General features: G+C 36.2%; 10 protein-coding genes, 2 long non-coding RNA genes and 2 pseudogenes across 17 annotated transcripts; 9 read left to right on the forward strand and 5 right to left on the reverse strand.

Moving 5' to 3' along the window:
• Positions 1-5,398: 5,398 nt before the first annotated feature.
• LOC110711641 lies at positions 5,399-11,881 on the reverse strand (annotated as a pseudogene).
• A 7,194-nt stretch (positions 11,882-19,075) lies between these two features.
• On the reverse strand, positions 19,076-29,634 carry LOC110711788 (leucine-rich repeat protein 1-like). Its single transcript, XM_021890213.1, has 6 exons — positions 29,041-29,634; positions 26,664-26,735; positions 26,425-26,568; positions 25,969-26,040; positions 25,810-25,881; positions 19,076-19,428 (listed from the first exon to the last, which is right to left on the reverse strand). The coding sequence occupies exons 1-6, from the start codon at positions 29,253-29,255 to the stop codon at positions 19,356-19,358; spliced, it is 648 nt and encodes a 215-aa protein (XP_021745905.1). The 5' UTR covers positions 29,256-29,634; the 3' UTR covers positions 19,076-19,355.
• A 2,931-nt stretch (positions 29,635-32,565) lies between these two features.
• Positions 32,566-35,600, forward strand: LOC110711759. The gene is made up of 3 exons (XR_002509421.1): positions 32,566-33,062; positions 33,540-34,778; positions 34,935-35,600. It is a non-coding gene; the product is annotated as an uncharacterized LOC110711759 (long non-coding RNA).
• Positions 35,601-38,556: 2,956 nt separating this feature from the next.
• On the forward strand, positions 38,557-42,364 carry LOC110711748 (fatty acyl-CoA reductase 2-like). The gene is made up of 9 exons (XM_021890163.1): positions 38,557-38,953; positions 39,078-39,181; positions 39,268-39,467; positions 39,586-39,686; positions 39,788-39,998; positions 40,113-40,274; positions 40,380-40,461; positions 41,227-41,624; positions 41,924-42,364. Exons 1-9 carry the CDS (start codon positions 38,557-38,559, stop codon positions 42,087-42,089), a joined length of 1,821 nt encoding a protein of 606 aa, XP_021745855.1. The 3' UTR covers positions 42,090-42,364.
• Positions 42,365-42,837: 473 nt separating this feature from the next.
• LOC110711721 (L-2-hydroxyglutarate dehydrogenase, mitochondrial-like) lies at positions 42,838-47,082 on the forward strand. The gene is made up of 5 exons (XM_021890139.1): positions 42,838-43,361; positions 44,471-44,752; positions 44,872-45,308; positions 46,298-46,457; positions 46,537-47,082. Exons 1-5 carry the CDS (start codon positions 43,041-43,043, stop codon positions 46,657-46,659), a joined length of 1,323 nt encoding a protein of 440 aa, XP_021745831.1. The 5' UTR covers positions 42,838-43,040; the 3' UTR covers positions 46,660-47,082.
• Positions 47,083-48,506: 1,424 nt separating this feature from the next.
• On the forward strand, positions 48,507-53,794 carry LOC110711531 (myb family transcription factor PHL7-like). 4 transcript variants are annotated; one of them, XM_021889942.1, is made up of 7 exons: positions 48,507-49,309; positions 50,117-50,334; positions 52,017-52,093; positions 52,229-52,271; positions 52,360-52,417; positions 52,551-52,620; positions 53,192-53,794. In XM_021889942.1, exons 2-7 carry the CDS (start codon positions 50,127-50,129, stop codon positions 53,609-53,611), a joined length of 876 nt encoding a protein of 291 aa, XP_021745634.1. In that variant the 5' UTR covers positions 48,507-49,309; positions 50,117-50,126; the 3' UTR covers positions 53,612-53,794. The 4 variants fall into 4 exon arrangements, with proteins under 4 accessions (XP_021745634.1, XP_021745633.1, XP_021745635.1 ...); XM_021889941.1 differs by having other exon boundaries at positions 48,510-49,309; positions 52,229-52,277; XM_021889943.1 differs by lacking the exon at positions 48,507-49,309 and having other exon boundaries at positions 50,168-50,338; positions 52,229-52,277.
• Positions 53,795-55,513: 1,719 nt separating this feature from the next.
• Positions 55,514-61,354, reverse strand: LOC110711568 (annotated as a pseudogene).
• Positions 61,355-64,341: 2,987 nt separating this feature from the next.
• Positions 64,342-67,661, reverse strand: LOC110711526 (anti-sigma-I factor RsgI6-like). Its single transcript, XM_021889933.1, has 7 exons — positions 67,389-67,661; positions 67,140-67,186; positions 66,749-66,971; positions 66,435-66,601; positions 66,210-66,308; positions 65,321-66,130; positions 64,342-64,904 (listed from the first exon to the last, which is right to left on the reverse strand). Exons 1-7 carry the CDS (start codon positions 67,435-67,437, stop codon positions 64,536-64,538), a joined length of 1,764 nt encoding a protein of 587 aa, XP_021745625.1. The 5' UTR covers positions 67,438-67,661; the 3' UTR covers positions 64,342-64,535.
• Positions 67,662-68,293: 632 nt separating this feature from the next.
• Positions 68,294-72,116, reverse strand: LOC110711527 (protein SQS1-like). The gene is made up of 5 exons (XM_021889934.1): positions 71,734-72,116; positions 71,243-71,645; positions 69,645-69,852; positions 68,919-69,419; positions 68,294-68,806 (listed from the first exon to the last, which is right to left on the reverse strand). The coding sequence occupies exons 1-5, from the start codon at positions 71,896-71,898 to the stop codon at positions 68,722-68,724; spliced, it is 1,362 nt and encodes a 453-aa protein (XP_021745626.1). The 5' UTR covers positions 71,899-72,116; the 3' UTR covers positions 68,294-68,721.
• A 2,039-nt stretch (positions 72,117-74,155) lies between these two features.
• Positions 74,156-83,990, forward strand: LOC110711614 (vacuolar protein sorting-associated protein 45 homolog). The gene is made up of 13 exons (XM_021890023.1): positions 74,156-74,416; positions 76,690-76,891; positions 77,028-77,107; positions 77,709-77,936; positions 79,170-79,289; positions 79,373-79,453; positions 79,534-79,675; positions 79,808-79,986; positions 80,996-81,151; positions 81,520-81,627; positions 81,701-81,822; positions 82,444-82,575; positions 83,417-83,990. Exons 1-13 carry the CDS (start codon positions 74,327-74,329, stop codon positions 83,475-83,477), a joined length of 1,701 nt encoding a protein of 566 aa, XP_021745715.1. The 5' UTR covers positions 74,156-74,326; the 3' UTR covers positions 83,478-83,990.
• A 29,002-nt stretch (positions 83,991-112,992) lies between these two features.
• Positions 112,993-114,207, forward strand: LOC110711622 (protein argonaute 4-like). The gene is made up of 4 exons (XM_021890034.1): positions 112,993-113,205; positions 113,316-113,490; positions 113,590-114,024; positions 114,121-114,207. Exons 1-3 carry the CDS (start codon positions 113,065-113,067, stop codon positions 113,712-113,714), a joined length of 441 nt encoding a protein of 146 aa, XP_021745726.1. The 5' UTR covers positions 112,993-113,064; the 3' UTR covers positions 113,715-114,024; positions 114,121-114,207.
• A 767-nt stretch (positions 114,208-114,974) lies between these two features.
• On the forward strand, positions 114,975-117,535 carry LOC110711569 (protein argonaute 4A-like). The gene is made up of 12 exons (XM_021889979.1): positions 114,975-115,079; positions 115,183-115,242; positions 115,320-115,433; positions 115,560-115,731; positions 115,829-115,904; positions 116,024-116,153; positions 116,235-116,362; positions 116,415-116,516; positions 116,609-116,672; positions 116,745-116,859; positions 116,955-117,028; positions 117,437-117,535. The coding sequence occupies exons 1-12, from the start codon at positions 114,975-114,977 to the stop codon at positions 117,533-117,535; spliced, it is 1,239 nt and encodes a 412-aa protein (XP_021745671.1).
• Positions 117,536-117,622: 87 nt separating this feature from the next.
• On the forward strand, positions 117,623-118,194 carry LOC110711623. Its single transcript, XR_002509384.1, has 2 exons — positions 117,623-117,661; positions 117,764-118,194. It is a non-coding gene; the product is annotated as an uncharacterized LOC110711623 (long non-coding RNA).
• Positions 118,195-124,047: 5,853 nt separating this feature from the next.
• On the forward strand, positions 124,048-128,157 carry LOC110711777. 3 transcript variants are annotated; one of them, XR_002509425.1, is made up of 4 exons: positions 124,048-124,190; positions 124,620-124,705; positions 124,868-124,954; positions 125,255-125,619. XR_002509425.1 is itself a non-coding variant. In XM_021890194.1 (4 exons), the coding sequence occupies exons 1-4, from the start codon at positions 124,090-124,092 to the stop codon at positions 127,820-127,822; spliced, it is 282 nt and encodes a 93-aa protein (XP_021745886.1). In that variant the 5' UTR covers positions 124,048-124,089; the 3' UTR covers positions 127,823-128,157. The 3 variants fall into 3 exon arrangements, 2 of the variants coding, with proteins under 2 accessions (XP_021745886.1, XP_021745885.1); XM_021890194.1 differs by lacking the exon at positions 124,868-124,954 and adding an exon at positions 127,811-128,157 and having other exon boundaries at positions 125,255-125,337; XM_021890193.1 differs by lacking the exon at positions 124,868-124,954 and adding an exon at positions 125,792-125,970 and having other exon boundaries at positions 125,255-125,337.
• The last annotated feature ends 14,772 nt before the right edge of the window (positions 128,158-142,929 follow it).

Consider the following 142,929-nt stretch of genomic DNA (forward strand, 5'->3'; position numbering starts at 1 on the left):
AATTCATTGTGAGCAACTTACTTGAAAAATGTATTTATTATGTTTATAGTCTTAAGAATTTTTAATATAAAGGTTATATAATTGGGCAAGAGCAGGAATAAACAAGAGTTTCGTAATACTAATTTATTTTACTTGATACATGGTATTGCCAAAAGAATTTATGGTTTAAAATGGGCAAATGAATTTTAAAGGTTGTTGGATTAATTTCATACCCCAATATGCAAGGATTAGGGGGGAAGATAATGTTTATTTCATTATTATATGTAATCCTTGTACATGAATAATAGAATACATTGATGGTTAGTTTGGTACATACATTAGCTTTAATATCAGTGATTAATTTAATAGAGGCGGCCACTTAATTATTAAATATATTTACAATGACATCATCCTGTATATACCAACTATAAATGCTCCCATTAAATTTGACGTCCCGGAAGGACAACATTAGTTGTTAATAAACCTAAAGCACAACTGAAGCGTGATAGTCTAATAGGTTCCGAAGATAACAATCTTCTATCAGGAAAAGAACAATAATTGACAATAGCAAATTTGAGAAAGTGATATATTGTGATAGATCTCTATAAGAGATTATGTTTAGTAAAATTAATATGTACCATGATTATATAAAATACTCCAAAAGAGTATAAAATGTCCAACAAGCTTAACATGTATCAAGATTATAGTCACAACTCCAGCAGAGCATGAGCAATTATTGGATAAAATATTAGTTTGTTGTCTTGGCAATTGTATAAAGCACATGTTGGTGTTCTAATATCACATCATATTCATGGCCATGCACAAAGTAAATTTAATAAAGTGATCACTAGTGTTGGAAAACTGAGCATAATTTAAATTTAGGTAAACGATTGGATGTGATAATTATTTTAGGTCATCCGGGTTTAGTAATTACCCGTTATGAAAACCTAAAGTTTTATTTGATAATGTGCTGACATTCTCTCAATGTTAGATATATGAAATGAATTGAATGGTGAGACATAGCATTGAGATTGAGCTATAACAATTTGTGTTGATGAAAATTTTAAGAGTTAATAGGTTTTGATTTTTATATATACGAAAGAGTAATTGGTGATCAGAAGTTCACCAGAATAACTTATATATATTATTGTCAAGTGTTAGGTGATAACCAAATACACTATTTAAGTCTTCAAAGATCCAGAAAATCACCACCTAGTAGAATTACAAGCAAGTGATTTACGCTTGTATACCAATTCTTTTAATTAGGGTTATTATATGTCAGCACATAAGAAATAGGAGAAGAAGGAAAAATGTAAAATTGCACAACACATGTCTCCCCATTGACATTGATCTCCAGAAGAGAACATATTATGAAAAATGTAATAATAAATACATATGCAATGTAAAGTTAATGAAGAAATGATTCTTCATTGAAATTGTTCTCCAGAAGAGATAAATCTTGTTTAATACAAATCTTCTAAGCGATAAATTTTGATTGTGATCTTCCTAGTGAAATGAATTTTAATGCAAATTTGTATACTAAGTTGGTATAAAATTAGATGCCCCTATTAATGAGATATTTTACCAACTTAAGGGGAGAAGAATTAGCAAAAGTTGGAAAATAAAAATAAATAAATTGATGATTCCTATAATGGTAGTTTGAAAAGTTATATGCCAACTTTTGTCTATATATTATCAAGATATGTTGCACATTTATGATTTGATTTGTATTCAGTTATGACTCATGTTGCATAACGTTGAAGATACATTTTGGTCATATTAAATTATGTGTATACATTGAGATAAAATCTTGCCAATTATACTTGAATCACTACACGTGAAGTGTAGGTTGTATGATCGGTTCCAAAATAAAGATATGTCAAAAATAAAGATTATGATATGTGGCAAGATAGTGTAGCTAACACTTTTTAAGTGTAATAGTGTATAAATACCATAGTGTATGAAATACCCCTAAAGTGGTATAGATATTTGAATTATTACAATAGATGGCCAATGATGTAAGAAATTTATGATGGTACCAATGAGAAATGTATTCAGATATCATTGTCAAAATAGCATACAAATTAAAATTGTACCTTGAGGATTTATATGATGATACCGGTATATGATGGAACCGATAAATAATACTCATATGCATGATAGAATGGACTAGTGAATAAGGGTTCTAAAATATATGTCCATTTTGACGTCGACATAATGATAATCATCAAAATTTTATCATGGACCAGAAGTCCAATAGAATATGGATTTTTAAATCCACACTATACAGTGTTTTGCATTACTTTAAGTCTTATGTTCATGTGCATGTGTGAGTTATAGGTTAATGGATTACTTATTGCATGCATATGAAGTTGTTAGGTGCATTACTCATTGTATGTATTTTGCATAACATCTTATCATGATTTCTATATTTCATATTGCATGCACTAGTTTCTATGCAATAATTGTGTTATATGTGAATGTTCATTCAAAGTATAGTAAGACATATTTGTAACTTTGATGGAAAATTACAAGGAAATATTTATATTCTAATGTGTTTATAGTTGTGATGAAATTATTGATGACATCGATTTAATAGCATGTTATGAATCATTTAAGAAGAGTTCCTGAAGAACTTATGTACGTTGTATTTATATATATTCAGCCCTAAAAATTTTATATTTTGAATATTGTAATTATTATCAAAGTTTTGGTATATTTGACTACATTATTGACATCTTAACCTGAAGTTTGATGAGCATATGAGAGTTACTGAGATCGAGAATTACTATTTGTATTTGCATGAGAATTATCGTGTCAATTATGAAACTTCTAAAGAATATCAATGGGATACTTATACATGAACTGTCTTCTTATGGTCCAGAAGAACCATGATCAATGTATATGATTACATGTGTTATATTATTATATCATACAAGATTGAAAAACAACATTAATAATATCGTGTGTTGTCATATAATTATTAAGGAATGTTTGATCAAATAATGATCATCAATTTCTATTATTTACGGCCTCCAAAAGAAGGCATAAGTATAATTAAGGCAATTTTAAACAGATTTGAATGAAATGTGGACAAATACATGTATTATTATAATAGGTATGGTGATATGAAGACTCACTTGTTCGTGTGAAGATTTGAAGATTTGGGAGGATCGAAAATAAAGGAATGATACTATTCTGATACATTCATTAGGGGGAGAAAATACGCGCTACACTCTTTTTTCCTTAACCATGGTTTTGTCCCATATTGGGTTTTCCTGGTAAGGTTCTTAATGAGGCAGCAACATAAGCGTATTACGAAGAATGATGTACTCTTTTCCCTTAATTAGGTTTTTATCCTAGAGGGTTTATAATGGACATCAAAGGGGGTGTGTTATGAAATATTGTTGGATGCCCATTATATTCCTGTACTCTCTGAAATATTCTAGGTCTAGAGTTTAGTGTTTCCTAAGAAAACCCTAACTATTGTATATGTATATATATATCCCCTACTTAGGATAATATACTGATTTATTCTCTCCGATCCCCAATCACCCTCCTATTCTCTTTATTTTATAATAATTTGTTTGATTATTGCAATATGATTAATTTTGAATGAATTGATACTTTATTCGTTTTTGAATAATTGAAATAGTATTTTGTAGTTTATACCCAAATTAGTAGGAAAATCAAAACTGAGAACTTTAATAGTACAAAGTAATATTTCCACAATGTATTGTAACTTTGTAAGTGATGTTGTGAAAATTAATTATTTGGAAACCACACAATCACATAGATATTACCCGATTAACTATGTGATTGTATAAAAAGATACTCCGTATTACCCGATTATAAACTAGTTTTGCTCGCACCTAAGTTTATTTGATTTTAATTATTGTATATTTGAATCATTGACCTATAATAATAATAATAATAATAATAATATGTAATATTGATTGATTTTAATACTACTAATTTGTAATCAAACTCCAAAGATTATAAACTTAATGAGGAAACCTATCATCTAATTAAATATTTCATTACTGCTATAAGTCATTATTTAGTTTGTTCCATGATATTATCGCTTTTACTAATTAGTCCGTACTATAGAGTAGGGAACAATTTTCCTAAAAATTGCTTAAATGTAAATTAATTCCTTATTTGCGTCGGTTTAAAAACTTATTCCCACCCTACTATCCACGTAGGATTGGTGGTAGGTTAATTTTTTTTAATTCTTGTTGATTAAAGAACCACTAACGATGATAGCGGTTATATACTTATATACATTAAAACCGCAAACACCATTAGCGGTTCATTACTAGTAACTTTCTTCTTCATCTTCTTCTATTTCATTCGTTTCAAAAGCTCAATCTACTTTTTTTTTTTTTTTTTTTTTTTTTTTTTTTTTTTTTGGTGTTTCACGCGGTTCACGCTAATCCGGATTCGAGGATCAGTTCTGGGTAGTTAGGTTCCAGTCCCCTCCCAATTGTTTTTGCGGGGGATTGAACACACAATCCTCCCTACCAAGTGTAGTCCCAATCACCACTAAACCAACAGCCAATTGGTAGCTCAATCTACTTTATCAATTTGTAGAATTTTAGTTTTTACAACTACTTTATTATTCACTCTTTCAACCTTCGAACCCACCTCTGTTATGAAGAACAATTACCCATCTTCTCGAAGATTTCTGAACAAAATAATAATCACGAAAATACCCATTAACAATTCAAGGTTTTTAGCATGTTTTTGAGTAATTTGAAGGGCAGTGATAGTAATTTCACTCGCATTGATGCTGCAAATCCTGCTTTACAAAGTATGGGTGCTCTGTATTTAAGAGGGTGTAAAAGTATGACTGATTTAGAACTGTCATTTGTGATCTAATCTTGGCCATCTGTTGCTTATGGGAGCTTATAGATCTAATTAAAAGAACCGCTAACAGTGTTTGCGGTTTTAATGTATAGAACCGCCATCACCGTTAGTGGTTCTTTGTTGGACAAGAATTAAAAAAAATTAACGAACCTTCCACCAATCCTACGTGGACAATATGGTGGTAATAAGTTTTTAAACCGACGCAAATAGGGAATTAATTTAAATTTAAGCAATTTTTAGGGAAATCGTTCGTAGGAGTATATAATTGATTTAGAATAGATATTTTTTTAATTGACGTGAATTGCTCTTAAATCAAAAAACTCGTCATTAGTAAGTTAAAACTACATATACCTTACACCTTACATTGTTGGATGGTACATGGCTGTGGTTCTTAGCCAACAGCCATCTTTAACAAACACCCCGGGCACTCTAAGGAGAGCAGCTCAAGAGTCACTCAAGATCATCCCGATTGCTGAGTAGACCAATCGGGATGAGGACTTGAATTTATTTATCAGTTTATAGCTTGATGTTTGTGCAATTATGCCTAAACTTAACAAGGAAATCCCAAGTTTCATTAATTTCCTTCAAAAACAATTAATACATGCCTGTGAAGTGTAAATAGCTTATAACAAACATGTTTAGCAGCAAGCCAGCAACCATACAAATGGAGCAATTATCCCCTCTTAGACAATTAGCAATACTAAAAAAAATTATACATACTGAATTGAATACATTGCTAATAACTATTAGAGCCATGAGGATTGAATATCGAGGAATGAGAAATCAAAATTCAATGACCAAAATTGAACTATTCTGCTTCTGTTGATAGTATGTCATGAATATGCAGAAATTACGCTGAGTCTCAGCAGAAGACTTAGTGTGGTTAGCTTCTGCCTTTCTGTAGCTTTTGCGCTGTTGCTTGTTGAAGAAGACCGACTTTCTGTGTTAAAGCTTGCAGACAAGGTTTCAAGGCATGAAACTAGCAATACTCATGAGCAGGCTTTTGAAGGAAAGGCTTGTAAGTCATCAGAAACCCAAGAAGTTCAACCACATTAAGTACGAAGAAAACCATGTGAGTTCCTGCAAGCAACAGATTACAAACAGTTAATACTAAAAAGTGCCATGTAATTGTAAACTACGATAATTATCCTGCGATTGTGAGGAAACAAAACATACCAGGAAGGAGATTAGCCATTTGACGCGTTTGTGCCCAAGAGAGACTGCAAATAGGAAATTCAGAACATTAGAGTGATCAATGCTTAATACATGATGCTATAATTAATCCCTTTCATAAATGCACTGATCAGAGGTACAGAATCACTAGGCTCAGATGCAAATCATGCAAGTTATGAAGAGCAGTTCCATTGTTTGCAAACTGCATGTCCCGGTGAATATGTAACAGAACTCTGACCATCTTTCAGGAATCAGGATCCATTTCAGACTATTCTTTAAACTACACAGAATGGCATGGATATGAACACTTGACACTTTATTTCGGACCAAAATGGATATCTTTCGAGTCCTACAGTTGGACACATTTTCTTTTCTGAAACTGGTACCCAAGTCTGAGTAACAAATTATCAATAAATGAACCATTGGCGTTTATCAAATTATCACCATGGCTTATTTAAAATTTTCAAAAAAAGGAGGCGGAAAACAAACCAGCAGCAATTACATGTTCAAATTAGGTGGACTCAAATGGAGACATGGAGTACTAGACAGGACACATGTATTGCATAGAAGAGAGCATTAACCGCATTCACTCCTAAGCTATGAAGAACAAGGAAACTTACAGAGATCCAGCAGCAGCAGGACCAAGTGCTTTGCAAAAAGACATGATACACAAAGAAAGTCCATTTGCAGCTCCTCTTTGATGTTGGTTCTGGTATTGAAACTCAAGATATTAGTAATAGATCCTGACTGGCTTAATGGTGACATAAATCGCAAAATCTAAGCAGAATGAAATAAATTACCACAGCTCTATTTTGCAAGAGGAACAATCCAGTAGTGATTGAAACCTGACATTTAAGGAAGTTAGAAGAACTAGTTATCTATGTCTGATACTTCGTCCATCCCATTGGACTTTTGCACGGGATATAATGAGATTGATTAAGTAAAGAGAAGAAAAAAACGGTTGTAGGGCCCAACTTATAAGAAACAGTAGAGAATTTTTTTAAAATATATGAAGTATTGCATAGTTTATTATTGGACAAATAAAGTATATGTACAGTTATTTATGGGATGGAAGAAGTATTGTTGTAGGCTTGTAGCAAATGATTGTATAATAACACGATTGATTTTGCTTGGAAATAAAATTTACATACCGAAAGCACATTTTTCACTGCAGAAGCAAGATCAACCACAAGTGAGAGACTCGTGCCTCTTAGATTAGCAAAGAAGGGATAACATGACAGCAATGCGATACTGAGAACCTTCATGCCACAACAACAATAATTAGAAGAAAGGTGGGAATATGTCGCAAGTCTTTCATGATGGGAAGAAAAACAAACTAACTCAAAGCCATAACGCTCCAACACGTGAAACTGTGATTGGACCAAGTTTCCTCTCCAAGAACGGGTAGAGAAGTAGTTGACAAAATAACAAACCAATTCCTACAAATTTTGGAAAAAAAAAATGTATAAAATCAGATATATTATATGCTCACTGTATAAAGAGTGCCATCCTTTTGAACAAGATCAATATCGATTACAAATAATTTTTCATAAAACTAAATGAATATTTCAAAAGGACATCAAACCAAGTAGTCTAAAGATGTCATTTGATAAAAGTAGTACAATTAGTTAAATGTCCTCAATTCTTTTACCAATGGACATCTTACAGAAAAGAAATAGCTAATATAGTAATACGTGATATATTTGATAAACAAGTTCAAATGCATTGCAACTATTCTATTGATTGACAGAGCTATACCTGCCACAGCAAGAGCTTGACCAACATCTTCAGTTGATAAACTCAATCCTCCAACAGACTTTGGACTTACAGTCCATAATGAGAATATCTGAGGGAAAAAAAAAATAAAAAAAATTAAATTTCATAATCAAATCATGATAAAATCTGAAGCTGATGTTTCCAATGATGTCTGTATGTCGCTAGATATTCCATATTACCTCAATATATGCCATATCATGTAGCTGGAAAACACAATATACTATGATAGTTGACATTAAAGGCCAATTTTTAAGAAGGCTGAACCATGAATTTGAAGCTCCCTCTTTGGAATTTTGCAATTTTTCAGTGTCAGCATCTTCTATATCACGAGTGATTCTGGACTGTGCCTTCAGCACTAAGCGTGCAAGTGTGCAATGTTTCCTGAAAAAACCAGTGAATGCAGGTAACGATTGAGTTATTCAATAAAAGTACAAGTGGTCAGAGAATGCATTATAAAGAGATGGACAAAGAGACTACCGGGAGCCAGAAGCAGAGAACGAATACACACAACGCAAAGATTGAAATCACCAAAGAAACTTAGAAGTACGGGAACCTACAAACCACAATTCAATTTGGAGAGTATTAATATAAAATAAAGTAAATGCTTACATCTAGAAGCATTAAGGCTATGTTTGGTTTAAAGGGAAAAGTTATGAACTGAATTTTATTTTCAAAAAGAAGTACCCTCAACAGAAACTAAATTGTAAATTGTATTTCCTTCATTTGTTTTCTAGAAAAATATAGAGAGAAAAGGTAAAAAGGAAATGGAGGGGAGGGGAGGGAAGGGGAGTGGAGGGAAAGGAGGGGAGAAGGAAGGTATGGAAAAAAAATGTGACGTTCCTTTCCTAAATATGGAAAACAAACAAATGATTATCCTCACAGATTTACAAACCAAATGGAAGGAAAAAAAAATAGTTTTCTTGAATAATGATTTTCCTTCTTACCAAACACGGCCTAAAAGAAGTAAGACATGGAATAAGGGGGAAAAGGACTTTACCTCCCGAAAATTGATTCTTGAGAGAATACACTTGGAAATTTGTCTGCAGGCTGTAAAAAAGTATTCAGATGTATAACAAAAGATTGACAAGAAAAAAGGCAGAGAGGTACAATAATTATTTGTAAAATTTGACAAAAATAAGGGAGATATATGGAGAAAAATTGCATGTATTGATGTATACATAAACCAGAAAAGATAAATGAATTTCATCGTTTTAGCAGGAAAGAAATTCACCTGTGCAAGATAACCACCAATTGCAGGGCCTATGACCAAACCAATACCCCATGAAGAAGTCATCTGTAATGGATTAAACTCTCACTCAACATTGCTAAGCTACTCAGCAAGAATTGCAACAAACAAGCACAAGTTAAGAATCATACCATTGCCACCCCTAAAGCTTGATGCTCTCTACGGCTAACTTCAGTTGCATATGCCTGGCCAGTGAGTTCAAAATTTGAAGTAATCAGAAAAGTTATACAGAAGACGCAAATTGTTGATTTTGAAAGAATGAAACAAAATGTATAAAAGATCCATATAATGAAAATATGTACATAGATTGTAAGTGCACACAAATTTTCCATATCAATTCAGTTCTCTGTAAGACGGCAAGTGGAAATCGCCTAAGGTGATCATCTTTGACAAGTTTGGCTTTATATAGTGTAAAAAGAAATATACATTCTCGGCATGTTGCAATAAATTTCTCTTTTGGCTTCACTTACTTGGACCCTTGGAGAAACTAAGGAACAGTGTTAAAATAGAACTACATAGCAATTTAGAAACGCCATAATCAAGAGATCTCATCATCACCATAACTTTTAATTTATCAGGCAGTTTCGAAACCTTACAATGAAATAAAAGATCAATCCATGACTTTAAAAATTCACAAAATATATGAGAAAAATATGTTAAGAATAAATGAAATCATGTGTATCCTGCACAAACTAAAGTTATTAAAGAAGACACTATAAATGTTCATCCATTAGGATTTCTCAAGAGTCCTGTCTAAAACCAATAGAACCTGCTAAGGCAGTACAATCAATTTCCTTAGCATTTTTACTATCACCAACGCATTCATTCCATCCAAGACAACAGAAAGAATGTCAGCAAAGAAGCTGCCATAAACATAAGGTGAACATACCCTCATCGGACCAAGTGTACCACAGAAAGCACCAAGAAGCAATCTTGAAACAAGTGCCATCCAATAATTTGTGCTCAGGCCAAACATTGTGTTGAATATAACCCTGTAATAAGCATATACTGTAATGTCAGTCTACAAAAGAGACAAGAGATCGATCATAATGGAAACGGTACATATGAGGGGAGGACTGGGGAGGAAAGATTCAGAAGGCCCTACTTACACTGATAATGTGCTCAAAATCATGACAGGTTTGCGGCCATAACGATCAGCCACCATTCCCCATAAAACAGCCGTCAATGTTCTCCCAACCATGAATGCAGATCCTTCACCATACAGAAAAGTATTATATTGAAATGTGAACTCCGTTTGATAATATATCTCCATACATTATTCCTGTCCAAAATGTCAATGCAATAAAACTTTGCTTACCCTCAAAACCGGCATAGAAACTAACATCTTCTTCCCGTTTTGCAATATTAAAGTCCCTCACCTAAACAATACAATAGTCATTAGATTCATAGAGCTAGCAAAAATTGTGATTGTGAAAAGGCAAAAACTTGTATACAACAACCTTAATCACCCCAATTTACATTTATATCAACTTCACAACTTTTGGGGTAATTAAGCATGTCATAACAATACTTTTGTTTTATTCAAGACCTAATGTCTTGAAAATAATAAGGCATTTTCTTCAAGTAACTGGTCCACCACAGACATCACCAGAACAAAAAGACTACATATAACCCAAAAACAGTACTCACCATGTAGTAAAGGAAGGGAAATATGGATGAAATCGGCAAAGCTGAAACAGCAACAAAGCAAGTGACACATGTTAGTATTACAATACAAACCAATTAAACGAGAAGTTAACTAAAAAGATTAACGAAGGCGTAAGACAAATATTATTATTAACAATCTCTGTACAAGCAAATAAGTTAAAATTAATCAAAATTTAAATCATCAATCAACCACATTGAAAAATTAGTCCCATATACCAAATATGTCACTCAAACCAACAAAATCATATACTAACTTCCAAACCCAAAATCCCAACAAGATTAGAAGCAAAAGCTCAATTGAAGTTCCCAAAGTCGCTTTATTAACAGCAAATCAGGAAATGATTGGAGAAATCAATTATTAAAAACAAATCTTCTCAACATAAAAAACAACAACATTCCAATGAGGACCACATTATGTTTCCTTGATTCATGAAAATAACACCGTACATTCATTAAAGTTACAGTATGTTCTTTAATCTTTCAATCATTTAATCATAAAAGTTATGTTGTTTTTCTCAAAGTTAGCTTCTTTATCATGCAATTCAAGAACAGAACACCGAAAAAATAACACTGTAAAATAAAAATTACTCTGTATTAATAATAAAATGCTAAAAAAAACACAAAATTCAAGAACCCCACATAATAAAAACAAATAAACAAATCATGAACAACATAAACATATATCAAGAAAACAAAATAAACCCAAAAAATCAACATTAAAAGAAAGAAAATATAAGGAAAAAGAGGGTTACAAGAACAAAGAGTAATAATCCAAATGAAGAAGAAATGAAGCAAAGGAAGATTTGGGTTTTCAGCTTTTCGCTTCTCAACTTGACAACCAGCGCAATCTTCATTGTAATAGTAATCCTTCAACAACAATGGAGCTTTCTTTTCCGCCATTGTTAACCAATTTAATTTTCTCTTCAAAAATCTAACCTTTATATAAATTTATTAATTCCCTACTACACTTAACTAAATTGAATTCTACCACTACAAAAAAAACAACAAAAACAGATTTTGCATACAAAAAAAAAAAAAAATCAATTTTTATAAAAAGATGGAGAAAAAATAGTGTTGGAAAAAAGAAAAGAATAGCATTTATTTAAAATGATTCGGAGTTTGTTAAACTGGTATAAAAAGAGCAAGTAGTAGTAGAGAGATCTAGTTTGTCGGGTACCTAGGAGGATGTCGTAAGAAACAAAGAAGAAGACAGATTAAATGTGAAATATAGTATTGGATCAACGTGTCGTATTTTGTTTGTGTTTTTGTTGTTGGATGATATGCTTGCTTTTGTTTAAATTTCCAATTAGATGGGGTTGCAGGATTGAGATGAGACTACGGTGGTTTCTACAATTTCGTATTGTCTTCCTCATTTTCCGTTTATATCTTTGGTTCTTAAGTTATTATCACTCCACCGTACTCACTTGATTGTACACTGTATTTTGAAGTAAAATGTGGATGGGAGTAAGTACAAGGTAAAAGTGTACAACATGTCAAATGTCAGTTTGGGTAGATTTTTGAATCAGGTCGAGTTGAGTAGATTTAGTTGAATCAGGTCAAGTTGAGTCTAGTCTAAATTAAAGGTTAAGCCGTGTTAATAAATCATTGTGTCCATACAAGTGATACAACTAAATATCTAAGAGGGTGTTTGACAATCAGCTTTTTGCATGACTTTTTAGTTTGGTCAAATAACCAAAATGACCAAAAAAAATATGTTTGGTTGATGGTTTTTTTTTTTGTTGGCTTTTAAGCTGGATTTTCAACCATAAGCTAAAAGCCAATAGAAGTAGCTTTACCATTGGTTTTTGGCTTGTTAACCTGCTTTTCCACTAATTAACAGCTATTAGTCACAACTAATTTTGCTAAATACTTTTGTAAATAACAGGCTTAAACAACCAACTTAAAAAGTCAATCTATACAGCTAATACTTCCAGCTAGTCAAACAAGCCTAGCAAATTAGCCAATAGCCAAAAGTAAACCGTCGATTGCCAAACAACTCCTAAGTCAAAGAGTGTACGTAAATAATGGAGATAAATAATGCAAATATTTAAAAACGGAGAAAATTGTTCAATTACGCACAATTCGTAAAGTGATTAAATAATGCAAATATTTAACAACTCCTAAGTTATTCACCTAAAGGTCAAGTCAGATTGACTCACCACCTTCTGTTTTTCTATTAGCATATCATGAAAAATCGATTTTGATCATCATTGATCTTATGCCATTATGGCTAAGTACGGATCATATCATTATGGTCAAGTCATTAGCAAACCAGATTTGACTTCAATTTGAACAAAAACACGTACTTAAGGGTCAATTCATTTCCTCCTCGGCCCCCACCTAGCTAACAACTACAAGTGGTAGGGCATTTAAGGGATGGTGTATCATTCAAATTATTTATGGAATAATTATTTCATTCAAAAGATACCTAGAAATCAAACTAACCATATAAGTTTGGTATCTATGAATCAAACTTAAACAAAGTTCAAATAAGAAAAGATAAAAATGATTATAACGCATCCTAAGGCTTAGAAGCACAATAGTGTTGCGGGTTACATGGACACTTCATTCATCTGTCGTGTTTGTGTTGGACACCGTGTCAGACACCGACACTCGTGAGACACACGACTATACGTCTCGGACTGTATTCTATTATTATATAGGTTATTCAACTTTTTTTTAATGAGAAAATTTTAGTAAAGTAAGATAAATAAGGTAATTGTTAAATAATTTGGGTGCCTTCATATATACCTCATTGTTAATATGATAAAGTATGATCTAATAAAAGGACAAAATGACAAATATATAGTCAAATTCATTTTTTAAAATATATTATATGAATTTTAACATTTCGTACTCGCGTCTCTTATTTTGAGATAGACGTTTTCCCGTATCCATTTCGTACCAGTATCTGTGTCAGTATCCATTCTTTACAACCTAGGACTGTCGCCCTAGCTTATTAGCATAGAAACTATGTGGTGTAATTTTATTCATTTATTATTTTATTTTTTTATAATTACGAGTAGAAGTTATTGACAGAGTAATAGAAGGGAGTTAATATATACTAAAAAATACATTAGTATCAAAAGTTTTAATAAATTATACAAGTACTTAATTGATTTTGCAACATAATAATTAACTTATTCATAAAGCTAAATTTGTAGGTCTACGATAATAAGACAACAAAGTTTTTACTTGTATACAAATTTGAAAAGATAACACCATAAAATTTTACAAATAAATCTAAAAATAAAAAAATTAAATAATGTGGCCACTACACGCATGGCTAAAAATTATTTGTATCTCTATTATACGAGTATTAATCAACTATTGAGTAATTTTATATCCACCTAAAATATCTGTGATCCTTAACTTTAATTTTTTCTTGAAATTGTTGTATACTATTCTAATTAGTCATGCATACTGTGCCTATAAATCTAGTACTTTTATATTCAGTGGATGCATATTAAAAAACAATCCCATACGCCTCCAAGTGTACCAGTATATAACAAGACCAAAAATTCACCAAAACTTTCCTTTTATATTAGCCACCACCTCAAACAAAAAAAAACAAAACCAAACAAAAAAAACGTGCAAACACAAAAACCCCACATAATATAACATTACCAAAAACGACCAATATTTCTCAACGACAAATTTAGAAGAGCTACTTTCAAATTTCAATGTCAAAATTATAGGCCTGCACATAATAATAATACTCCTAGCAATCTGTAATAAATTAAATGCATTTTATTAGTTGGTTTTATTTGCTAAAAAGTTATGCTAAAAGCTATTGTTTTTATTCCTACTAGTAGCCTTAGTGTAGTAAACTTTGGGGCAACTATCGCCATTTTTGGAAAAAGTCAATGATTTCTCAAACCATAAACTAGAAGTTAATGCATGTGATGAGTGCTTCATATATTCATGACTTATATTAGTAAAATAATGTAGAAAAAAGACTTAATTTGAAAATTGTACGTAAGACAAAGTAAGAACGTTATAGCTTTATAGGAGTTTTAATTGGATTCTTAACTATACAAAAGTTGACAAATAAATAGAGTTATATAATAGCTTAGAGATTAGATTTTTGAAGCTATTCCTCATATCAACTTGTTCCTCTTTTTGACAAATAAATAATATAGATTAGAACAAATAATGTATAAAGATGGCTCTGGCTCGTGCCGGGTCCACATGCTTTGGGGTAAGTTAGGCTCGACCCATGGCTCGGCTCACGAGTTTCGTGCCGGGGTAAAGTTTTCGAAAGGTTGCGTGCCATCGTGTCGGGCTTGCGTGCCTAAGCAAAATTGCATTGATTTTAACATGCTTTGTCGTGTCGGGTACGACCGTATTGTGCCTTATTGTGCTTCTCCCAAATAAAGGCGGTCCAAGACCCAAACGCACAGTAGCGTGTCGTGCTGTGCTTTTTTCGTGCTGGGCCGGGCTAACCCAGAGACCCGACACGACCTAGTGCCATCTTTAATGATGTGTATGAAATTTGATCTTAATCAATCTTAGCTTAATACAAAGTACTCTATGATAATTCAAACAACTAAGTTGCTAAGTAATTAACATCCACTAATTTAAGTCAAGCAACAACAAAAACTAACGATAGTCATTTTTACAACAATGTCCGTGCCACCGCTGCGGCCGACACGTAATAAGAATAGTTATAGCAATCCCACGAAGGCCACGAGGAACCCTTACCTAAAGGGCCAAACAGAAATTGTCATTTTATATGTATCATTTTGCTATCTCTCAATTTCACTACTGTATTACATGGATAGCTCCATTTCGATAATTTGCCAGGTATAGTACAATCCATGGTTCATTATGCATATAGGTCGTCAGTTCGTCACAATAGCGGGTTCGAGTAAGGTCACGTAATCATGGGCCCATGACCAAGTTCCTTACCTTCCAAAGAAAAGGACTTAAAAGAGTTTTAAATTGAACATTAGTTTGGGCTAGTTTTGAAAATTTGGGGAAATGGAGTTAAAACCAAAATAATTATGAAATATATTTGATTATTTATCATCCCCCTATTCTTTAAATAAGTATAGTACTAGTATGAGAAAACACTTATGAATAATGTGCGGATTGAGGACTTATACCCTTAAAATGTTTGTTTACTTATATGCCCCTATTAATTTGATGTTAATTGTCTCTAAGTTTTTCCTATTTAAGTTTTATGAATAATGTTTGGACAATTATATCCTAATGTTTATTTACTTGTTTGTCCATGTTAATGTTAATTGTCTTTTTTTTTTAAAAAAAAACTCTTAAAAATAGTGTGGATATAATTTGTCGTTTTATCAATAGAGAATTTTATACTTTTTGAACAAAGAAGGAAAGAAGCATTATATTCCCTCCATCCTAGAATATCTGGAACATTGGGACTTTTTTCACTATTAATATATTAGCTTTAACTATAATTTTGACATATAAAAACATATTTTATCATAAAATATGGTGTTAGATGGGTATTAATATAAAGCTTCACAATATAATTTTAAAAATAATTTTCAATAATATTTAATTATATAAAAGTAAAGTCAAACTAGTGCATTGACATGTGTACAATGTTGACTGGGTTAAATATTTTGGGACAGAGACAGTACTGTATACATATATTCTAAAATGTCAATAATCTACCACTATAGCTAGCTACTAAAAATGCCTTGCTAGTTTGGAAACATCATACCCCTTCCATCTGACAGTCTTATGAAATTATTTAATTTAGTTGTCATTTGAATGTGGATAATCCTTATCAAACTTCATTATAATTAACGAAGTATTTTTTCTAATTTAATCTTATATAAATTTATTTTTCCTAAAATAAATAGAAATGAGATGAATCAAACAAAGCATAAGATGGATCCCACATAGAATTATAACTTGTCACGCACCAAACAAGGCTTGGTTCATATGACAAGTGAGAGTGTTTGGAACTATTGGAAGTGGTAATCTCTTAACCATTTTATTTACTCTTAAGTCGTCCCAAGTGACTAATCTTGCAAATTCAAACTAAACTAAAAAATTGTGAAGGTTGAAGTCTTGTCTAAATCTAACTTGTCACTTCCATGCTCATGTCTCTTACGAGTTACAAATAAGCCCCTTAGATAATGATTTCAAATAAGCTATAGTATCTAATTTATAAGTTCGCCTCATATAAGATTTTCCCGCTGATTATAGGTAAATCATGTTATTCGGATTTAAATCTGGATACGAAAATTTTTTCAACTGACGAGAAAGCAATAAAGAAGATAAAATGTAAATTACCAGCAGTAAGGGTAATAACCCAAATGAAGAAGAAATGACGCCAAGGAATATCTGGGCACTCTGCTTTTTGTCTCTGAATTTGACATCCTTCGCAATTTTCATCATAATTATTCTTCTTCTCCTCCAAAACTAACAATGGTTCTTTGTAATCCGCCATTTTCAAAACCTTAGATTATAAAACTTGCAACTTTTTTCTATCTATTATTTGTATTAGAAAAAAAACTCTGCACCAAGAATAACAAAAAAATAAAAAAAAAATTATTTTTATGTTTGTGGATTTAAACTTTAAAGGACAAATATAATTATGAAGAATAGTGAAAAAATACTATTAAATGATGAAAAAAAATACTATTAAATGATGAAACTTTAAAGGTCGTAAGTTTTAAAGGAAAAAAATCTGGTTGTGGTTCGTCCACGAGAATAATATACGTAAAAGTTCTGAATTTATGCAGATTAGACGAGGGCATTGATGTAGCTAAACACAACCTGTCTTATATATTCTTTCTTTTTTCTTTTTTTTTTTTTAGTAATTTAAAATACGTGTAATAATAAATAGCTAGATTTGGCATTAAACATATTTGACAGTGACAGAATTCATTAGCAATTCAAGTAGCAACGATAACTTCGCTTATTCTGTCAAAAAAAGATAACTTCCCTTATAGGTCCAATGACGACTTTTAGGTCCAAACCATACATGAGAAGTTAGAACTTAATAGCATTACAAGAAATTTTGGGATCGATTCTCATCATCTGTCCTTGTGACTCTCTAAACACCGAAAATAAATAAAAAGTAGTGTTGCAGATTACGTGGTTTTGCTGGAACATCGGATAATAGTCATCAAGAGATTGATCTATTTATAGATTCGGTCATACACTCATATGGAGTAACAAATGTTCTTATTTTCTCCTTTATGATAGGTTAGATCTTAGTCTTGAGTAAGGACGGGTTTAATTTTATAATTCATGTATCTTTACTTGGAGTACTAATGCAAACCGCTACTTAAGGTAGTAGCGGTTTGTCTCTAAAGAAAAAATTACCCTAAATGTATTACCGAGTCTACGTGGACTGTATTTTCGTAAATAAGTTTCATTGCAACGCAAAACCGTAAATAAGTTTTTTAAAAGCTATATTTTTGTAAATCATCATTGGTAGTTCGGTACTATGCAATTTATTTAGTATATTGCTAAATAAAGTGCTAATCTTAAGTCAAATATAATCCTGGCCTAATTATAGAGGTGTCAAAATCACATCCGACCCGACCCGATCTGAAAAATATCCAATTAAATTTTAACTCATGTGGACCCAATATTTTAGCATAACTCAAATTTAAAAATAAACCCGATCTAACCGAAACTCATCAAACCTAATTTGAATACCCGAATCGACACCTTTAGGCCTAACATAGATAATAGATTCAATAGTATATTACGAGTATTTGCTATTGTGATTCAATGTGGTCACAACCGTCACACGAATTATTTCCTTGATTGCTGACTTTGACAGCTTGACGTATAATATACGAAGTATAAATTACTAGTACATGTAAATGTTCTTTTTGGTGAAGACTAGTACATGTAAATGTAGCCAGTGTCTCACAATTCAATAAACGTGGATTTGTTTTGCATACTTTACTTCAAACAGGGAGGCAATGCAAGATACCAAGTTACCAAAACTTGTATGAGCATGGTTCAATCTCGAGATAAGACTCCCCTAACCTACGCGTATCTTTAATGTTTAGCCCTGTAATGTTGTCAATGCACCAGTTCTAGGTATAACTGGTGCCTTTAACTTTACAACCGATGCATTTGTAAACATCCCATATTCACCCTAATGCTTAGGCACTGGCAATACGTCGCATTTTAGCCCTAATTAAACGTTGCAATTAAGCATTTGAACAAAATAAACTGTAAAGCCGTATGACCTTAGATTTGTACTAGGTGGAGGCTAGAAAATTTTAAAATATTCATGAACCTGGGGTTTCATCACGAGACCGGGCACACCTACGAAGTTTTTTTTTCAAAACATGATTGAACAATATCACTCGTTGATGCATAGTATGATGCATGATAAATATCGAAGGAGAGTAATTTTAGAGATTACAGACATTGTAATGGCACAATAACAATGTCCGGTAAATGTAGGTCTATAGCAGCTTGCTAGTGCCAGTTAACTTTGTTAACAATCACGTTTTAGCGCGTCATATATATAATCTTTCATTCACATTACTTTACTACAAGCAGCTTTGCACTCTATATAAACCATGTATTCAGTTATTATCACCATCTTACATTACATAACTACAAGCATGAACACATTCAGCTGTATGACAAGTAAACTTTGGCACTCCACAAATCAGTCCTTCAGAATTCAAACACAGTTTGTGTCATAACTTGCAAGTCCGACCAACTCAGGGCCTTCCAGGCGAGGGTTGTTCTCAAAGCTGCAAAAATAGGTCATACCAAGTTAATTAAGTGTGGAAAAGACTTGTTCAACGAAAAATTTAAAAGAAAACAACAATGGCTTGGTCTGTTCATCTCAAACACACTATTATCATGAGCATCACATTTTAACAACGATTGTGTAATTCTGTAAGCAGTAAGCATATAACCAAAGCAGATACATCAGCATTTATGTCACACATCTCACCCCAACAAAATGCAGAGGCCCTTTCTTGCCCGCAGATAAGACAAACAGGATAAACACCTGGGAAGTGAAAGCTGAATAGTGTCATACACCCATAAACCCTACCTAGCTAACTGTTACAGTCACTTTGGGTCGACCTAGGCGAGGCCATCGACCACCCCGCACAGGCGCGCAAGGCCTTCGGGATCCCACTTGCCTACGCGAGCAAGTGCATGCTCGGTTCGGGAAGAACGAGCCAAGTGAGGCTAGAATAGCTCACAACCATGTCTAAGGCTTGTGAGGTTATCAGGGATAACCCCCAAGTGCTTAGGCCAAGTTGCTAGCAAGAGCTTGGTCAGTTGAGCCTATGGCTAGCACGCGAGCGCGCGCACTAAAAGAACCTTGGAGTGTTTGGATGAGCAAAACTCCATAACAACCTTTGATATTGATTGAGGGGACTTATTAGGACCCTAATAGATCATACATGGCCATAGGGCCAAAGTTGGGTTCAAGAATCGGGCTTGAGAGCCTATTATTGTGTTACTGTTAGTTGGGTGTTCACCAGGGGTGAGCAAAAATTCCGAGTACCCGAAATTGGGGGAACCGGTTAGGAACTGGCGGGTCCGGAAACAGAATTGGACCCGGTGGCTCCAATTTTCGGGTAATAAATTAAGGACCTGGTTGTAACCGGTTCCAATTCCATTTCTCGATTTTTTGGACCTAACCGATTGGGTACCCGATTACCCAACATATGTTACACTAAATAAGTTTTTAAAAATAAAATTATGTTAAATGTATCTAGTTAGTAAGAAAAAAATATTAATACCTAACATAAATAAAATAGCTTAATCCATATATAAATATAAGTGTTAAACGCTAAAAATGAAAATAGAATAAAATATATAAGTATTTTATATTATATTTTAACAATTATATACATAAGTGGGTACTCGGTACCGGTTTAATGGTTCCAATTCCAAGTCCTAAATTTTAGGACCCAGTTGAACCAATTCCAATTCCAGTTCCGAATTTTAGGACCCGAACACAACCAGGTCCTAAAATTTTGACCGAGTACTCGGTTTGCTCACCCCTAGTGTTCACTAGTATTTCGAGGCCAAAACAAAATAAAGCTCAATAGGGGGCGAGTGCTCACTCAAGGGGTCAGTGGCTGACCTAAGGGTGGCCTTATGGCTAGGAGCCTTGGGCATGGTCTTGGACATAGGATGGCCTATGGGGACTATAGCATAATTGGATGGCTATGGTGGACACTCGATAGGACAAACCGACTCGGTAGTCCCGACTAGGGCGGACGCGGGGTGACCAGTAAAGGCCTATGGCTTAGTACGGTGCATGCTAGCTCGATTGGGCGTGGTTTGACAAAGGGTTGCTCTTGGGATCATGTTAAGGTGTCTCTATGGTCCACTATTATGGTGGAGACCGTGGGATCGAGTGCAGCCCGGGTTAACGATGACTGTGGTGCCTTCGATGGAGCCATGGACTTGCGTGGCCATGTGCTGGATGCCAAGGAAAAGCCTTGGCTTGTAGATTGGTCTATCCAAAGCTTCCCTTGGTGGACTATTTATAGTAGGGACTCCTTGACAGTTAAGCTTAGTCATCGGGACTGCATGCGGTTGCCTTGATTCTAGGGATTGGCCAAGTAGTGGGGCTAGTGGGCGGTTGAGATAACCACCCACGTTGCACCACTCTCCCTAAAATGTCGAGAATATTATCTGAGGTGGCACGTGGCTAAGTATGGTCCCTGAAATATAGGACCACGATGTTAGTGGGTGGACTTTGACTGGGGTCAAACGGGATCGCGGCTAAGCCATTACCAAGGCGGTTCCAATAAAATAGGAACACCAAGGTAGTGGGGGTGTGACCTAGATCGTGGGTAGTTACTCTGAGAGGATAATGCCACGTCATGTGGAAGTTACACCACTCACTTAGTGGCCCTAGAAAATAGGAACACTAAGGGAGTGGGCGGTTACACTAATCAGATGAGCGCCACATGCACACTGATGCATGTCTCCTAAAATCTAGGAGCATAGCATAGTGGGCTTGGCGGTTACCAAGCAGTTGAGAGGATCATGTTGAATGTGGATAACCTCCCCTAGTACGAGGACAAGGCCAGATGCATCCAAGTAAGCATGCAAGTAGTGGGCGGTTACTAGTTCATGAATGTAGTGGGCGTAATGGGCAGTTACCCTGGGATGTAATCGGTGCCTATAAATAAACCAGCGAATTTGGGAGTTCTAGAGAGATTCTAGAGAGAGAAACTCCTTGTAATTTGTAAGCCACGAAAATAATAAAGTGTTTATGTTGTGGGTGCTTTGTCTCTTACTTGTGTGTGTGTGTTCTTATTGCTTAAGTGTTAGGCTGGTCTAGACTTGGTCTAGGCGCCATCACGGGAACCTCCTAAGGTTCCTAACTTTTTTAAAAAAAAACTAGTCCACAAAATATCTCGTGACACTAACCCTCTCTTAACTGACATGCTAATAGTCACGTACTAATAAACAAATTTAGAACAGTTCTTACGGTGAGCTTTTGAGAGAGATGAATAGAGGTATAGTATATTGAATGAGGTATGGATGGTGTAAGGAGGGAGGAGGGTTTGAAAAATTATTAACCCCATTTTAGGGTTTAGTTCCACATCATCCACCTAGGATAATACCTCCCGAAATGAGAATGTTCCCCTGTTACTTCATCAATACTTCATGGTCTTCATCCCAATATCATCACGCCCACTCATCATCACTCTCATACCTCCTATTACCCCTTTAACTCATTAACTCTGGCATAAGCATCCTAGAAGAAGGAAGAAAAGGGAAAAAGTGATGAGCACAAAGACACAATAGCACCCAAAATGGTTGCTCTCACTGCAATAGTAAAGTATTGGATTGCATAGAAAGTGTGTAACTCTATTACACCATATTGATCTCATCTTGCTTCATATATTACCTTTTTTTTTTTCCCCTATATCATCCTTGCTCTTTTTGGCAAACCAAAAACCATGCATGATAAACCCAGCCTTTTCCTTCTATATCTATTCACTTCTCTCTCTACACTAGACATCAAACTTTAGTAACGGAATTTTGGTATGTGCATCAGCATTAATTGTATTGCATGACATACAAATATGAATGGAACCCCAACTTTTGGTATTCTAAATTGGATGCCTTAGCCACAAGCAAATCTTCTAAATTCATTATACATATACCAAGTCAAATTGCCATAAATGAAACTACATACAGTTTTGACTAACAATATGCTCCAATCCAAACAAAGCTTTAGGAATAGCTAATCAATGAGTTCATTTTAAATGGAAATACCCAAGTCACACAGTCTCACTCCTCCATAGTCAAAACGTACATCTTTTTTTTGTTCAAAATGAAAATCCATGTTAAACTAACAATATTTCTTTATTCATCGTACAATACCCATCCCTCCATCCACTTAATCAAATCTTTTCCACTATTCCTATTCTCACTCCTAGTGTTAACATCACGCCTTTTGTTTTATCATCTCCTATTTCTCCCTTAAATTTAGCATTAAGCAGCTATTTTGATAAGTACTGAATTAAGACCCTACTTTACAATTTGGGGTTTTCTGTCATCATAAAATTTGATAAGAAAACATATAGTAGGCACTAATCCTACATACTCTAATATTCTAAAGACAAACTTTAGATCGGCAATAAATCAGATAGGAAACAAGAGGAAAAAGGCAAAAATAAGTTTAGAAGGGAAAGGGAAATCAGGAAGTCTATATTAACTGGAAGCAAAGCCGTCATGAGAAGAATTCAGAAGTATATTGTAGCTTTACTTTAAATTTTGGGAGTTGGGTTCAAGTCTCTCAAATACTTGATTTTCATTAGTTTCCTGCAATTCCAGTTAATCAATCACAATCATCATATTTTCCCTTTAATTCAACAATCACTATATCTGTCCAGTTACGTCAGTTTATAACAGAAGACACTCTGTAAGAGTGTTAGATTCCTCACTAGAACGAAAGGTTGAAATCAAGTAAATTTGTTAGAGGATAAAGTGACATTGTTTTTCAGCCTCAACCAAGGGATACCTTAAATAAGCAAAATGGATACTATATCCTAGACCATTATTTTTCTAAAGAATATTAAATTAGAGTTGGGAAAAGAGAAACGAGTCCTCAATCTATAATAGAAGAGAATTTGTTTGACCACATTAATAAGCCCCCTAAAATATGGAGCCTTAGAGCTTTCAATTTGATTATATGATTATTTACCAATTCATTTCGGGATACGAGATTGTTTATCGGATATGAATACAATGATAGACTCCGCCCACAAGCCCACAAGTGACAAAGTAATCCACCAAGTTGTTTGGAGCACACATCAAAACCCACTTCTGATGCTATCTTTCAATGTGATCATAACATGAGAGGGGCACCCAACATTAAACACATAACATTCACTATACACACAAAACTAAAACAGATAAGCCAAAAATTGTAGGGGAAGCCCTCAGAAGGGGTTTTTTTTTTTTTTTTTTTTGGGAAAAAGAAAACGAAACCAAAATAAAACTAGCCAAATTGAGTTATGCTCATTAAAGGTGATTTAATTCAAAGAACCTAGAATTTCTAATGGTTATTGATGAAACCGTCATTAGTTCTCAGTGACTTCTCACTTCTCAGATGGATCAAAAAAAATTTAATGCTGTACTGAATTTATAGATAAACTTGATAAACAAAAATGCCCCCTTCTTAATAGTAGTAGTATTCACTAGATCTCGGATAACAACCATTCACACTAGCACTTTGACACGAGGAAAGAAAAATGCAAAAAAATAAAATAAAAATAAATAATTTAATTAAATTAAATAAAAAAATAAAATAAAAATCAAATGGCCTCAAATTGACTAGAAACCGTGCTGTCTTAATCTCTTATACATACAAATTCAGCTTTCACAAAAAAATAAAAGGAAAAAAAAAAAAACCTTTTATTTGTTTCTTTTCATGTTTCTTTTACATTTTTAAATATTCTTAACCATTCCATAGGGGAATGAAGAACACGAGAGGGGGTGGCTACTTAGACAATGCAATGCATCAACACAATTACACAAGTACATTTCTATCACAATATACGCCAGTCATATTAAATACTAAAGACAGCTAATCTGGAAGTGCAACAGAATTTTTACCCCCACCATTTGCAAATTTTGTCACAATTGACTTAACAAAAGACTTAATAGTGAAATAGAGCTAATGAACGAAAAATTGATGACTTAGTCATTAGAAACATATCAGAATAAGGACAAAAGTAATGGTTCAATAAAAAAAATGTAATCATTCATCAAAGAACACGCACACACACACACAACAAATCTGTGCTCTCAATGAAGGTCAATGTTACATCCTATACCTAAATGTGCATGGCTATACAATTAGCCACTTTTTCTTTGAGGCAGTAAAGTTATCATATTATCCAGTTATAATCCTTCATCTTAAAAACTGAATGTTTAGGCAGAGACACCTTTCTGACATGTAAACTCTGTAGGATGTGGTTTACGGTATGGTCGATATCCATTGAACTTTAACGTCTTATTGTAATACTTGAAAAGGTTGCAGACTGATTTCACAGATAAGTGAGATAACCCTCATTTCTTACACCTATCTTTCACCTATAGAAGAGTTAACTTTTATAATGTCCAATGAAGTATAGGTTTGTCAAGCAAACACTGCCAGGGCCATAACAGGAAAGTAAGGCAACCATACTTAAAAAAACATCTATCATTTTCAAGAGAGGTTTGTGAAGGGTTGAAAAGATGAGAGCTAAATTCTCTTAGATTTAAATTGGAAAGCAGATAAAAGGACAAAAGCAAGGGGGGTATAAGGTCACACCAGCAGCTTGAAGGAATTAGAAATATCAACACAGGCAACACGATGCTTAACTTGATGCCTGATACACTAAGGCAGCACTATCCTGATACTATCAATTATTTTGTAACAAAGAAAGGCAGAGAGGCCACAGGTTTCTTCTGCAAAAGAACGCAGAAGCCCCCCATTTTATATATGTTAATGCCTGACAAGGTAACAGCTTTCGGGAAAGCATAATAGCTCACTGTAAGTAGCACTAATGACAAAAGACCTTGATAACTCCAGTTCAGTAGCATCCCAAGAATATGAACTACTGCAATTGTGCAGGCAAAGGAAAAGTTTCACTTACTTCTCCAAAGGAATGTGCTCAAAAGGACCAGACGTTGGAATTGGTCCACATAATTTGTTGTTGGAAACATCTCTGGAAAAGTAGAAAAATGTTTAACAAATTAGAACCTGCCAACCAATAGAAGGATACATTGCAAAGTCTTCAACAAGCTCAACTTACATTACTTTCAAGCTGGAAATCTTGGATAACTCCTTTGGAATACGACCAGTAAGTTGGTTATCGTTCAATCGCCTACCAGAGTAAGAAACATCAGTAATTTCATAACCAAAATCCTACATACTTCCTCTGTTCTTTTTTACTTGACTTGTTTCTTTTATCACGCTAGCCAATGCAAAACTTAAACGATCAATAACTTTAATTTTCCATAAGTAACAAATATAAAAGTTATATATTATGATAGTACTTATTGAGACGAATTCAAAAAGATACCACATGAATATGTTTGTCCTTATTATTCACAAAAGACGGTCAAAGGAAGGGATGTGAATAGTGTAAAAGTCAAAGTGGGTCAAGTAAAAAAGAACGGAGGAAGTAGGTAACAACGTAACATGATGATAAAATAAATAAATAAAATATAATTAAAATAAAAGACAATAGAGACAAGCTCAGACTTACAAGAAGACAAGGGATTGTAGATTTCCCAGTTCCGGGGGGATGCGTCCTGATATATTGTTGTTATATAAATCCAAGCTAATTAGGTTCTTTAGATTTCCAAGCTCACATGGAATGCTCCCATGAATATTGTTCATGTACAGTTCCCTGATTCCACAAGTAAAGGTCGACTTCATAAAAGAAGATTTCTTTTAATTCAGCTGCACCCAAATCAACTATCAGCCAATAAGAAGGATACTTACAGATACTGCAGATGTTCAAGCGTCCCAAGCTCAGGCACTAGGTGCCCAGAGAGATTTGAATTGCCAAGATCTCTGCATATAAAACCACATTGACATCAAAAAATTTGGTATATATTACTCTTGAAAAGCGACTTCCAAAGTCTTAAGACCACCAAATCAACATCCCAATGTCAAGACAGTAAAGTTTCCTAAACCAGAGCTTGCCACTTCAACTTTCAAGCTGAAAAAAAAGATTGAACCTAAGGTGCTATGTGCGTGCAAAAGAGAAAAAATACCACAAAAAATCACATATGAGTGCAAGAGGAGACGTGAAGGAAAATCACTCAAGAAACAGTAAAACAAAACTTCTACTAAGAACAAAGATAAGACAGGGTGACAATTTTCAAAGTTAATTATAATTAATTGAAGTGGAATCTCATATATTCCTTTTGAAAAGATCCTTAATTGGCTAGATAAAGGATCAGCAATAATCTTTGTAATGGATAAATCAAGTTACATCTGTCGAATATGACAGTGGGTTAAAGGCAAGTGCCACCTCCCAACTTCCCCAATTTTCCATTCCTCAAGTCAGAAACATTGGAGCTCCTGTAATTGCAATTCCAAGTCTTCCAACCTCAATGAAACATAGATGCAACTGGTATTGACCCATTTTGACACCATACCTCCTATTGTTCTCCATAACTCGCCCATTGGCCACCTCAATAGAATCAATATTAAGATCAAAACCACATAAAGTAAAGCATACATCCTCCATTCTTTTCTAGTTGCAGGACTTTCTTTTTAGGAAAGTTCCAAACTAGTTGCAACATTATTATATGAATTTTACTTCTTGTCAACAGTTAGGCTTTGGGTTTTCTCTATCTCTTTTGTCATTAAAAGAAAAATGTTTTTTTTAACTGCACAGGAAAAGGAACACATAACATGATACACATCCAACAAAGATTCCACAAGATGATGATTCATCTAATTTTACTACCATCCACGTTGTCAAAACATAGCTATACAAACTGTGTATCACTATGCGCTAGATGCCACTGATTCCAGTTTGAACTATCCCCATAAGAGCTTTTCCTTTGAAAAACAACAATATTATTCACTAGACTCAATCTATGGTTGTACTCACAAAACTTTTCTCTTAAAAACATCATTGAGAGACGGCATTGGCAAAGAAAAATTCTTGTATATAGCAAGAACTTTTCCCTCCAATACCAGCATACTTTTAAGATTCTGACAAAAATCATATAAAAACACACATCACACATATACGTCACATCAGCACTAGTAATACAACTAGAGAATACCTCCAGTACCAATTGCCATTACTATTTGTTGCATCAAGGACTTTCAGGTTCATAAATAAATCAAGTTGCTACTTGCCCAATATTTAACAACAATTATGTTCTAGGTACCAAATTACCAATTCGAAGAAGAGTACATGTACAGGAAAAATACGAAAAAGTGTATCTGCTAACAAAATACTACGCACGTACACTATTTGATTAACATATACAAAGGCCATTTCTGTAGTGTGAACTAAACTAAGAAACTTAAACCCCGCAGCAAGACCCACTCACCCTGACAAACTCATCATAAATTTTTCCACAATTCCCCCACAACCCAGATCCACGACTCCTCTTAGTTGTTTTCCAAAATCTTAAATTAACGAAGAGAAATTAAAGGAAAAAATTCACCCCTAAAATCATTGAACACAACAAGCAATAATTCATACAGTTGATAATGTTAACAATGGATTCTCTGGTTTACAGCAAACCAGTTAACCAAATCCCTGACCTACCTTTTCTTTTACACCAATCAATGCCCTACTTGACTTCATTTGAAAAAAAAAAAAAAAAAAAATTGGGGCAGACAAGAAGAATGTGATAACAGTTCACATAAAACAAACAAAGAATTGTTCAAGATGATAGATAAAATTCAACTCATTGCAAAATTCGCATTCAAGTAACTCAATTTAAACCAATCTCCCTCAATTTAAAAACCATTCTAAAACGAACACAACTACCACAAAATCAAACAAATTCAATACAAATGCTAACATAGACTAAAATTAAACCCTCAAAACCAATCAACACAACAACAATTCAACAAACCAAGCACTTAACATACACCAATTCATGCAAATACAGGACAAATCGAATCAACTACTCAAATCAACATCATCTGAACTGGAGGTCAGTCAAATACTCCAGAACTAGAAAGCAAAAATTCCACCAAATATATCATCCAAAATAAAATAAATATAAATAAATAAACAAAAACAAATTAATCAAATACAAGTCCAAAATCCAAAAAATCCACAAAAAAAAAAAAAAAAAAAAAAAAAGCAATCAAAATTAAAGAGAGAGAAAGAGGATTATACATTCGAGTGACATGATCATCACCGTTGCAGGTGATGTGAAACCAAGTACAAGGGCTAACAAGATTCGGATCCCAACTTTGAAGAACATTATCCGGATCATTCAAACTCCTTCTCAAAGCATAAAGAGCATCTCCTTCAGAATTCCCAGAAACCCAATTCACCAAAACCAAAGATAAACACACCCAAATCAAAGATGAAGCTTTGAACCCCACCATTTCAAAACCCCACCCTTTTTTTCTCTCAAAATTCTAGGGTTTGAACACCAGAAAATTGCAGAAAGTTCACAACTTTTTTAATTATTACAACTAGTACTTGACTACTTGCTTAAATACTAGTGAAGAAAGTAATAATTATGAGGTTAGAAATGAAGGGAAGAAAATCAGCTTTGGAAATAGAAGAGAGAGAAAATGGAAAAAAGGAGGAATCTTTGGTATGATGAAGGAGTGAAACGCGTGCGTGTGAAATGTGATAATGCCGTAGAAGGTGGGTTTGTTTGAAGGAGCAGTTTCGTTTTGACTTGGAATGGAAAGGTTGGAACTTGGGATTATTATTAATGGTGATTGGTTATGGTAGTGGAATTTGGAATCACTGGAAATTTCTTAAATGGAGACTTTATTTGGAAATTTTGCAACAAATTTTGACTGAGTCTACTATGAGAATAGTTTGATTAATCTAAGTTTTCAAGTCATTGTATTTCTTGCTTCTAGTCAAGAAACTCAAGGGTTGTACTACTAGTAGTAAGAATTTTTTAGTGCTTTTGAGATAGATTATTGTGATTGAGGATTGACGTACTCGTAGTTGTTTGTTTGATATAATGCAGTTGTTTGTTTGATATAATGTTTTGCTAGTCAAGAAGTATAGCGGTGGTAAGAATTCTAGAGTACGTTTGAAGATGAATTATCGTGATTAACGTGTTTGTTTGTAAGATGAGAAAGACAATATTATGTTCTCTTTACTTAAGATAAGGTTATAAGAGCTCTACCAATGGTGGGCTAAAAATCTGTTCATGGGCATATTTGTGAGCAAGAAGGGAGAAATAAGGGTTAAAATGGTGGGCTGAAATGACAAAGCCCGTGGGCAAGTGTTAAAATGCCCAAGTTTTGGGCAGAATTATGATTAACAGTGCAAACGTGGGCCCCACTTAAATCAGAATAAAAAAAAAGGAATTTCTGGACTGACGCGCGCAGAGCTTCAGCGAATGGGACATCGACATGTGGCAGGCTGCAGCGAATTAACCAATCAGAAAATAGAGTCGTTACACAACGGTTATATATATTAAATCTGATTTTCTAAAAATTCTATTTATTAAAAAAAAAAAAATATCAACGGTCATAAAATTTAATTCTCTATAAATAGACATGCATTTTGGTATATTTTGGCATAATTTCATAAATAACAAAAATCCTACGTATTCTTTATTTGGAGTAATATTGTTAAAATATAAATGAAATTAATAAATAAAGAAATGTTGTGTAGGAGAGAGAAAGTAATGGTGGGGTACTGAAAAAGTAAGAGAGAGAGTGGTGGGCAAGCATTATTTTTGCTCACCATTGGGAGAGAAATTGTGAAAAAAAATTGCCCATGGGCAAAACTGATTTGTTGAGAGAGAAAGTGGGTAGAGAGATATTGGGCAAACATTATTTTTGCCCACCATTAGAAGTTGTCTAAGGTGACTTTATTTATATATTATGTTCCAGGCTGTTAGTTTTTTTTGGATACAAGTCATATAACCATATTACTTTTATAAGTATGCAAAATGGGTGGAATAATAGTTAGAGCTCCTAAATTACTATGAATAGTCTCAAGATCAATCTCTCCCACCAACAACTTACAATTTGCATAAGTATAATGTAACGAATTTGTTTAAACTTTTGCCAAACAAAAATTGGGTGTTGAATGTAGGGACTCGAAAAGTTGCACAGGGCCGGAGGGCCCCATTAACGTTACGTCATCGTAGCTTGGACACTGAATTTGGTCTAATTTAAACTTATTTTCAAAAAAAAAAAATTCTTACTTACGTCCAAGTGCAAGGTGCAGGGTGCTTCTTGATCATTTGATGATTTAATGCAAAGGTAGTAAATCGTCAAATAATAAGTGAAAATTTTCCTTTAGTGTGTATACAAAAATCTCTCACTTAAATTTGATCCAGGCGGTAAATATATGACATGTATGCAAATGGTGTTTACTAAGGCCCATAAATCATAAAGAGTTTAGTTAAAACAAAATAATACTCTACATAATATTTGGCATTTGTATTATATCATCAATAGCTTATTGGAGACGAAATTTGAAATGTTGGCACCATAATTAGATTAATCAAAGTCTTAAGCCATTGTAATGCTTGCCAATCAAGATGTGTACTAGCAGTAGTTAGAATTCTTGAATGCTTTTGAAGATGGATTATTGTGATTGAAGTGTTTATTTGTTTGTTTGTTTGATATAAAAAATATGTTCCTCCATTCTAAAATGGTGTTTATGTTTTTACTTTGCACAATTTTCAAAATATACTTGACCATTAATATCTTTAATTTAACAATTCTATACTATAGATTAAAAGGCCTTTTGAATCAAGTCCGCATGACACGTGGTACTCTCCTAAATTTCTTTATTGGATATTATTCCATGTTATTGCACATTAAAAAATTTAGATACATAATTTATATAAGATTTGAACTTTTAATCTTAAGAATTAATTAATAATTGTAGGAACTTAACCATTGAACAATGTCTTAATATGTGCCTTTAATAGCAAACAAAATTATTATATGACAACATAATATACCAAAAATATATAAAAGTAGGATTTAATAAATCACGAATGTCATGCACAATTATTATAATACATGATTTGAATCATAAATATCATTAACATTTATTGTAATACATGTAACACATTGAGACGAATCTAACAATATCTCCCATCATAAATTAGTATGGTTTACAATTTGGTATGGTCTGACAATTACACCCTATTTTAACAAAATTTTCACCATATATTGTTCACATCAGCTAGGAAGTCATTTTTTTTTGTTTTTTTGTTCTTTTTTAAAAAATAAAAATAAAAAAAGAGTTAGCACAAAACCATTAACTCAATTAACGGTTAACAATGATGAACTACCAATTGAATTAGGGGCTTGTTTTTTATTAAACCCATAAAACTTTTGTGACGATAAATAAGGCAACTCACACTAGAGAAATACATCAATTGACAAAGCGTGGAGATAATAAGAAGTTGAATCAAAACAAAACCAGGTAATTAAAGATTTTCTCAGCAAGTTTTGATGATCACAACTCATAGTTATTCGCCAATTTTGAAGTTGGTGATGGTAATTGTGGTGGGTTTGTGGGGTTGCAAAAGGTATGGGAAAGTAGGAGAATATATTCCTTCAATTTCTCCATTGTTATGCATCTCTGATTCTCGCTACAAGACTGCAGTTTGCTTTGTTTATTTGTTTAATTTTTTGTTTTGAAACTGCAAATTGAAATGGCGATTTGTGCGTAAACAAAAAAAATTATTTAAAAAGAAATTGCTAACATGGACATTATAGTGGGAATTTTGTAAAAGAATGGTGTAGATGGGGCAATTTTATATTTTAATGTGCATTTTTAAGTGAAAATCGCTCTAAAATGAGACACATTATATACCAGTAAAAAGAGCAAATAAAATATGATCCATACAAAAAAATTTATGTACTATATCATGATATACAATTTCGTATAAGTTAATTCGTCGCACTTGCGCTCGTCCCAAATTTAAAAAATGATCTCTGATCTATACTCATCTCATGACCGACCATCGAACTTGGCTGTGTGGCTCGTGGTGAATTCGTGCCATATCAAACCATTTCGATGTCCTACTCCATCTTATTCCCAATTACCAAATCATTTTTTCATCTTCTATTCTATTCTTATTCCCTCCATTTTTAAAACTCACTCAGACAAAAAAGAAAGCTCACAATTCAAAAACCTCCTCTTCTTCAGAAACTTCTAGAAGAAATCATCAACTCACCCATTTCAATCAGGTACGCCGATTTCACTCTCCTATGTACATTCATGAACTAGGGTTTAGTCTTATATTTCTTTCTGAATTGAATTCTTCATGTTTTATTTGTACTAATTGTTTTAATTTGATGTTCTTGCGTTTGATTTTGTTTCGATATTCATGCCATTTTAATTAATTTAGTCTTGTCTGGTCTGTAGAATGTGATTTTGAGTACATATATCAATTATACTTATTAATGATATTCAATTTTACATTCTTACATTTTCAATTTGATTTCGTTTTTTTGAATGTGTGTTCTTGAGAATTCTTGATTTATCTTAATACAAATTTACATTTGCGGGGAATTTGATATGAATTCTTTTGAATGTTGCTTTTGTGGGTATTGAATTTTGGTTAATTAAGTTGAAGAATCAGAAATTTTAATCTCAATTGAACTGATTATATGATTATGATTATGATGATGATTATTATTGATAGTGCTATGATTTCAATCTAGGTTTCTTGGAATTTTGCGATTATGACGATGCCAAAGAAAGATAGGATTAGCAATTTACCCGGCGAATTATTGAATCACATTCTTTCATTCCTTCCTATGAAAGAGGCTGTGGCTACTAGTGCTTTGTCGAAGCGATGAAAGAGGATTTACACCTGGTTATTACGCCTCGAATTCAATGACTTGCCTATATGTCATTGTCAGAAACGTCCACATTTGATTGACTCTTCCCATATTTTTGAGATGTATGTTGATAATGTATTGAAAGCATCTCAATCTTACAATATAACCACTTTTAGACTTCATTTTGGGGGTGACTGTGAGATTAAATACCCGTTTTCAGGTTGCAATCGAGGTTGTTGCCCTGATATGGAACCTATGCGCTTGAATGCCTGGTTAACTTTTCCCTTAGCCTGAGCAGTCAGGGAACTTGGCATTTATGCTCGTGTGAGGACACCTGAAAACCTACCATCAACAATATTTGGTTGTGGAACATTGGAATTGTTGAAGCTCGATGTCAATCTTGATCTTGACTTCCTTTGTCTGTGTGTTTGCCAAACTTGAAAGAGTTTAATCTCTCTTTAATCTTCTTCCTGGATGATGACTCTGTGGCTAGGCTAGTTTCGAGCTGTCCATCCCTTCAACGCCTTGATCAGTATGGTGTCTAGGAACCTGAGGCTCCTCCTGTAATTTTCTTCACCTTCTCTTCATAGAATAGCTATAGAGAATGTTATACCCTATGATGGATGAATGAGTAAGGTTGAGTTTAATGTTCCTAACTTGGAGTATCTAGATTATTTTGACACATGTCCAAGGAGCTACTCTATTGCACATCTGAATGCTCTAGTTGAAGCGGACATTGAACTGGTTGAAGGACCCGATTTTGATAGTAAGATTGTACTGGGCCTTGTCTATTTGATGTCTAATGTCCAGCATTTGTTTTTGCGTGAATGGCTTGTATTGGTGCGTCCTTTTATTCCTTTCATCCTTATGAGTTCTGACTAGGCTTCAAATATACTCTTTATTTTATTTTATTTTATTTTTTTTTATTTTATCTAACTGGTTTGCCCATTGGTCTAAGGTTTAGATTATGTAGATGCTTCTGAACTCAACTGTAAGCTGCCAGTCTTTCGTAATCTAAAAAGTTTGAAGCTTGGTTGTTGTGGCTATTATGATTGGAATAAACTGTTGATGGGGCTATTAAATTGCGCGCCTTTCCTAGAAGAACTTACTTTAACACAGGTTAATGTGATGTTTGATTTTGATCCCAAGCTCTCAAAAATGACTAGTACTCTTATTATTGTATTTGCAGAGACTCTTCTGATTTACAACTACATATTATTATCTTGTAATTGTTGCTAATTATCTTATTATCTGACTTATCTCTCATATTTTCAGGGAATCAGATTCAATTCATAGGTGATGAAAGTGATTATGCTTATATGATGGCGTCTGATCGTGACTGTTAGTCTTGGAAAAGAACTCAATCAGTTCCATCTTGTTTGGGGTCTCATTTCAAAAAGTTTGTAATGAAGAAATATTTCCATTCAGAATGGGATCTAAAAATCATTAAGTATTTTATGACAAACTCATTAGTTTTGGAGGAGTTGGTGTGTAGTTTGTCATCAAGGACATATTATGAGGAGTTACCAAGAGCCTCGATCACTTGTTTAGTAACTGTAAAAGACAAGCGATTTTATTTGGGTCTCATATTATAAGCATTCTCAAATAATGGATGTAGTACTCTTTAGTGGTTAGAATAAGTAGTTTTGTTGTTTTGTATAGACAGTTTGGAGTCTGATGTTAGGATTTTGATGGTGTCTTGTTTGCAGTTCGCGACTTTACAGTAGTGATGAGCACTTTATATTGGGTGCTAGTGCTACTATAGTCAGAGAGGCATGACTGATTTCAAGTGGTTAAGAATCTTATCTTCACTGCTAAACTTCTGCTGTTCTTCTAAACTTCATGTTAAGCTGCAGATGAAGAGGAGATTCAAAGTTCCTGATTCGAGTTATGTTAATTTCTGTTCAGGCTTCCGATAGCTATTGGAAATTTGGAATAATACAGTTGTATAAATTTTTAACCCTTGTATAGGTTGTATGTTGCTATAGAGTTTTCCTTTTCTTCCTTTGCGCATAGCTTGTAAAGATTTTGCTATCAATACAAAGTTACAAACATTACTTGCTTTTCAAAAGAAAATAAAGTGGTAAAAAATTTTCTCTCATTAAAATGATTATCATATGTTGAATCATTTTCAATGGTAATTAATAAATTCTTTTCTAGTTTTGACTAGTGGTTATTTTAGGAAGATCCAATTTACTTTTGTGAGCAATCTCCGTATTTACTATCCCTACTTTTTAAATTTTTTTAGAAAACTCTTATGTAGTGTTTGGAAATTATATTCTCTAATATATACTCATTACTACGGTAACACTAAAGTTTTTAACACAAAAGAAAACACCAATTCGAGTTAATGAGAAAGTTCCCATTTCTTTTCTTAAAAAAAGCCTCAATTTCAACACCACATGAGTGCAAAATTAGCCCAAACATAATCCAATCGAATAGGTAAGTTTATTCATATTTCATGATTAGCTTACTTTTATTTTTCTACTACGTATGTAAGGTTTAGCTAAAGATGGCACTGGGCCGGGTCGTGCCCGATGCCTGGCACGACTCAGCTTGAAAAAAGCACGGCACGACACATGTACGAAAAAAGCACGGCACGACACTATGCGTGTGGGTCGTGGGTCGGCTTGGGCCACCTTTATTTGGGAGAAGCACGATAAGGCACGGCACGACCGGACCCGGCGCGACAAAGCATGCTAAAATTAATGCAATTTTGCTTAGGCATGCAAGCTCGGCACGATGGCATGTGGGCCTGGGCCGTGCACGGGCCAACCTTTTGAAACCTCGGTCCGACATGGCACGGTATGAAACTCGTGGGCCAAGTCATGGGCCGGGCCTAAATAACTTCAAAGCACGTGGGCCTAACACGAGGCACGACCCGGCACGGCCTAGAGCCATCTTTAGGTTTAGCGCTTTGCTAATTTAATACTCCCTCCGTCTCATAATACTTGAACATTGGAGTGGACACGTAGTTTAAGAAAACTACAAGTGAATTCATTTAAAATATTTGTTTATTGTATAAAAAATTCTCTTTTGTATTTTTATATTTTAAGAAAACAAAAAGTGTGGGAGGTGGGGGTAGTGAGGAGAGAGAAAATGTAGGATTTAATTGGGTATTGGGGTTTGTGGTCCCAAATATAGTATAGAAAAATATTTTTATATTAATGATCTCATTTGATATTTAAGTAACGTGTCAAGTATTTTGGGACGGACGAAAATGAAGAGTGCGTCAAGTATTATGGGAAGGGTGTAACAATCTGAATTGAACACGAGACCAACGCACAAATTAGCTAACACTACCCGTTTACCCGAATTGCAAGTTTTAGTAACCAGTAACCCACCTTAAAATTTAAAAGTAAAATTATTGGCAAACAATACATCATCGGAGGGAAACTGGATGATCATTCCGAAGTATTTTTCGCCGGAAACAATCAAGATTAACCAAAACCCAGTTATTTTATCTATTGGTTTTCAGCAATGCCGCCAACATTTACTGCAAATTCTTGTTCTACATCCATGCAAATGGTAACATTTCTTCCTTATTTCTGCTCCAATTCTAATGTTTTACTTGCAATTTCACAAGATTGTTTGTAAATCTACTACAACATATTAAAGAGAGTTTTGAATTTGTTGGTATGTACATAAAAATTGATGAAAAATTTGGACATTAAACCATGATTGTTTTAGATTACCTGTTCAAACTGGAAATATTATTGGTTGAACTATGATTAAGAGTATCCTTAATCTTGTTACTGTAAATTTAAATTCTTTTTTAGTGGGTAGATTATTTGGAAATATGGGTTAATTTCAGAAGATGGGTTTGTTGATTTATATAAATAGGAATAGGCTGCTTAAGTGCTTAGTTTTCTTTGTGTGTGGCAACAAAAAGCCACAAAGGCGCAATGATGTAGACAAGATTTGATCGAAGTCTTAAGATCTTGGGCTGCTTAGTTATTGTATATAATTCTAGCATGGTTTACGTTATTCATAATTGCCCTTGCTTGTTAAAAAAAAAAATTATGAAATTATGTCAGAAAAGCGAATTTGTATGAACACAACTGTTGATTTCTACATCAGTAATCCAAATTCCAACTTTATATTTTGAATACTATCTATTTTTCGGCTGATTAAATAGACCGAGTACCTTAAAAATAACTCAAAACTATGATATGATGATCTTATACAAAAAGTAGTGAATTTGATAAATGTATCACATTCTTACTAACGTTTGAGGCTGAGATCACAAGAATGGTAAAATTATGTGGTAATGATATTTGGGTGCATAAGATATTGTTGTCTTCTAGTTAAACAACCCGAACTTATTACATTTAAGCTAAAGATTGACGGATTTTGAGGAAGAAATGAAGAGCATTCTTTTGAAACACAAGTTCAATTGGTCAACAATTAATTGAAAATTTCTATTTTCTTGGCTTTCACATTCCACAACCTTTCTTCTCCTTATAAAACCTGCATAGTTTATGTGCAAAAGTGTAATGATCGACGGGTTAGGAAATACTATAAAATACAAAGTTCCGCCATTTTAGCCATTGGTGGAAAATGTGTGAGGGAGGCAAAAAGAGAGCCCCTTTGTGATAAGAGTGAATCTAATCTAATAGCAAATTACCTAACCTTCATCCTCTTCACATTTATATGTTTCAATTTCTTCATTCCCTTTTTGTCACATCTAAACCATTTCTAATTTTTATGGACATTAGTTTGTTTACTTGCCATTATGCATTTGTTTTCTTATTTTTTTTGGTTTTTCAGTTCAGGATGTGATTAGCTAAGGTTTTAAACCCACTTCTTATTTACCTACCAACTTTTTCCCCGCTACCCTAACTTCCTTGGTTTGTTTACCTTTTCTCCTTCTAACTTTATTCATTCCCCCCTGTTGATGATGGGGGCTTTGCTCCGGAATTCGTTCACCATTTATCTTAAAGGGCTAGAAATGTCCCATAAGCATCAAAGAATTTCGGCAAAGACCAGGAAAAAATGTTATGTGCATTGCCAAAGTGGAAGCAACGTGACAAAGAGTGACAAGTTCACACCTATTTTGTCCGAGAGATCCACGTCGAAAAACACAGGTCATGGGGCAGCCATAATGGATCCAAGCAGCAGCTTGGTATTGAACCCAAATGGGAAGAATTCAGCTGATCTTGTGGCTAAGGACCTGGCACCTTATAATGGGGCATCGAGTACGTTAGCTCAAGTCCAGGAGGGGATTGGGATTGTCAAGTTCCTCAGGGGGAAGACTTTCTTTGTCACTGGTGCAACTGGGTTTTTAGCTAAAGGTGCTCCTAATATATATATATATATTTTACTTATAGTCCTTTAAAACTATTAAGCTAGAAGACAGGCTCTTTGACACACCACTGTGCTCACTTTTCTTACCGGGCTTTGTAACTTTGCATGCAGTTCTTATAGAAAAGATCCTAAGGACAGTGCCTGATGTGGGTAAGATTTATGTCCTAATCAAGGCAAAGAACAAGGAAGTTGCATCAAAGAGATTAAAAAATGAGGTATTTTCTTTATCCAGTGAACATATTTCAATGTGCATGCTTTTTGTTTAGATTATGCTTAATAAGGATTTTGGTATTGTTATAAGATCATGAATACAGAGATTTTCAAGTGTCTCCAACAAATCCATGGGAAGTCATATGAAACCTTCATGCTTAGCAAGCTTGTCCCGGTGGTTGGTAATATTTGTGAATCTAATCTTGGGTTAGATGAGGCTTCGACGAGCATGATTGCTGAAGATGTAGATGTTATAGTGAATTCTGCTGCTAATACCAATTTCCATGAAAGGTGAAGTACATCTTATTCCGAATTTTTGTTTTATTTATTTTGAATTCCCTTATTTATCCTTTTTGCAACTTGCATAAATTATCATGTTGTGGGTACTGAGATTTTCTTGTCAATCCAGGTATGATGTTGCAGTTGATATCAACACACGAGGACCTGGCCGGGTAATGGCCTTTGCCAAAAAGTGCAGGAAGCTTAAACTCTTCCTGCAAGTTTCGACTGGTAAGACTTTGCATCTCAACTTCAATGTGTATATTGTCAATACACACATAAAGCCAATGATCGAGGAAGAATAAGATTTATGATAATTATCTAAAATGCAGCTTATGTGAATGGACAAAGGCAAGGGAGAATTATGGAGAGGCCATTTAGGAAAGGAGAAAGCATCACGGAGGAAAACATTGTAAATGGGAGTCTACCTTGTCCAATGCCTCTTTTGGATGTTGAGGGTGAGCTAAACCTAGCTTTTACATCAGCAGAAGGTTTTGAAGAGAATAAAGTATCCCAGAAGATGAAAGAGTTAGGCCTAGAGAGGTAAGAAATCTCGACTTGGTTAATACTTTATAGAATTGAACTATAATGAATATATCATGTATAGATATAGATCTGAGTAGGTATAATTTATGTATTATTTTTAATTAACTACAGGGCAAGAAAATACGGCTGGCAAGATACTTATGTGTTCACCAAGGCTATGGGAGAGATGCTGCTTGGCAGTACGAGAGGAGATGTACCAGTGGTCATCCTTCGACCTAGTGTCATCGAAAGCACTTATCAAGATCCATTCCCTGGATGGATTGAAGGCAATAGGTATAATCTTGCTATGTCATAAGCCTTAGTTTGTACAAGGTTTCAGATTAGCATCTCCCGTTATCTCATATATATTTCTTCATGAAAATTTTAATCTCTATTCAGGATGATGGATCCAGTAGTTACATACTATGGAAAAGGATTGCTGTCTGGTTTCCCAGTTGACCCGTTTGGGGTGATTGATGTTGTAAGAAGCTTTACCTATCATCCTCTGGCTTTTAGTCATGCATCTTAGCTAATTTACTCTTCATGAAAAGAACTAAAGAAGTCAACACAGTTAATCTGCAAAGTCAGCCTATTTTAAGCCTAATATGATGTGAAGCACAACTTTTATGAATTGTATATGATGCAGTCCATTAATCAGCATAATGCCATGTTAAGAATTTTATTCAATTCAAAATAGTTAAATCCTTCAAAGACCTACATTCAGAAGGGCACTAGAACCCTCTGGAAAACAGGGCAGTGTTAAACAGGCCGCTAGGGTATTCTCACATATGCTAACTTTAGCATTTCAAACAGATTCCTTTTCTTAAGCTAGCGCACCTAAGTTTGTCAGATATTTTTTCCTGGCATGAACTTTTGACTTGAATAACGATACGAGTGAATCTTAGGTGAGACGATCTCCTGTTAACTTATTGGGAGACGTTAAAAGTTAACCTTAATATAAGTCAAAAGGCTTTCCTTAAAATAAAGTCAGCCCACTCCCACAAATAGGTCACAAGATATCAGGGATGTACTCCCATCTTATGATATATCTTAAAATAGTGTGTGCTGTTTTTTTTTTTTTTTTTTTTTTTTTTTTTTTTTTTTTTTTTTTAAGCTTCTTTTATATTAAAGGTCTCTGTTACTAGTGAAATGCAGCCACTCTATACTATTTTAGTGTCTTCCATTACAAACATATTTCGCAATATGAGTAGTAACACCAATTTTTTCCCTTTAATTTGTTTTACAGGTTCCAGCTGATATGGTTGTTAATGCTACATTAGCAGCTATTGCAAAGCATGGAACGGCTGGGAAACCAGAAATAAGTGTATATCAAGTAGCTTCATCAGTTGAAAACCCATTGGTTTATGGAGATTTAGGGGACTTGCTTCACCAATACTTCACGAGATGGCCATGCCTAGACACACAAGGAAGACCAATTCAAGTCGAGCCCTTTAAGTTCTATGGATCAATGGATGATTTCTCGTCTCATATATGGAGAGAGACAGTACGTTACATTAGTTCGTCTATGATGCCATCACCTAATGGAAAACAGTCAAAGAAAATTGAAAATTTATGTAGGAAAGCTGTGGAGCAAGCTAAACACCTCGCCAGTGTATATGAACCATACAGCTTTTATGGTGGAAGGTGAGTCCAAAAAAATTTAGGTCTCAGAAATTATGCAAAGTTGTCAATGTTTTCGAAGCTCACCTTTTTTATTTTTTATTTTTAATTTTTAAGGATGACTCTACTTAAACCAGTAATATTCACGAGGCATCATTCTTAAATTTTGAATTCCCTACTCAAGAAGATAGCATGTAGTTGCAATTCCATTTTTCATTTCTTTTTCCCAAACACGCTGAGAGATTGACTGGATATAAAACATGTATTTAGGAACATATAAGAACATTTTCCAACATGTAAAACTTCTGTTGTGCAAAATGCAGGTTTGATAACAGCAGTACAAGTTCATTGATGGAGAGCATGTCGGATGAGGAGAGTAGGACGTTCTACTTTGACGTTGGGAGCATAAATTGGACGGATTACATATGCAGTATCCATATTCCCGGTCTGAGGAAGCATGTCATGAAAGGAAGAGGACAGAGCAGCTAACTTGTAGTAGTATAATTTATTTTTACATCAGTGTTTGTTAAGTAAATCCAAATCCTTTTGTGTTCATTTCAAAAAAATAAAATTAATTTGTATGCCTATTTTCATGCCATTTATATGATTAACACCCTTAATCGAGGCATCAAAGTGATAGAAATGAATGATGTTGCCTTGAATAAACGAATGTAATTCATCATGTATGTAATGACAAGCTCCTCGGAAAAGGGTTTTACTTTCGTGTATTGGAAGGATTGTAGCTGTGCTACTTTAGAACTGAACAGATGACTTGATTTATTTCAATCTTGCACACGGTATACATAAAATGTCCACTATTTGGTTGTTGCACAATTTGCGTATCAGAATCATGAAAATTCACCAAGAATTGTTTACTGCTAAGAATTGAGCATACTGTAACATCTACTTTATCTAACTAATAGGAAACAAATACAGAGCTCCCTTGAAAAATCTATTTTCCTTACAAACTCGAGAATGTTCTTCTCATAAACACCAAAGATGCACCCACACACAATATTCTGAAAGGCATTACCATAAACATTGATATACCACCAAAACTAATTAGGAGGCCATGCATGTTTACGCCTCAGAGCCGGTCTAAACCCAATTTGCACCGATGTTGGGCTGGTCTTAGGCCAAGGAGTTCAGCCTGGGCATGCCGAGGTTTATAACTCAATTAAATAGCCTATTTTACCTCATTTTATCCTATGAATTGATAATTTAACCCGAAATTTTTTCATAAGATTTCGAGTTGCAAAACCGTCCCCTAAAGTACTAACCCGGCTTGACCTGATCATGACCAGCTCTTTTACATAAGAAATTTTTGGGCTCTAAACCATTCACAAGAAATTCACAAAAAGGGTAATAATACTAATACCTCCACCAATCAGTTATCATTGCATAATCCAGATATCAACCCCAGAAAAATCAAATAACAAGATGATGCGCAAATCGTTAACAACTATTTTCCTAAATTCCTTGAAAAAAACCCTGAAAATCCAAAACCCAATTCTAGAATCATCTACAAAAAGCTTCAGCAGTTCAATTTGCAACTGGGATTCAAGCTCTGCTGCAAAGGAGAAGGTGGATTGCGTTGTAATTGGAGCTGGAATTGTAGGGATTGCAATTGCAAGAGAATTAGCATTCAAAGGAAGAGAAGTTTTGGTGATTGATTCTGGTCCCACATTTGGTACAGTCACCAGTTCTCGCAACAGTGAAGTCATACATGCTGGCATATACTATCCTCCTAATTCTCTCAAGGTCTATACTTTTTGCAATTTTTCTTGAAATGGGTTGATTTGATATTACATGAAATTTTAATTATTGGGTTGTGTTGATTTAATGTTATAAGAAGTATTTCTTGACTTGAAATGGGTTGATATAATATGAAGTTTTAATTAATGGGTTATGTTGATTCAATGTTACACTGAAGTATTTCTTGACAAATTTGCAGTTATATACTAGTGTAGTTATTTGTATTGACTTGTTAATTCAATGTTGTCGTGCTTTCGAGTGTAGGATCTAAATGTAGGTGTTGGCATACTTGAATGTAAATGGCCTCTGGCTTCTATCAACTTCAATTGCATAAGATGGACCTGTTGATTTAATAGAGTAGAGTAGCATTAGATAGTAGAGGATGTGTAAGTTCATCTTCATGAAACTTGAAATTGTCCAGTCCAGGGAGGATGACTGTGGTGCTACCTCCGAGGCCCATGGTAATCTGGATAGCTATGGTGGTTTATGATTGTGGTGGTTCTATGTGGTTAACAAAGTTTATTACCAAGAGTTGGAAGTATGGCTCTTGATGGAGAATGGTGGCGGGTGTGATGGTGTTGGGGTGGTGGTGATGGTATTGGAGTGGTTTGTACTTTAGGTTGAGCTTTTATGTAGTAGATCAGGAACTGAGGATTGCTTAGTATATGTGAAATTGTATTTGTTGGGTTCAGTATTATTTGATCCACCTGTCATAACGTCTTTTCCCTCCCAACCCATGTTCAGAATTTTGGATTATAGATTTACAGGATTGGCTAAAATTAGAATTGAACTGATGAAACAAATAACAATTGTGACACATATCCTATGAAGTATGAACCCTGTTCATGAGTTATCGATCAGGGATGCAAATCCGTTTCTGCCTTTGGAAAAATTTGATAATGCTTGGACCCCTCACGGCCTCACCCTTTAACGAATTAATCAGATAAAATTTTGATGTCCCATAAGCCATAGTGTAAGATCTATAAGACTATATAGCATAGTGGGTTTGTATATTTACTCAAATCGTTCTGTTAAACCTTCATTTTTGGAATATGAAAAATTTACAGTCTAGCTATTTTCTGAGGTTCAGAAGAATTTCAATGTACATTTCGCAGGCAAAATTTTGTGTCAAAGGAAGAGATATGGTGTATAAGTATTGTTCAGAGCATGATGTCCCTCACAAGCAGATAGGTAAGCTTATTGTTGCTACTCGAGAATCAGAGGTTTCAAAATTAAATGAGCTATTGGTCCGTGGAACTGAAAATGGGGTTAATGGTCTGAGATTGATGGAGGCATCTGAAGCTATGAAGATGGAACCAGAACTGCAATGTGCAAAAGCCTTGTTTTCACCTGTTTCGGGAATTGTTGATACCCATTCTCTGATGCTTTCTTTAGTGGTATGTGCTTAAATTTCCTTGTTAAATGGCATTCACAGAGCTCGAAAATTTGCTATGCTCTGTTTGTCTTCGAAGTAATGATTGGAAATTTACAGGATGTTGCTGGGAAATGAGTTCAGGGAGAAGCTGAAAATTATGGAGCAATATTTTCCTACAATACTGCTGTTCTTGGAGGCAACATAAAAGGCAACCAAGTTGAACTTTTTGTGACGGGAAGCCAGCATTTAGACAACTGGAATGAGGGGGATAGATTACAAGCTGAACTTAGGCTTCTTCCTGAAGTTGTAATCAATTCAGCTGGCTTGGCCGCTGTTCCCCTTGCTAAGAGACTGATGGGCCTTGATAGTTCTTACCTTCCTACTGCTTATTATGCTCGTGGTCACTATTTTTCTCTATCAAAAACTAAGGGGTCCCCTTTTAGGCATCTGATATATCCAATTCCAGAAGATGGTGGATTAGGAGTTCATGTGACACTAGACTTAGAGGGCCAGGTGAAATTTGGGCCTGATGTTGAATGGATTAGTGGTGTTTCTGATATTGCAAGCTTTTCAAACAGGTAATATTTATTGCCCCTAGAATGAGCTGCTCCTGTATTATGTTTCTATATCTTCAATTTTATGTTATTATTTTCGATCAGCTTAGAGAAGCCCTTGGATCTTCGCACCCTATTCAAATTTACTCCCTCCGTCCTTTAATGATAGTCCCTTATGGGCAATTTTCATGGGAATTAATAAACATAAATAAGAAGTAGTAAATGTACATTGAAAAGGTAAATTTACATTGAAAAGGTAAATTTACATTGGGTATGCAAAAAAGTAGAGAAAGAAAGTAATAAAAGTACATGGAAAAGCAAAATTTACATGGGAAAGTTAAATTTACACAAATATTGTTGCAAATGGGAGGGAATTTTGGCAAAAATTTAATATTAATGGTACTTGGAAAAAAGCAAATGGGACTATCATTTGGAACTTAAAATTGGCCATAAGGGACTATCAATAAGGGACGGAGGGAGTATAATTTTGCAACTTATTCTTGAACTTCTGAAACTGGTCAAATTATCCTTTACTGATCCAAGTCGGTGGTAAGTTGTATGCAGTAACTGTAACTTCTAGTTTGCTTGGTCCTGATCATGTTCTACAAGCCTTGTGACATATCATTTAATCTGTTTTTCATGCATAAGAATTTTTAAATTCGTTCACTGTATATGCTGAATGCTCTTGAAAAAAAGGGTTCAACAGTAAAACCCCAGTAAGGGTCTTGCCTTTGGTGAAGATGCTTAAATTGTTTAATTAAATTTTGAAATAGTTGCGCCCACTTCACTACTTACTAGCATCATTCGAATGATCTGATTTATGTAATAACTATTAATCCATCGGTTTAGACTGGTTAAAGGTGGGGTTGCATACATGTGGACTCCCAAAACCCTCCTTTTGGTGGGAAGTAAACTAGGTGGTGTTTATTGTTTTGTTTTAATTGTCTTTATAAGTGAAGGAGATAATTAATGGTGTTTAGATTTGATATTATTAATGATCATCTCTCTTCCAGGTTTGATTACTCTGTACGCCCTGATCGCAGTGAAATTTTTTATCCAGAGATAAGGAAGTACTATCCTCTACTGAAAGAAGGATCCCTAGAACCCGGTTATGCAGGGATACGGCCAAAACTCTCTGGTCCAGGAATGACCCCTTCTGATTTTGTAATTCAGGTCAGTCTACACTTACCACATAGGTTATGGTTTCTGTGAATTTCAAAAATTCCTTATTGCTATCATTTGTGTCAAACAGGGGCAAGATGTTCATGGAGTATCTGGACTTGTCAACCTCTTTGGCATTGAATCACCTGGTGTGACTGCAAGCATGGCCATTGCAGATTATGTGACTTCGTGGGTCCTCCATCAGATGAATTAGTGTCCACATAACAAGACTTGTGTTTCCTTTCTTCTGCTTGCATTAGTCAATACAATTTTCATGGTATCCGAGTCCAACTCACAAGCGTCATTGCTAGACTGCATAACCATTTTATACAATGGATGGAGGACCGCGGACTGGTTTCAGGCGTAAAGGAGCCCGTGAGCTTTGTCATGGCATGTGAAATTCGTCTTCTTGAGTTGGTGCACTCTCCAGATAATTCTGCAAAGGAATTTGGAAGAAAAGGCACATTATGTGCTCATGATGTTATGATTGTAGTGCATTAGATTCTCTCATATAGGCATGTTTCATACTTTCATGTACCTACTTTTATGAGCACATTATGAGGCCATCTCATTCATGCAACATGAAAAAAATTATAAACCCATCTATTAATTATTTAACCACATGATGTTTAAGGTATTGCTGCAACTGAATAAGGGGGTACTTGAATTAATGGTTGTGAAAATTGAAATTGCACTAGTTAGGACAAAAGTTATAGTTGAGACATGTAATGTGCAAAGATGTGTCAATTATTTTGATTCAATTGATAGGGAAAGGAGAAAAGAAAACAAAGTGGGGAGGGGGTGCTCTAAATTCACATCCATTAATGGGTATCTAAACTAGCTATATTTATGCACACAAAATTTGAGATATTTACAATTGACATAATTACATTATGTGCACAAATTTCTAAGTCAGAAATTAATGTCCAATGATAAAATTATGTATTTATTATTTCTTTTTTAAAGAAGGTTACAATCGTTTCAAATGAGTCATAGGATGTGTCCTTGCCAACTTATATCAACTTATTTTGGATCAAATTTAGACAATATAAATAAACACTCATTAGTTTAGACTAAACACGTTAATGTAATTTCAAATAATTTCAAATAAGTTTAGATAAGTTTAGAAAAATGAGTGAATGTTGTTTTGGGTAAAATTACCCAAGGCCACGTGGTCCAATAAAATGGTGACACGTGTCACCTTAAGAGAGGTTCAAAATGAACCAATTCTCTGCTGACACGTGGCATCCCCAATCATTGGGAAAAAGGCGGCCTTCAAGGCGCAGCTCCCGGAATAGCCCACTATTCCTAGGTTTCAGTAACCTAGGATGGCGGCACGCATCCCAAGACCCTATAAATAGGGAGATGTTCCCACCTGGAGACACATATACAAAAATATTCCCACAAAAACAGAGCAATTATTAATTGCAGATATTACTCCTGATCTCGGGATCCGATAAGATACTTTACTTTCCGCGCTTTTTACATACTCCATATAACTTGATCGTCGGAGGCGGAACTCCAACCAACCGGAGTCTCCGTTGTTTTGCTGGTATAGGTGCCCGGAATCCAGTCTTGGAATTGTAACTCTCCCGCGGGACACAGAAAACCCCGAAACAAATGTTATGTTTGTCCCTTTGGAAAAGGTCTCAACAATGTTGGGATCATTTTTTTCCTCTCTAACGTCTTAAGGGTTGTGCGGTAGTAGCCATTAGAGTTAATACATTAACAATTCAAGAATATTATTTTGTTTAAACCTTTGTAACTCAATTGATAGATGTAATAAGTATAATAAACAAAAAGCCATATGTGTAAAGTGATCTTAATTTCCATCAATAACCATAATCTTGAGTGAATCTTACTATTATTTTATATACATTGTCTACAATACCTAACAAAATATGATGCCTGCAATCATATACAGAATCATAAAAGATTCGTCCAAGCTCAAAATTCCAAAATTTCATAATCTCTGATTCATAATACTTTGTTTATTTTAGATTGAACACTTGAAAATTCAATCCCAACTCAAAATCGGATATTAGAAAACAAATTTTCACTCACACCATCAAACTTAGAACTTAAGTGGAGACTAGAGAGTAGAGTTTTTTTTTTTATTTATTTTATTTGAAGGAAGACTAGAGAGTAGAGAGTAGAGTAAGTACGAAGTATATCATAAAAATTAAACCTAAGTACGAAAATGGAAGAAATTCTTTCAAAAAATGGAAGAAATTAATTAAAGTATTTATTTATTTTTATATAAAAAATTCTATTCCGATTGAAACGTGTAAATGGCCGTCGACCGTCGTCTTTCCCACGCTATAGGGGGTTGATTCAATCCCAGATTTCCCCTTTTTTCTCTCTCTGTCCCCCCTTTCTCTTTCTCTCTCTTCCCTCAAAATCTCAGCAAAATTACTCAGAAATAAAATCCAAATTTCTGCAAAAACCAAAAAAAAAAAAAAAAAAACCCCTCTGCCACAAATTTCTCAACGCCAATCTCCTCTTTTGTTTCTGCCCATTTATTCATTTGAATTTCCCCCTATTTTTCATAATTTTTACCCCTTTTGGCTTTCAATATTAATCGAGCTGAAGTTTGCAAAATCTGAAGCTGCCCTTTTGAATTAATCATAATTTTCTGAACTGGGGTTCTTGAATTTCTCACTCTTTTTTTAATATTTGTTTGTCAACAGTCCAGATTTTGACTCCTCTGATATCATCAATTTCTGGGTTTAATTGAAGTTCCTGGGTTTAAAGGGTGACTTCATGATAGTAACTGTCTAATTTTCCCAGAAATCCAGTTTCAGATTTGTGAATTTTTGAGAAAAGGTGCCTAAATTTGATGCAAAGCTTCGTTCTTCTTTCTGGTAAATTTTTTGTTAATATTTTAATGGTTAAATTTTATCTTTTACCCTAATTAGATCTTGTTGGAAGTGTAATAGTGTGGAATATATGCTGAATTTAAATCTGAGGTGTATTTTTTGTGTTGCAATATTTGATGTGTGTGTTAGAATTACAAAATGGTATTGATTTGTGTTCAAATTAGGTCATGCTGATGAAAGTTAGTATAATTATTATGTTGGTGATACAATTGACAGTTAAAGGATTTGAAGCTTTTATAGTTGCTTCTTCTTCATGTTTTAATGTTAGATGATGATCATACACTTAAGAGTGAATTACTTTGTATTTTTTGGGAAGATGAGATGATATTTCATTATTTCAAGAACATGTTTGAGCTGCTATATAAGAACATTATAGGGAATACTTTCATTGGTTTCGGTGATTGGTTATTTAGGTTGACTGTTGCGGCTTCTTAGTGAATGTGAATAGGGAGCTGGAATTTGAGGCTTCAATCATTATAGCTGCTCAGTGTTTCCTTTGTTTTTGATGGGTGATGAATGTTGTAGCTAGTTGGAGAGTACCATATAAGGTGTGGTTAGATGTTGCAAAAATCATGGGTGTGATTCTGAAAATCCGGCAGAACTTATTCTTCTTAACTTACACTGAAATGTTAAGTCTCTTACAGACTAGTGTGTCTCGGTTTTTGAAGGAATCTGAACTATGTACTTGTTAATTTATGGTAATGGGTTAAAAGGATCTTACTTCGTATAATACAGTTAAGTATCAGAATGTTTAATGCTGATTCCTTTTTTGTTTCTGCCTGGAAATTGCAGGCTATTCAACATGTACCACGCTAAAAAATTCTCGACAGTGAGCTTGGTGCCACATAAAACACAAGGGAGTGAGCCAGTTGCAAATGCTGGAGCCATGGGAAATTCTTCCATGAAGAGCTCAACACCTCCTGGGGGAAGTGGGAAACAACGGCTAAGATGGACTGAAGATCTTCACAACCGTTTTGTAGATGCCATCACGCAACTTGGTGGACCAGATAGTGGGTATTTTCTTTTGAGCAATGAAATGTGTTGTTAAGTCAATGTTAATCCATGGTCCTGTGGACAATAGTAGTTTACTAAAGTTTCATTCCATGCAAATCAGTTTTTATGGTTGCTGCTTGTCACTAGTTAACCTAGATGAACTTAACTAAGGCCTCCTACGAAGCTGTGTACTTAACTACTTAAATTGAAGGCTTTGGGTGAGGATCCTTGTCAAAGGAAAAAAAGGTTTTTTTTTGGTGCTACAGTTACAAAATTGCATTAAATAAGTCTTTTTTGCTTGCTGTGTTTGGCCTTGGAATACAACTTGCCTTTGATTTTGCTTAGATTTTACAAGGGCTTGAAATTTTTTTTCCTGCCACCTTAGCTCATGTCATTTTGAAATTATGTTTTGGGATGGTGGCTTGTGTTTTGATTGGAGTCTTTCAGGAAGATATGGACTCCATTCTCTCCGCCTTTTTCCCCAATTAGTTGTATACGTTATGGGGTGTACCTCCTTCTAGTCGCTAGGAAACCAGCATTAATCTTTACCTTGTTTGGTAGCCATATGACAAGACCTAGCCGAGATTGAACGTTGTAAGAATCAGGCTAGCTGTGAACCAGCTTTGGACTGATTCAGGAAGGATCTGATAACTTATTTAGAATCTCACTTTTTCTCCTCTTCCACTTCAATACCATTTTGCACTGAAGTCTTACACATGCATTTCTCGTTCTTTCTACCACTGAAGCCCATTATTAAAACATGAGTTTTCATACAAACAAGACACTCAGTAGAGTATAGTGTAGTCTTGATGAGTACACAGGTCAGATTGTAGCTTAGTAATTTTTGCCTCTCTTTTTTCCCTTTATCTGCCACATGTTTTTCCGGCCTTTCCCCTTTTCTCTGCTTTTGCAGCTTCTTGATATGGTCTCTTCTATTGTTGATGAACATATCATATCAGAGATCTCCTTCTATTCTTTTATATTTATCTCTCTTTTTTTTTTTTTAAAAAAAAAATTAATTTTTTTAATTTTATTATTTGTAGCACATTGCTGACACGTATCTACTTCAAAAATATAAATATGATATGCTGGTAGAGGCTTGCATATTAGGAAGATTTAGACTTCCGAATGTATCTGAAACTGTAAGGAATTGTATAATAGTAATAATTTACTAGGTCCTTGATCTGGACATGATTTTTATTATATATATTATTTTTGTTGCTGTCACTACAGATTAGTATTACATTTATTCTTCTATAAGCGAAGCCCTGGAGGACAATGAATTTTCAGAAATAGACATTTAGTATCATATTCATTTGACGCTAATATGTTCAGTTAAGGTTTTTTATTTTTGATAAGTGCTGAAAAACATTTATTTCTATCAGTGTAGTTGATATTTTTGAATGCCTTACTGATGCTACATGCTTGACTCAAATAAAGTGATATTCCAAAAAGAGTCTTTTTACTATTGCTCGTTAATGCAAAGGGCCCCATACTAGTTATGGATTTTTTGGAGGATGCATTTCTTTTCTTAAAAATCTTTTCTGAGATGCTCTTGGAGTGGATACACTTGCATATTATTGTTAGAAATGTGACTCTTACAATCTTACTCGATTGTGTTTTTGCCAAGAAAACCTTGTTATTTATTAGTTTATCTGTTGAAAATATGAGAAAATTCATTACCATTTCTGTTTTGCAGGGGCAACCCCTAAAGGAGTTCTAAGAGTGATGGGTGTACCCGGACTTACCATCTACCATGTGAAAAGTCATTTACAGGTCCATCCTCAGTTTATTCCATATGCTCATACTTTCACAGTAATTGGTTTATTCTCTAGTAAAGATATAATCAGTGTTTCAAATTATCATTCATGATGCTCAACCCAGTTGAATGTATTATTTTCTTTTCTGCAGAAGTATCGCCTTGCTAAGTATCTACCGGAGTCACCCAGAGATGGTACAGGTGCCTGCCTGTATACTCTGATTTTGTTATATCTTCTTTATTTATTGTGTAATTAATGTTGACTTTTCTCTTGATTTTATAGGTTCCAAGGATGAAAAGAAAGTTTCTTTGGATGGTTTAGCAAACGCAGATTCTTCCCAGTGAGTGTCTTCTAGCTTTATCCAATCTTCACAATTTCACATGCAATTTTCTGACCCTCCTGCTATTACATGAGCTGCACACGACATGGGCGTTGATACTACTATTTACACTCCTATATCTACTGCTTTTCAGGGGATTACAGATTAATGAGGCACTTAAAATGCAAATGGAGGTTCAGAAACGTCTTCATGAGCAGCTTGAGGTTAACATTTATGAATCAATTCTTTTTTTTATTGATGGAAAGGACTTAATTTTGAGCATTTCTTAAGAACTTGCTCCTACTTAGTAGTCACTCTGACCCTTTATACTTTTATAGTATGCCACGTTTAATTCAAGGTCATTTATTAGGATATTTTTAAAATACCATAACCATCTTTCACAGTTTATAAAATTTCATCTCCACATTACTATGGAATTCGATGATAAATTGTCTTTTCCAGATAAAAAGAGAAGGGCGGTGTGTGTGTGTGTGTGTTGGGGGGGGGGGGGGGAGTGTGGACATGTTAGAGCTCAAGATGTAATGTAATTATGAAAGTGGCTACTAAGGACAGGCTAAAATAGAAATATGGCCTGCGATCCTGTGAGGGAGTAATATATTTCATTTTCAAACAAGAATTTGACCTAGTGTTATGTGGTTCACGTTTCTGATTATATAACCATATATAGGATACCATCTTATGGGCACAGATCTAGTAATTTATGCTTCTAAAATCAGTGATTTAAACATATATTCTCTGAGATGTATATCCTCAGTAACTGTTTTTTTCTTGAAGGTGCAAAGGCAGCTGCAAATGAGAATTGAAGCGCAGGGGAAGTATCTGCAGAAGATCATAGAGGAGCAGCAGAAGCTGGGTAGTGTCCTAAGAGCTTCTGAAACGCTGCCATCATCCAACAATCAAGAAGAGGAAAGAGAAAAATTGGCAGATTCTCAGCCAGGTAGGGAAGCCTCACCAGGCCCCACATCTCCTCGGAAGAAGCAGAAATTGGATTATTCATCAAGCAACATCGATACTCTCTCAGTTCCTTTAGAGAATAGTCCGAAGAAGGCTCTCCTCGACCAGTGGGATCGGAATCTATATGGCTCCGCTGCTGGGTTTGGGCTCGACTTAGAAACAGAGTTCAATAAGCAGGAAAACAATGAATGCGAACAAAGAATTCCATCAGAATTGGATTATCCAGGTAGTTCTAAGTAGGGCAGAAGCGCATTTAGAAATTAGGGGCACTTTAATACTGCATCATTCTTGCATGCCCACCTGTTTTGTAAATAGTATTATCATCATTATACACATTTATAACAATGTAACTTGTAGTTGATTTTGTGTAAATTATTAAACCTTTGAAGTTGAAGTGTCATATTTGAGCTTTGGAGCTGAAAATTTTCGACTTTTTATACAGCCCCCAAACACCAACACCAACACCGCCACCCCCCCCCCCCCACCCCCCAAAGTCCCTACCAGTAAATTTCGACGAAGTTCTCTGAAACTTTTGGAATAAGAAAAATGACTGGTGCTGTATTATTAGATGGTTGTGATGCGCAGAATTATACGAATCTCAGGGATTACTGTACCTTTTCTCTACAACTGGTGCTCAAATCAATCTCCAGAATTAAGTTAAAAATACTTGCAGCTTATACTGCCAAAGTTCTTCAACAAGACAATTATCTGGTGTAATTTAGGTGGTCCAGGGATTAGAGAATTGTTATTCATTTTGGAGTTTTTGGTTAGGTCAAGATTGTATTAGTTGGCTAATAAATTTACTTTGTTAAATGTATTATAGGATGCCAGCTATTTGAAGTTGACAGGAATCAACAAATAACTTCCATTTTTATTGAGGAAAAAGTATCTTATACACTCACACTGTTTTCTCTTTGTCCTAACTCTTTGAGTGATTAGGGGTAAGGCCTCCATTTAAAAGATTAATAGAAGCATAATTAGGTCATAAGTAAATGGAATACATAGATATATATTTAATTAACATACCGTTAAAGTGTTGAACTTATCTAAACTTAATAGAATAATAGAAAGTATGCATACCCCACCATATGGTTCACAGTGTAATAATACCAATATCTGTAAGGTCTTATCTCTAAACAATTTTCTCTTTTAATGTCCGAAAAGTCAAAAGAGAGACTTACTTCACACTAACTATCACCTTTTCGTGTTTTAAATTGATACACTAAATAAAAGATAGAAAAAGAACAGAGGAAAAAGCGGATGTCGTATCAATGAATAAAGATATAATGTAAGACATAATAGACTTTCAAAATCAGTTGAATAAATTCTTCAACCACCACACCCTCCTCCATCGAATTAATTCCCATATTCCTTAAGCAGCTTAGACAACATTTCTTTTAGCCTTTTTCCTTTTCATCTTGAAATTCTTAGATAAGTTTTGTAGAATTTGAAGATTAGAAAGTGAATATTTGTGGTGTAAAGTTAATTAATGACTCCTCCACTATTGTATGTAGCATAACTATAATCAACCATACCAAACTTATATATATCAAAGATCCAAAACACAAGCACAGTGACATATATGTTTAATTTCTTATTTCTCATCAAACTTGTTTTGCATTTCTTTAACCAAGAAACTAAAAATCCATGTTTCTTATGTGTATGCTTAGATACAAGGCGTCGCGGACAACTTGCAAGGTATTAGATACATAATTGTTTATCAAGCATACAAGTTAACAAAAATGTGCCTATATCCTAATTAATAAGAATCAAGGTGATATGGCAAGAGTGACAGGTCCAGTAATGGCATCTACTACTCGATCATCATACAAAGATCAATGAAAATCATATAAAACCATAGATGACTACAAATCAGAAGATCGAAGTCACGTTGTTGAAGGGTAGCAACGCCATAGCGGATTTGCAGCGTCGAGTCCAGAAGGCCTCATCAGAGAGTACAATGGCTCTAAAGGAAATCTGGAATAGGCTAAGCAATAATAAGGAAAAAATAAATTACCTTTTGCAAAGAAAATGAGCACAGCTTTCTTAATGCTTTGTAACACTTCATAGTCCTCAAATTGGATCGAGACATTGTTCTCACTCATATTAAGATCCCTGCATATATAAACATTTCGTGTCGAATTGACAATTACAAATTTACATATATATATGAACACTTTTTTGTTACATGGGTGTAGTGTAACTCGGTAACATCGATGATATCTATCTCCAAAGTCATGACTAGGACGAGCCATCACTAAATTTCACACAGTTACGAAATATACATAATTACAGTATGTAATGCTTATACCCCTAACAAGTTACAACACTAGGAATATATTCTAGGCTAGCTAAGCTATAAACTGGTAGTTTAATAGTAGTTCAGTACTTCAGTGGCAACAACTCAACGATACAAGTAGTCTCATAACCAAGTTTTCGACCTGCTAATAAGATTTAACAGAAGAACATGGATTCACAAACTTCCTTATGCAGCTTGGGTAGCTCAGGTACTTGAGCCTCTGTATGATTTAAAAACATTTCTGAAGTCAAAATTTGTGACGCTTTGCTGGATGCTAGGTGTGCGTATCTGATTGGAGTAACTGCAGAAGCGTTCAAAAGTAATTCAATCAGATAATATACCATGCAGTAATCAGATCAATTCCGGCTTTAGTAGGGTTGTCTAGAGGACAGCTTATGATTTTACCGATGGATATGGCCTTCGTGCATTTTTGGTACCTGCATGTAATTCAGTAGAAATGGATACGTTAATCATGAGTTTATAAATTTTTTTTTGTTTTTTTAATTTTAAGGTAAGTTAGGTATGGGCGTATGGCCTTTGTTCATACACATAGGACAGAGAATGAACTAACTCTTGCAGCTCATCAGATGAAATTCCTATCTCATCCAGCAAGACATGGTAATGTATCGGCCTCGCTGTACCCTGTAAAAAGTTAGCCAGAGTTAAATAAATATGTTTCAAAAGGACACTTGTAATTGGCACTCCCTCCGTCCCTAAATAATAGTGGAACACAAGTACTGATTGAGGGTCAATTTTTTTTATAGATATTTTTCTTTTTTTAATGCATCAATAAACATAATAATCCTTCATCATTCAAAGTTGTATATTATAATCCCATAAATACCAACAGTCTTTCTTTGGAATTAGCCAATTAGGTGAGGTTTCATAAAGGGTAATATGGAATAGCGCAAATGTAGAAATGGCCAATTATCTACGGAAGTCAGGATAGAATTGTGGCCTACAACTTAGAGACAAGGGAGAAATTAGAAAGTAATTACAAATTCAAGGCTTAAGCTTGAAGTAATCACAAATTCAACTTACAGCATATGCAGCATGCGGACACATGTAAAAATCATAGTAATGAGGATGGCAAATTTTGCTATCAACCACAGTTCCTGCATTAGCATTTTAGGAGCTTTAGCAGGCTTAGGAGATGACGATGTAAACAACAAAATAAAAAATCTCAAACAAGGATTTTCCTCACCAGGAGGAACATTTTGATGTTGTTGTCTAGATTGAAAGAATTTTGTATGATGCCTTTTCTGCGCGATGATTATGGTAAACTTTGGGTGCCAATCTGAATCGAGATGCTTACATGCCTGACATTAAAAAGAAAGCAAGACTTCAAAAAGACCATGATGAATACAGAAATTATTAGCAAAATCTGCAAAGAGAACTTTTCGAATTAAAACTGACCTCCAAGATTTGATGGAACTCTACATTCAAGACTTGTTTGAACTGACTCTCGGAAACTCCATCCCTAGACATGAAAACAATAATCAAATAGCAGCTCTAGAGACTTAGTTTCATAAAAAAATAATTAATTAGATCCATGATCAGAACATTGCTTCAGGTTTACCAGTTTTCCACTAGAATCTGACAGCGAACTTTAAAAAATAACAGGAAGTAATTTCTCGAGACACTCAAATCTCACAATATGAAACTGGAAGAAATTCTACCTGAATATTATAACATGTGAAGGCTTCACTTTGCCTGAGGTTGAAAAAAATCCACTAATAACTCCCTGTCAGAAAGCACAAAAGACTTAGCTTGAGCATGTACTTTCCTTGCTTGGCACAGGGACAGAAGAAATAAAAACAATCAAACCAAACATCACCCAATGCATAAAGCACGTGTATATACAAAAGTTTTTGAACAGCATGCAGTCATCATTTGTTGAGTTGAATTAAAGCACATGTATATAAGAAATTTAGGGACCTAACTGATCATGCCTTCGTCTTTGTCACCATTGCCAGGCATGGGCTTAAAAAGAGACTATAATTTCAGCCTTGGATGACTGAGAACGAACTGATGCCCTGTAATGAGCCATTGATGGCCAACATCTCAAACTTACTACCTGCAAGTTGCAGGAAATATTTAGAGGGGGGAAAAAGTTAATAGAAAGAAGAAAATAGTGTACAAGGAAAGATAGCATCTTACAGAAGCAATGGATGGGAAATCATGTAGTCCTGTAGATCCATGACATACATCCATACCAAAAATTATGGTAGGCTTCTTAAAGAGAGCTGGAGAATTCCATTCAATTGCTAGTCGAGAGTGCAAACCACCAAGCTGCAAGGAAGCAAAAGAGACTAGTGTCAAATGCAACTTCTAACGCATGTAAGGATATAAATGCACGAAAAAGCAACATTATTTTACTTTGGCATTGATCTTCAGCAGGAGACTATTAAAATATTGCATGTCAAGTTTACTTGATGAAATGCATTGATTTGAAATCCCAAGCTCTATAAGAGTCTTCCTTTTCCATGGACCTTCAAAACAATGAAACAAATTTGATTCATGAGAATTTTGCAGAGATGAACAAAAAAACGTGTAGATGCAACAAGGTGACCCTGACCATATATGTCGGAATTTTTATTAGGCAGAAGGCAAAGTTGAAATCTGGCCACGTCTTTTTTTTATTTGATTGTGCTTTCAATGGCTTCAGCTTCATGTCCAATTGTTCAAATATCTTCTCGACCCTAATGGCCGGTGGTGCTTGTCTAAGGCATTTATTCTCCTCAATAATGCAAATCGGAGGCTTTACAGACTAGTAACAGAATAAAGAATGCGTATAATAAGATAAAACAAACAGAAAATGTAGAAAAGGAATTAATTTTTTTTCAGTAGGAACTTACAATTCCCATCATTTCACCAGACTTAGCAAAATATGTACAGACCATACTTGGATCAAAGCATGATCTGAAACTCACCACTGCCCAACTATCAACACTCATAGGCTCAGCTAGCATCCACAGAACACAATTTATCAAATATTGTAATTTGTTAACAGTTGGATGTTAAACTAAGAGAAAAATAGCATATTTGTATTAGCTACCTTGCCATTTAGATTCCAGAAGCCAGCACGAGGAACGGCTTCTTCTCCTCGTCCTACTATTAGCTGTGAATAATCCAGTGACTATAGATGTAAAGATTGCAAACAGGGATATAGAGCATGTAACAGGGGATGGAAGGGGAAAATGATCACCTTTGGGGCTGCCAAAACACGGCCTTCAACTTGAGTTAAAGTGCTAGCAATTGAAACACCACAAGACTGCAGCATTGGCTCAGTTGCATATTTATTGGTTTTCCGTGCCTGTTTACCAAAGAAAATTTAAAAATTGTTAAAATTTCAACTTTTGAGGAAAGAAAAGGGGGAAAACTTTAGGGTCATACCTCTGTCAACATCGTCATTTTTTCTAGGGGCCTCTGCCTTGAGGATTCAATAAGCATCAATCTTTGAGGGAGAGTAAGTTCTTTAGTGTAACGCTGCGCTGTAAGGGAAGCAAAGAGCATAGCTTCAAAGCATACAGGAAGAGAGATTAGTTGGGGGTTTACAGGAGATCCCAGAGGCTCGCTCGGTGGAAAAGGAAGTGATCGAGCGATGACAACCAGGAGGTGGGCTTGGAAGCAGCCATCCTTGTATGAGATGGAGAAATTAAACAAAATTGTGAAATATTAACTGTATCTGGATAATCACCTCAATGGGGAAGAACTTTGATTTTGTTTTGCCAATGTTAATACAAGGGAAGTCACCAGAATATTGAAGGTGCATCTTCTTATGCTTAACAAAATAATCATAGGCTGTCACTTGCACCTCTTGATTATCATTTTTTCTTCCTTCATTCCTTAGCAAAAACCTTGCAAGCAATTGAATCGTTGCAATGAAGCCAATGCCAGAATCTGAAAGCAAAGAGGAGGTGGATATAAATCATACTAACCTCTGCTGCTTACATACGTGTTCACTCACTCCGGTGATTCTACTCTCTCTATTAGATGGGAAAATTTTTATCTTCAAATTCTTCAGCACACGTCTAGCCTGCAGAAAAGCAAAATGATATCAAGCCCTATCATTTTCATAGTATGACCTGGTTACAGGAATCACCTCCATCTTCTTGAAACATAATACCTTTGACCAATCGATGCAAGATGTATTTTTGACATTCTGGTTGGCAACTAGAAAATCAAGCACAGGACCAGGTTTTAGAATTGTGGTCAGGGATGTATCTGCATTAAAGACAGAATTATTAGAATGTTATGCATGTGATTATTAGTCCTAAAAATGCTTAAATTTTAAAACCACATTTTCAAAGAATTTGATGAAAAATTAGATAGAAAACTTGTTAGAGAAAGGAGGAAGGGAGGAAGCTTACCCATGTTAAGAGTCAATCCATTCTGAGTAGGACAAAAACTTGAGTGAAGACCTTTCCATACAAAGACACCCCCTCCAATATCAGTGAAGTTCTTTGGATCGTCATGATAATATGATTGTTTGACAATAAGACAGCCCCTACGAGAAGTTTAAGCCATCGGTTTCAATACATGTAATAGACATTAGGCCAAAAAATAAAGGGAAACGACTTGAAAATAGATTTCAATACTCACTTTTTTGCAGCATGTTGCCTTAGGACAACATCTAGCACCTTGATGACTTCATGAACTTTCTCAGAATGTCTTCCACGTAGCATGTCAGTAATAGCACCATTGGATATTTTCCTACATACTTCATCACTACTCTGAATGTCCTTGTCTGAAACACGCACTTTTGCCTCTTTCCACTACCTTGAGTAAGGCTTCCGCTTCCATTAAAGCTGCTATTATCACCATTACTACGTATATGGAAAAAAAATCATCAACAAAGTTAGGTTTCACATATCATATATCATCAGGAATTCGATTTACTCAACAAGAAATATTTGCTACCTTATTAATGAATCTTGTCCAAAACAACAGTGAAGTCCAGCTCTTTCCTTGGAAGGGCACCCCACACGAATAAAGATTTCTCACCATCATAAGCAAAGTCCTTTCCAGCCAGATCAAGATTATAAATTTCACGGATTTTGTCCATTATTGTCCTTCCAGTACCTTTCCCTTCAGCAGGTTGGCCATCTTTGTTATAAATCGAAACCTTTATTTTGTAGAAGAGAGTGAGGAAATAAAATTGAATGAGAAACTATACATAAAAATTACATTTTTAGAAGATTATGGAAGCATTAGATGAGTATAAAGAAAAATGAGACATACAGAGTAGTGAAGAAGTAGTCTGCAGAATTAGCAAGCTCTACTCTGAAGTGATTAGTACAAAGTGATATTTTTTGGCCTTTTACTCCAAATCCAGGCCTTGACATAGGAGTTCGTACTCGATTGTGATCAGAACCAGAAGCATTCGAATCCATTTTCCTCTTTACCTAAGTATACACCAAATTACCAGAATCACAATGTTAAAAGATGATGAAGTCTAATAAAAAAATGCTCATGATCAGCCTGAGCTTCAACCAGCCCCAATGAATTTTTACAAAACCTTTATAATATAATATCAGGAACCATTGTACCAACTAGCTTCATTAATCATTATACACAATGAACTAACAAGTAGGTGCCCTGAGAAGCAGACATACAAGATACTAAATCAAATCTACTTTAGTAATAAGGTTTTGCATGAAGATAAAAGCTAATACCATCATTATATTTGCTCACCTAAGGTTTAATAAGTTTTGATATTTGTTCACCTAAGGTTTCATAAGTTTTGATATGTTCAGATAAGTCCAGGCCAGTTTTGTTCACCTTATTTCAGAAAAGAAACAAAAGCAAACAAACAAACAAACAAAAAACACATAAGCTCAAAAGATGGCAATATATATAGGTTCATATGAGTTAGGAACTTTTTTTTAATAATGGTCAATAAGAGCTACTTAAGTTCAATTTACAATTAAAATAAGTTCGTATAAGATCAACTAAGTTTAATTAAGTTCAAATAAGTGGAAATACCAGGTGAATAAAACACATCCCTCATACGAATGAAAATTAAATTAATTAAATGTATCTTAAGTTTTGATTAGTTCAGGTAAGAGCATAAATATCAAAGAAGATATATGTCCTCTTGTATGGGGTTTTTGCTGATTTGGAGTAGTCCTCTTTGATGTTGGGTAATGTAGAGAATCCTCGGGGAAGAGGATTCTCAACAATCCTCATCTGGTGAAGGATTGAGCACCTCGTCCTTTGTGCCAAGAGGACAGCCAAAACCCACCGTTTGCTAAACAATTCTCAACAAACAACCACGATTTGCTAAATTAAAAAAAAAAAAACGAAAAACTCTTTGACACACCCAAAAACATCAAAATAGCAAAGCATGGAGTAACGGCTACATTATTAAATTGGCCTACTATTGGTTGACAAGTGTCAAGCTTTTATTTGTTTTTTTGTTACATAATTTTACTAGCTCAAAAAAATAACGGTAACATATTTAAAAAAACTGATTTTACCAACGGTTGTATTTTTTTTTTCTTTATAAAATGAACCTAATTTTGGCCATTTTTTATGCACTTCAATTTTTCATCTTTTTTCACTCCTTCCTCTCTTTCCTCTCTTTTTATAATTTTCTTTTGTAATGGATGAAAATAATCATAATTATGGAAGAAATATGAATTTTTCAAATAATCCAAATCCTCAATACAATTGTTATGGCGTGTATTATCATGCACAATATGATCATGGAAGATGAGCGCGATAGTTATCTTAACTATTGGGATCCTAATGAGTTTGCTACTGAGCAACCCGAGTATTTGGCGTGAACTTCAAATCGAAGAGCAACGACTTTCACCGTAACCCCGCGCTACCAAAATCCTAATCTAACCACATTAATGGCAAAACCAGAAAATCTCCATGATAAACAAACTCATATGTCACTTAAACAAGAATTGGTAGAACATTTGTGGGCAAGATTTGGGCATACTAGTAATCGGTAAGGAAAAAGGAGGATAATTAGTTATTTGTCTTTAATTTCTTGTATTTGTTTTACTTTAGTGTATCAATTAGTGTTTTTATTCCTAATTTCATGTGTTATTGTATCAAAATATTGGTAAAGTATGGTAATTTTTATTATGTATGCTAATTATCGAATCCTAATTATTATTATTATTATTATTATTAGACCTTATCATTTAAGAAATCAATAAAAAATAATCTTTCACAAAGATAAAATTCGAAGGTGGGGCCATATTTATAGTATAAAATATATTAAGAGGATACCATTTGATGTGGGAAAAATAAATAGAAGAGAGAAAAGAGATAGTGGGAAATGAGACGGATGAAAGAGAGTATGAGGTGTCAAAATAGGGTAAGGAGAGAGAATGTTTGAGAGGACAAAGCCATCCTCCTTGATATTTATGCTCTAAGGCAAATAGAACACACCTTGATTAGTTCCCTCTATCACTAAAAATAAGCTCATTGTCAAATAGCAGAAATCATTTCCAATTGTTAAAAACAATTTCAATAGTTTTATTTAGTTAAAATAATGTCAACTAAATAAAATTTGAGTGAAAAGAATAGGAATTCCTCTTCTAACCTACTTAAAACTCCAATCCACTCACAAAAAAAAAAAAAAACAAAAAAAAAAAAAGGAAAAAAAGAAGCTCTTTTAATTCAACAAGAGAGAAATAGCAAATTTTTACCTTTAGAGCTTTTTATTGTCCAAATTGAAATGGGCACTTTTAGATTGCTGTAAGAATATCAAATCAACCCTCCTTGATCCCTGACAAACAAAACAAAACAACAAGAAATGATCAAGCATTATATATTATCAAAGCCAAAATAATTAAAAAAAAAAATGAAAATTCAATTTGAAGAGATTAAGACAAACCTTAATCAAAATTAACCAAAGATTGCATGCAATGAAGCTTCTTGAATTTCACAAGTAACCCTTTTTTAATTTTTTGGGAGGAAGTAGGAGTAAGACTATGAATTTATATTGCATGCTAACATAATCTGAAAAAATTGAAAATTTATAGGTATTTTTTAATGATAAATGGGTGAATTTTTCAGCCATTAGATAAAAATGAAGAATTGTACCACCCTAAGCTGGCAAATTTCTGAAGATTATTCTCTTTGATGAAGGAAGGAGGTGTTGTTGGGCGTGGGAGTGGGAAAAGAACAGAGGAACAAGGAGGGAGAAATGATGGTACATTGGTATCATTGTGTGTGTCTTGGTAAAAATAAACTATTAACTCAATTTCGGGTCCGTTCAAGTCAAGTACGGGGTTTTTGTCAATTACCGTTACAGAATATGATAATTTTAAATACGATTTAATTAATCGGGTACGAGTCAGTTTTGTCTCAGAAAGTATCGGAAGACTGAAAATATACTCTCTTGTATGCTTTTTGTATTGGTTACCCGGTAGAAGTCAATTTTGTTGTGTGTGTAAATTCACTCTTGGACATATGGTGTCAATAAAGTTACTAGCAATTCATTCTTGGTTTCTTGCTAGTTTCTTTTCTTTTTTTTTTCATAATATATACTCAAGTTATATGATTTAAAATTTCAACCTTGCTTAAGAGCAATATATAGATGAGCTTTGAATGCCTTCTAATTGTGCCATAACTCATTCTTCTCACTTAAGGTACACAATTGTTATATTTTGTAAAGATCATTAAAGTATAGAACCGAGAAAAGTAGTGATGTAGAAGGTAATCGATCTCATGTCTTAAGTACCACCTTGAGACTTTACCAAGCAAACACACATTACTACAATAGTCCATTACGCACACTGACACTGGTAACTTGTAAGACACTTCTATAAACTCGACGTAAAATGGTGATAATGAAATGCAAGATAAATTATAATTACGGAAAGCTAACAGCAATCCCATTTACATAGATACATGGGGAACAAATGCATCAAGTTGAACAAGTACAAAGTTTGCTGAATTTTTAGTCACCTTCAGCTTCAACTTTGTGTTAGAATTTGTTTCAAGATGCCTTACAGTAACTTCATAATCCCCATGAAGCAACACAACTTCAGAAATTCCTTGGCCATTGGCAGAAATCTCCAATGGTCTCGAGCTTGAAAACTCCGCGATAAGCTTATCAACGACATCTCCGTTGGGTGTGTTGTTGAAGTTTTGATCAGTCAAGCACATCTTGCATTCGCTGCTGAATGGTGAAGTTGGCCATATCACAATCCCTTCAACAGCAGGATGTGAATATCCCTCCCTTAAAACATCCTCCAGATACTCTGCCTGCTTATAATTTTCGAGCAAAATAGTCACAGAAAAATGTTAAAAATTGTACAAGCAGTACTTCAACCTCTAGAAATATATGTAACCTTTCCTAATATAATATGTATTGGGTTTGGCTCGGTTTTGATCAATTTATTTTTCATCTTTGGGTTTCAACTTACAAGTCCTTGGGCTCAATTTCAACTCTACTGTCAATTGGTGTATAATGATAAATCAAACAATATTTCTTATTTTGAGTTCATGTAAGTCGGGTTAACTTTGTTTTGGTTCAAAGTCAGGTGATGTGATTTCGATATTTAGTTGGATAATCGAATACAGGTTAGTTTGGCTAGATTTACCTCCAAGTATATACTGTATAAAACAAGCACTAGTTCTTGAAGTAGTATGCTTTGTAACAAGTAAAAAATTGATAATACCTGATTTTCCCCTTTGTCAACAAAGAGTTCAGTAAGCCATAGAGGGAATTTCATTGAAGCTAAGTAGTCCATTCCTGCTCTCATGTAAGCAATGTTGGGCTGACCGGTGCCGAACCTTGACTGCACCCCTATTCCCATAGGCAATATATCATTAGTACCACTCCTTTCTCTATAATATGATTGAGTGTTCTTCAGCTTTCTAGCATATTTTGCTGGTATTGAATTTTCGTCTTGGCTAAGCTCTATCGTGTTATACTCGTTCATGAACAAAATCGGTTTTTGATCAAGCTCATATGTTCTAGCATAAACCTCTGCTGAAGCATTTTCTCCAAGCTTATTCTCATAGAAGCTAAAATGCAAGTTCTCATTCACAACATCCCAATGGATCAATCTCCCTTTGTACCTTAATACAACAGATTTCGTCCTGTTTTCAGCTGCATCTTTCAACTCTTGTGGGCTAGTTTCATTGTTTATCCAAGTGGGTTGGTATCTTGGATCATCCCAAATGATGTTGTGACCTCGAACATCAATGTTGTTCTGCTCACAAAATTGTAGCATGGCATCAGGTATGGTATAGTCTTCCTGCCCTCGTGTTTTTTCTGTGAAGTACCATTTCATTTCGTTCCCAAAAGCAGTGACTGAAAATCTCGAGGCAAACCAATCTTGATATATCTTGCTGTTTAGGATTTTCTGGTTTATTTCACATCCTGTAGGGAAACCTGATTTTATTTGCTTCAGAGTAATCTTTGCTCCTGCTACTGAAGTGTTATCTTTATTTGTCACATGTAATTTCACCTTACTCTTCCTCACCTACATAAACGACGATTAATTATGCTTAAATTCACATAGTAACGTACCATATAACTGTCATAATGTCGGTGTCATTTACCTTTGCAATGGTCTTTTCTTGCTGTGATTTCCATTGCTTCTTGGTAAAAGGTTGTAAAGAGACATTATCTACCCAGATTTCATCCACTGTATTCTTAGTCTGCATATACAAACATTGAGAAGTTTGAGAAAGTAGACAAATAAGAAACAAACATAGGCCTCCTTCCAAATAAGAATTCATGCTATAACTTTCCCTGAGAAAAACATTGCACCGATCAGAATATACCTCAAAAGTTAAATCAACTGGACCTGAAAAAGCTGCAACTATCCCACCTTTCAACATGCTCCAGCATCCTTGCTCTGCTATCACTGTACCTCCATGGAGGTAATTTCCACCAGGACTTCTAAATTTTACCGATATAATTTCACTGCCTTGGCTTATTTGAATCCATGCTGTAAAATCCAGTGAAATAAAATCATCAAAGATTATATTATGATCAGCTACTATATGTTATTACTCATATTTGGTTTCAAATTGTTGCCAAGTCCTTCTCAAGGCAAGTTCTAAAGTTGGAAAAGGAGTAAGAAGCTATAAATAACCTGAAAAGGCATAAATTTTTCCTTTTTGTAGCTGAACTCTCTGAGAAAGGCTATCAGATGGCTGAGTTCTGTTCAGAGCCGCGATGAACTTGTTCCCATCTTTTGTTATTCTTTCTTCAAGCTTCCCCTGACCAAACACAGTCCATCCTTCGATACCATTACTGAACTCTGGATTTTGTATGATTCCTCCACCATATTGAACCTTCCAGGCTTCCTCCAAACACTTCAAAATGGCATAGCAACAAATGAAATTATGTATCATAACAAGAATGTACGTAGTAAGCAACATTTTAATTTTACTTATCGGTTTTCAACATAGCTACATATCAAAGAACCATTTTTTACAGGTACATATTTGTAAACAAGCTTTAATTTCAATCAAGTTAAGTACCTCTGTAGTTGCTGAATAGTCATATGACAAAGCTTGTAGGGTATCACCTGCATCAGTTGAACAAAGAAGTTTTAGAAAATATAACATGCAAACTTTGTAACATCTACATACTAAGATATTTAGCAACATGTTTTTTTTCAAGTACTGCAACTATCTTGGGAATATCACGTATTCGCATTCCTACAAGTGTAATCTTTAATAAACAGAGCTAAAATGAGAAGAAGAGATGATCAGGAGAGGAAGAGAGACCTAGATACAGTAGAAAGCATGCATGCCATAATAAGAAACTGATCTTCATTTCATGGGAGATTCAGGAAATGAAATATATTCTAAATTTGAAGGCCTAGCTACCGTTATTATAGCAAGTGTTCTCGGCTTAGAGAATGTTTGAATCTTTAAATAGTAAGCAGTAGGATGTCTCAGAATCTGTACAAAGAAGTAAATTGTAGATTACAGCAAGAGAAGTTGATTTTAAAGTTGAAGGGACAAAAACTTCACCAACCTATATGGCCCACAGAAGAGTTCTTGAAAACTTACAAGCAAAATGTATAAGATGTGACAATGACATTATGGTCATCTTTCATTGCTTTAATCCTGGGATTTTCTTGTCATCTTGGCTCACACTTTTCTAATGACCTTTTTCATGGTCGTCAGCCTGCATGGCTGCGATGATAGGTGGATTTGGGAATTGGTTTACTTCAATACTAACAGGTGCATTTGACATGGCAGCTCCTTTTGTAGTTTCAATTTACTCAACAACTCAGCACTCAGCAGCAGTGCTGGGATTTGAGCTTATCTCAGCAAGACAAGCCTGAAATTGAAATAATCTGTCATAATTATTGTTTCAGTTCTGAATGTATTCAATCGAAAATAGTAGCTTCGATCTTTTTCAATCTCCAACTGTTCATAGACGAACAGTCTCAAGGGGAAGGTACAGAACAAATGAAAACTGAGCATGACCAAGACTCAAGTCCTGTAATATAACTTACTTATGTTCCATTCTGAAAACAGAAATCTGTATAGCATATTCATCCAAAAATAATGGAACATTAATTTGCACAAGTTGCACTTATTATCTAATATACGGTGCTTAATTTGACAACTTTAACTGGGTGCTTAATTTGACAACTTTAACTGTGTGATATCTGCACTCATACCATTGTATTCTCGCTGTTTGCTTGTTAAAAGTAATAAAAACAGCTTTATCTGTCTTTTTTTTTTTTTTTTTGGGTATTTGGAGGATAGGAGGATCAGAAGTGTGGATGAATTTCCACGCAGAGGTAAAACATAGGAAATGCGTATATGAAGATGACCGAACATTGACAAGTGCCCTTTGACAACATTCTACAATTTCCATGATTCGGATTGCTTTCTTTTGAAACCGAGGCTTCTCTAATTCCGTACCAAGAAAAAACATCTGCAAGTATAGCCTTCTCATTCCATATTTAGCAAATTATAGGAAGACCCGAGGCATGGAGAAATTTCCATATAGAGGTAAAACATAGGAAATGCCCCTATGCAAAGATAACCCAATGTTGACAAATTGACACTTGACAGAATTCTACAATTTACATAATCCAGATTACTTTTCTTTTGAAGCTGAGACACCTCTCGTTCCATATCTAGCAAAAACGTCTGCAAGTTTAGCCTTCTCCTTGACTTTTAACCTGTATTATGGACAAACAATATGTCAAAATTGGATATACAATCAGATCCAAACATTGATGCAAACATTTCCAACATGTTAGCTAAACGCTCATGCAAAAAACCATAGCTTACTTCTTTGCAGATCCTGGAAGACGTTGCTTTGGCTTCTTCTCTAGCTTTAGGTTCGGATGATTCTTATCTGTCTTTTGGTTTGGCTTCTTGTCTGGTTTCTTTTTAACCTCTGACTTCTTTTTAGGTGACTTTTCATTTAACGAAGCACGTGCCAGCAATTTTGCTTCTAGCATTTCTACTTGTTTTAAGCGTTCACTAGCACTTAATTGGAGCAAGTCCCCTAAAACATTTTTGCTGTCAAGGGCCTTGATGCCTTTAACTAATTCTTCATACACATAATCATCATCATCCCTAAATTGCAACGAAGTGTCAACTTGCTCAACATCATCATCTTCATCTTCTTCCTCCTCCGAGACAAGGAAGTTTCCTTCAGAAGTGCTGTTGTATCCATCATCTGATGACCCTTCATAACTTCCATCAAGCGGCTTTAAAATTTCACACTTTATAGGCTTCTCAGACTTACCAAAAGAAATGTTTTGGCCTGAGAACATCTGAATGAACCTGTTGTAACAGAAGACTCCATTTAACTCACAATATTAATATAATGATCCAGAGAACAGTTGTAAGTGATCAAATTGCCACAGAAAAGAGTATCATCAGAGTTTTATATGCTCCCCTTTTACTATCACATAGAGTCAAGAAACAATTATTTTCAAACAGAATTAAAGTAAGAATCCTGCAAAACAAATGGGTTGCTTTCTCTCAGAGAGAAGGAAAAACAGATACCTGTTTGCATCCGCCAGAGACTTGAAATCCACATAGGCAAGGCCTTTGCAGACAGGATCCCTTGTCTTTTTGTTTCCAGAGTTCACCGGTGATATCTTAATAATACCAGAAACTCCTTCAAAGGCAGACTTTAGATCTCTGTGGATATTCCTTTTCTTAGGAAGGTTGCTGATACGAACACGAATCCCACCAGGAACACCTTCAGCAGCTGTAGACATTTCAGGTAATGCATCTTATGATAAATCCCACAATTCTTCAATCTTTTAATCTAATATATTGAATATACAACCCATTGCACAGACAATATGATCAACAAAGCACTGTGAGCAGATTAGGAATTGCAAAAGGATATGCATGAAGAATTCAGATTCACTCATCACATCTTCGGAAGCGTCTGCTATAGACGTTTACCATCTATTTCAGGAAAAGTGAGCATAATAAAAAGACAAAGAGAAAGGTTTTTTAACGAGTTTTTGTGGAACACTACCATTTTCCTTCTATGCAACAAAATATGATCCATCAAGGCAATGGTTTGAAATCAATGTTCAAACTATCTAGTTGACTCCCTCACTGAATTCTGACCTAAAAGTTATAAGCTTATAGTTCCTGATATAGTCAAGGAGGATAAGCAAAGTGGAGAGGAGGATAAGTTGTTGGGTTGCCAGAGTTGAAAAATACCATGCAGCAAAGTGGAGAGCAAGAGTACAAGACATATGTAGTATAAATCATACAAGTATTAGATATTAGTCATATTACTTTATCAGATATCAAAGTAGCCAAAGTCACAAAAACTAAACTCATGTATTTCTATTTATTCTTGGGAGAAAGGCATTCTACTGTTGCAATATTTACTAAGCAGCAGTGCCATAAACGACTTAATAATGAGCAATTAGACACGGGTTCTGATTTCTGTAATTTCACTGCAAAAAGAAAGTTGGACCTTCTTAAGATATCAAAGTTTGTTCTGAATTCCAAATCTCGAAAGACACAGTTTTGCTCGAAACCACCTAAAATAAAGGATAAAGGCAAACAACTAAGCGGGCATATTTGCATCATAAAAGGGACATCTAGTCATCTATTACAAACAAATCACGGTGTCCATCCTACATCCGACTGTAAATTGTACCCTCTCACAGCCTCCTCGACATGTGTTCTTTACCTCTTTATTAAAATTCATGTTGTCTATCAAACACATATATCTATTTGTTCCCCATTAATAACTGAAAAGCTCAATAAATTCAAAAGCAACAAAATATTTTCAACCAACTTTATTTCTAGCAAATTCAAGCATCCAATTTCTAAATCTTGGTATGATACACTCCCTAAATCTACAAACAACAAACATAAGAAATCATGCCAGTTAGTCAAAACAGCACATTCTATAAATTGCAAAAAAAATATAACACTAAAGGACTTTGTTCAAGGAAATGGTCATTTATGGACCAAACCTACATAGTTGAACGATTATGCCTAATTCTACATCCAATTATGAGTTAACCATGGGTCATTCTTGCTAAATAAGGCTACGAAAAATCAGGATAATAAACGAAAACCGAGCAAAACAATAAACACCCAAAGATGAGAGAGATTACACACACCATTGAACAACACCTCCGGGGGGTCATTCTTGGGTTTAGGCTTGTTGCCCTCATTCTTAAGCTTGTTGATATTAGATAACTGGGCTTTGAAACTTTGCTCAATTTCTTCAAGTAACTTATCTTCAACAGAAGTATCATACACTTTCCCTTCACCAAACCCTCTTGGTTTATTCTCAAGCCATTCATTCATCTTATCATAAGTAACCATCAATTCATCATCATCGTCAAATTCTTCATCATCAAATTCATCCTCTTCTTCTTCCTCGTCATCAAAAACATCATCCTCATCAAAATCAAACCCATCTTCATCTTCAATTTCTCCTTCATTCTCTACCAATTGGGTAGCACCCAAGTTTGGATTTTTATCCTTATTTTGGGCAAATAAGCAAAACCCAGTTCGACCCTGATAATAAAATGCAGAAAAATTAAAAGGGCAATTTCCAAATTCGTTCAATTAAACATATAACAAATTGGGGAAGTTCAATACTAACCGAAAATGATGAAGATAATGATAATGAAGAGTAATTGGGGAGTGATTCTGGAAAAAGAGGAAGATTAGCAGTTTGATGTTGGAAGATGAGAGAGAAGAAGCTGGTGGGTTTCTTCAGAAGAAGCGGTGGCGCTGACGGCGGCGGAAGCTTTCCTACAGCCTGCATCGTCGAGGATTGGGCGTTGAATGGGTGATATACTACTCTACTCTTACTAAGCTTGTTCTGTGCTCTATCTACAAGATTGCGCAACTCTATACTTATGAAGGGGAAGGGAAATACGAGTCTTTTTGTCAATATTTTTTAAGTTTATAATTATGTAAGAAAAAAGTTAACCAAATGATGATAACATGCTAGGAAAAAAATAAAAATAAAATAATATTAGGGGGGGGGGGGGTGTTAGATCGATAGAGTCGGCAGAACCTAGTCATAAACCTCATAGGTCATTATTTGATGAAAGGGCTGACTCGGCAATTAAATGTTGGTGTCTCCATGAAAAGACTTCTAGCAAATTTGATATTAAACTTAAGATGACATTCTAAAATATAGGTAATTGAATTAGTAGGGGGAAGCAGACTCGGTAGGACCTAGGTGTAGTCCTCATAGGTCATCATTTGATGAAAGGGCGTGAACAATGTCAAATGTAATGGAGGTGTCTCAATGAAAAAGAATTCTAACCATTTGATACTAAACTTAAAATGACATGCTAAAATATAGATAATTGAATCAGTACTCATAATTTTTATTTTCGAAAGATGCCTTGAATAATATAATCCTCCGATAAATGTTTTGTTTAAGAAGGTTAATTAATATCAAATATTGCATGGTTTATTGTTTAAGATTGTGCTATATGAACATGTGAATAATACACAACCTAATTTAAGTAAATGAGGTTGTTGAAGTATTAAAAAATTACAAAAGAAAGATAGCGAGCTTAATAGTTTTAAGCAATTTAATTGTTTGGATATTTTTTAGAAAACTGAGATTATTTTTACTAAATTAAAATTTTTACTGATCTAATGTTATTTTTGCTAAATTAAAATTATTTTTACTGATTTTCTATTATATTTCTTCAATTAATGATTTTTACTGAATTGAAAATATTTCTAATGAATATTATTTATTTAAGGTGACATGAACAACGGAGGGAGTAAGCATAGGTTGAAAATGATATTTTGACAAATTATTTTCTTATAATTGAATTTCAGTGCTTTTTCTGTGCGGCTGACCACACCTCCTATAATGCATACTCCCTCCGTGCTTTAATAAGTGTTATACTTTGACCGACACATATTTTTGGGCAATATAATTGACTTAAATAAAATAAGAGCCAAGTAGGGTAGTTGGAGTATTAAAATATTGTAAAAGAAAGATAGTGTGGCTAATAGTTTATTGAAAAATAATGAATGTGAGAAGAAAGAAATTTATAACTTTATACTAAAGGCGAACTTTGAGATGACACGTGTCATCTTCTAATTAAAAATTTTCCCGCCTAAATGTTTTATGATTTTTTTTTTTGTTCAAATATTAACTTTTATATTTGACATCAAATTTCTTCCATATATGTTCTACCAATATTATTTTTTCATATCTTTCTTATCATTTTTATTGGGTATTAAAGTAGTAATTTCCTATAAGACTTTAAAATATTCTTTTTTGTCTAATTATATACATATGTTGTACTTTATTTTTTATTTTGAAGAATAAACCAATCAACAATTTTCGGTGAAAAGTAAAATAAATGAAGTTGTAAAGAATCTATATTTTTATAAACATTGCACTTCATTTTTTGTAAATATAACACAAATATGCAAGCCTAAATAATTAATCAAATTAGATAATTATACATAACTATGTACTTTTTTTTTTTTTTTAATATTATAGGAATATTAGATAAAAATATCCATTGACTATAATCATAACATTAGTATAGGTGTACTAATAAAACAAAAAATAAATTCTCCACCATTCACTAAAAAGGAAACAAATAATCAAGTAAATTACCCATGTGCCTATCAAAGTGTAGGATTAAAAGTGTATCACACGGGTATTGACCTTGATTTTATTGTTAATGTAGTGTGTATATAATGAAGTTATTTTATTATGTTCAGTAATGTAATTCATTTTTAAATGTAATTATTGTAGTAATAACTAAATGTTGTAATTCGAAATAAAATTTTGTAAAAATCGTGCAATTGCACGGGACGTATACTAGTTTTAATAAAAAAGTAGTAGTGAGTTTGGGTGGGGACCATGAGAGGAGAGATATTATATTTAAATATAACTTTTTGCTAAAAACAAAAAGTGTAACACTTATTAAAACACGGTCGCATTTACAAGGGTAGAGTAACTTCATGGTGGTTAGCTATATATAATCTTAATAAAAAATTTTAATTAAAGAATAACGAAAAAATTAAATTTACAATTATACCCTTCATTCCTTAGAAGTAACAACATCGCAAAAGATCATTGTCGACTTCCATTGTTGAAGCTTGCAATTTCCACTCAACTTCGCCATTTTTTCTGGGAATCAATCCCACCATTTTTCTCCAGAAAAAGGAAACAATTGATCTGAAACATAGATCCGAAATCAAATATGGTCTTAGTTACAGCAGTTCGTGATTACATCAATCGTATGATACAAGATATCTCCGGCATGAAAGTTCTTATACTCGATTCTTCTACGGTACTTCTAATTTTTCATCTTACCCCTTTTAATTTTAGGGTTCTTGAATTTTAATATGTTATAGTTGGGATTCTATTCATTTGGTTGATTGACGAGGAAATTGGGTTTCAAATGATAATTTTAAAGGGGAAGAATGTGGTTGATATGGTTATTAATTTGGATCATGGGATAACAAAATGTGGGAATTTCTGTATTTTGTTTGTGATGAGCTAGAATTATAGTTATAAAGTTAGTCTGAATTCGAAGGCCGGGTTTTGCAATGATAATTTAGGGGTAAAACAAGGTTGATTTGATGTTAATTTTGATTATTGATGTTTTTTTTTTGGAACTGAATTAACCTATGACTCTAGTATTTTGTTAGTGGTGAGCTAGAATTATAATTCTAAATTTCGAACCCGGTTTCACAAAAGTAATATCCCAAATCCCAAATGTGCTGTGTTATGCTGGCAAAATTATGTCTTTTTAGGGTTTAAATGTGAAAGTCTTGATCAATCAAATGTTGTGCTGTTATAGTTCTTGTCATTGATTTGGAATCTGGTCAAGACTCAAGAGGATTGAAGTTTCTTTGATATGAGGTCATTTATTTTGTTAGGTTTCAATTAGTTATGACTCTTATGAGTAAATAGCTGGAAGAGAGGAAGAATTTATAGCCTATAAACTCGATGTTTCACTAGGTCAGTGTAAAACTTTCCACGTGGGATAGGGGACCTCCACCTCCGAGACGAACTAGCTTAACCTGACTACCATTACTAGAAGCTACAATTCATGCAATTGTGGCTCACCTTGTTAACTACTCATCACGATTTACATTAGGATGATTTGAATTGACAATGTGACAACTGATAACTAAAATTTAGATCTAGGTAGTTATAGGATGCTATAGAGAAGATACAATTTGAGATTATAATATGATCTCATCAACAAACATCTTCATTTTAGTCTTGGGGCTTTTAAAATGATACCATAAGTTATATACGTAGTACGAGAAATTATAGACATCATTAGATTAACTTCAGAGAACAGTCATGATGAAGTCTAAATTATGGAAAATACTAATTCAGTTCTTTTTGAATCCCAAAATCCCTGCGGTCAAGTACATAAAGTAAAAAATTTAACAAAGAAAGTGGGTCAGATTAGGCTAAAGGTCTATGAAAGGTGATCAACAAGGACAACAACAAAAGTTTTCAATTTACTTATCCTTCAATATATTAGTTCGTTGTGACTTACGGAGTACTTTGTGTTATAATCATTTCAAATATGCGTATGCTACAAGGACTCTGTTGGTATTAAATCTGGTCTGTCACTTTGTAAGAGATGTGAGGATTGATGTACTAGTCGACTTTTTAATTTGATTAATGACATAAGCTATATAGAATGCCTTTTTTTTAAAGAATGGTAAAACCACATGCTATTTAGGAAGTAGACATTAAGAATGAAATGAGAATCGAGAACCAATCTTGTCCATCAAAAGTAAAGCACGAGTAAATTGTATTGACTTGAAAAGTAAACATATGTATTTGCAACTATATAATTGATTTTTCAAAAAAACTTTTGTTACCCTAATAATAATCAAATAGTAGCATCACAATAAACTTTTAAATCTCTTTTGGTAAAAATCTGTTTTAGATAAGTTTTCATTCATTGTTTCTAAAAGCTGAGAAGAAGATAGTAAAAGTAAATCAAATCGACTTAAAATTACATGAAACTGATTTAAAAATTATTATAAGAAAGAAAAAGAAAAAAATGGCATCAGTTGGAGAAGTAACAAAATTGTGTAAATGTTATTAATGACACAAGAAGCACCTATATGCTATTTTGTCCGATTATGATGCACTAAGTGCCCGGTTCTTTTATCTTATTTTAGGCTATGGCTCTTTCCAGATCTTAATTCCTATATGCCAATGTTAAGGGGACCTTCTATTACTTTGCATGTGAGGGGTCGGCTTCATTGAGTCATTGATGAGATGCTTATTTTAGAAAGTAGTAGATAAAAAGATCACTTGCTCAGAGTCCTATTTCAAAGTAACATCTACTGGCAAGCCTGTCATTAACTCATTACTTGAACACACCAGAATACGATGCTTTTGTTTTTCTTGACATTATAAAGTTGCTGCAGCGAATTTCGTCATGTTTACTATGTGCCTGAGATTCTGTTTCTATGTCAAACACTCTGGTGCATCCTAGGATACCGCCCTTCCAAAAGTTTTAAAGAAATGATTTGATGTTGTTAATTACTGAGTACTGACAGATATTATGTAAAACTTTTTTTTCAGGTTAGCATTGTAAGTGTCGTCTATAGTCAGTCTGATCTACTGAAGAAGGAAGTATTTTTGGTGGAATTGGTAGACTCCATCTCAATGTCAAAGGAACCCATGTCTCATCTTAAAGCTGTGTACTTCCTTAGACCCACATCAGAAAACATCCAGCACTTGAAGCGTCAGCTTGCTAGCCCTAGATTTGGAGAGTGTCACCTTTGTAGGTTACAATCTTTGAATTTCACTATTTGCTTGAATTCACCAATTTCACTATTTTCAATCGTTTACTTGGAGCTGTATTTTGACTTTTTGAGCATGGAATTGAACATTAATTGTACATTGTGCTGATTTTGCAGTTTTTTCCAACATTCTGAATGACACTCAGATTCACATATTAGCAGATTTAGATGAACATGAAGCTGTGCTGCAAGTTCAGGTATAAAATGCAAAGGAATTACTATTTTCTATTACTGTTGACTGACTATTATTGTGAAATAATTTAATTTAATTACTTAAAAAGCTATGATCATCAACATTAGATCTATAGTCTATATGGTACTGTCAAGGCCTATATACATACTTTGCTTGTTATGGCCTCACCTCTTTCATTTTTTTTTTTTGATGGGCTCTTTCATGTCTTTTAAACATGGTCTATATCTTTGAGCTCTATAGTCATCTTAGCTATATTAAAATGAATTGAGTTTCGCTGTATAAGAGTAAAATTCACTTTAGCGAAAATTCTAGCCCCTCTTAATTTTCTCGGGATTTCCTTTTTGCCTTTTTGTGACTATATATTCAATCAATGAGGAAGGTGGGATGTCTGAACCGAACTTACAGTAAAAAAATACCAGAAAGGTGTTATGTTACATGATCACAGCTTTTTGATAAAAGCCAGGATCTTAATTTATCTCTTTCCTAAAGTTTTATCAGAATAGCTTGAAATTATTTTGAAATTGCTATATCCTCATTGTTCATGAACTTTATTTATTTCATGGTTTTATGGGAAGCTGAAGTTTTGTTCCAACTGTATGCTGCAGGAATTTTACGCGGACTTTGTTGCTGGTGATCCTTGTCATTTCAGTCTCAACATTTCTTCAAATCACCTCTACATGCTTCCAGTTGCTATGGATCCTTCAAATTTGCAACACTATTGTGATAGGATTGTTGATGGCATATCGGCTGTTTTCCTGGCACTAAAACGTCGACCTATTATCAGATACCAAAGAACATCTGATATTGCTAAAAGAATAGCTCAGGATACTGCAGTAAGTCCTGCACATTATCCTGTAAAATATAAAACCTTAGCAATTTTCTGGATACGGGAAAATAATCATTGATAGGTTGACTTCTCCTTAAGATGCTAATTAATTGTTCCGGTGTAAATACTTGGTGGTTTTGCATTAGTTTATTACTATCCATAATCGTGCCTCTATCCTTCCTCATGCCTTTTTTAATTTTTCCACTAGATTAGCCCTGTGCGATGCACGGTTTTTACAATATTTAGATAAAATATACATTGTATTTAGTAATTAGTACATACACTTCATAAAAGTTACTTGTATAAAACATATCCCAAAACTTTGACATCAACTAAAAAGGCTACTTGGGTGTTGGGTATGGACAACTTCGACTCCTTGCTTCTCCATGCTTCAAGCAATTATAATTAATTTTTTTTTTTTTAGAGAATTACATATATATCTGATATATGTTGCTTATACTCCGTAAAACATATCCAAAAACTTTGATAGGTACTCTAAAAAATAATAAAATTAAAAAAAGCTTGTTCTCTTTTGCTTTATAAGGAACCGGACATAACAAAAATAGGATTTATATATCAACCTCATGTTCTGTTCATTTGCATAAAAGACATAGTGATTGTAAAAGCATCGAACACTTAGATGAGTGGACTTCTACGCTCAACCATCTCTGCATAAGTGCATAACACATTATTAGAAGCTGTTTCCAAGCTTAATTAGATGACAAAAACTTAACACAATCAAAAAGTTTGGTTTCTTTCATTCTAATAAACATAAAATTAATTTGTTTCAAGTTTTAAACCCACCTAAACTACAACATACTTCCTACCAATTTATTTAACAACCACCTCGAATATGCTGAACAAATTTTAAAGAATATAGAGGAGAAAGAAATATGAGCAAAGGAAAGACCGGAAAATATTGAAAATCTAAAAACTTGGGAATAGGTTTTTTTTTTTTTTTTTTTTTTTTTCCCTAATACTCTGTAGTAGGCATAGTCGAAGAATGTGAAGATTATTCAAAAGTTGGAATATTAATGAAACACTCATAATTGATTGGCTAGAAGTTTTGATAAAATAAATTAAATAAGATGCTGACATTATATATAAAATTGGAGGGAGATTTTTTAATGAGAGTTTGACACATAGGATATTTTAGGAGATTGATGATGTCAGCATTAGTAATAGTTAATAGATTAGGGTTAGTTTATCAGTAGTTAAATTTGTAAATTTTTCATTACAGAAATTGATGTATCAGCAAGAGAGTGGTCTCTTTGATTTTCGGAGATCAGAAACATTGTTGCTTGTGTTGGATAGAAGGGAGGATGCAGTTACTCCATTGCTAAATCAATGGACTTATCAGGTACTTTGCAGCTGTTCTTATATTGTACATTGCTTGTGTATATAGTTCTGACTAGTTGCTCATCTATATGATGCTTTCTATAGGCGATGGTTCATGAATTGATAGGCATCCAAGATAACAAGGTTGATTTGAGAACTTTTGGAAAGGTTCCCAAAGATCAGCAGGTGAGTTTAGTGTTTAGATACTCCTTTTACTATTCTGAGTGCATTGAGTATGAACTCAAGTACTTAATTTCCTTTTTCAGGAGGTTGTGTTGTCTTCAGAGCAAGATTCATTCTTCAAAGCTAATATGTATGAGAACTTTGGAGACATTGGAATGAATATCAAGAGGATGGTGGATGAGTTCCAACAGATTGCAAAGAGTAATCAGAAGATACAGACAATAGGTGGGTGCAAGAATTAAGTGCTGATATCTAGCTATCTCATTCCCTTATGCTGCAGTTCTTATTTATACTCCATTGCTTCCTGAACATACTCACTAATTAGCAATGTCATACATGTACTTCTGTGGTTTGCAGAGGACATGGCCAAATTTGTTGATAATTACCCTGAATACAGAAGAAAGCAGGGGAATGTTTCTAAGCATGTCACACTGGTAACAGAAATGAGCAAGATAGTTGAGGAGAGAAAGCTTATGTTAGTGTCTCAAACAGAACAAGAGTTAGCTTGCAATGGTGGACAAGGGGCAGCATTTGAGGTTAGTCGGTTGTCCTCTATTTTTTAAATTTTTTTCTATGCTCAGATTCTTTAGTTAATTGCTGATGATAATTTTATAGTAGGAGATACTTAATTGGGTTCTCTTGTAAGGTGAAATTTAAAGATGATGCTTTACACCAGTTAATAGTTTTGTGGTACAAAAGTACCACCTATCTATAGGCTACACAAGTGAACTTGTTTGGACATCAAGAGCCTTCTATAGTTCGGACTTCAGACCCATTTCTACTTATGTATACTACTATCGTTGATGTACTCTCAAGGGAACCTATTTGTATATTATGAAATTCACACAGTTCAGACTTCAGACTCATTTCAATATTGAAACAAAAATTCCCCCCTGTTTTTGGTGGCCATTTTTGGCCAAAATGTGTGCGAGACCCCAAATTCAAAATTGACTGATTTTCGTATATGTATTCGGCTTTGTATGTGTATGTTACAGTCTTTTTGTCACAATTATAACTATGTTTAAATTATGGAGAACTAGACCTTTTTTTCATTTATTTGTTACAACACTCCTGTAATCCTGTGAAGAACATTTTCATCCTTTTGTTTTTCCCTTTCCCTTCAAATTTACTTAATGGTTATATTGGTTTTTATTTTTATTATTGTTGAATTGTTTGTCATAGGGTCTATGATTAATCATAATTGCTTGGATGGCTGATGCTGAAACTAAACATTGATTTGTTCCTGTAATTTACTGCATGTCTAGAAAAGTTGCAGTATGCTGCTGTGTACAGTTCCTCAGAAGTTTTTGTTTTACGAGTGATATATGTCCTTGTTTGTAGTACAGGATGTTTGTTATCTATGTGGCTGTCTAACTGCATATCTGTTCATCGAGATAAATCTTTCAAACAATGAACTATGCTGTGTGTTTGTAATTCGTATTTAAAGTTTATTGATTAGTAGGAATGATGACCTTGACCATGTGTTTAGTATTAAATTGTCTGGTATGCATATGACTTTATCTAATGCATTCCTGTGTTCTGTAGGCTGTGACAACTCTTCTCAACAATGAAAATGTCTCTGATATCGATCGTTTACGGCTGGTAATGCTGTATGCTTTGCGCTATGAAAAGGAAAGTCCTGTCCAGCTGATGCAACTTTTCAACAAGCTTGCTTCCAAATCTGCAAAGTACAAGCCTGGGGTAATGCAGCTAATTGACATTGACTCTGAATTTTCTGTGTTACTTGATTGTGTGCATCTTCCACATTTGTTTGGTTTGCTCTTTGAAATCTAATTTCTATGCTCCCAGTGCAGTTTTCTCCTTTTAGTATTGTCAATCAATTGAAGAACTTGAGCTTCATTTTATTGTCCTCACTGCATGAAGAATTTTCCAATATCACCAATTTAATAATGTATTTGCATATCATCAGTGGATGCTTTTCTCATCACTCTGTGCATAAGATTTTTCTTTCATTCTTTTCCCTAGTTGAAAGCTTAATGAAGGTAGTTCTTATTTTGAGGTATGCCAATCTAACTGGTACTTGTTTCTCAACTTCTTCGAGGTGACAGCTGGTACAGTTTCTTTTGAAGCAAGCTGGTGTTGATAAGCGTACTGGGGACCTGTTTGGGAATCGAGATCTATTGAATATTGCTCGTAACATGGCCCGTGGACTAAAGGTTTGTGACATTTGTTAGAAACAATGTTAGTTTCCAATAGCTTGAGATTAACCTATGATTTGCAATCTGGTAGGGTGTTGAGAACGTATATACCCAACATCAACCACTTCTGACCCAGACAATGGAAAGCATTTCTAAGGGGCGATTGAGGGATATTGACTATCCATATGTTGGAAATCACTTCCAGCCAGGAAGGTAAAAATTATGGAAATAAAATGTTATATTCAAGGTTAATTACATGTTGAACTTTCAATCCCACTTGTAGTTGCTGACTAATGCTCAGTATTCTTGTGAAACTGTGCACTAAATTGCTTAATATATAGTGTTAGAATTTAGAAATGTGTTGTACTTGGTAGACTGATTCATGAGGGAGGGACCCGGAAAGGGGGGGGGGTGTTACTTGGTTTTCTACTAATCTGTTCAAGCACTATGTTAGACATGATCTCAAATGATTTCTCATTTTATTAATATCAGGGCAGTAAGAACTACGGGGTACTATGTCATTTGATGTATGTCCTTAGACGTGTTTAGATGGATGATTAAGTAAATGAAACTTTTTGTTTTAGTTTTGTTTTAGGATTTCAGAGATGAGATTTAACATGCTTAGCTAGTGCCATACCATATACTTATGCCACATCTGAATTTGTCAGTCTAGTGTCCAAAGGGCAATGATGATAGACATAGTATGCACAAATGTTATGTTGTGATTTATCTATCGTGAACAAGACATATTTTGACAGACAAGTTTGTTGGACTGATCATAAGTCTTAACTGAATTTGCCTCCAACTGAATGGAAATTTATTTGCTCTGTGCAGACCACAAGACGTAGTCATTTTTATTGTTGGAGGGACTACATATGAGGAATCACGCTCTGTTGCCCTGTTTAATTCCACTAATTCCGGGATTCGGTTTATACTCGGAGGCACAACAATTCTCAACTCTAAAAGGTATTCTGCTTGTCATTATATGCTCAACTTGAGAAATGAGAATTTGTTTGGGGAGCTCTGTACAAGTTCATACAGATGTTGGGAATTTTGATCCTCATACTCCACATATATTTTTAACTAAGGGGGGATATGGAGAGAATGCTGGAAAGTGGAGAGGAAGTTTTTTTTATCTGGTCATCAGTGAGGGAAGGTAGATTCTCAATGTGACTTCAGTCTTTTCAAGCAATTTTAAATGCTAGAGGAGTTTATCTACTTTAATAATCCCCCCCCCCCCCCGCCCTCTTTTTTTTTTTTTCAATTTATGGCACTAAACAAAAGAACTTTGTCCTTTTTTTTTTTTTTTTTTTTGCAACCATTCCCATTTGTCCTTGTACCTTTGTTTTTCCCTCTCAATAGAATTAGTTTTCTAGTTACATATAGATGCATAAGTCACTGTGCCTGAAAATCTTTTAACTATGAATAAATTTTCCCTCCAAACAACTCCTCTCTTTTCACAAGAGAGTAAAAGTGAAGGGGTAAGAGACTAAGAGAGAAGGAACATGGAATTTACAATCTCTTAAGAAATTTTTAGTGAAAGGTAATATGGGAAGTTCAAAATTTAATCAAAAGTGGTCTCTATTAGTTATTTAGTTTGGGATGATCCAAATTGCAATGTGACCTATAGTTTTGGGTAGTCCTACAATAGAATGTGGCCTTATCTTGAACAGAGGGAGCATTAACAAACTTTTCTTGACCCTTAATGCGCACATAATGTGTGTGAGAATCATTACCTTGCTTTACATTGCTGCCATTATACTTTGCATAGTAAAAGCAGAATGCTCATTCATATGGTTCAATGTAGGTTCTTGAAGGATCTTGAAGATGCCCAGAGAATGATCCGGTCCAGCAGTACTGTAGTTTGAAACATAAACCACTCACTTTCGGAGCTGTACTAATTGATGACAGCATGAAGCCATGTTGGGTAAAAAATGCTTATAGGCCAATTTTTTTTATGGAAGCTTAGCTCGGCGTAATCCATTTCTTCAGTCATGTCTCCTGTAGTTTCCGAACTCTTGGTGAAGTGTGTGTATGAGCCTGAGCAAGAGCCCATCAATCGTGCAAGGTTACAAACTGTTGGGACTATCAAATCTCGATGGTGCTAGCTAACACTAGTCTCTTTGGTGGACAATGTAGAGGGTGTTTGTTGATTGAAATTTTGTATACTTCTTGAATACGAAAGGGGAGTTGTATCTATAAAGGAGAGGAGAGGCCGAACCAACAAATGTAGAAATTAGACAGGCTGCCTTTTTGTTTCCTGGCCTTGTACATCAATGTTTGAGAGCTTTATAACTGGAAAAAGGGAAATCTTATTATTGTCATTTGTAGATTTAATGTATGAATTCAAGTTTTATCTAACTTGTTCATCTTGAGATGTCCTTATGTCTCCTCACGTTTGCCTTCTATTGAGAGTATCATTTAATCAAATTAAAATAGTTATCAAATCGCAATTCCCACCTAGAAATAAAGGTCTAGAATTGATAGGGCAGAACATTAAAGAACGGAGGGAGTATGTTTGCTCTACACAATTGCCAAAAATTGAAAATGTTAACAATTTAAAAAAAGAAAAAGAAAAAGATCTAATTAGATTAGAAAAAATAAGTTCAAATTAAATCAGATAAGTAGAAATAGAATGAATTTAACATACTACTTGTCTACTTCCATGTTTAAAGAGTTACTCTTTGACTTTTTTCACTATATTCACATAATGGTTTTGACTTTGTTATTTTTACTACAGAGTAATATATAAAAACAAATGTTATTGTGTATAATACATTGTTGGATTTGCCGTCATAATGTATACTTTCATAATATCAATTTTTATTTATTTATTTATTTATTTATTTTTTAATTTTATTAGCATATATTTAGATAAATTAATGGTCAAAATTTTGTTTTGTCATGCGTGTTTAGTCAAAGTGTAGTACAGAGTGTTAAATAGCTACCAAGAGGTGTCAAAACTTACCCGATTAATTCGACCCGATCTAACCCGAAAAAATCTATTTCAGATTTCGACTCGTATAGACACAATAATTTAACATGATTTAACTTTGAAATAAACCCGACCCAACCCCACTTCACCGAAATGAACTAAGTACCCGAATTGACACCTCAACAGCTCGTAACATCAATTAAAATACTTTATCCGTTTTTAATTATTACAACAATTGAAATTTCACTTATCTAGGCGCGGGCCTAATCGTACGTACGTAAACTCACATAGTCACGGTCATACACTCATAGTCTCATACTCGTCAAATTTGTTCGTTCCAAACTCCAACCATTTCAAGTCAAGCTTATAAAAGAGAAACAAATGAGACCAAAATTTTGCTAAAGCTTCATTACCTCTTAATAATAGCAATTAGCAAAGGTTTCTCTCTTTAATTTCTCATATATATTCTACTCTTTTTATCTTCATTTCCCTCTTATTCTTACTTCTTTTACTACAATTTCTTCATATTTTCTTGAAAATTCATAATTTTCTTGCAGAACAAACTTGCTATTCTTCATCATATTCTACTGGGTTTTAGCTTTTTTTGGAGAACTTCTCGCTGGAAAGGTATAATTCTGCTCTATTTTACTTTGAGTTCTTAGAGTTTAATTTGCTTTTTTTTTTTGGTGGGTTTTTGTTTTCGTGCAAATTTATGCATGGGTTCTTTCATTTAATTGTTTTCGTTTTTTCTTTACTAATTATTTCATATACTTAGTGATTTTGTCAATTTTTTATGTTATTTGATGAATATGATGATCTTACGTAAAATGGGTACTTAGATTTGTTACTTTGTAAGTCGGAAAAGTTACCCACAATTAAGGAATGATAAAAAGAAAGAGGCTACACTTAATCGTTTGTAATTAAATTATACGCATTTTAATTTTCATCATATTTTTGTAAAAGATTGATACTCCCTCCATTTCATAATTTTAGTCCCATATGGAATCAATTACATAAAATAAGAAAAAGAAGAATATCTGGAATCTAACATTAAAGTACAAAATAATTCATAATTAGTTTACCTTATTTAAGATTTTTGATATTTTTTTTGGAAAGCATAAGTCATAATGCATAATTCAAGGTAGAGATTTTCTTACTTAGAGCCATATCATCAATCCACAACCAATTAATTCCAAAAACATTAAGTTAAAAATGGAACATATTCAATATGGATAGATTTTTTTGAAACGCCCAAAATAGTATATGGGACTAACATTATGAAACGGAGGGAGTTGATGTTTTTGAAAATGACAACTTCATTCAAGGAACAAAACATGTTTTTCTTTCTATTTTGATTAAAGGGTAATATTATAGGTATTTTATGATTATTTCTTGGTGTTCTAATTTTTTTGGGTTTTTCTCAAAAAAAAATAAAAAAAAAGAAAAAAAAAAGAAAAAAATGAAAAAGAAAAATAAATAATCATCCAAATAAGAACAACAATTGATTTCAATTTTAATTTATTTTTGTAATCTTCTGCCTTTAGTTTTTAATTTCTCCGTCAAACTTTATCTTCTAATCGACTAGTCTTCATATTTTAGTTTTACATTTTCACTTAAATGTACCTTTGTAAATGCACAAGATATTAATTACATTATAATTATTTAAAAGAAGTTTTTGAATAGAATGTAAATGTCAAAATGTGTAATAGATAAAGATTATACAAATGTATTGAAAGCTCGCAAAGAAATTATTTAAGGAAAGAATAGCGGTACTTTTGTATAAAAAAGTTGTACTAGTGACTAGTGAGTTAATTAGTAAGAAGAGGCCTTTTTTCGTAGAAGTTGCCTCTTGAAAGATTAATGCGAGGCACACAATGATTAGTGGTGTATATGTTATTGCAATTCTATGTTTGTTGTTTGCGGTAATGTAATAGTTGTATGAACTTGTGAAGGATAGAACAGTTGTGGATTTATGGTTATTAACTAGGTTATTTTGATTTCATTTTGATTTATAGGCATTTTTTTGATTTTTTTTTTTTGTGGGTGTTTTTCATTTCTTTGTTTTCTCGTGCAAATTTATGCATGGGTTGCTTCAATTAATTGTTTTTAGTTTTTCTTTATTGATTATTTCATATACTTAGTGATTTTGTCATTTTTATGTCATTTGATGATCTAACGTGAAATGGGTACAGATTATTTACTTCGTAAGTTGAAAAAGCTACAATTAATCGTTTGTAGTTAAATTATGGGCAATTTTAATTTTCATCTTATTTTTTGTAAAAGATTGATAGAATTTTCTTTACATTTTTTAAAATGGCAACTTCGAGGAACAAAACATGTTTTTCTTACTATTTTGATAAAAGGGTTATTTATGTTAGGCATTTTATGAGTAATTATTTCTTGTTGTTCTAAATTTTTTGGGGGTTTTCATTTTTATTTTTGTAATCTTCTGCCTTTAGTTTTTAATTTCTGTCAATCTTCTAATCGACTAATGTTTATATTTTAGTTTTACATTTTAACTAAATGTACTTTTGCAAATGCACAAGATACTGATTACATTAGAATTTAAAAGAATTTTTTGGAAAGAAAATAAATGTGTAATTATTGAGATATTATATTGTGATTAAAGCTGGTTATTGGGTAGGGTAGCCCAATGATAATAGGGTCAGGGCCATGTTTAAAGGGCTTTTAATGGACAGGGCCTTTAACGGATAGGGTCCTTATTGGGTAGGGTCAATATAGGGCCGAAATGTTTTTCCAATTTAATAGACAAACAAAATAGATAATATAAAATAATTACATAGATAAATTTGTATTCATATATACTTAATAATGGCTTTGTTCAATATTTATTTTAATTGATATTTTGTTGGCCCGCCCATTATCGACCCGTTATTGTCTCGCAACCCGCATGGGCCCGACCCGCTATTGATCCTATAAAATATGACCCACAATTGACCCGCACCGACCCTGATCCGACCCGCCCAATAACCAGGTCTAATTGTGATAATATTCTAGATAATATCTTGTGAAAAGATATATGTGTGAGATATTGTGATAGATTTAGGAAGTTAAAATATTTAGGAGTATTAGAGTTAGATCGATATGGGAAAATACAATAAGAAAAACACAATGGTAAAATACACTGGGAAATTACAATGAGATTGTACATATATTGCTAATTTAGTTAGTGTATCCTACTGTATATGAAAATACAATATATTATATATTCTATAATATTGTATATATCTAACTTAGTTAGTGTTTAATTATCTTCCTTAGCTTTAGCAAACCGTAGATTGTACATATAAACTTGCTCATATGAGTAAGAAACAAAGGAGAAGAATTGGAATGATAGACAAGCTAAGCTCATTACCTTAGAAAATCTGAGGTAATGAGCTTAGCTTGTCTAAATGCTCTTGTCGAAGTGAACATTGAACTGATTGAAGTTGCATTGTACTGGACCTGTTTTTGGATGATTCATTTCTATATAATTTACATGATACGTTGTGTATGTTTTGTATTGCAGATGGCTCGTATGAGTAAGAAACAAAGGAGAAGAATGGGAATGATAGACAAGCTAAGCTCATTACCTCAGAAAATCTTGGCACGAGTGCTTTCTTTCCTACCTCTAAAGCAAGCTATACGAACTAGTATTTTGTCCAAGAAATGGAAGAATGTGTGGAGAGGGGTGATGACGAGGTGGGAGAACCCCCCACCATTTCTGCTTGAACGTGTCCTTCACATTCCATCCTTAACTGTGAAGGAAGCAAGAAGCAAGAAAACAGAAATGAAGCAACTCCAACACTTCTACCAAGAAAAGGAGACGAAGCAACTTATTATTATTTGAAAGTGGGATTGCTTGCTTAGAACATCACTATAAACTTGAAAGTGGCATGCAGAGAGGTTTTGTACAAGTTATAATTATTATTTATGTATTAACAAATTACGTGAAATTATTTATAAATTTTAAAATTACGTGTAACTACGTAAAAATTGTATTATACATAGTTAACACGTACACATATAATCATGACATAGATGCTCAAGGAGAAAAAAAGAAGATGATGAGGATGATGGGGTGGGAGTGGGGCGAGTAAAAATACGGTAGAGGTGAGGCTTAATCATTCTGTCGTAGATTATGTCTGCATGAGAGAACAATTTGGTCACGAGGTTCTTTGCGGTTGATAGTACGATACCCATGATTTTGCAGCAAGATTATATGGTGTAGAATAGCCATTATATATAGAGAGAGATAGCTTGTTGAGGAAGGTGGTACAAAAATGGAGGAGGAAACTTGTTTAAGAAAGTGGCCGGATCATAAATGGAGGAGGAAGCTTAGCTTGTTGAAAAAGGTGGAGGAGGAAGATAGCTTAATGTTCTAGTTGCTGAAAGTCACAGTCTAGCAACTAAGTTAACATTGTGAAAGCTAGGATTGCATGGTTGCTTAGAACATCACAATAAACTTGAAAGTGGGATGCAGAGAGGTTTTGTACAAGTATAATTATTATTTATGTATTAACAAATTACGTGAAATTATTTATAAATTTTAAAATTACGTATAATTGCGTAGAAATTGTATCATACATCGAGAAGAAGAAGATGATGAGGATGATGGGGGTGGGAGTGGGGCGAGAGAAAAGGAGACGAAGGTCCCAATGAAGGTAATTCCTCCCACGTCTCTCTTAGAACAAAGAATCTAAATCTCCTGTTTTGAAAATCCAACCTTCTTATGTCGTTCTCAACCACAAGGACCAACGTATTATCTACTGTAATCAAGGACATAGTGAAGTAATTTTGTTGAACTATTGCAGGGCCAGCTTTGTATAGTACTTGCATTGGAGACAAATTAGGATCAATCATCCCAATCCTCCACGAATTTACCTCAAAAGCATAGAAACAACCCCCATGAAAAACAATGTCTACAATATTGCATTGGGGTCTGCAAAGATTCTCTCTGTATAATACACACCTCTTTTGTCCATCCTGACCAAAAGTAATCCATTTTGAGGTTCATTCTACTGTATAAGAACTACAAATATATATTCTACATCCATCCTCCAACCTCCGACTACTTTCTTTGAAAGTATAGCTCCGGTATTGTCATATATTGTCCATGCAGAAGTCAGCAATTCAAATTTTGTATCTAAAAGATTAATATCTACAGTGACATTTGGCTTTGTAGTAAACAATGGCTCATGACCACTCTTGGTTAGGTTCAAAAGCTACCATCTGTTTGGTGTTGCTGTCTCTTTAAGTCTCACAAGCCATGATTCGGCAATCCTATGAGGGGGGTGAGACAATTCGGCAATCCGACTCTTTAAGAAACAATAAAAAAAATTGTCTTTTATAAATTCTATCGCTCAAAGGTTGTATTAAAAAGTATTATATTTATGATAATTTTTTAATATAATAAAGAGTAACGCAATGATAAGTGTTAATTATAGTGTTGCAAATAAAAGACACAAAGCATGTACAATCAAAATGGGAAAAATCAATGTGAAACAAAGGAGTACTCCGTGATAAATTTCTCATACTCCTTTCGGTTTTTTTTTTTTTTTTTTTTATTTTTTTTTAAGTGTTACACTTATCAAATGAGGTCGTGTTTTTTTAAGTATTATACTTCCTTTTTTGGCAAAAAATACTACATTTTAATATTATATTTATCTCCTCTCATAATCCGACCTCCATTATTACTTTTTTTTATTATTCTATATGTTCTCAAATGATTTTTCCCATTTGTGAAATACACGGGAATCAATAAAGGGGACATGGAAAAGTTAAATTGACAATAAAGTACATAGATAAATACTTCCTCCATCCCTTTTTTATTTAGCCTTATATGACCAATTTTCACGTGAATTAAGAAGGGAAAGGAGGAATTAGTAAATGTCCATTGGAAAGTTAAATTCACATGGGATTTGCAAAAAAGTAGAGAGGGAAAGTAATAAAAGTACATGAAAAAGCTAAATTCACTCAGAAGAGCTAACTTTGCACAAATATTTTTGCATAAGAGGGTAATTTAAAAGGTTACTTAACAAAGACAAGAAAAATAGATGATAAAAGGGTAATTTAATGCAATCTTTAAATGTTACTCCCTCCGTTCCTTAATTAGTGTGTATCATATAAAAAATGAAGGGTCTAATAGGGATCAAAAGTGAAGGGTTATTAATAGGGATCAAAAGTGAAGGGTCTAAAAAGGATCAAAAGTGAAGGGTTATTCATTTGATTTTTGTTTAGCTTTTCCTTACCCTCACACCTTTTTTACATGTTCTTCTTTGCCTTAATTCTTGTGCAAATCACAAATCTATCTAATAGCATATCATCATATCACTAATAATAATAATAATATAAATTAATTAAAGCCAAGTCATGCAACCAGGCTACGAGATAGTGACACTTGACCTTCTAATTTTTTGTCAAGTGTCGCGCCACATGGGCGATAAGTTAGCATGACATTTTTTGAAACAAACAGCAGGCATATCATTAAAGAAGGTCCATTTCCGCAAGCTTTTGGATGCTTTCCGGGAATGGATCGAAACGTACAAGTTCCACATTGTTTGGTACATCCGATCTAGCAATCAAATGAGCTACACAATTTCCACCCCGCTTAACATGACTAAACATTACAAGAGAGAAAAAAGAGCATTGACTGATAATTTTGCTAGTGAACATGTGGACGTAATTATAGCCTTCCTGCTGTTTTTGCACCTTCTGGATAACTCCAAGAGCATCTCTTTCAACCCATATTCTGCTGTACCCCAGTCTGTGAGCTAGCTCAATACCATATAACATGGCAGCAGCCTCCGCTACACAAGGTTCCCACTGCCCCTTGAAACGCTTAGAGCCTATAAATACCAGCTTTCCCTCACTGTCTCTCGCTGCCACACCTACACCCACTGTTCTGTCCCTCAAAATTGCAGCATCTACATTCAACTTGAGCACGCCAGTAGGAGGCTTCTGCCACTGATTTAAGCTGCTAGCATCGCCATACAGCACCCTACTATACACCCTCTCTGAATATTGTTTGTATTCCAGTGTATACTTCACAAAACCACTTGCAAGCTGCTGTGGATCATGATGGGTTTCATCATACAGAGCTTTGTTTCTGCTTGTCCACCCTACCCACAGCAAAGCAGAAAACACACTCAGTTCGTTCTGGCTCAATTTTCCCACCATTCGCATAAAAAATTCAGCAAAGCTTTCCGTGCCAACACACTGAATATCCTCCCAAAAATCGCTAACCTCCCAAATCTGTTTAACACAACAGCATCCCATAAGCGCATGGCAGATAGTCTCTTCCTCGTTTTGGCATCTCTGGCAGAACGGATCAGTAACAATGTGCCTACGGTGAAGGACAACTTTGACCGCTAGTGTCCCCGAAACAGCCCTCCAAAGAAAGTGCCTGAGTTTTGGAGGACCGTCTAGCTGCCAGATATGCTTCCAAACAGCATTTACAGTTGGGGCTTGTCTGGTCACATTTCCTCGCATGCCCAACCAATACGCTGACTTCACCGTATAGCTCCCATTGACTGACAAACCCCAGAACAACGTGTCATTTCCTGCTTGAGGCATTAGGGGAATGTTGCGGATTTTATCTCTATCCTCTTCGATAAAATGCAGGGCCAATTCCTCTTCATTCCAAGACGAAGTATTATAATCAATCAAATTCGCAACCACAAGATCATTATCATGCAAACCATTAGCTGGGGGAGTAGGCGTTATAAAACCAGTAGAGTCCGGGACCCATTTTTCCTTCCAAGCTTCAATTTTCGTCCCATTCCCTACTCTCCAATGGAGACCTTCCATTAAAAGATCCTTAGCACCCCAAATGCTTCGCCACGTATAACTAGGATCAAAGCCTCTACGCGCATTCAAAAAATCTGTATTTTTAAAATAGCGTGCCTTCAAGACTTGAAAGAGAAGGGTATCACCTCCCTTCAAGAGTTTCCATCCCTGTTTAGCCAAAAGGGCAAGATTAAAAATTTTAAGATCCCTGAATCTCATCCCCTCTTCACTCTTTGGGCGACACATAAAGCTCCAATTATGCCGGTGCATTTTATTTTGGTGACCATTTCCCCACCAAAATCGGGCTAATATTGCATGAATTTCATCCAGAAGGCCATCCGGTATTTTGAAAATACCCATCAAATATGTAGGAATTGCCTGCGCTACAGCTTTAATCAAAATTTCTTTACCTGGCCTTGAGAGCAGCTTCTCTTTCCATCCCTGCATCTTCTTCCAAATTCGATCTTTCAAGCCTGAAAATATTGCCCTTTTTGACCTCCCGATAATAGTCGGAATTCCCAAATATTTCTCGTGCCTGGTCACCTGCTTAACCCCAAGGAGATCACAAATTTCGTTCCTCCTAGACGTAGGAACAATTCTGCTAAACACTGCTTTGGATTTTCCCAGATTAATTTTTTGCCCGGAAGCCTGCTCATAAATCTGTAAAATCCTAGATATCTTCCCACATTCTTCCAGATTAGCACGAGCAAATAAAATACTGTCATCGACAAACAGCAGGTGTGAAATACGCGGCGCACCATTGCATACTTTCATCCCATGAATAGTATTATTAGACACAACTTTCGATAACAGGCATGAAAAGGCATTAGCAACAAGCAGAAAAAGATAGGGGGATATGGGATCACCCTGTCTCAGACCCCTCTCAGGAACAATATCTCCCACCAACTCACCATTTAATTTGACCCGGAAGGAACAACAGGAAATACAGTTCATGATTTTTTGAACCCATTCGGCACAGAAGCCAAATTTCAGCATTATCTTCTCCACAAAACCTCATTCCACCCGGTCATAGGCCTTCATCATATCGAGTTTCAAGGCCACCGTACCCGACCTACCCTCTCCCCTTCTCTTCATAGAATGGAACACTTCGAAAGCCAACAAAGCATTATCAGTGATTAATCTTCCTGGGACAAAAGCACTCTGCTGTGGGGAAATCAGGGACTTCAACAGGGGCTTTAAACGATTTGCAAGCATCTTAGAAATAATTTTGTATAGCACATTACACAGACTAATTGGTCTAAAGTCGGTTATCTTATGGGGTTCATGACATTTGGGAATAAGCACAATACAGGTTTTACTTATATCTGAAATGTCCACATCACCGAACCACCATTTAGTAATATAGCTAACAATATCAGCTCCAATAATGTGCCAAAATTTTTGGAAAAAGAGAGCATGCATACCGTCGACACCAGGGGCTTTATTAGGGTGCATGTCAAACAGGGCCAATCGAATCTCCTCACCCATTGGAGCCATCATCAGGGCATTATTCATATCTGCAGTTATATGTGACGTGATGCTTGCAAGCGCCTCTTCCACATTATTCACACCCTCCGATGCAAATAATTTAGAAAAATAATTAGTCACCACATCAGCAATGTTTTCCTCATCCTGCACCCAATTACCATCCTGATCCTCAATGCCCACGATGCCATTTTTTACTCTTCCGGAACTTGCTTTATGATGAAAGTATGCCGTATTTTTATCTCCATCTTTGAGTTCATTCGAACGTGCTCTGGCATACTAATACGATTCCTCTAAGAGATGCAAATTATCCAGCTCCTCTGAAAAGGATCTACACTGAGACAAACAATAGTCATCCATCCGCCCCTTCTGTGCCTCCCGTAGTCTGTCTTCCACCACCCTGATTTTTCGTTTAATGTCACCAAAAGTCCCTGCGGCCCACCGCTGCAACTCATCAGCACATGCTGCCATTTTATACGGAACAACCCTCCTTGCACTACTATGCCACGCATCCTTCACCACCGCCTCACAGTCTGGTTTTGACAGCCAAAAAGCTTCGAATCGAAAAGCTCTTGTTTCGGTTGAAAACAATGGGACCTTGCCGAAGGTCCGTTGAAATGGAGAAGACTGGATTCGATCCAAGTTGTGTTGGGCCGAAGGTTTCCTGCACAGTGAACACACGTAAACTAGCCTCGGGGGTGTTTCCGAGGAAGGCCCCTCCGATGCTAAAGTCAGTATAATGTGTAAAAGGAAGACACTATGCAAGAGAGTTTGTAGCTTGAGGCTTTTGTGGAATATTTCTGAATGCAAGAATGAGCATACGAATTGGAATATCAATGATCATATGTCATAATGTATCTGATCTCTCCTTGAATGTGTTAATATGAGGGCTTTTATACCTCATCATACTTGGAGAGGTTGGGCTTTAGCCCAATTGGCTTACTTTGTGGGCTGACTTTTGACTTTTGAGCAATTGGAGAGTTGAACCTTGACCTTGGGCTTTTAATTGGATCATTTAGTGCTCAGGCCCAATTTTGACTAAATTGGACCCAAACAACTTGCCCCCCAGACCCGATTTGGAAGAATGACGGGTCGGGTTTGATTTAACTCAGAAAAGGAGGGAAGTAAATGATTTAATTGATCCAAAAATTTGAATTTAAACCGTAATTAATGAGATAACAACGGTTAATGATTTGCGGAAGTTGGACGGATAATGGGCGGTTTAATCACAAGACATGTGTTTAATGGTTACTTAGTGGGTACTTAAGAGAAATTAAAGCACAGACTCTTCGTATCCCGTACCTGGAGATATAAACAGAGGCGCGTCATTCTCCTCACTTATTCACCAACACAAACCCAGAATTCTTCGAGAGAGAAACCAAGAACCCGCATCAAAACTTCGCAAATTCCCCCGAGCATTGAGCTTAGAAACTGAGACTTGCCACTACGAACTCGTAAATCGGCAACTTTCGCTTCAGATTAAGGTAAATTCCTTTGATTTCAGTTTATTTTTCTTCGAATTCGAACTCCTTCCCCTTTTCTTTCGACTTTTCTCTTCGAAATAATCCATGGCAAGAGGAGTTAGAGGTAGAGCCCGTGCTCCAAGAAGAGCAAGGCCGATTCCCGATCCTAGGAATAGGATTGGGACCTGGAATGGTCAAAGGCCGGAGTCTGACCCTGCTGAAGGGATTAGGGCGACTCCCCTTTCCTCGGCTCCTCCTCAAAGAACGGATGAGCCGAGTGCTTCTGGACGGGACGATGAAATTCCCGCTGTCCTTTGGGATATCCTCCCTGGGTTTTCAGAGTGGGAGAATGCCGAAGTCGCTTCGGCCATGATAAAGAACCGCCCCTACTCATGGTGGGTAGAGAACGCCGATCAATATCGATTTGCTGAGCAAATTGAGTTGCACTACGGCATTTTTGAAGCTGATGGATATTGGTGCCGAATGCCCTCAGCATCCGATAGAATCCATCGTCCACCCCCGGGGTATGTGGGGGTGTACACGAGACAGCTTCAGTATGGGCTGAGGTTCCCTTTGGACGTTTTCGTCCGAGACTTGCTGATCCATTACAACATTTCCCTATGTCAGCTAACCCCCACCAGCATCCGAAGGGTGATGACATACTTATGGGTCTGCAAGTTCTTCAAATACGTGCCGAACCTGCACTGCTTCAGAAAGCTCCATCGGCTAGTGCCAAATATTCAGAGTGGGCACGGAAGCCATGGTTCTAGGTGGTATCGGATTGAGTCCCGGCCCCAATACTTGACCATGTGGCCAAATGACTCTTCAGACAAGGACTGGAGAGGTCAATGGATTTGGGTTAGGGCACCCATAGATCCGGGCCACCCTTGCGTCTTCAGCGCTCCCCGGTACTTAGCTGAGCCTGATCCCGAAATGGGAAGTCTAGGTCCCCCCGCAGATAACGGGGCGGATCCGAACCTGGATCAGCAACATATCTTCGGCAAGCTGCCGAACCCGGGGGGGAGTGGTCGAATGCAGCATATCCCGGAGACTTGGCTCCCCGATACGCATTACGTTTTCCAAGAGAATATGCTAGCAGCTGTTGGCCTCAGCCGAAAGTTTAAGGATGGTAAGCTTCTTCGGCTGGGGCCGAGGCTTTTAACTACCTCTTTTTCTTCTCTCGCTTTGCTTTTTTATGCTGTGCCAACATATCTGAGCTAAACTTTTTCCCTTTCCTTTTTTCAGAGCGGGACGAGACCAACGTTGGTATTAACTACGCTCGTCTTGGTGTTAACCGAGAGCGAGTTGTAACTGAACGGGCCCCGTCTATCACTGAGCCGAGGCATAGGGAAGTTCATCTGGACTCTTCCCACTTCCAAATTGAGGCTGTTGCTCTGTATCAGAGGCAGAAGCCTTGGTGGAAGAAGAGAGACCCTTGGTTTCAGCTGCTGAACGAAGAAGCTGAAGCTGCCCGCACAGCCGAAGAGGTTGCACGGGTACTTGAGGCTTGTGAAGGAGGAGAAGGGTCCTCCAGAGCTGCTGAAGCCGAAGCTGCAGCTAGAGCAGCTGAAGAAGACGAGGCTTTGCTGAAAACCTCGGTGAGTTTTTCTTTTCATTTCTTCTTTTTCTTTTTTTTTTTTTTTTTTTTTTTTTTTTTACTCACACTCTTCTTCCCCCCTGTCTGTTACAGTCTGAAGAGAGTAACAGACACAGAGAAGGCAAAGCTCCTGTTCGTCCCGAAGATCAAATACAAGAGTCTTCAGACTCAGATATGGACGAGCAGCCCCTTCTGAAAAGGCGCCGAAGGATGGCCATCATCGGCCCTCATGATTTTCAGCAGAGGCCGATGACCATCGGCGTCGCAATAAGGGAACCTGAGGAAGGCAATGGATCGCCGAGGGTTCCCCAGCCAACACCCCAATCTCCTCAAAAGACCCCTCCGCCACCTCCTGAGATGGAGGTGGATCAGAGAACTCCCGAACCTAAGGGAGGGGTCCAAGAAGAAATCAAGGAGAGTGCTGCTGAGCACGAAAATAAAGATGCCGTGATGTCAAGTGCTGAAGGCTTCACGGCAGATATCGCAAGAGAGGTTGAGGCTTTCGTCCTCACCCCTGAAGAAGAGGAGGTCATAGTACTTGACTCCTCTGAGAAGGACGATGCTGAGACAACCAAGGCTAATCAAGCTCCATCGTCGTCCTTCCCTTCTTTCCAGACTCTGCATTCTGGAGAAATGGGTTTCTCGGCCCCCCGAATTCCAATCCCAGATCACATCTGGGACCTCATATGGGGTCAAAACCGAGAAGGAGCTGCAGCCTACTTCGGCAATTTTGCTGGCATGTCCGAAGTAGACAGGGCAAGGATCTGGTCGCTGAAGGCCACTGCTGGGATGGGCGAATCCAGTAGATCAGTTCCTGACCCAGCCAGGTCTAACCAACTGCTGATGATGCAGGTAATTTTCCTTCATTTCCTCCGAAATTCAGCTCTATTTTTTTCTTATTACTTATATTTTTTTTTTGTCTTCCTGTTTTCAGTTCGTGCACAATCAGACTCTCACTGTAGAGCTGATTGATACCCTACAAGATAGGGTAGACGCTGCTGTGCACGAAAGGAAGGTGGCTGAAGAGGAAGTTAAGCTTGCTAAGCTGAAGCAAGCAGCAGCTGAAGAGAAGCAGCAGGAGGTTGAGGAGTACGGTAAAAAAGCTGCCGAAGCTCTGAAAACCTTCTACGATGCTATGGAGATGGAGGTTTTTCCCCCACTGATGGAAGGGGAAAAATTCCTCCAGGAGCATATGGGAGTGGACGTCTCCAAATTCAAGGCTGCTATTGAGAGCCGAATTCAAGAAGGAACTGCTGCACAAGCTGAAGTACAGCAGCGTCTAGAGGCTCTTGAAGCCAGCCGAATGGCTGCTGAAGAGTTGCTCCTGGCCAAAGACGTCCAACTCTCAGAGGCTGCTGCTGCTGCTGGAGCTCAAAGAGCTAAGTTCCAAAAGGCTGAGGATCAACTGCTGATCCAGAAAGTTGAAGTGGCCCAGGCTCAGACAAAGGCTTCCCAAATTCAGCAAGAGCTGAATGAGCTGAAAGGCTCCTCCTCCCAAGTCGCTGATGAGCTGAAGAAATCCAAGGAAGACTTGGAGGAGACCCAGAAGAAGCTGGCTGATGCTGAGGCTTTACTCAAAGTCCGTGTCTATACCCAAGAGGAATATGAGATGGGTTTCAGAAACGGATTCCGAGTATGCCGAAGAGTCTGCCTTCATGCTGAGCCGAAGCTGGACTGGTCTAAATGTGCTGAGTGGGTCCAGAATCCCGAAGACCCTCACATGAAGTTTGCAACTCCAGCTGAAGCTGAAATTCTTAAGGCTGAGGAAGCCGAAGAGGAAGCTGAAAGACTGGAGTTGGAAGCTGAGCAGAGGGAAAGGGAGGCTCGGCAAAGTGCAAAGCCCGCCTCTTCTGCTGCTGGGGCTGAGGCCACCATGGGACTCAACGCTGATCAGTCTGATCCGCCGGCTGAAGCATAGGAACTCGGGCAGTCGTCTTCAGAATCTTGCGGTTCATCATGTGCTTAACTTTAGACTTGCCGCTTTCTGAGTTTTTTTGCCTTGTTTTTTGCTTCAGCTTGCCTTGTCGTACAGCAGTTATTTTCCGCTTGTGGGCGGCTGCCGAGACTGAATTATTGAACTTGTAGCTCAATTTTTTTTCTTCAGTTGCTTTATTTTTGAATGCTTTACTGTTTCTTTTCTTCAACTCTGCCGAACATAGCTGCACTGCGTGCTTCTTGCCCCCACAGAAATTGAAGTATGACTTTAGTTGAATAAGCAATTTCTGAACTTCTTCAAAATGGATATCCGAAACACAGGGCCAACTGAAGGCAATGCTTCTGGGATACAAGTCTTACTGAAGATTGACTGTCTGAAAGTTGGATATCCGAAACACAGGGCCAACTGAAGGCAATGCTTGGGATATTAGCTTTCTGGGACTAACCTCTTTAGAACAAGTCTTACTGAAATTTGACTTCAGCTGAAAGACCAGCGTTCTTAAAGAAGACGCATATCCGAAACACAGGGCCAACTTAAGGCAATGTTTCGGATAATGGCTCTCTGGGATACAAGGCTCAGTTAAGGCAATATCCCAGAATTGTCCATGGACTCATGTCTTTGGAGAACAGGTCTTACTGATGTTTGATTTCAGCTGAAAGACCAGTGTTCTTTAAAAAGACTGAGTTTTGTAAGCCATCTGAAACCCAGTTACCCGAAGGCGAAGGTTTCAGACGAGGCTGATTTAAAAAGGCTGTTATCCTTGATTTTCTGTCTATCTTTGAAAAATGGATACCCGAAACACAGGGCCAACTTAAGGCAATGTTTCGGATAATGGCTCTCTGGGATACAAGGCTCAGTTAAGGCAATATCCCAGAATTGTCCATGGACTCATGTCTTTGGAGAACAAGTCTTACTGAAGTTTGACTTCAGCTGAAAGACCAGTGTTCTTTAAAAAGACTGAGTTTTGTAAGCCATCTGAAACCCAGTTACCCGAAGGCGAAGGTTTCAGACGAGGCTGATTTAAAAAGGCTGTTATCCTTGATTTTCTGTCTATCTTTGAAAAATGGATACCCGAAACACAGGGCCAACTTAAGGCAATGTTTCGGATAATGGCTCTCTGGGATACAAGGCTCAGTTAAGGCAATATCCCAGAATTGTCCATGGACTCATGTCTTTGGAGAACAAGTCTTACTGAAGTTTGACTTCAGCTGAAAGACCGGTGTTCTTTAAAAAGACAGGTTTTGTCAGCAATCTGAAACCCAGTTACCCGAAGGCGAAGGCTTCAGACGAGGCTGAATAAAAAACCCTCAAAGAGTAGATAGAACAAAGAAAATTTTGAAAGGATAAAAAGTTGTAAATTTTATATAAATGGCGGCTCCAAGGCCTGTCATTAGTTCAAAATGTACTTACAAAGATTGTTCTGCCCCGAAGGGTTTACACATGGTATTTTTTCAGTACATCAGCATTCCAGTGATTCTTCAACTCAGTTCCATCCAACTGCCGAAGTCGGTATGTCCCTGGCTGAAGCTCATCATAAATTTCATAAGGTCCCTCCCATGTAGCTGAGAGCTTCCCATGGATTCGGCCTTTCTGAACTGCAGCAGCATTCCGAAGGACAAGATCTCCAATTTTGAGAGGCCTTGCATGGACCCTTCGGTTATAAAATTTGCTGACTCTCTGCTTATAGGCCGCCATTTTATCTCGAGCTGAGTCTCTTACTTCGTCGAGGAAGTCTAGAGATTCCCTCATCAGTCGCTCATTCTCAGCCGAGAAATGGTGCACTCGAAGGCTCTCAGAGCCAATTTCCACTAGAAGGACGGCTTCGGCACCATACACCAGTTCAAAAGGTGAGTGGCCCGTTGCCTCTTTTTCAGTTGTCCGAAGGGACCAAAGGGTTCCAGGGAGCTCCTCTAGCCATTTGGACTTTTGATCTTCCACCCTCTTCTTGAGGGCACTTAAGATCTGTTTATTTGCTGCTTCGGCTTGTCCGTTACTCTGCGGGTGGCATACCGCTGAAAATGCCAGTTTTATGCCGAACTGATCTGTATATCGCTTCAGCGGTAAGTTGTCAAATTGCCTCCCATGATCGAAAACAAATACTCTCGGGATGCCAAAGCGAGTGATGATATTCTGCCAGATAAATTTTCTGACAGTTTGCTCTGTAATGTTCGAGGCTGCTTCGGCCTCGATCCATTTACTGAAGTAGTCGACACCAACTATCAGCCATTTTTTCTGGTACACAGCCTCTGGAAATGGTCCCAGTATATCCAGTCCCCATTGGGCAAACGGGAGTGGATTAAGGATCGGCTGAAGATCCCTTGCTGGCTGATGGATAACTGGAGCATATTTTTGACATTTTTCGCATTTCCGAACCAGCTCCTTAGCATCTGCGATCATGGTGGGCCAGTAATATCCAGCCCTCAATGCCTTGTGGGCTAAGGTTCTTCCCCCAATGTGGTTCCCACAGATGCCGAGGTGAATCTCCCGCAGGATATAATCTGCATCTGTTGGTCCCACGCATTTCAGCAATGGGGCTGAGAAGGACTTTTTCAGAAGTTCCCCCCTGAAGACAATGAACCTAGAGCTGGTTCTCTTCATTTTGGAGGCCAAAGCTTTGTCCTCAGGAGTTTCTCCCCGAAGCTTAAAAGCTAAAATGGGTTCCATCCAACTAGGCTCTGGGTCGGCGCAGCACACTTCAGGTGCTTCGTCGACACTTCTTACTCGACGCACTTCTACATATACAGACCTGTTCAGCTCGGTAAAAGATGAACTAGCAAGTTTGGAGAGTGCATCGGCCTGAGTATTCTGACCCCTTGGGATCAGCTGAACCTCAAAAGTTTTCAGCTCTGCAATGACTGATTTGATCTTGGCAAGATAAGCTATCATGGAGGGCTCTTTGGCCTCATAGCTGCCACTGATCTGATATGCAACTAGCTGAGAGTCTGTTTTTAAGCAGACATGATCGGCTTCCAAGGAGATGCATAATTGTAGGCCGGCGATTGCTGCCTCATATTCGGCTTCATTGTTCGAGGCCTTAAAAGAAAATTTTAGTGCATACTCAAAGGATTTGCCTTCGGGAGAAGTTATCACTACTCCTGCCCCCGAACCGTTTTCGGTGGAAGACCCATCCGTAAACACGGTCCAGACTTTCTTTTCACTGTCCAGCACTTCTTGGTATGAGCATTCGGCCAAGAAATCCGCCAGGGCTTGAGCCTTAATGGCAGCCCTCGGACGGTAGCTGATGCTGAATTCGGTGAGCTCAAAAGCCCACTTGGCTAGCCTACCGGATTTTTCAACCTTGCCAAGAACTTTTTCCAATGGCTGATCAGTTAAGACCACTATCTGATGGCAATCAAAATAGGGCCTCAGCTTCCGAGCAGCTACTACTACCGCGAAAGCAACTTTCTCGAGTAGAGGATAGCGGGTCTCGGCATCCGTCAGTGTATGACTGACGAAATAAATCGGTTGCTGACTCTTACTCTCTTCCCTCAGCAATACTGCGCTGATGGTGGCCGGGCTAACGGCCACATATAGGTATAGAGTTTCTCCTTCAACTGGGCTAGCCAGCGTTGGGAGTTGAGCCAGATGCTCCCGAAGCTGTTGAAAGGCGTCTTTTTGCTCTTCCTCCCAAACAAGCTCTTTTGTTTTCGGGAGTTTCAGGGCTTTGAAGAAGGGTAACCCCTTATCCGAAGCTCTGGAAATGAACCTCGAGAGGGCTGCCATTCTTCCGGTGAGCCGCTGAACATCCCGCTTCGTTTTCGGCTCAGGAAGGTCGAGCGCCGCTTTGACTTTAGAGGGATTGGCATCAATCCCCCTTTTGCTGACCATGAAACCCAGGAATTTCCCTGACTTCACGCCGAAGACACACTTCTTCGGATTCAGCTTCATTTGATGCTTTCTCAAGGTGGCGAAAGTTTCAGCCAGGTCCTTTACATGGTCCTCTAGTTTTCTGCTTTTGACGATCGAATCGTCAACATAGACTTCCATGTTTCGGCCCTTTTGATCGGCGAAAACTTGATCCACCAGCCTTTGATAGGTTGCCCCCGCATTTTTCAATCCGAAGGGCATCATTTTGTAATTATACACCCCAGCGTTCGTGACGAATGCTGTCTTGGCCCGATCGTCGGGGTGCATAAAGATCTGATGATACCCCGAGAATGCGTCCATGAAACTAAGCAAGGCATGGCCACTTGTCGAATCGACTAGCTGATCGATTCTTGGCAAGGGATAGAAATCCTTTGGACAAGCCTTATTTAGGTCCGTGAAGTCAACGCACATCCTCCAGGTACCATTGGGCTTCTGAACCATCACCACATTTGCCAGCCATTCCGGATATTGGCAAGGTTCAATGAATCCTGCCTCCAATAATTTTTTGACTTCGGCTGCGATGTCTCGGTTCTTATTGGCGGAGTAATTCCGCTTCTTTTGCTTAACTGGTCGACACGCTGGGTCAACATTAAGCTTATGGGAGATGAGGTCTGAACTTATCCCGGGCATATCAGCTGCCGAGAAAGCAAACACATCTCTGTTATCCCGAAGGAGCTGAATAAGTTCACAACGGGTGTCAGGATCAAGGTCCATCCCGATTGTTACACATTTCTCAGCATCTCCTTCGGCCAACTCAACTGTTTCAGTCTGTTGGTCCATGTCCATTGCCGATGGACTGGACTCTTCAGAATCTGGTCTGCTGCCAATGTCAGCAGGTGTCCCAGTCTTTGTGTTCTTCGGCTGGCTCTCTGAGTCTTGCGGCTCAGCTGAAGAGTCAACCTTTTCCCTTTCGGGACCTTTTTCTCTGGGCACTGATCCTTGGGCCGAAGCACTTAGGCCTTTCGGCTTTTTTGTGCTTGGCTCTCTTTCTTTTTCTTTCTCCTCCTCATCCTTGTCGTTATCTGGGCGACTACTGGATGGCTTGAGGTGGTTGCCCTGTATCCTTTCGGGGAAGCCGGCGTCTGAGACATAAATCATCAGCTGATGATAAGTTGAGACGACCCCTTGGATCTCGTGAATTATGGGTCTCCCCAAAATCACGTTGTACACTGAAGGAGCGTCGATGACCAAAAACTCAATCATGACGTTCCGGGCTGCCTCATCGCAACCGATGGTGACAGGAAGTGTCACCTTCCCATCTGGATAAGTTGAAGCCCCATTGAACCCGGATACCGGATAGGGTACCGGCGTAAGGTGCTTGGGCTTCAGCTTAATTTGGTTGTAGGCCTTTCGGAACAGAATGTTTGCTCCGCTGCCACCGTCAACAAGGACCTTACTGACGTCGTGGTTGGCCACCGTGGCGATGATCACCAACGGATCCTCGTGAGGGAACGTAATCCCCCGGCAGTCGGCGGCTGTGAACGTCATGTTCGGCACCGGCGACTGGGGAGATTGAATGTCAGCGTTGTTCACCTGGTGAGTCAAAGCTCTAAGGTGACGCTTGTGCTCCCTCCGAGAGTATATTCCTCCCGAGATAACATTGATCGGAGGGAATTTCCCCTCCGGTTTTTTACTGTTTTTCCGGGGGAAATCAAGGTCCTGCCGAGGGTCCTTTGCTAGCCTCTCGGATTCTTTTTTCTCGCGGTGATCCGCGATGTATTTTTTCAAGTATCCCTTCCGGACCATGTCCTCTATCTGGTCCTTCAGCTGGATACACTCTTCAGTGTTGTGGCCCGAAGACTCGTGGAACTCACACCACTGATTTTTATTTTTTCGCTGATACCACTCTGGGAGTGGTCTCGGCTTTCGGTAACTCTGCTCCTCCTTCGTCACACTGTAAATTTTGGCGCGTGGAAGAGAGAGCGGAGTGTAGGACTCGTATCTGCCTGTGTATGAGGCAAACCTGTCCTTCTTTAGGTCGCTGGCCGAAGATGGCTCCGAGGCCTTTGATTTTCCCTTTGCCTTATGGCCTTGGCCTTCAGACAAGGGTATTTGCCTCTGTTTCCCTCCCCCGGATTGAGGTTGGGTTTTTGCTTTATTCCATTCTTCGGCTCGGATGAACTTATCCGAAGCACTAAGAGCTTCCTCCAAGGTCTGCGGGGTATGCATGACCATGAAGTCTAGGAATTTTCCTGGCTGAAGGCCATTCTGCATTGCAAAAACAGCTAGCCCCTGGTCCAGCTGAGAGACGCTTGATGACTCGTTACTGAAACGGGTCAGGTAGTCTCGGAGGCTTTCGGTTTCCCCCTGTTGCAGACCCATGAGCTCTGCGGTAGTCTTTTCTCGGCGGTTTGCCGTGGAAAACTTGCTCCTGAACTTGGAGGACAGATCATCCCAACCTGTTATGGAGCCTTGCCTTACTCCCTTGGAGATCCACGCTTGCGCGACCCCCTTGAGAGTGGTTGGGAAATATTTGCACCAAGTCGCCTCGGATCTGGGGCAAAGATGCATATGAGTCTCATACGAGGCCACGTGGTCCTTCGGATCCGTGGTCCCGTCATATGTGATATGCGACGGTATTTTAACCGTGGGTACGCGCTCTTCCAGTATCCATTGCTCGAATGGTGAACTAGCGGGAAGCATAATGGCCTTGCCCTTGTTCCTGGCCGAAGGGACCGCGCTCCGCCCTCTTAGAGAGGTAGGAGTGGTTTTCGTCCCTGGCTGGGAAGTCTGGGCCTCGGCTGCAGGGAACGAGAGGCGACTACGCACGCTCGGTTCCTGGCCGCCGAGTCGGTCAAGGACGCTTCTGCGAGCAGTCTCGGGTTCCCGGCGAGTAGATTCTGGCCGAGAAGCTGAGCTGCCGCTCTTATGCGCTGCTGGTCTTGAGGATGAGGATCCTTTAAATAATTGAGAGTTCTTCTTCCTCTGTTTTTCATTTTTCCAAGAATCCTCCTCCCACTCTTCCAGTTCCCGGAAGGAAGGAAGCTTCCCACCGTCATGGTCTAACTTCCTCCGCTGATGCCGGGTATGCGGAGGAGTTCGATCACGAGGCGGTGGCATATTCTGTGCCCTCATTGCCTCCATGAGTACTGCCAGCGCTCTTGCCACCTCTTCCGAACTGGGCCCCGTCAAAGGGGTCCCCGGCCGAGTGTGGGCATGAGGCCGTGCAGCCGATGGTTGGCTTCGGGACACTGAATATGTCCTATGATCAGACTGACCCCTGCTAGACCGAGAGTGGTCCGGCCTATATTGAGAGTCATGCATTATAGGAGATAGGGAATCCTCCTTGTGTGATCCTCCCCCCGAGCCGGCACCCTTGGGAGAGTTCCGGTCCGGCGTGGGCGATGGTGTAGGGGTTTTAGGCTTTTCGCCCGCTCCTTGACGGAGGCTTTTGCTCTTGCGGTTCTTAGCCATGGCTGCTAAGATAATTGCAAGATGATCTTGGTTAGGAATTCGGCTTAAAGATTTTTGAAAGTCTTCCCCACAGACGGCGCCAAATTGTTTCGGTTGAAAACAATGGGACCTTGCCGAAGGTCCGTTGAAATGGAGAAGACTGGATTCGATCCAAGTTGTGTTGGGCCGAAGGTTTCCTGCACAGTGAACACACGTAAACTAGCCTCGGGGGTGTTTCCGAGGAAGGCCCCTCCGATGCTAAAGTCAGTATAATGTGTAAAAGGAAGACACTATGCAAGAGAGTTTGTAGCTTGAGGCTTTTGTGGAATATTTCTGAATGCAAGAATGAGCATACGAATTGGAATATCAATGATCATATGTCATAATGTATCTGATCTCTCCTTGAATGTGTTAATATGAGGGCTTTTATACCTCATCATACTTGGAGAGGTTGGGCTTTAGCCCAATTGGCTTACTTTGTGGGCTGACTTTTGACTTTTGAGCAATTGGAGAGTTGAACCTTGACCTTGGGCTTTTAATTGGATCATTTAGTGCTCAGGCCCAATTTTGACTAAATTGGACCCAAACAGCTCTCTTTCGTCGTTTATTCTCCTCCCTAACGCCTGCCCTTAGCAGAATGGGCGCATGATCTAATCGACGCACATTAAGAGGTAAGTGAGTCACCTCAAAACAAGGGAACAAATTACACCATGCTGTATTTGCCAAGAACCTGTCTAATCGTTCCCTGATTAAAGTATCTGTCGAACATCCCCTTTGCCAAGTAAACATGCTGCCTACTCGAGGTCACGCACCCTAATAGTATCAATGGTCTCTCGAAAATTGTCCATATAAACCTCCTCTCTTGGAGCTCCGCCCCACTTCTCCCTAGCACATAATATTTCATTAAAATCCCCAAAGAAAACTATCGGACCAGCTGTATCCTGATGCAAATTTTTCATCAGCTGCCAAGTTTTGTATTTATTAGCAGTCTCCGGCCAACCATAAATCCCAACCGCTCGCCACAACACCGCATCAGTGTCATTCACAATATCAACCGCTATGTGGTTCATCAAAAAAGACACTACTTTAGCATTCACATCCCTCCACCAAAGTCCAATACCCCCTGCCAACCCAAAACTACTAACACACATGTCATCAATAAAACCACACTTTCTCTTCAAACCTTCCAACCTATGATCATCAATTTTGGTTTCCATCACGAAAATCAAATTAGGCATTTCTCTCCAGCACCGGTCCCGGAGAGAATTAACTGTACGAGGGTTGCCAATCCCTCAACAGTTCCAGCTCAAAATTTTCATGGCTGTTCGCGGGGTGGAAAGTGATCCACCTCCGCTACTTTCATGAATAAAACATCAGACACAAAACAACCCTTCTTCGTACCCACACCGCCTGCCATAACAATACTCCCATCAACCTCCATCTCATCTACTGCTTTACGTTTCTCCCTTATACTAAGTCCTTCCCTTTTATCACAGACCTCCAATATTGGGCTAATCTGCTCCTTGTTTGCCCTCATTGCGTTACTCCCTTTCTTCGTACCCCTCCTCTTCGTTTCTTCTGTCCTCCCCTCCCCCCTTCCCACACCAATATTAAAAGTAATTGACAGCCTTCCTCCTTCCCCGAGCCCCTTTCATCTCCCTCTGTCACGTGATCAGTTGATAAAAGAATCCCATCTCCCATACTAGTCTCCACCCCTCCAAAGTCAACCCCCGTAGCTCCCTCCAGCTCACCATGATTATCGTCTACCGCCTTGTACCCCCCTCAATGCCCACGCCTTCTTTCCCCTTATCTCTTCGTTGATACTCTATCATCCCTTTCTCACCTTCCTCCTTTTCCCCTAAACTATCACAAACACCAACAGGGGCAGTATGCGTTCCACTGTTCACGTGCATATCATTTGTAGGAGCCTCAGTGTCATGCGTAATGCTTTTAGGTACAAAAGCCAGTTTTTTTGCAGTGGAGATTCCTTTCACCTCTAACCCCTCTTGCTTTCTACCCTTCATTGGTGACGCCTTCAACCATAAACCTTAACCAAACCCAAGATTATTATCATCATTTGAGATTTCTAGGCAATCTTTTTCACTATGACCCATTACACCACAAGAAAAACAAAAGAAGGGTAGTCTTTCATACTTTAAAGCGATTTTTAATGAAATTACCTTCTTTGGTTTTCAGAGATTGATAACGGTGTAATGGTTTCCGCACATCAAGCATCACCTTAATCCTCCTGCTCTTGCTGATTCCAAGAGCATCTTCCTCCACCGCAATCACCTCCCCCATCTTCGCAGCAATAAGTTTTACGTGATCATCCGTGCGGCAGTTGAAAGGGAGGTTCTCCATTCGTATCCAGAATGGCGAATGGTTTAAATTAACATCTGCTGGTTGTTCCTCTCCTTTGATCTCATTGAGAATTAACAGATTTTGTTCAAAACACCACGGTCTCCCATCCATCACTCTCTCCTTATCCCTCTAAAATTGGAAGGCGTATAAATTTGCTCCAAGGTTTCGTATCACTACTCTATCTTTCATGTTCCACGATTGAGTTATTGTACGTTTAAAAGCCTCCACATTGGTCCCTCTATCTGTCAACAACCTACCGATCAACATTAGAGAAACCCTAATATCGTTGTCTTTCGAAGCAACAACCCCAAAGTATTGTAAAAGGTTTCCCAAAATGAAAACGGAACGAGTAATAAAATATGGCCGCAAAAGAAAAGTGGAGCGGCTGATAAAATATAGAGGGAGTAAGATTAAAATAATTCTTTAAGTCAATCCTAGAGTAACAGGTGGCAAAATTAACAAAGGTTACAACTAGTTTAGATCTCTTTAAAATTGATAACACCAAAGGTTGTAATATTAAGAAACTTATCAAAAAATTGTCTTATTTAAATTCTATCGCTCAAAGGTTGTATTACGAAGTATTATATTTATGATAATTTTTTAATATAATAGAGAGTAACACATTGATAAGTGTTAACTATAGTGTTGCAAACAAAAGACACAAAGCATGTACAATCAAAATGAGAAAAATCAATGTGAAACAGAAGGAGTACTCCGTGATAAATTTCTCATACTCCCTTCGTGTTTTTTTTTAAGTGTTACACTTACCAAATGAGGTTGTGTTTTTTTAAGTGTTATACTTCCTCTTTTGGCAAAAAAACTACATTTTAATATTATATTATCTCCTCTCATAGTTCGACCTCCACTATTACTTTTTTATTATTCCATCTGTTCTCAAATGATTTTTCCCATTTGTGAAAAACACGGGAATCAAGAAAGGGGACATGGAAAAGTTAAATTGACAATAAAGTACATAGATAAATACTTCCTCCATCCCTTTTTTTTATTTAGCCTTATATGACCAATATTCACGTGAATTAAGAAGGGAAAGGAATAATTAGTAAAAGTCCATTGGAAAGTTAAATTCACATGGAATTTGCAAAAAAAGTAGAGAGAGAAAGTAATAAAAGTACATGAAAAAACTAAATTCACATAGAAGAGCTAACTTTGCACAAATATTTTTGCATAAGAGGGTAATTTAAAAGGTCACTTAATAAAGACAAGAAAAATAGATGATAAAAGGGTAATTTAATGCAATTTTTAAATGATACTCCATCCGTTCCTTAATTAGTGTAGATCATATCAAAAGTGAAGGGTCTAATAGGGATCAAAAGTGAAGGGTTATTAATAGGGATCAAAAGTGAAGGGTCTAAAAAGGATCAAAAGTGAAGGGTTATTCATTTGATTTTTGTTTAGCTTTATTTTCCTTACCCTCGCACCTTTTTTACATGTTCTTCTTTGCCTTAATTCTTGTGCAAATCACAAATCTATCTAATATCATATTATCGTATCACTAATAATAATAATAATAATAATAATAATAATAATAATTAATTTAGGGTTTTTCTAAGCTATACCCCTAAGGTAGTCGAGTTTCTAAGTTGTACCCATGCTTTTTCAAGTTTCTAAGTCGTGCCGTTCAATTGTTTATTAATACTAAAATGTTCCCTTATTAATTGTTTAAAAGTTAATTGAGAGTGTGATTTCGTGGCTTCAGTTTTTGTTATTAGGGTTGCGGCGACGAAGATTTCTTTCTCCTATCATTTCCTTACCTTTTATCATCTTTTTATTAAATTTATAGTTAACTTTAGGTGACGTGGAAGTCCCAAAGAGGGTACCATTCATTAATGGTAGTGAGTTGAGGGGCAAAACTTAGAAATTTGAAAAAGCATGTGTACAGCTTAGAAACTCGACTACCTTAGGGGCATAGCTTAGAAAAACCCATTAATTTAATTAAAGCCGAGTCATGCAACTAGGCTACGAGACAGTGACACTTGACCTTCTAATTTTTTGCCAAGTGTTGCGCCACATGGGTGATAAGTTAGTATGACATATATGATGCTATATAAGCAAAATCCGGATAAATTTATTAGGATAAAAAAATTTATTTTAGGATAAATATGTTATTTTAGAGTTTTATTTCAATAAGACTTTTAATATTTTTTATGCATAAACTAAACTACAGATTAAAATTAATATATTATAAATATGTTATTTTGACATCATAAAACTCGTTTTAAAAAGTTGTTCAAAACAAGATCCATTTATAATATATGAATCGATCAAACCTTATAATGTAAATTCTTGACAATTAGACCTTATAATGACAATTCTTGAAAATTAATGATTTTAATTATATATATTAATAATAAGATGTGTAAAAGGTTGATATATTAAAAATTTACCTAAAAATTAATTTAGAAACCGTCTGGGAAGCGTAAAGACCTTGCAAAAACAAAGGTAATATAAAAAAATATAGTTAATATGTTAAAAAATAAGAAGAATCTATAAAAGTAAGACTCGGGGCATCGATCGGGGCACAAACTAGTCACTTCACTACTAATTAAAGCCGAGTCCTGCAATCAGGCTATGAGACAATAAGACTTGGCATTTCAACTTTTTCCCAAGTGTCGTGCCACATATAAACGACAACTATACATAAACATGACATGTAACCGATATTAGATTTAATATAAAAAGTTATTTTTGAGTTTTAGTTTCGATAAACTTTATTTTTTCACGTACATTAAATAATTTATATCTTTCAATAGACACCTTAAAAAATTGTAATTTTTGCATCATAAAATTCGTGGTAAAAATGTTTTAAAACAAAATCCATTATATTCATGATATGTTGTAACCAAGTAGGAATACTTTATTTGAATTTTAAATTAAATTTAATTTAAAATGTAAATTACTAGTAAATCAAATGTAAATGTAAATTATAATATATATTATAGACTAAAATTAAGGACTTAATTAATTAAATTTATTTATCTTTTTAATGATAAAATATACCACGCGTTATGTGTGTGGCTAGCCACACCATGTGACCACTTGTAAAAAGTAACCTCTATAACAATGACCAATTAACTTTCCTGACCGAATCTATCTAATCTAACTCGAAAATATCCATTTCAAATTTCAACTCATATGCACACAATAATTTAGCATAACTTAACTTTGAAATAAAACGGACCCAACCCCACTTCACCGAATTGACACCTTTACAACTTGTAACATTAATTAAAATACTTTATCCGTTTTTAGTTATTACAACAATTGAAATTTCACGTATCCAAGATTCCAAGAACGGGCCTAATCGTACGTACGTAAACTCACATAGTCACGGTCATACATTCATAGTGTCATACTCGTCAAATTTCTTCGTTTATAAAAGAGAAACAAATGAGACCAAAATTTAACTAAAGCTTCATTACCTCTTAATAATAGCAATTAGCAAAGGTTTCTCTCTGTAATTTTCATTTATATTCTACTCTTTTTATCTTCATTTCCCCCTTATTCTTACTTCTTTTACTACAATTTCTTCATATTCTCTTTAAAATTCATAATTTTCTAGCAGAACAAACTTGCTCTTCTTCATCATATTCTACTGGGTTTTAGGTTTTTTCTGGAGAATTTCTCGCTGGAAAGGTATAATTCTGCTCTATTTTACTTTGAGTTCTTCATCATTTAATTGTTTTCGTTTTTTCTTTATTAATTATTTCATATTCTTAGTAACTTTGTCAATTTTTTATGTCATTTGATGAATATGATGATCTTACGTAAAATGGGTACTTAGATTTTTTACTTCGTAAGTTGGAAAAGTTGCCCACAATTAAGGAATGATAAAAAGAAAAAGGCTACATTTAATTGTTTGTATTTAATTTTAGGCATTTTAATTTTCATCATATTTTTGTTAAAGATTGATAGAATTTTCTTTATGTTTTGGAAAATGGCAACTTCATTCAAGACACAAAACATGTTTTTCTTTCTATTTTGATAAAAGGGTAATATTATAGGCATTTTATGATTATTTCTTGGTGTTCTAATGTTTTTTGGGTTTTTCTCAAAAAAAATAAAAATAAAATAAAAATAAAATTCGTCCAAATAAGAACAACAGTTGATTTCAATTTTATTTTTGTAATCTTCTGCCTTTAGTTTTTAATTTCTCTGTCAATCTTTATCTTCTAATCGACTAGTCTTCATATTTTAGTTTTACATTTTCACTTAAATGTACTTTTGCAAGTGCACAAGATTTTGATTACATTAGAATTTAAAAGAATTTTTTGCATAGAATAAAAATGTGTAATAGATAAAGATTATATAAGTGTATTGTAAGCTCACAAAGAAATTATTTAAGGAAAGAACAGTGGTACTTTTGTAGTGTTAAAAAAAAAAAAAATTGTATTATTGACTAGTGAGTTAATTAGTAAGAAGAGACCTTTTTTCGTAGAAGTTGCCTCTTGAAAGATTAATCCGAACACACAATGATTGGTGGTGTATATGTTATTGCAATTCTATGTTGTTTGTGGTAATGTAATAGTTGTATGAACTTGTGAAGCATAGAACAGTTGTGGATTTATGGTTATTTTGATTTCATTTTGGTGTAGATTGTCTGTACTAGAAAATGGATGCTGCTGAACAAAAGCAGAAACGAGTTCCTATGTTGAGGCCTGGCTGTGGATCAAAAGGGCAGAAAATTCGACTATTAACCAATCACTTCGATGTCAAGATTGACAATACTGATTACTACTTCTTCCAATACTCTGTATGTTTCATCTACCTAATCTCTTTTTAAATAGCAATCATGTTGTATAATAATGTTGTTGCGGAAGATGAAATATCTGAAGTACTATGCTCTCTTATCCTACCCCTCAGGTTGCCCTTTACTATGAAGATGGAAAACCAGTTGAAGTAATGAAGGGTGTAGGAAGAAAAGTAATGGACAAGATCAAAGAAACATACAGCTCTGAGTTGGATGGCAAGGAATTCGCTTATGATGGTGAGAAGACCTTGTTTACTGTCGGTTCCCTCCCAAGGTCTCATCTGAAAGGTAATTAACAATGCCTTAACAAAGTAATCAAACTGCTTGTGTGCTTGTTACTTTGATACATTGCTTACATTAGTACTATAAAACATCATTTTATTGTAGGAAGGATGGTAAGAGCAGCCCGGGAGGCAATGAGAGTGATAAAAAGAGAAGAAAACGCGTATCTCAAAGAAAGACTTTTAAGGTGGAGATCAGTTATGCAACAGAAATCCCAATTAAGGCAATAAGTGATGCTCTCCGTGGTATAGAATCTGAGGACTTCCTAGATGCTGTCCGGGTTCTGGACATAGTACTGAGGCAACATGCTGCAAATAAGTAAGTTCAAATTTCTTACTCCTTGTTCTTTTTTCAAATTTTGTTTCCTCTTTGTACATACTGATGTTCTCTTTTTATACATAAGGGGGTGCCTTTTGGTGAGGCAATCATTCTTTCACGACAATAAAAGGAACTTTGATGTCCTTGGAAGGGGTATTCTTGGTTGCAGGGGATACCATTCAAGTTTTCGAGCCACTCAAAGTGGACTGTCTTTGAACATGGGTAAGTGTTTAGTTTCCATATGTTTTTACAAGGTATATTGGCGTTTGGAACAACACTTGACCCTTAGTGCTTTCTTTGTTGTGACTGTGAGAGCAGATGGGACGCTTACAACGATTGTTAAGCCTGGACCATTGCTAGATTTTCTCCTAGACAACCAGGATATACAATATTCATACGAGATTGATTGGGTGAAGGTAAAAACGGAACTTCGAGGTGCTATTACACTAGTTCATACTGTATAGGGACATGCTTTCACTTGAGGGGTTCTGATAAGTGATACTTGTCATAATACCTTGTATAGGCTAAGCGCACTCTGAAAAATCTGAGAGTAAGAGTAGCACCCGCCAATACTGAGTGGAGAATCTGTGGATTGAGTGAAGATATTTGCAGAAAACAGAGGTGAGAGTTATCCATGCTAGCTTTAGTCTTTGCTATATGATGATCTTTGATAATTTATGAAATGTTCTGTCCTATAAGGTTCACACTAAGGAGGAGATCGGCTGAAAGAGATGGAGAGAATTTTGTGGAAACTGAACCAACAGTTTCAGAATATTTTGCTAAATATCGAGATATAAATCTAGAGTACTCAGGGGACTTACCTTGTGTTAATGTGGGTAAACCAAAGAGGCCAATTTACATACCAATCGAGGTGATAAACTTGTAGCAATTTTTTTATTTTTTTTGAGGTCTTATTTATATTACTCTTATCTTACCTGAACCACTTTAATTTTGTTCAGCTGTGTTCGTTGCTTCCGCTACAGAGGTACACTAAAGCATTAACTGTTCGTCAGCGATCTTCATTGGTAGAAATATCAAGGCAGAAGCCACAAGAAAAAATAAGGACCCTCACAGATGTATGCCTTTGCAATCTTTGTGATTAATTCATTACCACATTCTCATTTCTTTTGCCACATTTTGCTTATGTTCGCGTCTTGGCTTCTTGCTAGGCAATGAGGATAAGTAATTATGCTGCTGAGCCACTCCTACGTACCTGTGGCATCACAATCAACAACGAATTTATGCAAGTTGAAGGCCGTGTTTTGGCTGCTCCCGAGGTATCACTGCCCATCCCTCTTGGGAAAAAAAACAAAGGGACTTGTTTGTTAAATTTAATTAACCTCTCTACAACAATCTCCTGCATATTTTTAATTCTTGCAGCTGGAATTTGGTGATGGGGAAGATTTTCCAAGAAATGGACGTTGGAATGTAAAGGACAAGGTAGTTCACATTTTCGGTCCCTCAGTTGAGACCTCTTTCTTCCCATCTTTTTAATGTTTGTTCTTTTTTTCTTGCAGAAATTTTCAAATCCCGTTACAATTAAAGACAGGGTGGTAGTGAACTTCTCTGCACGCTGTAACATATTCGACCTTTGCAGAGACCTGGTGAAGTGTGGGGAAATGAAAGGCATTGTAAGTCAGAACAAAATCATATATTTTGTGTGCCTATTGTCCTGTACATCTTTCAGAGTAGTAGTATATTCAGCTAATAATGTCTGAAACTTCTTTTCTTTTTGTTTTTTTTTTCTATCTATTCAGGAGATCCCTAAGTTTCCATTGTGTACTTTTGAGGAGGATCCACAGTATAGGCGAGCACCACCTCCTGTTCGAGTGGACAAAATGGCTGATCAAGTGATGTCACGACTACGTTATAAACCCCCTACTATTATTCTGTGTGTCTTTGCTGATAGGAAAAATTCTGAAATATATGGTCAGAAATTCTGAAATACATTTGATAATGTTTGCACATCATATGATTCATATCTGTATTTCATGTTTGAAGTTGATTGATCAAATGTTCTCTACAGGCCCTTGGAAAAAGAAAGCCCTTGTTGAACTTGGAGTTGTTAGTCAATGCTTGGCACCTCAACGAGCCAATGAGCAGTACCTCACCAATCTTCTGCTTAAGATTAATGCCAAAGTAATACATGCTTTCATTGCTTTTACTTTTAGATTTCATACTACTTTTGGTTTATATGTAATTATCTCTTACTTCCTTACAGCTTGGGCGGAGTGAATCATCGGCTTGCAGTTGAGCGTAACATTCCTGTGCTCATTGATAAGCCTATAATCTTCGGAATGGATGTCTATCATGGCTCTCCTGGCCAGTCTGGAGTTCCCTCTATTGCTGCTGTTAGTAAAACACTAACATTCCTTTGTCTCCTTTTTAATTAACTACTAGCTAAACTGGATTTATTTTTCAAATATATACAGGTTGTGAGTTCTAGGCCCTCATCAATATATCGGTACAGAGCATCTGTCCGTTCTCAGTCCCCAAAGGTTGAAATGATCGAATCATTGTACAAGCCTTTGCCTACAGGAGAAGACGGAGGCATTTTCAGGTTTTTTTTTTTTGGACTTTATCCATCAAATAACCTTGTACACTAACTAAATATTAGATGTGCATGATATTTGCTTTTTTAATAAAGAGCTTCTGGAGGAATTCTACAAAAGTTCACGCCCCCCAGTTAAGCCATCACAAGTCATAGTATTTAGGTATGATACCAGATGAGATGCTTTATATTTGGTGTTTATGCAATCTTTAGATCCTATTGCAGAGACTAATATTTTTCTTCATACACGATCAGGGATGGAGTGAGTGAGTCGCAATTCAAGCAGGTCCTCAACATAGAGTTTGAACAGATTCTTCAGGTTTGTTCCAAATGTTCCTTAGACTGAATTGTTATATAAGCATGTGCATGGCAAATTCACATCATTTTTCAGGCATGCACAGCGCTTGGTGATAGTTGGTCTCCTAAGTACACCATAATCATTGCTCAGAAAAATCATCATACCAAGTTTTTCCAACAAGAAAGACCTAAAGACAATGTACCACCTGGTTAGCAAATCTAGCACACTTGCAAAATATTAAGAATCAGATTTCCCAAAGAATTCAGAAAGTTTGGCCTTATTTGTTGCCTTTGTTGTATGCAGGTACTGTGGGTGACAGCAAAGTCTGCGATCCTCGTTACTATGATTTCTACATGTGTGCGCAGAATGGGATGATTGTGAGTGAAAGAACTTTAGAAATTTCTTACTCTTAAAAGTAGGATTTAATCAGCTCATCTAGTATTGATCCTTTCATTTGCATTGTCATGCACTATCTACATTGAACTTGTTTTACAACTCGATACTTTGACATGAATTTTCATACTAATCAAACTCGATTGTTGGTGTCAGTAAATTGTATATGTTCTTGCTCCAAAATGATAAGTGTCCAACCATCTGCAAGTATTGAGGATGTAACAAAGATAGCTGAAATTAATAACATAGCTGTTGGACTATTGTATATTCTAATGAGCTCTTCACATTCTGTAAATCTTCGCAAGTAGTAGCAGACATAATCACAGCATATTCTTCACTGCTGGAACCTTTTCATTTCTATGATCAAACATAATGTGAGTCAAAATTTGCAGGGCACAAGCAGGCCAACTCACTACCATGTTCTGCTTGATCAGAATGCCTTTACAGCAGATGAGCTGCAAGAGTTGATTCACTCTTTATCCTATGTGTAAGAAGCTCTTGACCTCAAAAATACTTGCAATTTTTTTGTGTTTAAAGTTAAATATGCACAAGGACTGATTTAAGCGTATACTTTAACACATGCAGGTACCAGAGGAGCACTACTGCTATATCTATTGGTAAATCTTATTGCTAACTCTGGCAAATAGTTGTAAGAAAATTAAGCTCACTTCACAATACTAAGTCTTTTTTTCTTTTTCTCCTCCATTTTTATCTTGCAGCTGCACCAATTCGATATGCCCATCTGGCAGCCTCCCAAGCATCTCATTTCCTGAAGTATGAAGACCTGTCAGAAACATCATCGGGTCATGGAGGCGTGACTTCTGCTGGAAATCCTCCTGTGCCTGAGCTCCCCAAGCTGCATAACAGAGTGTGCAGGTCCATGTTCTTCTGTTAGTCATACCTGTAAAAAGAATGATCTGAAACACTACTAGCCCCTCGGTTTACCCTGAAGTGTGTTGGATATTAGGATATTTCGATGACCACTGTGTCTCTCTTTACGCTTTCTGCTAACTGCTAAATAATGCATACAGTTTTGGCTGCAACATACGTGTACAGGTCGTCGTTGATAAGAAATTTTGGATCAAATAATCTGTTGCTATGTTTATGCAGTTTGTAATCTTTTGAATGTTAATAAACTTGATTTTATTGATGCTTTTAGTCTGCTAGACTTTTTACTATGTTAATAACTATTTGTTGCTTAGTCAAGTGCTTATCAGTAAAGATAATGGCAATGGTAACCTGCATTTTTACAAAAATGATCGCGATTATGCCCTAATCTTTGGATTCGAGGCATTTGTTTTAATTACCTCATCAATGTACATTAACCCCAAGTTTGCTTGTGATTTTGCTATGACAATTACGTGTGGGCAAAATAGTTTCCCAAATACGAGTTTGTTATTTGGAGTACGAGTACTATACTATGATGTCCTAAAAAACATACTAGTACAAGTATTCTCTAAAATATAAAGTAGATATTTTGTGTATCTACTCTCTCCATACTTTATTACTTCTCCATTTTCCCATTCACGAAGTTTTAGAAAAAATAGTAAAAAATACTCATAATAAAATATGAATGAAGTGGGGTTGGTGGAAGATTAAAGTATGATAGTGGAGAGGAGAGAGAATATTAAAATATTTAAGTATAATAGTTGGGAGTCCACTAGGAAAGAAAATTAGTAAAGTATTGTAAAAGGTTTCCCAAAATGAAAACGGAACGAGTAATAAAATATGGCCGCAAAAAAAAAAGTGGAGCGGCTGATAAAATACAAAGGGAGTATGATTAAAATAATTCTTTAAGCTAATCCTAGAGTAACAGGTGGCATAATTAACAAAGGTTACAACTAGTTTAGATCTCTTTAAGATTCACAACACCAAAGGTTGTAATATTAAGAAACAATAAAAAAATTATCTTATTTAAATTGTATCGCTCAAAGGTTGTATTACAAAGTATTATATTTATGATAATTTTTTAATATAATAGAGAGTAACGCATTGATAAGTGTTAATTATAGTGTCGCAAATAAAAGACACAAAGCATGTACAATCAAAATGGGAAAAATCAATGTGAAACAAAAGGAGTACTTCGTGATAAATTTCTCATACTCCCTTCGTGTTTTTTTATTTATTTTTTATTTTTTTCAAGTGTTACACTTATTAAATGAGGTCGTATTTTTTTTAAGTGTTATACTTCCTCTTTTGGCAAAAAAACTACATTTTAATATTATATTTATCTCCTCTCATAGTCCGACCTCCATTATTACTTTTTTATTACTCCATCTGTTCTCAAATGATTTTTCCCATTTGTGAAATACACGGGAATCAAGAAAGGGGACATGGAAAAGTTAAATTGACAATAAAGTACATAGATAAATACTTTCTCCATCCCTTTTTTATTTAGCCTTATATGACGAATTTTCATGTGAATTAAGAAGGGAAAGGAGGAATTAGTAAATGTCCATTGGAAAGTTAAATTCACATGGGATTTGCAAAAAAGTAGAGAGAGAAAATAATAAAAGTACATGAAAAAACTAAATTCACATAGAAGAGCTAACTTTGCACAAATATTTTTGCATAAGAGGGTAATTTAAAAGGTCACTTAATAAAGACAAGAAAAATAGATGATAAAAGGGTAATTTAATGCAATTTTTAAATGATACTCCATCCGTTCCTTAATTAGTGTGGATCATATCAAAAGTGAAGGGTCTAATAGGGATCAAAAGTGAAGGGTTATTAATAGGGATCAAAAGTGAAGGGTCTAAAAAGGATCAAAAGTGAAGGGTTATTCATTTGATTTTTGTTTAGCTTTTCCTTACCCTCGCACCTTTTTTACATGTTCTTTTTTGCCTTAATTCTTGTGCAAATCACAAATCTATTTAATATCATATCATCATATCGCTAATAATAATAATAATAATAATAATAATAATAATAATATAAATTAATTAAAGCCGATTCATGCAACCAGGCTACGAGACAGTGACACTTGACTTTATAATTTTTTGCCAAGTGTCGCGCCACATGGGCGATAAGTTAGCATGACATATATGTTGCTACATAAGCAAAATCCGGATAAATTTATTAGGATAAAAAAAATAATTTTAGGATAAATATGTTATTTTAGAGTTTTATTTCAATAAGACTTTTAATATTTTTTTATGTATAAACTAAACTATAGATTAAAATTAATATCTTATAAATTTGTTATTTTGACATCATAAAATTCGTTTTAAAAAGTTTTTCAAAACAAGATCCATTTATAATATATGAATCGATCAAACCTTATAATTTAAATTCTTGACAATTAGATCTTATAATGACAATTCTTGAAAATTAATGTTTTTAATTATATATATTAATAATAAGATGTATAAAAGGTTGATATATTAAAAATATACTTATAAATTAATTTAGGAACCGTCTGGAAAGCCTAAAGACCTTGCAAAAACAAAGGTAATATAAACAAATATAGTTTATATGTTCAAAAATAAGAAGAATCTTTAAAAGTAAGACTCGGGGCATCGATCGGGGTACAAACTAGTCATTTCAATACTAATTAAAGCCCAGTCCTGCAATCAGGCCACAAGACAGTAAAACTTGGCATTTTATTTTTTTGCCAAGTGTCGTACCACATATAAACGATAACTATACATAAATATGACATGTAACCGATATTAGATTTAACATAAAAAGTTATTTTTGAGTTTTAGTTTCAATAAACTTTATTTTTTCATATACATTAAATAATTTATATTTTTCAATAAACACCTTATAAAATTGTAATTTTTGCATCACAAAATTCGTGGTAAAAATGTTTTAAAACAAAATCCATTCATGATATGTTGTAACCAAGTGGGAATACTTTATTTGAATTTTAAATTTAATTTAATTTAAAATGTAAATTACTAGTAAATCAAATGTAAATATAAATTATAATATATATTATAGAATAAAATTAAGGACTTAATTAGTTAAATTTATTTATCTTTTTAATGATAAAATATACCACGCGTTTTGTGTGTGGCTAGCCACACCATATGACCACTTGTAAAAAGTAACCTCTATAACAATGACTGATTAATCCCTATATTACTGATCAAGTAACCCCTATGACACGATAGAGTAACCCATGTAACACTTATCAAGTAACTCTTGTAAAAGTGAATGAGTAACCCTTATAGCATTAACAAGTAACCCCATCCACAAGATGTGGCCAGCTACATATGAAAGTTGTGTAAAATAAATCTAGATAAAATTTTGACATATATCTAAAATATCCAATTAACAATAGAATATAGTTCATTGGCAAGTTTGAAAAACCACAAAAAGAAATTATCCAGTGGGTACATATACACGAAATTTTCTCTCTCTAAAAAATCAAACTTCCTCCTTTTCTCTACAAACAACTCCCTTCTCCTCCTCTGTTTGATCCGTAAACCTCAACGACATGAGACGGAGAGCGATGTCACTTTTCCACCACCTTAACCTTAATATACATTAAACACGATTGTACATGATATCCACAAATCTACTAATAATGTAGTGTATATACAGAGTATCTCTACTGAACTAAAGTGCAGTAGGAACTAAAGCTGTGTTATTTTGTTAATCAGCTGACTGATTTTAATCAAGGGGAACTCTAAAAGATCAACCTGATCCTAACTAAAATAGTCAAAGATGGAACGAACTTATAGAGGTGTAATCCCCCCTTCCCCCCTCACACACACACACACACCCGATTCTAAAAAAAAAAAAAAAAAAGTACTCATATTTGTTTAGATTTTTTTATTTTATTTTTTTTTTATGTAATTTTTTTTACTTTTCAAATTTGTAAGTTTAGAAACTTGCTAAAGCAAGATGATGTAATTCATGCAATTTAATTTGAGTATATATAATAATTTTTGTACATTAATTGTTCCTTGTATAATCAGAATGATAATGTAATAGATGAAATTAATTTATATTTATAATTAACTTATTGTCAAACAACCGTTACAATTGATGGCATCAAATAATATAATTTAGATTGCTACTACAACCGTTACAAATAGCTTTGAAAAGTGTGTTACATGTCTATTGTAACTGGATTAGTAGCTAGAGTAACATTTAATTTTGATTGTTGGGCCGCGTTACAATAGACTCCTAAAGCAGTCACAGTAGTTCATTAACCGTTACAATAGATCTAATGTTAAGGCAGCAAATGTAACATACACAATGGCGTTACAGTAGAGCTATTGTAACAGATGTTGGCTATGTTGTAACCAATTTTAATGTTACAAGAGGCCTCAAATTGTAGTAGTGCTACTCCCAAATAATGCTTCGTATAATTTCGATAATTCCAATAAATATTGTTCTCTTCTTCGACAATTACAGGCCGCAAATTTCTCGATACCCAGAGTAATTAAAATTGTCCGTAAATTCCAAATCAACAGTATATTAAATTAATACAATTTCGCTTCTAAATTGTTGGAAAAATATTGTTTATATCTAGAAAATATACGGGGTAATTAAGCAATTAAAGAGGCGCGCCCGGTCGGGCGATCAGCCGCCCAGTCGGACGCGAGGACAATCTCCCTGACACAAGCAATCGCGCCCGGTCGGGTCACAGCCGCCCGGGCGGGCGAGAATGAAAATCCCCAAAAAGAATTCCCAGGCAATCTGACCGGGCGAACCTCGCCCGACGGGCTCGGAAACTCAACATCACGCCACCTGGTCGGGAAAGAGAGCGACTTCAAAATCGTGAGACAATTCGCCCGGTCGGGCGACAAACCGTGCGGCCGGGCACGAGAGCACCCCAAAAACTGACTTTCAATCCGCCCCGTCGGGCGCAGCTCGCCCGGCCGGGCACGAGTGAGGACCGAAATAACTATGCAATTCATTCGATTGCATTACATTTCCAACGATGTTAACTGAGTTACCGGGTCTGACCGAGTCACCACCCTTCACTGTGCCGTGGCTGGTGGTTTCGAGTCTTCTCCAGTATACAGTATTCGTTCACCGCCTTATCTTGGCTTTTGCGGGTACCAACATCGTTGATGCTCAAGGTATTTACTTGTTTTTCATTTCTCATCAATTATTCTACTTATTGAATAATTGTATTAGTCTTGTTTAAAATTGGTGATTAATTAATAATTCATTTATGTTATTTTATTTGTTCAGGTAATAGGGTATCTGATTTGATTTTATTCAAACGTTACCAAATATACCCTCTATGAAGAGCTATAAGCAGCTTAATATCTGCTCAAATCCGCTCAAGATTCAGCTTAATTGATATTCAACAAGTGACATGCATGTATGATAGGCGCAAGGCTTTCTTGGAACCAGCTCAAATATTTCATTCTGTTAAGTCTTCTTTTTTTTATAGATTAATAATAATTTTTAGGATGGGAAATTCTAATCTTCTATGTTAGTATGTAGACCTATACCAAACAATAAGGAATTCTAGTGACTGCATGTGTGCTATTAGATCAATAATGAGTATTGTACGTACTTGTATTAGTTCGGTACTCCATATCATACATCATATATATATACAAAGTACGTAACAATTAAAGTTGTAAATTTTGTGATCATCGTATTGTTGTGTATGTCTTCCTTTTCACCTCTATAATAATAAAAATCTAGCCATAAGCCCATAACACACACACACACATACATATATATATATATATATATATATATATATATATATGTATATATATGTATATATATATATGTATGTATATATATATATATATATGTATGTATATATATATATATATGTATGTATACTCATCCCCTTGCCTTCGACGACTCAAACTAGGACTTATATATATATATATATATATATATATATATATATATATATATATATATATATATATATGTAGAAATGGGATCATGTGAGAACACATTCCTTATGTGAGAACTCTAATCTATATGAGAACAAATCTACACCATTGATCAAAATTGATCCAACGTCTGAAAAACAGTATTAGTAATGGCTTTTTTGTAAATTTCACAAAAACTACACCTCTTTCTTCTTCCTCTTTTCCAAACGACTTCCTCTATGAAAGTTTATCAGGTTTCACTCATTCTCTCTCTAAACTTTCCACTAAGAAACTCCACTTACATGAAGATCAAATTGGCGGGATTAATCATCAAATTTTTGTAAGCTCCTCAATTTCATCATCAAATTCTATTCTTATTCGAATTTTTTCATTGTGTATAGTATGACGCTCAATTTTGCCTTTTTTCGATTTTTTGTATGTTTTTTTCAGCCTAATATTAAATTATTAACATACTTTTTTTGTTAAATTATGGTTTTAATTGGTCTAAACGGATGACAATCTGATAAATGATTGTGTTTGTTCGTTTACGATTTTGTATTCTTGTAAATTTTGTTTAATCATGCTTTTGTTTATAATCTGAACTTTGTGTTTGTGATTGAATTTTCGAGCGATATTATGCTGAATATTCACTATTATATTGAGTTATTTAGTCTAATGTTGTTTATTTTTTATATAATGTTGCTAAAATTTGATACAAAATTACGTTATTCATGAATTGGGTTTTTTCGATTTTTTGCTGAAACCCTAGAAATCGCGAATTGCAAATGGATTCAACTGAAGCTCCGATCCAAACGATGAACCAAAATTTCCAGTTGTTACTTAAGAACGATGAATGTAAGTATCAATTTATTTTTAGTTTAAATTGCTCATTTTATTTTAGTTTGCTCATTTTATTTCACTTTGCTCATTTGAATTTAGTTTGCTCATATGAATTTAGCTTGCTTAGTTGATTATATCAGTTTATTATCTTAGTAATTTATGCATACTTTATTGTAGACATGTTCTTTTTGTGATGTGAGTGATTGATTGATTATGTTCTTGATGTTGTACGCAAAGAAGCTGAGAATTGTGACTGCTTACAAGGTATTCGACGAAATGCCTCACTGATTTTTTTTTTCCAGTTTTCTTTCATTTTGTTTTTTTTTTTTGTTTTTGTTTTCTGGTGTTGGATCTAAATGTGAATATTTCAGAGCTCTAAATCTGAGTATAATTGCAAGGAATTGATTGAGGCTATAATTTTGTTGCTTAAGCTGCCATCTTTCTTGGTATTTAATATTTATGGTTGAAAGTTCACTGGCTGAAATTCAAATGGCACAATTTGAACATGTTGTAGACTCTAAAGTTTTGATCTTTCTAACTATTATTGATTGTTTTGTGTTGCAGTTACTGAGGAAGAAGTGGATCTTTTATATGACTTATTCAATAAACTCAGCAACTCTGTTGTCAAAGATGGTTTTATTCAAAAGGTATATAATATTCTTGATGATACTTAATCTGCTTTATATGGTAGCAAATGAAGAGTTGTATGCATTATATTATTGCTATATCTAAGTTATTATTGTTTCTTTATTCTAATACAATTATTAATTATAATGATCAGAAGGAACTTCAACTTAATTGCATTATTTAAGAATAGTATGAAGAGAATCCTTTTTTCTGGACAGAGTATGTGTTTTCTTTTAGTTGTTAGATGTTGATGTCCCATATTTCATGCAAGAATTTCCAATCTAAGTATGTGTTCACTTGTTCTTTTTCCTTCGTTTTGCATAATACTGAAGTATTCTTTACCTTACAAGACAAGTTGAGCAGTATTTATTAAGTATGAAGTATTACTTTAGGATTCAGAAAACTGGACAAACTTGTAGCAATTTGAACTGCGGGAATATCAGTGTGTGATCTGATTCATTCACTGATTGCTAGGTGTCACGTTTCGTTTTGGCGGCCAGACCGATATGGTAGATTTTATTACTATCTAGGGTCGTGTATACGTCGACAAATTACTAATTCACTACTGTGTTTGTTATGTGCACTTCCTGGTTTGTTAATTTCGTTTTTTATTTTTAATTGTATTTTTTTGGGCAACTAACTATTTGCTCATTGCTAAATGAGCAAAAAAGTGATTGTTCATTTCCCAAATGATCAAAGAAATGTTTGCTTATTTTCCAAATGAGTAACTAATTATTTGCTCATTTGACAAATGAGCAAATTAATGTTTTCTCATTTCACAAATGAGCAAAGAAATGCTTGCTGAGTTAATGAATGATTAAAGAAATGTTTGCTCATTTGACAAATGAGCAACAAAACTATTTGCTCATTTTACAAATGAGCATTGAATTTTTGCTCATTTTACAAATGATTCTTGCTCATTTTGTCAAATTAATGCTCATTTGTGAGTGTGTTTGAATGTTTTAAATACGTTAACCTACTAGCTCAAGGGTAGAGCATTGTGCAAATGCACAAAAGATGTAGGTTCGAATCCCACGTAGGTTCATTTATGTAATGTGGAAACACAAGTTCGTATGAGAGTTTAATTGTAACAAAGTTTATTTAGTCATAAATCATTTCAAACCATTTTTTTGCTCATATAATTTAGTACGAATTTAAATTTTTTTTTTAATTAATTTTGTTTATAGAGATAACCTATGTAGAAATTGAACTTACATCCCCTATGCATTTGCATAATGCTCTACCAGTTGAGTTAATAGGTTTATCATATGTTTTAAATCATTTTCTATGTTATAAATTTTTAATAGCTCATTTGATAAATCAACAAAGAATTGTTTGCTCATTTGATAAAATGAACAAATAATTGTTGCTCATTTGATAATTAAATGAGCAAAGAAATACTTGTTGATTTAATGAATGATTAAAGAAATGTTTTCTCATTTGACAAATAAGCTACTAACTATTTGCTCATTTGACAAATGAGCAACTAACTATTTGCTCATTTGCTAAATGAATAAAAAATTGATTGCTCATTTCCTAAATGATCAAACAAAATGTTTGCTTATTTTACAAATGAGTAACTAATTATTTGCTTATTTAACAAATGAGCAAACTAATGGTTAAAGGACTACAAAAATCGTCATCATGTAAGAGCTGGTGATGCAGAGGCAAGCAATTGCCTGGGCTCGTAAAGAAGTGGCTACGTGAATATATAGCTTTCCTATGTTTTTATTTTATTTTATTTTATATTGCTCTAAAGTGGTCAGATAAAACTATATCCTATAAGATATTGGATAAGTTTGAGCACAACCAACTCGGAAAAGGCTAAGAACACAGAAAGGAAGTGCTCACAAAGCAATTATTTGTAACTTATTCAGTTAATATTGTTGAACTTTATCTGTGGAAGTGTGATGTTTATTGAGTAGCAATTCCACAATTACTATAATCTCTGTTAAAGAAAGAGAGAATATTGAGTAGCCCACGCATACTCTATTTTTACATGGATGTGCTCATTTGAAAAAAATTACATACCTGACATAGCTGGAGTCAGGATACCGTCCCCTATAATCAACGAAGTTCCTGTAAGAACCAAAAATAGTATAAGGGTTTTCATGAAAGCTTTCCTTTCCAAAATCTCTTTAATGTTTAAAGCCCTTTCAAGTTCCGGAGTGGGTAGTTTGAGCCTATAGCTAGAGATCTGTTGGTCGGCTTGTTGTTGATTTGGAAGCTTATTCACTTTGGCGTACCTGCTTATAAGAGAATACAAGCAAATGTCCCTCCTACCGCCAGAAGTAGCCTATTATTTTTAGATGCAAAATAACTCATGATAAAGCACATAAGGTGAAAAGAAAGTTGGAAAATCATTCATGTACCTTCTCCATTATCATTAGCTTTAAGCACTACAAATACATATTTTGCCAAGGGCACAAGGGCTATCGTATACATCACTATAGACAGTGCTCCCAGAATATCAACGAACTTTTGATGTTATAGGTACCTTGCTAAACACGTCAGTGAAGACATATAAAGGACTTGTGCCCACGTCGCCATACACCACACCAAGAGTTTGGAATGCCAATGAAAGAGTATGCCATGTAGATAGTTCCTGCACAATAATTGATTTGTACTCAATAACACAAACAACTTTTTTAAAGTAGTTTGCCAAAATTTCGTCCATGGGAAGCTAATACAAAGTCCCAGAGGAAAAGACTAAGAGCTCAATTTGATATTGTATTAGCATTATTGGAATGCAGAACAAAACTTCATACAATATTCATTTCCTAGTTTTTCTGTGAATCAGACAATATGATGATTAATTGATTATCTCATCACAAAATTCGGAGCAACAAACATAAACGATTTGAGACACTATTCCATCTGCCAGATGCCTTATCAAAGACATTAATATGCCACATTTGATTTGGTGATTAAAAAAAAAATCATTATGAGAATATCATGGTACAGTGATCAAATATAGTAGTACCACAAGAAATATATGATCTCAAAAGTGTCACATAGTTTAATCATAAAATTAAATGTGTCCTAAAGCACAACCACAATCACACCCCTATTCTGATGCACATTTCATCCCTCACTTGTCTGAAATTCCTAGAAATCTCAACACCCTTGATTAATGAATTGCTTGAATTTTTTAATTCTGACAACAATTGCAATAAATAAAGACATTAAACATCTAAATCAATCATGTATGAAGTACTATTGTCGGAAATATATTTAATGCTTATACTTAGCCCTTAACGCTACATATAGCAAAATTGATATGACACGACAAAATTAAACCATAGGGAAAAAGAAACAAAACCTTAGTGTGATGAGCATGAGCATGAGCAATCTGCATAACTTCAACATCTGAAGAATTAACTCTTTTAGGCCTTTTCACAAGCCTTCTTTTCACAGACCCAGAAGAAGAACCATATCTATTCCAAAATTCATTTTCATCCATTTTTGACCAATTTGCTCATTTTATTTTTGTTCACTCATTTTATTTTCACTATATTACTTTTCATATTTAGTTTGCTCATTTTTAATTATATTTGCTCATTTTACATATCTTCTATTGAATTTATCAAATAATTACAAAATAAAGGGTAAAAGGATTCATAACAAAGGGCAGTTCATCATTTCCGCATCAAAAGTATCCGAAGTATTACCTACGAACTCATTCAAAACAAACTCATTGCTAATAGAGTACCAAGTCACAAGATTTCTAACAAGCATTTTATCAAACACCTTGTATGCATTATCAGGATATTCTTAATTATCATAAAAATGCACTAATAACCCATTTTAAACCAAGTTTTAATTGCAACACAATTACAAAATTCATTACAAAAATTAATCAACTAAGTAAAAGGATTCTGTCAACACAAACAAGATAATGATAAACTACAACACTGCGTAAATTCGAAAACACTGACAAAAATTTAAGAAAATTATATTCGGAAAAAATTAACATAATTTTTGTTGATTATTTACCAGTATAATCTATGAAGCTTGTTGATTCTTGTTGCTGCTGAAATCTGACAAAAATCGAACGGAATTGTGTTCGAAATCCTTGAATCTCATTGAAATTGAAGCTCGTAGTTTCTTCACTTTGTTTTTCTGAATAGCAGGAAGTATATGGATGAAAAGTTTCGATTTATTAGAGCCGTTGATATTGTTTGATCCTAAGGCTTAGATTTGTTCTCATATATTAGGAGTGTTCTCACATAAAAGGTGATTCTCACCGGATCCCGACCCTATATATATATATATATATATATATATATATATATATATATATATATATATATATATATATGGGAGGGATCCGGTAAGAACCCTAGTTATATAAGAACCAATCTCAGCCGTAGGATTAAGGTAATTTAGACGGTTAAGATTAAAACACGTATTTTTCCTCATACCCCCTACGGCCCTACCACTCGATCAAAATTTTCTCTCTCCTCTAACTTTCTCTCTCTTCGTGCTCATCTCATTCTCTCTCTGCAAACCCCCAAAAATCTCCATAGAAATTGCAATTTGAAGGATTTTCGACTCAGGTATGTTTTTTTTTTTCGATTTTGTTCAAATTTCCATGAACTTAGTATGTTGTTCAAGTAGATTTTGCGATTTTTTGTTTTGCTTTTTGCGATTTTATGTTTTCCGATTTTTTGATTTGATTTTGCGTTTTTTTTTTTCGATTCTGTTCAAATTTCCATGAACTTAGCATGTTGTTCAAGTACATTTTGCGATTTATTGTTTTGATTTTTGCGATTTTATGTTTTCCGACTATTTGATTTGATTTTGCGATTTCGTGATTTGATATTTGCGTTTTTATGTTTTTTTAGTTCGATTTTTCGATGATTTTTTCGATTTTAATGGTTTTTTTTTGTTTTCGATTTTTATGGTTTTTTTGATTTGTTTTTGATATTTCGTGAGTTGCGTTTTTTTAAAATGTCTGCTAAATGCTCGATTTCGTTAGTAAGCGAAATTATAGCTATGAATATGAATATCCAGTATTTCTTAAAATCACTGTTTTTTTTTCTTGTTGATGGATATGTATCTGGTATTTGTTGTTGATGGATATGTGTGATAACACTCTTCCGTCAATGTTATTTAATGGCTTGAATTCGACTTTGAGTTTGATGAGTAGTGAGTCTGAGTCATCTTTTGGATTACCAATGGACACAATACGAGTGACCGGGATTGCTGTACATGTTGCCTTGATTTGGTGGCTATTGTTGTCATTGAGAGGAGAAGCCATGTTTGTATGAAGATTTTGTTGCATATGGTGGTATGGATGGTGGCTATTGTTGGCTATTGTTGTCATATGGTGGTATGAAGAATAATGAGCAAGCATAGCTTGAACAACTTGGCATTACTTATTCTGCTTGCATCAATTAGTCATGTCTAAAAACAAATCTGGCTTATTCTTTATGTTCTATTTTTTCTTATTTTTTTGGATCTGTAGTTCGAATTTAGTGTTCGATTTTTGCTGATTTTTTCGATAGCGGCTAGCCTGGCTAACCTAAAAGAACAATGCATATAGTACTTCGTAGAGTAAATAAAAATTGTAAAAGTATAAAACCCTCTCCCACTACGCCAAAAATGTGGGCTCTGAGCCTCTGAGTCCTTACAGTACTTAGTATTACATAATCTATTAATTTAGTAGGATTTGGTTTTTAGCTATAAAATGGACAAAATAACAGAGAAGCCTGAGAAGATGAAATTACATTTACATGGGATTTGAATTAAGAATGTAAAACATTTGTCAGATGTCAGACTGAAAAAATTTGGAACATAGGAAAAAATTAGAACATAGGTTGAAATAATTTAGAACATGAGCTGAAAATAAACTCAATCAAACCTTATCATGTTTCTGTTTCATTTGTCTTTTAAATTTCTAGTTTACTCATTCTATTTTGGGGTTTTCACTCTCCAGCATGTTCTAAACTCTTTTTTAGCATGTTCTAAACTATTTTTCAGCATATTCTAAATTATTCCTATGTTCAAAAATATAATAATAATGTTGGAATGTTACTAATGTTTTTGATTTCTTAAAATTGCAGCAAAATGCAAGGCCAAAATGAAGAAAAATCAGAAGGAGGAGTTACTAATATACAAGAAGAAGAAATTACTTATGTAAGAAAAAGGTAACTAAACTATGTTCTAAACTTTACCTATTATGTTTTAAATTTTGTTCTAAAGTTTTCCAATATGTTCTAAAGTTTTCCCTTAAGTTCTAAAGATTTGTATTATGTTCTAAAGTTTTCCATTATGTTCTAAAGTTTTCCATTTTGTTCTAAAATTTTCTCTTATGTTCTGAAGATTTGTATTATGTTCTAATATGTATCCATTATAGTTTATGTTCATCTTATCCCTTTATATTTGCACTCTATTTAATGTTAGTTGTATTCAAATTATTTTTGATTGTTTTTAAAGGAAAGTTGAAAACGTTGAAGCGGAAGTAATCGATAGATCGGAATTTGAGAAGCATATTGAAAGTAAAAGTGTTGCTATAAGACATAGAAAACTTCCAACAAGGCTTCAACCACCTCGAAAATTGCAAAAAAAGGAAGGAAGAGAAAGAGATCAAGAAGAAGGAAAAGATCAAAAAGAAGAAGAGGGTAATAATGTTGAGGATGATGACGAGAATAATGATAGTGAAGATGATGGTGAGGATGATAATAAGGGTGATGTAAAGATGAAAGAGAAAGATGAAAAAGAGGAGATGGAAGATGATAGTGAGGAGGAACAAAAAATCAATAAAAAAAAATCAAACTCAGGTAATAATACTCTTTAATCTTTACAATCTTTATTTTTATGTTCTAAAGTGCACGCTTATGTTCTAATTTTGCTTATCTATGTTCTAATTATGTTTATCTATTCATGGTGAGGATGTGAAGAAAAAGAAAAGAAAGATTGTAAAAGAAGAAGATGGTGAGGATGTCCAAATAGTAGAAGCTAATGAGCAAGATAAACTAGTTAAGAGGCAACCTTATCAAAGAGTACCTCCTACTCAATTCATGAAGGATGTGTTGATAAATCTTTCGGAAAAAACAAAAGCAAGCTATTCGGAACATTAGTTTTGGAGGCTTTTTGGAATTGGATTTACCAATCCATATTAATTCTATGTAAGTAGTAGAATGTTATGTTCTAAAATCATATTCTAAAATCATAAGTATTATCAATGTTATGTTCAAAATTATGATTTGTCATGTTTGAATTGCTATACACTAATGTTCTAAATTATAAGATTATGTTCTAAATTAGTTATGCTCTAAATTTTGTGCATATGTTCTAAATAATATGATTATGTTCGAAATTAGCTATGTTCTAAATTATGTGCATATGTTCTAAATTGTATGATTATGTTCTAAATTGTGTGCATATGTTCTAAATAATATGATTATGTTGTAAATTACTTATGTTTTAAAGTTACTTCTTGTATTCTAAAATTATGATCTCTCATGTTTGAATTGCTATACACTAATGTTCTAAATTAATTTTTTGTTATGTTCTAATGTATGTTTATTATGTTCTAAAATAGACTTTTTTTATTATATAATGTTCTAAATTATGTTCAAAAGTTTAAATATTATACTAAATGTTTTAATCTTCTATGTTCTAAAGATTGACTATTATATTCTAAATATAGTTGTATTGTGCTTTAAATCTTACATTTTTCATTATAATTCTAGGTTGACAGAAAACTTGGTTACGAATTTTGACACGGAGAGATGTTGTTTGATGTTACCAAAGAGAAAACAACAAATCTTTTTGGAGGCAATTGATGTTCATTTGGCTTATGGGTTGCCATTGGGAGGCAAAAGGATTGAGCAACCAAATGATGAGTCAAATATGAAATGGAGCAAGTTTCTAAAAGCTTGGAGAAGCAAGTTTGGCCTCAAAAAGTATGATGATATAATGTGGTTATGTTTTAAATTTTATGTTCTAAAGTATGAATTTTATGTTCTAAAACGTAGATCATTTATGTAGTTATTTGACTTGTAATGTTCAAAATTATATTTAGCTATTTTTATGATATTATATTGGTATAAGATGGTTATGTTATAAATTGTATGTTCTAAAGTGCTTTGATTATGTTCTAAAGTGTTTTCTGCTTTAAAACAGATCTATTATCTCCATAGGTTTTAATTTATATGTTTTTTTTTACCTCTAAAAGAGAAGTCCAACCAACAAGAGATTGATTGACAGAATTCAAGAATTGAAGAAGGAAAAAACAGTTTCTGATGAATTTCTTTGGAACTTTGTGGTATGTGTTGTCAATTGTTGCATTCGATCAACAAACAACACACAACTATACATTAAATTCTTGTATAGTTGTATGGATGTAAAGAAAATTGCTGAATTGGATTGGTGCACATTTGTGATTGAGCACTTGAAAGATTCTGTTAACGTATGGAAGAAGGGAAATTCTTACTTTACAGGTCCTTTACCTTTTCTAATGGTAAGTTTTAAGTTCTTACTGTTTCGGGGTTTTCTGATGTCCTGCGGGAGAGTTACAATTCCGAGACTGGAACCGGACGCCTGTACCTGCAAAACAACGGAGACTCCTGGTGGTGGGAGCTCCGCCTCCAACGGTCAAGTTAGTACTTGATTAAGGAGTAATTAATGCGGAAATTAAAGTGATTGGGTCTCTCTAGGTGAGAGTGTTTAATGTAGGTAATCTGCTTTGTTAGCGTGATCAGCCTGTTATCTCCGTAATCCCCCCTTAATGAGGATTAAGGGAGGTATTTATAACCTTGGGAAACGTGCCAACCCTAGGTTTAGGTTAACCTAGGGCTGATTGGGCTTCCCTCGGAAGTTGGGCCTGGGTGGCCGGTTTCTCCATTAGGCATGGAGTATGCCACGTGTCATGACATAATAGGTCCAAGGTGGACAAATAAGAGGGTGCCACGTGGCAAGCCCTGACAGTTCCAACTGAGGGACACTTGGCAGGACCTGATTGGCCCACGTGGCGCATTCCGATTGGTGGGAGCAAAATCCCCTAATCATTTGCCCCTCACAAGTGGCACGTGACTGGTCACGTGTTACCTGTGACAGGTGCCGCACTGTAATAGGCGACGGCCTGCTACAGGTGTCACTCGGCGAAAGGCCGAGAGATTCTCCCGCCCAAATTTTGAATTCTGGAAGTGACCCTTCGCCTTCTCACTTCGCCTATATAAAGGAGTGTTGACTTCAGTCATTTTCACTTGAGAACTTTTGAGAGAACATTCGGACCCCTGAACTTGCTCTGACATTTTGGACCCTTTCTGCCTACCGCCTGTTCTGACAAGCCGACTGCACAGGATTTTCAGAACTTCATCAATCGTCACTTGTTCAGGTAACCGTCGGTTCTCTTACTCTTAATTTTCTCTTTATTTTATTCTTTTTTGAAATGGCACCACGGAAGCACTCGACACGACCTAGATTAGTGATCAGCCGGTCACCGGGGACGGCTGAATCTAGGACTAGGAGTGCCGCCTGCCCTTTTCCGGACCCATCTTTGCCCTTTATACAAAGTGCGACTGTATCTGTGTCTATGTAGAGCATGATGGCCAGAACAAAAAAGACTGCTAGGATCTCAAATTCAGATGGCTCCTCCCACAGGGTGCCGATTAGTGAAACATTTGACCAGTCGCCAGATGTGGAAATGAAACAAAGCGGCTTGAAAGCCGGCTGTTCTGAGGGAGGGGTCGTCCTCTTCGGACTCGTCAGAGGACGATTCCGAGTCTAGCTCTTCTGGCCATGCTTCTCTGGACTCAGAAGAGAAAAACAGCCGCCTGCAAGAGGCGAGGCTTTCTCACGCAGTTGAGAAGGGGGACGATTGGGCGGAGCCATCCGCCTCTTACCGAGAGCAAAATACCCCCTACTACTGCACGGTACCTCGGGGCCGGATCACAGCCATGCAAGAGAAAATGGAGAGCTTTATCGCAAACCACACAATGGGCCCCGGCTTTTTAGTGTTTGTGCCGGATCCAGAAGACACAGTCGTCTGGCCGGCTGGTACCAGTTATGATAGCGCCTGCTTTGGCTGCTACGAGGCGGCCATCAAGGCTGGGTTGCGCTTCCCTTCCCACTACATCCGGCTGTTCAGCGGATCTTGGATGGGTATGAGTTGGGGTTATGGAAGTTAGCCCTGAACTCCTGGGTCAACGTACTCGGATATGTGGCCGGGTGCGAACTGCACGGGGTGGAGCCGAGCTTCGAGGCTTTCGCCCACATGAACTACCTCAGCCGGACCCCTAAGGCAGGCGGTACCGGCTGGTATAAATTGACGAGCCACAGGGGCTACCTCATGACGAGAGGTAAAGCAAACAAATGGAAGGACTGGCGGTGCACCTTCTTCATCATTGAGAGTTCAGACACAGAGCTGAACAAGCGCTTCAACAGGTGGAACAGGAATCCGCCCCTTCTTGCAGGCGGCCGTAGCATGCCGCCTGTTCCCCCCAAGGCTAAGAAAGAGATCCTTGATAAAGGACTCTTTAAAGTAGAGTCGAAGGTGAACTCTACTTCAGGGGTACGAGAGCAAGTACCCCTGCACTGCGTCCCGAGCTTCAAATGGCTCTACGACGAGTACTTTTTGGCCGCCCGTGGCCTCAGCAGTCGGTGCTCAAGAGGTAGTCGGCCTGTCGAATACTCTGCTGTTCCGTGCATTTTGTTATAACTTTTATTAACTTTGCTGTTTGTTTTTGCAGCGGACGCCATGAGCAAAATTACCGCCTCCAAGACTGCGGCGGCCATGTTGCGGGCCTCCATTATGCAACAGTCTTCAACCGACTCCCCCAAGAAGGGGGCACCCTTGGTGGGCTTCGAACTTTTCACCCTCTTTTTGGAGGTGTTTATGCATATACTGACTTTTTTCTTCTTTTTTAGACGGGCGCTCCAAGAGCTTCTTCTTCCCAACAGCCGGACCCCAAGGCCCGGAGGACGACTGTTGCGAGCTCTCCTGGTTCTGCCAGGAAACATGCGGCGGCTGAGAAACAACCGGCCACTTCTTCTAAAACTCCATCTGGGCCGCCTAGAAGTATGAAGTTGTCCTTGTAAATTTTAGACTTGCTCCCTTTTTTACTAGGTCTAATCCGTTTATTTATGCTTGATGCAGCCGGCCCTCAGGAGCCTGACTTGGTCGAGGTGGCCAAGTCTATGATCAAGGTCGTTCCTTTAGCTGAAAGGGAGGCAGTCAGGGGTGTCGGCACCCTTGACCTAGACGGGATTGCAGGGGTCCTTGCTGAGGTATACTTAGCATATTTTTGAGTATTTGAATTCCAGGGCGCCTGTTTTCTTTTTGTTTGGAAACTGACGCCTGTTCCCCTTTTTACTTAGGCCCTGCTTCGAGTGAACGGCCTTCGCAAGCCGCTTGACCGGAAGAACAAAAAGGTAAAGGCTGCAAAAGCTATGGCCGCCTCTGACTGTGATAAGGCAATGTTTCAAATTGCCCAAAATGAAGTTCTGACCATTGATATTCTTTATTATCAGGCGCAGGCTACCGCCGCTATCCGGGCTCAGTTAGAGGCGGCCCAGAAGAGGAATGGCGAGCTGGAGGCGACCATCAACAATCTCAAGGCCGAGCTGAGACCTCTTCGCCTAAAGATGTACTCATACGAAGCCTTGGAGAAATCCTTGGCCAACGTAAAGGAACGCCTGGTGACCCAGGAGAAGAGTCTTACTCAGGAGCTCTCGGAAAAGGCCGAGCAAGAGAAGAAAGAGCTGGTCCGGGAGATGATGGAAGACTCTGCTCAAATCCAGCGCATGACTTGGGGCCGCCTCTTCCCCAATGCCGACTTTGCCTCATGGGAAAAAACGTACCGCCAGTGTTCTGATACATATAATCAAGAGATCCTGGCTGCTACTGAGGAAGAGGCGTTGGAGGAAGCGTTGGAGGAGGAGGAGCCGGTAGTGGCGCTTGTGCCACTTGGGGGTAATGCATCAAAGAAGGATGCAGCTGAAGCCGAGTCCAGCAAGAAGAGTGCTGACCAGGCGGCAGCTGCTAATATTGAAGACCTGCCCCCTTCTTAAGCTTTAAGTCTTCTTTCCACGGCCTGCGTGCCGTTTGTTTGTATTTACCCGGCCAGGGGGCCGGGGCTCTGAATATTTTGCCGGTCTTTGATGACCGGCTTCTTTTTAATGAATTTTTTGTTTTGCTTCAAATTTGTTTATTGAATATTCTGATATCCAATTGTTCACTATACCGACTGTCTTACATGGCCGATAGTTGCAGACATGTACGGATAGTTAGTCACGCCGCCTATGCCCCTGGACGACTGGTTGTCTGTTTCCAGGCTAGACGATCAGTCGGCCATTTATCCAATCGGTATTCGAACCATTTTAAAGACTGGATCCCCTTTAGGCAGGCGGTCCTGTCATTTGTAAAATTAACCAAGTAGGAAAGTGGTCTGACCAAGTAAACATGATTGTTACCTAGTTGCCAAGTAACTGAGTAGTAGAGGTATCAAGCGGTGGGTACCGGTTGTTCCCCTTTATTCGCCAATGTTTGTTGGCTTTCAACTCACAAGTTGTTAACCTAGCAGGAGTAGTGGTTGAGAGCCCCTGTTTGCTAAAAACAGGCGGACGACTCATACCTTTTAGGCTCCATACTAAGTTTGAGAGAGTGACTATGAGTTAACTTTGGAGTTACTCAATCGCCGTCACTCCTGCTTGAGTAGTAAAGGTACCAGGCGGCGGAGGCCGGCTGATCCTTTTGATTCGCCAATGTTTGTTGGCTATTAACTCAAGAGGTTGTTAACCTAGCAGGAGTAGTAGTTGAGAGCCCCTGTTTGCTAAAAACAGGCGGATGACTCATACCTTTTAGGCTCCATACTAAGTTTGAGAGAGTGACTATGAGTTAACTTTGGTGTTACTCAGTCGCCGTCACTCCTGCTTGAGTAGTAAAGGTACCAGGCGGCGGAGGCCGGCTGATCCTTTTGATTCGCCAATGTTTGTTGGCTATTAACTCAAGAGGTTACCTAGTAGGAATAGGGGTTTGAGTGCCCCTTTTTGCCAAAAAAACAGGCGGTCTACTAAAACCTTTTAGGTTCCATACCAAGTTTGAGGGAGTGACTATGAGTTAACGTTGGTGTTACTCAGTCGCCGTCACTCTTGCTTGAGAAGTAGAGGTACCAGGCGGCGGAGGCCGGCTAGACCCCTTGATTCGCCAATGTTTGTTGGCTATTAACTCAAGAGGTACCCCCTGCATTTATCCCAAGTAATACAGGCGGTCATCTGACTCAGATGTCAACTGCTACCACTGGTTTGGTTAGTGATAGAGTTATCCTTGTCTCAAAAACGGCTACGTGGTTGCCCTTGGGGACAGTCGTATAGGTGCCGTGTAATTAGTTTATAGAGCAATGTTCCACCCAAAAGGGAGCTGCTCTCTGCGACGAATTTCATCCGGAGGGATGCCACCGGACGCCTGCTATGATGTTGGGACAGGTCGTATTAGTTTTGAAAATTTGATCAGTTGGCTTGGCGCCTGGTCTGATCATTCGGCCTGTGGCCTTGGTTAGTTCTTGGTGAACGTAGGTGCTAAGTAAGAGGAGGGTAGCCGCCTGTTTAGGCACAGGGTCGGCCAGGCCCTAATCTTTTTTAGCTAAGTATAAGGGGGGTGGCCGTGTGTTTGGAACCAGTCGGCCCTTTTATGGAGAGTAGCCGACTATATGTCCAGACGGCATGACCCTATGGTGAGTAAAATACTCAATGGAGAGTAGCCGACTGTAAAGGTACAGACGGCATGCCCCTCTGAAGATAAGTAAAATACTCAATGGAGAGTAGCCGACTGTAAAGGTACAGACGGCATGCCCCTCTGAAGATAGAGTAAAATACTCAATGGAGAGTAGCCGACTGTAAAGGTACAGACGGCATGCCCCTCTGAAGAGAAAATTAAACATTGAGAGTAGCCGACTGTTTGTTAGTAGGCGTGCCCCTCCTAGTACAAAATTGAATATTAAGTACGCAAACTTTTATTAAGTAGCCCTTGACTATTTACATCATTCAAAAGAAATATTTCTTAAAATTATCTACATTCCAAGTTCGAGGCAACGGTTGTCCGTCTGGTGTTTCCAGCCGGTAGGTACCGTCCCTGACCTCTTCACAGATTCGGTAGGGTCCTTCCCAGTTGGGAGTTAGTTTGCCAGACTCATTAGCCCTACCAACTGCTTCCATTTTTCTAAGTACAAAGTCCCCCACTTGGAGTGGACGCCTGTGTACTTTTTTGTTGTATGATCTAGTCATTCTCAGGCGGTAAATTTCATGGCGCAAGACAGCATTGCCCCTCCTTTCAGGAAGTGAGTCTAATGCCAGGCGCATGGCTTCCCAGTTTGCCTCTTCGTCATATAGCATTACTCGAAGAGTCGGCTCGTAGTGTTCTATTGGAAGAACAACTTCCGCACCATAAGTCATGAGGAATGGAGTTTCTCCAGTCGCCCCTTTTTCAGTCGTCCTAATGGCCCAGAGAACATGTGGTAATTCATCCGCCCATAGGCCGCCTGCTCGTTCAATCTTTTTCTTGAGACCGTCTGAGATGATTTTATTAAAGGCTTCTACCTGGCCGTTTGCTTGTGGACGACCGACAGATGCAAAGTAGTGTGCAATTCCTTGGTCACCCAACCAGCTTTTGAGAACAGGCGTCTCAAATTGGGGACCATTATCAAAAACCATAGACATGGGAACCCCGAACCGAGTGATGACATTTTTCCAAATGAATGAAATTACATCCTTCGTCTTGATTCCCTTTACAGCCTCCGCCTCTACCCATTTAGTGAAGTAGTCGACGGCAACAAGTATGTACCTCCTTCCGCCTGTAGCAGGCGTATATGGACCCAGAATGTCCATGCCCCACTTAGCAAACGGTAGTGGGCTATGAATGGTAGTGAGGTTAGTAGCCGGACGGTGAATTAGCTTGCCAAACCTTTGGCACTTGTCACATTTTTTCACCATCTCCATTGCATCTGCTTCTAAAGTAGGCCAAAAGTAGCCCTGCCGCCTTGCCCGTTGAGCAATCGTCCTACCGCCTATATGAGAAGCACAATAACCAGAGTGAAGATCGTCTAATATCTCTCGTCCCTTTTCTGGAGTAACACACTTTAAGAAGGGTTGAAGGTACCCCTTTTTGTGAAGTTCTCCCTTTATTATTTCAAAACTGGTTGCTCGTTTTTTCAGTGCTGCCGCCTGTTGATGATCATCCGGCAGGGTACCGTTTGTCAGATATACCCTGATTGGATCCATCCAGGTTGAGCTTCTGTCTAGGATTGCAATAGGTTCTTCCTCAATGCTTCTCCTAACCATTACTTCCCAAAAAACAGTTCGAGGAGTATCACAGGAGGCGGATGATGCTAATTTCGAAAGTGCATCCGCCTGGTTGTTTTCTGATCTCGGCACTTGGGTCAGATGGAAATCCTCAAGGGAGCCGACTGCTTGTCGGACCGCCTGTAAATATTTGATCATGGCCGGATGGGTTGCTTCATATTTGCCATTGTACTGACTCACTATCAATTGTGAATCGGAACAAGCGTCTATTTTTCTTGCCCCTGCCGCCTTGCACATGCGGATTCCGGCCAGTAAAGCTTCGTATTCTGCCTCATTGTTTGAGGCCTGAAAACTGAAGCGTAGAGCATACTCGTACCTGTCGCCCTCCGGCGACTGACATATGACGCCTGCTCCACAACCATTTGAAGTAGAGCTTCCGTCCACATATACCTTCCAGACTTGGTCTGGAACTTGAGAGTCAGGGGGACGAGTCATCTCAACAATAAAGTCAGCAAAGGCTTGCCCCTTCACTACTTTTCTAGGCTCGAAAGTAACTTCGAGGCTCTGAATTTCTATGGCCCATTTGATCATTCGGCCTGACGACTCCATGATGGTCAGTGGCCGCTTGATAGGTTGGTCTGTATACACGACGACTGCATGTGCCAAAAAGTAGGGCTTCAATTTTTTTACAGCCATGAAGAGTGCAAGACCAAATTTCTCCACTAAGGGATACCTCAACTCGGCATTTTTCAGTACGTGACTGACAAAGTAGACCGGGAGCTGACAGCCGTCTCTTTCAGCAAGGAGAACAGCGCTTAACGCATGATCAGAGACGACCAGGTACATGTAGAGTACTTTTTTGAGCAAAGGGCTGACCAGCCTGGGCAAGGAATGCAAGTGAACTTTCAATTTCTGGAAGGCGGCCTCAGCATCCGGCCCCCATTCAAACCTTGCCTTTTTCTTAATTGCCTGGAAAAAGTATAGGCATTTGTCGCCTGATCGGCTTAGAAATCTTCCCAAGGCCGCCAGACAACCTGTTAACTTCTGAACCTCTCGGATGGTACGAGGCGACTGCATGTCAATGACTGCCTGCACCTTCTCAGGGTTCGCCTCTATTCCTCTCTGATTGATAAGGAATCCGAGAAATTTCCCAGACTCAACTCCAAAGACACATTTCTTGGGATTGAGCATGACATGGTGCCGCCTGAGTGTGGCGAAAGTTTCTCGGAGGTCCGACAGATGATCTTTCTGAAGTTTAGTCTTGACAATCATATCATCAATGTATGCCTCGACGTTTCTCCCAATCTGATCAAAGAACACAGTGTTTATCATTCGCTGGAAGGTAGCCGGGGCATTCTTAAGACCAAACGGCATGACCGTGTAACAGTATAACCCCTGATCAGTGACGAAGGTCGTCTTCTCCTGATCTTTCTTCCATAAAGGAATTTGATGGAAACCAGAGTAGGCGTCCATAAAGCTCATCAAAGCATGGCCGGCTGTTGAGTCGACCAGGTTATCAATTTTAGGCAGAGGGTAACTGTCCTTGGGGCACGCCTTGTTTAAGTCTGTGTAGTCTACACACATTCGCCAGGTGCCATTCGGCTTTTTAACAAGCACCACATTTGCAACCCAGTCTGGGAAGTAACATTGCCGAATGAACCCTGCATCAAGTAATTTTTTAACTTCGGCGGCTGCCGCCTGACTTCTTTCTTCGCCATGGTTCCGCTTCTTCTGCCGTACCGGCTTCTTTTTCGGATCCACGGCTAGTTTATGTACCGCCAGATCAGGACTAATGCCTGGCATTTCATGGACTTCGAATGCAAAGATGTCCTTGTATTCTTTCAATAGTTTGTGAAAGTCGTCACCAAGGTCTCTCAGAGCAGTCGTCCCAACTTTGACTGTTCGCTCAGGACGTGAGTCGTCTAAGATCAAGTCCGTATGCTCACCAGCCGGCTGAGGGCGGAATTCATCCGACCGCTCCTCTGCCAATGATTGCTATTTTTTGTCTTTTCTTGCGGCCCCTGTCTGGGATGCCTTTCTCTTCTTGCCGCCTGCTTCTTGAACAGGCGCACTCTCCTTGATTTTGTCAAGGTCTGTTTTTCCACCAGTCGACCCAGTGGCCATAACAGTGGGCTTGACATCCGAGAGATAGCACTCTCGGGCCATCCTCTGATCTCCCCTTAGGGAGCCGACTGTTCCATCATCCCTCTCAAACTTGAGCAACATAAGAGATGGGATTATAACAGCCTTGGAATTATTTAGGGTTGGTCGTCCCAGAATCATGTTGTAGGCCGAGAGTTATTCTACTAGCAAGAACCGGACTACCATGTGTCGTCCTTCCCCTTTTTCGCCCAGGCGGATGGGTA

This window comes from Chenopodium quinoa, unplaced genomic scaffold (assembly GCF_001683475.1).
Source record: "Chenopodium quinoa cultivar QQ74 unplaced genomic scaffold, ASM168347v1, whole genome shotgun sequence".
Classification (NCBI taxonomy): domain Eukaryota; kingdom Viridiplantae; phylum Streptophyta; class Magnoliopsida; order Caryophyllales; family Amaranthaceae; genus Chenopodium; species Chenopodium quinoa.

Bases quoted from the DNA above. Each gene is read 5' to 3' on its own strand.
- LOC110711527 (XM_021889934.1), bottom strand. From the start codon at position 71,898: ATGCAGGCTGTAGGAAAGCTTCCGCCGCCGTCAGCGCCACCGCTTCTT. The intron at 69,853-71,242 runs GTGTGTGTAATC...AAATGTCTACAG, and splicing joins CCCGGAGGTGTTGTTCAATG to CTGCTGAAGGTGTTCCTGGT. The intron at 68,807-68,918 runs GTAAGCTATGGT...TCCATAATACAG, and splicing joins CTTCCAGGATCTGCAAAGAA to GTTAAAAGTCAAGGAGAAGG.
- LOC110711622 (XM_021890034.1), top strand. From the start codon at position 113,065: ATGGATGCTGCTGAACAAAAGCAGAAACGAGTTCCTATGTTGAGGCCT. The intron at 113,206-113,315 runs GTATGTTTCATC...CCTACCCCTCAG, and splicing joins ACTACTTCTTCCAATACTCT to GTTGCCCTTTACTATGAAGA. The intron at 113,491-113,589 runs GTAATTAACAAT...ATTTTATTGTAG, and splicing joins CCCAAGGTCTCATCTGAAAG to GAAGGATGGTAAGAGCAGCC.
- LOC110711748 (XM_021890163.1), top strand. From the start codon at position 38,557: ATGATGGGGGCTTTGCTCCGGAATTCGTTCACCATTTATCTTAAAGGG. The intron at 39,468-39,585 runs GTGAAGTACATC...TTGTCAATCCAG, and splicing joins AATACCAATTTCCATGAAAG to GTATGATGTTGCAGTTGATA. The intron at 40,462-41,226 runs GTAAGAAGCTTT...TTTGTTTTACAG, and splicing joins CGTTTGGGGTGATTGATGTT to GTTCCAGCTGATATGGTTGT.
- LOC110711777 (XM_021890193.1), top strand. From the start codon at position 124,090: ATGAAAGTTTATCAGGTTTCACTCATTCTCTCTCTAAACTTTCCACTA. The intron at 124,191-124,619 runs GTAAGCTCCTCA...CTGAAACCCTAG, and splicing joins GGATTAATCATCAAATTTTT to AAATCGCGAATTGCAAATGG. The intron at 124,706-125,254 runs GTAAGTATCAAT...TTTGTGTTGCAG, and splicing joins GTTACTTAAGAACGATGAAT to TTACTGAGGAAGAAGTGGAT.
- LOC110711721 (XM_021890139.1), top strand. From the start codon at position 43,041: ATGATGCGCAAATCGTTAACAACTATTTTCCTAAATTCCTTGAAAAAA. The intron at 43,362-44,470 runs GTCTATACTTTT...TACATTTCGCAG, and splicing joins ATCCTCCTAATTCTCTCAAG to GCAAAATTTTGTGTCAAAGG. The intron at 45,309-46,297 runs GTAATATTTATT...TCTCTCTTCCAG, and splicing joins ATTGCAAGCTTTTCAAACAG to GTTTGATTACTCTGTACGCC.
- LOC110711788 (XM_021890213.1), bottom strand. From the start codon at position 29,255: ATGGTGGGGTTCAAAGCTTCATCTTTGATTTGGGTGTGTTTATCTTTG. The intron at 26,736-29,040 runs GTATAATCCTCT...TTTTATATGCAG, and splicing joins GATGATCATGTCACTCGAAT to AGATCTTGGCAATTCAAATC. The intron at 25,882-25,968 runs GTAAGTTGAGCT...CTACTTTTCCAG, and splicing joins ATTTCCAGCTTGAAAGTAAT to AGATGTTTCCAACAACAAAT.
- LOC110711614 (XM_021890023.1), top strand. From the start codon at position 74,327: ATGGTCTTAGTTACAGCAGTTCGTGATTACATCAATCGTATGATACAA. The intron at 79,454-79,533 runs GTGAGTTTAGTG...TTCCTTTTTCAG, and splicing joins AGGTTCCCAAAGATCAGCAG to GAGGTTGTGTTGTCTTCAGA. The intron at 79,987-80,995 runs GTTAGTCGGTTG...TGTGTTCTGTAG, and splicing joins GACAAGGGGCAGCATTTGAG to GCTGTGACAACTCTTCTCAA.
- LOC110711526 (XM_021889933.1), bottom strand. From the start codon at position 67,437: ATGAAGATCAGTTTCTTATTATGGCATGCATGCTTTCTACTGTATCTA. The intron at 67,187-67,388 runs GTCTCTCTTCCT...CAACTGATGCAG, and splicing joins ATGCTTTCTACTGTATCTAG to GTGATACCCTACAAGCTTTG. The intron at 66,131-66,209 runs GTAAATGACACC...TCGTTTATGTAG, and splicing joins AAGAAAAGACCATTGCAAAG to GTGAGGAAGAGTAAGGTGAA.
- LOC110711531 (XM_021889941.1), top strand. From the start codon at position 50,127: ATGTACCACGCTAAAAAATTCTCGACAGTGAGCTTGGTGCCACATAAA. The intron at 50,335-52,016 runs GTGGGTATTTTC...TCTGTTTTGCAG, and splicing joins GCAACTTGGTGGACCAGATA to GGGCAACCCCTAAAGGAGTT. The intron at 52,621-53,191 runs GTTAACATTTAT...TTTTTCTTGAAG, and splicing joins GTCTTCATGAGCAGCTTGAG to GTGCAAAGGCAGCTGCAAAT.
- LOC110711569 (XM_021889979.1), top strand. From the start codon at position 114,975: ATGAGGATAAGTAATTATGCTGCTGAGCCACTCCTACGTACCTGTGGC. The intron at 115,243-115,319 runs GTAGTTCACATT...TTTTTCTTGCAG, and splicing joins GTTGGAATGTAAAGGACAAG to AAATTTTCAAATCCCGTTAC. The intron at 115,732-115,828 runs GTCAGAAATTCT...TGTTCTCTACAG, and splicing joins GAAAAATTCTGAAATATATG to GCCCTTGGAAAAAGAAAGCC.